Source organism: Cervus canadensis, chromosome 33, assembly GCF_019320065.1.
Source record: "Cervus canadensis isolate Bull #8, Minnesota chromosome 33, ASM1932006v1, whole genome shotgun sequence".
Taxonomy (NCBI): Eukaryota; Metazoa; Chordata; class Mammalia; order Artiodactyla; family Cervidae; genus Cervus; species Cervus canadensis.
The window spans coordinates 7,822,977-7,967,155 of NC_057418.1; the positions used below are offsets into that span (position 1 = coordinate 7,822,977).

Below are 144,179 nucleotides of genomic sequence, written 5' to 3' on the forward strand. Positions count from 1 at the left end.
GTTATGGCAGGCCTAGAAAATGAATGCAACCTTGACAGCTTCAATATAAAATAAAAGTGGGGAGGAGAGAAAGGAAAATGATTAGTAAATACAAATAACCACATGGATATAACAAGCTAATACATAACATATAAAGATACTGCAGTCCCTGTTTCCATAATTGTTCAAGTTCCATAATTCATATCTATGGCTTTCATTCTCCTCTACCCATTCTGTATTTCCCCTGCCTTCAGTCAGACAGCTTCAATATAAAATAAAAGTGGGGAGGAGAGAAAGGAAAATGATTAGTAAATACAAATAACCACATGGATATAACAAGCTAATACATAACATATAAAGATACTGCAGTCCCTGTTTCCATAATTGTTCAAGTTCCATAATTCATATCTATGGCTTTCATTCTCCTCTACCCATTCTGTATTTCCCCTGCCTTCAGTCAGAACCTCAACCAGTTGGGATTCTTTGCTTGGTGAAATGACCCAAATCTTCATTTCCAAAGATTCTGAGTCCTCAAGAAAATTACTTTTTATTTTTTGTTGATTTAATTTTTCATTAGTCTTAATATGAGACATGAAAGTACTAAGAGGTTACCCAGAAAATCTTCTGGGTTCCAGAGTCTGCTCCTTGCCCGCACAGTGTAGAACAAGCAAGCCAACTTCCCTGTGGTAACCAGGACCAGTCACTCCAGCCTTCAGATTGCCCCATTTTTGTTTTGGAGGTATAAGGAGCCCCAAACGGCCAATTGGTAGCCTCGTCATTCAATGTAGTGGAACCATAGCGTATCCTGAAGGCGCATTCTCCCCATGGGGACTAAGATCTCTATACCAGCAGCAGCAAAGTTTTTAGGTAAGGGAAGAAAAATCCTGAGAGCAGACTGGTAGGTGAAGTTGTGAAAAAAGACACTCACTGCCACACCTTGATTCAAATGGATTCTGCCTATGAGAGGGAGAAAGCCATATAATGGTCTCTGATTCAAAACATAATCCAGTCAAACAGAATCCCATTTTTCCAGAGCACTGCTTCCCAACTGACCATAACAGTGTCATTGGTAAGCCATTTTACTGTTCAGTTAAGCCAGCTGCTTCCAAGTGATGGCATATGTGGTAAGGTCAGTTAATTCCATAGACATGGACCCACGGCTACACTTCCTTTGCTCTGAACCAAGTATCCTGATTAGATGCAGTGCTGTGTGTAACGCACCAGAGGCAAATAAACCACTTTGTGACTTCACAGTGGTGTTGGCAGAAACATTAAGAGTAGTCAAGGCCAAACCACTTCTAGAACATGTCATTATTCTAATGAGGACGAATCTTTGCTCTCTCAATGATGGAAGAGGTCCAATGTAATCAACCTGCCAGATGGCTGGTTCATCACCCTGGGGACCAGGGCCATATCAGAGACTCAGTGTTGTTTTTCTGCTCTTGACAAATTAGGCATTTGGCACCAGTGTCAGCAAGATGAGCCTTACCATGGGAAAATCCAGGTTGCCGAGCACATGCCCAGCCTGCATCCCTACCGCCACGGCCACTCTTTCCACAAGCCCACAGAGCGAGCTCTGAGGTGGCTGGGCAAATCCAGAGTGTGCCATTTTGTCCGCCTGATTATTGACAGTCTCCTCTACAGTGGGTACCCTTAGTGTACATTCAAATAAGACACAAATGTCTTCACAGTCTGCGCCCGTTCAGAGAAATCCATCCATATTCAATACTTCTTTCCCATACTTCCTCATCTCCAATCTTCCAGTCCCCATTCCATCTAGAAAAACCATTAGTAACTGCCCATTCTGGTCAGTTCTCACACCAGACATGGCAAATAAACAAATGTACTATTCAAATTATGCCCACTTAGAAGATTTTCCTTCACCCTTGACTGTCCTTCAGACCCCTGAGAGGAGCTGGGGAGGCCACTGTGCTGCCAGAGGTGGATTCTAGAAAAGTCTCCCATGCTTCAGGTGCCTGGCAGGGAAGCAAAATTTTTTCCTCCTTCGGTGTCACTCCAGCACTTCTTCTACTGACAAAGCTTAACACTGTGATAGTTAACAAAAGAAGAATATTTACTGTGTCAAGACCCACCTTCATAGAACAGGCACACAGGGTGAATTTGGAACTGAGTCATAACTCAATCACAGTACACTTATTATATAATCGTCCTACCTCAGCTCAGAAACCCACCACTCTGTCAACCACTGTGGCTACTGTACCTCCCATTTGGACTTTCATTAGATTGGAGGTAGGCAAAGACTAGAAGTTGTTGCCCCAAATAGAAAGAAAGAGTACTCTTCCCACAAGAAGAGAGCAGTTCTGGGTTGACAGAACAATAAACGTTCTCTTCACATCACCCTTTGCTGCACAACACACACACACACACACACACACACACACACAGAGTCTTCTCCATATTTATAGCTTCTCCTGACATAAAGTGATAATCTCATAAGAAATTATATATACTCAATTCCTACCCAGTGGGAGAAGAAAACTCAAAGTTATATCCAGCACAAATTCAGAGTTTTTGGATGTAGTCAGTCTTAACAGGTCCAGATGTAGCTAACCGATGAATAATAAATTTTCCCCAACACACAAGTACACAATAAAGGAGGCGGGTGTGGGATAACAAAAACTAATGAGAAAGGGTAAAAAGGAGACACAGCATGTCATGGCGGTGAGATCACATCACATCCTGTTGGACAAGAGTAACAAGCAGAGAACTGAGATCTTGGTGAGCCTATCAAAGTGCCCAGATTTCTTCTACTACCCTCAAAGACTCTGCCTTAGAGGAGTGGTAAGAAGGAATCTTCTGGGGCTGCCTCAGCAATTGAATTCATCTTCCTCTAGAGACAGAGAATAGGACATTGTCTTTGAAGCAGTACACTGGTTGGTAAATGCCTTTTGCCAGGGTGAGGACTTTCTGGCAACACCTTCAAACTTACTTGGCTGCCAGTCAATGTCATTTGGGGGAAATCCATTAGTTTGTTATCAGAAATCTCATTGAGACATAAGCTTTGAATATGGACTCTGCCCTTCCTGTTTCTAGCTCTTGGAAACTGACCTGGCAACTCCATCAATCTCCCTAGATCTCCGTTCACTGTCTTTGCCATAGACACTATCTGAGCACAGAGGGAGGGAACAGCTGGCATCATAAAATCAGGTTACAGTATCAGACTCTGTCCCTTAAGTTGCACACTACTTAACTGGCAAACTGGGAGGAATTACTCTTTCAACTGGGGTATAGAGTGTATAACGGGAGATATTCAAGAAGAATCCTGAGAAATGAGGATCCCTGACACCACTGCTCTGCTTGGTCACTATATTCATAGTTAGTGTGTTAACTTCACATGGGGCAGAAATTTTCATTGTTTCAATTGGCAGAGTAGATATCATCTGATCTCTACTAGTGTAGGATAACTAAACCTCTGGCAGAAAGGACTCCTCTTAACAATGCTGTTTAAGTACCTTTCCACTACCACTTGTCTCTTCAGAAAGGCTATGCTGAACAGTTTTTCTATATCAAAGCCCTAAAGGAGATATGTCAACATATTCCAATAGCCTGATTTTTTTTTCAGCCAAGTTCATAAAACTGGAGCCTTAATGGGCATAACTATGGTAAATGATCAGATTTGTTACCAATCCAACACGAATGTTTCTATAAACACAAAGTTGCATGTTTAGATGTAACAGTAATGTCAGATTACTGAAAGTTTCAAAATGTTCCTCTTGATTTCTATACCTACTTCATTGCTGATCAGTACATTTTATCAAGGGGCTTTTGCCTTTATATCACATTTTAAGCAGCATTTATACAACTTATAAAGCTTACTGTTTTACCAACCTAAATGTCAATTTCTGTATTAATCAAGAGTCTTGGTTTGGCACAATGAGGTACCATCTCACGCCGGTCAGAATGGCTGCTATCAAAAAGTCTACAAACAATAAATGCTGGAGAGGGTGTGGATAAAAAGGAACCCTCTTACACTGTTGGTGGGTAGAATGGTGTTTCAGCTAAAGCATTCAACAAGTCTATGGAGAATGGTCATTGTTGTTTAGTCACTAACTAAACAACTGTCCAGGTCTAGCTGTTGGCAATCCCATGGACTGTAGCCCACCAGGCTCCTCTGTCCATGAGATTTTCCAGGCAATACTGTAATGGGCTGCCATTTCCTTCTCTGTAGAGAATGGTGCCTGCAGTAAAATCAAACCCAATTCCAGAATGAGGAAATACTATAATGAGGCAAACTGCTGACCTGTCTGTGACAAAAAGGGGAGTCCAAAGCAGTTGACATGCTTGATACCAGCTATATTGCTGGTCTCCTGTAAGGAAGGTGACACGTAAAGACCTTAGTCACCGTTACCGTAAAGCTGACTTATCCACAGTGGCAGTGATCATTGGAATAGAGCCTTTCTCCTGCCATTTCCTTGGCAAATCAGACCATGCCACTCTACCACTTAAAACCTTTCACTTCCGTCAGCATTTGAAAGAAAATCCAAACTCTCTTATACATGGCCTGCAAGGCAATGAAGGGTCAAGCCTTAGTTTCTTGTCAACTTCGCCTCAAGTCCGCTTCCCCTTGCACTGATCATGATGCCCCATCCAGGCTACTATTCCCACACAGATAGCTCTAGCCTGTCTTGTTCCCTCTGCCTGGTACACGGTGCAGCCCTTCCATTCCCATTCAGATAACAGCTGAAAGGTTACCTCCTGAAAGTCATCTCCACACTACTCCACAGACATGACCCTCTAACTCAGCCTCTTGCTTGCTGTCTTCATTACACCTAACACAAGCTATAATGGTTTAATACTGTTCAGAGAATAAATGAGTATAGAAACTGAAACAGATCAAAGTTCCATAATTATACAGTGCCTTTAAATGCTCACATATTTTACTGAATATTCAGAGTGGGAAGGAAAAGATCTATAGGCATCCTTGAAGACCCCGTAAGTAGTGAAATACTCGAATGGTTGCCTACTCCCCAACCCCTCAGAAGTCAGCCCATCATCTTTCAGAAAGGACTGTGGTATTAGCATGATTCATGCCGGATGCACACCAACCAGAGGCCAGGTATTCATGAGCCCCGTAGGGCCTTTTATTAAATTAGAGCTGCCCGCTGGCCTCATCCAGGGAGAGGCTTCTAACTGCAGCCCAACTCTGAGCAGAGGCCTGCGCCGGCCGGCCTGGGAGTGGGACTCGGGGGCGCGGCGGGTATGCGCGCCGCTACTTGGAGCTCCCGGACCGTTAGTCCTGTCTCGCTCTCGCAGGCGGCACGCTTCAAGTGGCCCCCGAGGGGCCCCGAGGGCCCCAGCGCGGCCGTTCAAACTGGCGAAGTGTGCGCCTCTCGGAGCCCCCCGGGTCATTCCAGGACCACTTGGGCGCGGAGCCGCGGAAGGGTCTCAGTCCTCAAGCGCCCGGCTTCGGCTTCCGTGTGAGCAGAGCCGCCGCCGCCCCTGCCCAGCACCCCGGTCCCAGCGTGCAGCCGCCCTCTTCCCTCCTCCCATCCCTCTTGGATCCGGCTACGCGGCTTAAAAGCCTCTCAAGTGCCTCCCGGCTTCCAAGGCAGAGTCCTGACCGCAAACCCAAGTTGAGTATGGAATACCAAACGGACAGGCGACAGAAATGTGACCTAACCCCCCTGCATTATCTATCATCCACCCATCCATCCATCCATCTATCCATTCTTTTACCTATCATATCCTATCACTGTATTTTAGGACTAGGATTAGCATTCCTTCACGAGAGCTTGATCACGTAAATTAACGCGTTTGTTTTAACCGAAAAAGCGAAGTCGGACTTTTTCAAGACAGAAAATGTATTCGTCAGAATTAGAGAACAATTTTTAGTTGTTGAGGACCAGCTTCGCTAATTATATTGAATGGTGGACCTTTTCTATGAACTGAATGGGCTAACAGAAGTGGCAAGGTTTTGCCCCCCTCCACCCCCACCCCTCAAAATAAAAAAAACCAAAGTCCGTTTATATTACACTGTATGCCAGAAATGACGTACTCGTGTGTAAGTACTAGCTAAAAATGTACAAGGGATACACAGTTTTTTCGAAATCTTTCCAAGCGGTTCTCAAGCAAAAGAAGTCTAGCCCAGCCCACACCTTTCCCCACGAGCCCCACCCCGTCAAGCCCTTAGGCAGGCCGGGCCGACCCGACCCGGACACCAGGAAGCAGGAAGGGAAAGTGGAGGAAGGGGCGGGGGAAAGTGACGGGAGCAGTGAGAGCCGGATATGACTGGCTAGCGAGGAACTCAGGAGGGCCCTGTCCGGCGGCGCTCTAGCCGCCGCGCGTTGTCTCTATGCTCCCCCGCGTCTGGTCTATTTATTGTCGCGGGGAAGCAGCGGCCGCCCTGTACCCGGAACAACAAAGCACGAAAGACGGAGCCCGAGCCTTGGGGGCTCCTAGCAACCGGCCGGGGCGGGAGTTCCATGGAGACTGGGGAGCGCGCTCGCCTCATCATCATCCTTATCCTCCAGCTTATCCTTCGCGTCCGCCGCAACCGGCAGCAGCGCTGCCGCCGCGTCCTCTGCCGCCGCCCGCTCTTCCCACGGTAACACGGTCGGCGACCCTGGGCGGGGGGTAGCGCGGGCTTCGGGGCTGCCCGAGTGCCGGCTGCGGGGCGTCTTGGCGCGGGGCGGGCTTGTGCGGAGCCGCGGCCGTGCTGCTGGTGGAGTGTGCGGGGGCGGATGCCGGGGCGGGGGGGAGAGGACCTCCGATGCGGGAAATTGGTCCAGCGGCCGAGGGAGGGTCCAGCTTTTAGGAGGACGGGGTGATATTTGGGGATCTCGTTTGGGATAACGGGGTGGGGGTGGGGCGTCACTGCCTGGGAACGTTATCCGGAGGAGTGTAGGATAAGAAAAGAGAGATTTTTATTTTCTGGGTTAGCCACCACTGGGAAAGACTGGAGAAGGGAGATTCCCCATCGTTCTCTGTGGAGCCCTCACCCAGGGGAAGAGAGATCGTGCAAAGATGCTGAAGGGGTCCGTTGCTTCCCAGAAAACTTCCTGCGGCTTCGGCCGCGACGGGAACGCTCCCAAATAGCACCTTGGTCGGTTCCTACTTTTGGCAATGCTTGCAGCACCCCACTCCCCCGCCTTTTTTTTTTTTTTTTGTAGTAGTAGTATTAACCAGAATTAGGCTTGATGAAGGATCTGGAACTGAGGAGGATAAAATGGGTAGGACGTAGGGCTAAGCAAGGTTGAGAACCGGGGTAGGAGCATAATAGCCAGTAAGAGATCTAAAAGTAAATTCGATTGGAAATGACGGTTTTTAAACTCCTTCTGTCGAGATGTGCTTCTGCGGGCTCTGTCAGTGTGTTCATTGCAATAGGATTCAGACCACAGCCAATCCACGTCTGTGAGCTCTCTGACTGCATCTGTCACCCGCAGTTCTAGAGAGACACTGGCAGTTGACCAGCGTGTGCTTGTGTATTTAGGGTTAAGGAGAGTGACTTAAAATTGGCTCAGGGAAAGAAAAGGAAACAAGCTTGGTGTGATTTTTTGTTTGCAGAAAGAATGACATTTTCCCTGGGAAAATTGGAAAAGAGAAATATGAGAAGGTTTAGCTATTCTAGCATAATCTGCAGTCTTTTGGAAAGTTTGAGAAAATGGCAGTTAAATCGAAAAAGGACTTTTATCATCACTCTGTAGTTGAAAGAATTGTTCGCAGCTGATATGTTGCTTACCAGTTTGTGCCATCTCTTTAGGCCTTAGGCCTCTGTTTAATGGTTTTATGCTTCCCAAACCTTTCTAGGTCAGTAAATGAGGTTTTCTTGTGGCGTACTGAAATGGCCATATATGCATGCTACAGTAATACTATTTTTGTGTCCAACGGGAACAAAGCTCTTTAGTTGAAGATTAAAGATGAAAAGAAAATTGATAAATCACAGAAGCAATGATGTCAACCACGGTTTCTGTTTGTCCTTTAATTTTTTTCCACTCTTACTTTTCCCCTAAGTCTGACTTGTCTTAAACAAAAACGTTTCATCCTGCTCCCCAAAACCCCTGCTTTTGTTCTCTGCCCTCAAAATCAGTCTTCGAGACTGTTATGGTCTGCTGCTCTGTGTTCTTGATTGGTTGATGTCAGAATCAAGTTTTTGACTCGGGTATTTTCAAGGAATTGAGGTGCAGCATCTCTTGTTAAACCAATTTCATATATGTGCAAAGAGGTGGGCAGATACCTTTAACAAAGATGCAAAATACAAATGTTGTGTGTGTGGTAAGTTGCTTCAGTCATGTCTGACTCTTTGTAACCCTTTGGACTGCACCCTGCCAGGCTCCTCTGTCCATGGGATTCTCTAGGCAAGAATACTGGAGTGGGTTGCGTGCCCTCCTCCAGAGGATCCTCCCAACCCAGGGATCGAACCTGCATCTTGCATTGGTAGGCAGATTCTTTACAACTGGCACCACTTGGGAAGCCCGGGAAGTATACACATTGGGAAACTTAAAATTGCATTTTAAACCTCTTGAGAAGAAAAACCTAATATTGTCATCTGTAGATTAGTGAGTCAAGGACTTTGGCTTACTCTCTTGTGTGAGGTTGTGCTGGGGGATGATGGCACTTGAGGTGCTGGAGGATGTTCTCTTTTCATGTGAGATTCAGTGAGTTCCCTCTGCCCCAGGGCTGCCGTCACACTCACTTCATGTAGATCTTAATTGCTGCTGCCTCTTTCCTTTACCCCTTCTGTGTTTGAGGAAAAGGATTTAAGCCCAAGCCTTTACCTTTATTAACAGTCCCTGCTCTCTTCTGCCCTCTGCTCCAATACTCGCAACATTTCCTGTTGTCTTGGTTCCTCTCTTGACCTAATCATGTCCCAATCAAAAATGATTTCTTATACTATTTGTATTATTTCTGTTTCTTAGGGAGTTTCCAACATGTATCCTTGGCCTGTGAATCCTTTTCGTTAATGTTACTTTGTCTGTTACATTTTCCTTCTGTATCCCTCTGCTTATATTGAGAATGGAGTGTTCATGTCAGATGTTCTGTACTCATTCTGAACCAACAGCTGTTGGTTGTACAATATGACAGGTAAGAGCCTTATGCTGAGAATCAAGACTGTACTGAAATAAGGCATGTAAAAATATTTGAACTTTTAGGAATAAAAGGTGTTACAGAAGTCCACATGGTAACACTGTAATTGAAGATGTAGTCACTTAAAAACAAAAAAGATAAAAGATCTAGTACAGTCTGCTCTGTGTTTTTAATTGAACCTTAGATTTTCATAATTTGTACTCTAAAAACCTTGTCTTAACATCCAGCTTTTCAGATCATTTTGCATCTGAGTACTTGACTGAAATTATGCTTTGCCAAATTAGAGGGCAAAACTAAGTGAATCCCACAGTTGTTTTTCATATGTGGGAAATTGTCATATCAAAATTTTTGTAGATGTGTATATAGAATGTATAGAATTTGCTATAGAGTAGAATGAATAAATGGAAAATTTACAGCTGAAAACTTCTTAACTTCTGGAGAGTGTTCTTTCTTAGCATGGATGTGGCACATTATTTAAAAATCAGCAAATACTGTATAATTTAGTTAAGGTGGGTATCAGTGCTGTTTTTTGGTGAAGGAGGCATATAATTACCTAGTGATTGATTTCTTTCTGTTGCATCATAGCCCATGTGATGAATAATTATTGCTATGAAAAATAAAGTTTAAGTGGATTTTAGAATTGATAATAGTAGAATGTTTCCACAATGTTCTCAAAACCGGTAGTGCTTTGGCAATTTAGCTGTATTGTGGTATTTGAATTAATAAATAAAGATTTCCTGCAATTTATACCCGTATTTTTTGTATCTTTAATACATCTGATGCCACGGTCAGGTGTATAAAGCTGGATTAAAGGTGTCTCTCATCAGGCACATTTTATGCACTTGTAGATAGCAGGGAAATGACACCAGAACGTGACAAACACAAATCTGAATTTTAAATCCTTTATTATATGCTTCCTGGTGCTCTACTACCGGTGTATGGATTTCATCATGCCTGGTGAATTAGACGTTTCTTGGGGATCAGGACTGTAAATTGCCACCCTGTTGTATGTTTGTGTGTGTGTGTTTTGAAGATTAACATTAATTAAAGGATATACGTATTTTATTTCTTTCCTTTCAGTGATGTATCTAGTAGATGAAGGGAACCTTTAGACATCTAATCTAGTTAGGAATCTAATCCTGATGCCTAAAATTAAACTTTTATATTGGCTGTATATTCTAAGCAGCAAAATTTCTCAAACTTGATTATGGCTTTTTTTTTTCTGACCAATTCAAATAATAAAACTAATGGTTCACTGCTTTGAGTTGATACAGTATTTGCTCTTGTCCCATGACTGTCACTTTGAGTAATTTCAAAAGGGTAAAAGAGTATATTTATCTGAGGTCTTCCCAGGCCATGTAGACAAATTTGATTCTTGTATTGTGACACAAGCTTTGATTTAGAAGAAAAATGGAGTGAGTATGTTTGTATAGTTGTGAAAAAACAAGATTCTAGAACTGTGTCATTAGTAGAAAGAAATCAGGTCATATCAAAAATTGTACCCATCTGGTCTTTTCATGTAGTTAACAGGCGATAAAATTCACAATTTGGTTTAAAGGGCTTGTTTTGTAATGCGAAGTATGCTGCTGGGGATCCCACTAAATACTAAAAAACAAAAACCCCAATATACTAAGGTGAATTCTGGGACAGTTCAAATCAGCCTTCATGTGTGAGTCCATAATGAAGCTGTTTAAAATTTCACCCCCAAAAAATGCACCATAAAACTTTGACTGGCGACTTTGACCATGCAGTATTCATCTGTCCAGAAAGAATACTGAAAATCAGATTGCATCTTTATGGACGGTTTTCTCAGGACCTCTGTGGATGACTCTTGGTACTTTAATTGTCATCGTTACCATCGTAGACTGCTGTCCATAGACACTGATACATGATACACTTTTTTGTAATTCAGTAGGTGAGAACTCAGGACATTTTAAAAGAAGTCAGAATTTGTTTTTATTAATGACATGGTTTCAGAGAATCAGGCATTCACTTTCTTCCTTCTGATAACTTAACAGTTTTCATTGTAAAATCAATTTTGATCAAAATCTGTTGTACTTTCTTGAGACTAGGGTTTGTTTGGCGCTTACAGGGACTCTGGATACAGGTTGCCTATGTTCAGTTGGTGGCGATGCTGCTTGTTAGCGGGATGGCCTTGAGCAAGTTTTCCCACTGCCTCCATTCCCCAGTTTCTTATCTGTCAAATGGGGTTAATACTAGTACCACCTCACAGGGTTGCTGTGATCAGGAAGTGTGAGGCACTTAGTACAGTGTTCTGGGAAGTTAGCTGAAGAGATGCTGGCTGGTGCTTTCTGGGGTGGTACCTTAAAGGGGAGCCGCTTTGTCTCTTTCATTCGGAGGCTGTTAAAACATTGAAACGCTTTATAGTGCTGCCTGTTGGACTCATCTCTGCTCTTAGGTCTTGGGAGGGGGAAGGACTTTTGTTTTAATTTTGAATCGTCACACAGACATCTGGTTATCACTTATGGCAGATGGACTCAGTAAAAAGAGACATCTCTGTTTCTTGGAAAAGGAAGGCCAACAAAGGCTGGTCTGGCACCGTGTTGCAGCTATTGAAATGCTATTTCCCTGTGGACTCGACTGCTTGTTTAGTTGTATGGTACTTCTGAATAAAAGGAATAGACCCCAATGGTTTCATTTAGCAGAATTAGTCTTTCTTTAGAATACACTGTTTTTTACTTGTATAACCATAGGTGATGGTAAACTTGAAACTTGCTGATGTCATTGTCAGCCCATTTGGCTTGAGGTTTTTGTGTCAGTATAAATGTGCTCTTCATAGTAGCTTTCTTGTCATTTTAGAGGCAGCTGAAACTGCTGCTCTGCTCTGATAGTCCAAGTCGCTCAGGGATGACTGCAAATGATTGCAAGATTATTTGTTTATGATCAGGTTGACACCAAATACTGAGGCTGCCTAATCAGGGAATAACCTGGTAAATATATCTTTGTTTATTAGACTGCTGTTGAAGTGGCTAATTTTTTTAATGCTAAGTCCAAATGTTTTAGCTCTATGGACCTTTGAAATTATTGACTAGAAAATGAATATTTCTGCTTAAGTATAATAAATCGCAAATTGTTCTCTCCTATTTTTGGCTAATGTATAGGTCTTAGGTTTTAGTTGAAATAATATTTTTTATAAGACATGGAAGTTTATATAAAACACATTATTAAAAGTATGTTTTGCTTTCAATATTCAGGGGTAAAATTTTATAATTCTTCCATATTGTGCAATTTTTGTTTTAGTTGGTTTTTATAACCCTCCCTCCCCCAGATTGGCAAATATGTTTGTGTTTAGAGGTGTGACTTTTGTTTTCCTTTTTGAAGAGAGTGACATCTAGTTGATACTGTTGATTTCATTGAGTACTAATAACTACATTGGCCACAATAGAGGAAGTATTGATGTAATATTGTACATAATTCCTATAGCCATCATGGATTCTAGATCTAAAAAAATATTGAAATAAGCATGGAAATGATCCTGGCTGTTTCATATATATATACATATACACACATGCACATGTATGTATCCTTTAATTTTAGATATTCTGAGGACTGTGTTGGGAACTTTTATGACAACAGGTCTTCAAGGTGTCAGTACTATTGCCCAGAATAAAAGCTAGGTGTTTTATTCTATCACATGGTTAATATTTCCCTGGTGTTCTCAACATCACCCTTTTTCAGGGTCAGATGTTGCCATCTTTCACACATGAAGATAATAAAACCAGTGTGTAACCCCAAAGTGCAGATCTGAAGATGGGCATTTGGTTTGTGAATGTGGCCAACACTTAATAGATTCTGTCATTGTTTGAACCTCTGTTTAGGTTCATGAGGAACCTGCAGCTTTTATGAAACAAGAACCTTTTCTTTTTAATTTGCCAAATACTTTTGTTGAGCCCCAAAACCTTTTTTCTTTCACCTGCTTATGGCTTTGGTGAACATCTTGTATATCTCCAGTTTCTTGTATGCATGTGCAGCCTAGTGAGGTTGTAATGAGCCTCCCTTAACTGCTTGTGGGTTGACCACATCCCAGGATGTGGCAGGTTAGGGTGGTGGTAGGAGCCACAGCTATGTAGAAGACACAGTCACCAGTTCATTGGACCTTCCTGAAACAAACCTGGTGTGCTCATCTCAAAAGTCTACCAGATTTCTTAATTCAGTTCTCTCCTCTTTTTTGTTTGTGGGGGAGAAGCTGAGATAAGGGATATGACATGGTTCAACAGTCACAGCTGATTAAAAAAAATCATATTAATCTGTGAATAACGCTTTTTTTTTCATCATCACAGCAGCATATTGCCAGTGTAAATCTTTAGAGAAAATCTTTGGCTGGCCAGTAATCTAGAAAATTCCACTTCAATGCATAGTGTAAACCTACTTGGATGATTGTTAATTTGTGTATATATTAATAATGTGTGCCTTTAAAGTTACTCTTACTAGGCTTTTTGTTTGGGGCCTGTTAAATGGGAAGAGTTTCAAATGTCTGAAACTATAATTTATCTCTATTGTATCCTCACTCTCACTTTGTAAAGAGAGGAGTAATGGCTTTATTATCAAACCGATGATTGCTGTGCTACAGGTAACTGACAGAGTCGCTAGTCTGTAACCAGCTACCCTGAAAGGAACTTAGGATATGGATGAATTAGGACCCTTGGGGCTGAAATCGACAGTGTAGCTTAGGGAAAGGGACAGGGAATATATACCAGAAGAGCTAAGGGTTGGTCTGTGTGTTTTAATCAAAATAGTTCCTTCCTTACATCAGATATGTATTATACGTCTGTATTTGTGAAAACTCCTGGAACACGGTTACCCTTTAGAACATGGGACTTTTAACTGAAAGTGGTAATGCCTTGTTAGACGCTGGAAGCACTAAGTGGAACAGACCAGAATGTGAGATAAGAAAGTAATAGAATTCTGCTGGAGAACTTGAATAGCTGAGGCGTCTAAGATTCTTTTTGTTTCACTGGAGAATGTTCCTTCTCCCCATTTATTCCCCAACCCCACAATTCTTTTTTTTTTAATTGAACTATAGTTGATTTACAATATTGTGTTATTAGTAGCTTACGCTATACAGCAAAGTGATTCAGTTACACAAATACATATATCCTTTCTTATACTCTTTTTCATTATAGTTTATCCCAGGACATTGAATATAGTTCCCTGCTATGCAATAGGACCTTGTAGTCTATCCATTCTACATAGAATAGTGGCATCTACTAGCCCCAACCTCTCAGTCCGTTCCTCCCCCACCCCCTTCCCACTTAGCAGCCTCCCAGCTCCACAGTTCTTTCTTTCAGGTGTCCTTCTGCATTTAATTCACCAACTACTTATTGAGTTTATGACCCAAGTGCCAGCTACTAAGCCACATTGCAAAGATACACGTGTATGTGAACTCGTTCTCTTCAGACTCACAGCGCCTGCGGTCTGTAGACAGTTGAGTACCATCAGTACCTTTGCGTTTGCAGTGTCCTCTGCTTGGAGTCTCTTCTCTCAGGGTTTCATATAACTGGCTCCTCCTCAGCCTTCAAGAGCTCCTTTTAAAAATAATTGTCATTTCCGAGGCAGTTAAGAGGCCTTCCTGGATCACTGTGCACTTTCTCTCGTCATTCCCTTTGTAACACAGATCACATTCTGTAATTATTCTCATTGCTCGTCTGTCTGTTGTCTGTTTCTTCCACTAGAGGACAACTGTCAGGAGGGCTCCTTACCTGACCATTTTATTCTGAGCAAGTATTTCTGAGGGGATTAATTATTTGTTTTGGATACATTGGTTTAGCTCAATGAATATGCCTAACAGATAGGAATCTAGATTCAATCTCTTATAGGTTAGGATTGAAGTAAGACCCCAAAATTTATGGATAGTGATTGAAGCCTGGAAGGCTTAAATTTAAAAGTATTTAAGGCAATGATTTATAATCTTCAAGGATCTTAAATCCTTTTGAAAATATGAAGAAAACAGTGGCTTCCTCAGATACCTATCCAGGTTAGTGTGGATATGATTCCAAGGGAGTTTGCCCTCTAGAACCCGTTGTTGAGCTTTTAAGGCACTGTCACGGACTTCCCTGAAGAATTTATGATTTAAGAGGCAGACAGAGCAATATTTGAGATAGGAGGAGAACCTAGGAAAGGTGCTTCAGAAGCCAAGGACAGGGGATAGTGAGGAAGAATGTGGGGAATCAGGGATTCCCAGTGCTTTATGCTCTGGAGCAGTTCTTTTGTAACATTTCATCCCAGGCAGAGGCAGAAGGCAGATTGTGACAATTTAATGCATGAATCCGAGTTAAGGAAACAACGCATGGGAAACAGAGTGCGGAAATCTTGATGTTCTCTATGATAAACAGCCCTGATATGAGACTATAACCCATTTTAAGGACCTCCTGAGAGGGAAATTCCATCATTTTGTTGACCTGTTGTGGCGTTTCAGCCCAGTGATTCTCAACCGACTGCCCCATTAGAAACAACTTGGAAATGTTTTTAAAATCAGGGCCATGCAAAGGTTAGTTAATCAATATCTTTGGGGCTTGTGCCTCTTTACAGCTTTTATTTTGTTTTGTTTGGGCTTTTTCTTAGAAGTTAAGAACCAGTGTACCCATCAGAAAAGCCCCTCATCGCTCTTGTGTGTTCTCTGTTAGAACACTTCTTGTACGTTATCATCAGTTACTCACTTAGCGTTGTGCTAGCTTTAAATCTGTGCCCTGCCGTCCTCTGCACATTGAATTTGAAGAAGTTTCTAAGTCAGAACATTTTTGTGGCTTTCTTCTGCTCTTTGGCCGAGTTGCACACATTTGTCTTTTTTGAGAGATACAGCCCTCAGTCAGTGCAAGATCTGCTCATTTCTGAGCAAAACAAGACGTTCTTACTGGTGCTAACATGTGGAAGGCAGTCACCCTGTAGTCCTGTTTGCTTTTATTTAAATGTTATGGGTTGTTTTTTTTTCCCACTAAATAGCAAAAACTGTTTTTTAACTAGAAAAGTTTGACCTCTGTATACTATTTTCCAAATAGCTAATTTCATAATCTTACCTTCCTGTTTTTAAAATGGCACTCATTCATGACTCAGACCTTAAACAGGTTGTCTCCATTAGAACAGACATTTCATATGAAAGGTAAGCCTATAAAAGTGGTTGAAAGGAAACTGTCAAAATAGGAAATTCCACCTGTTGTGTTTTCACCTTGCAGTGCTTTCTCTGGATTAAATTCTTCATGAGCCGTCAGAAGTTCAAGCTTGAATCCTGCATTCACACCCTTGAAATAAAAATTAGGATACGGAGAAAAATTATCTTTATACATGCCAACCTTGACACCAGCCACAAGCTGAAAGAGGGTTTATTCAGTTTGTTAGCAACCTCATGAATTAACATTTTTTTTTTTTTTTTTATGAATTAACATTTTTACTTGCAAAGAAAATGACAATCTTGAAAAAAGACTGCTGTGTTAATAGCATCAGCGTAATGACTAGATTAGTCACAAATTGTAGTTACTTATCATGGGTAGCTTAAGGCAGATATCAAGATTCTCTGTAAAAAAGATAAACTTCCTGATTTTTTAAATGATAGTTTTCCTATTTTTGCAGGTACGTAGCTAAGTACACGTTAGCAGATGTCTGTTTTGTAACTTGTTGTAGACTCGGTCAGACTCTTTCTTCTTGTCAATTCCTATCTCCATCTCCTCCATATTCCCACTGCCCCCCCCCCCCCAAAAAAAACCCCAACATAGTCAACAACTACTTTTTGTTTTGGTTTGAAATGATTTTGTTATTGTTAGGTCTTTTTTTTTTTTAATTCACTGTTAAATTTAGTTGTTTTCTAAATACTGATATCATTTACCAGATACATCAAAATTGTTTTATTTTTACCCTTGCTTTTAGACCTGAAGCAACATGATCTGTTTTTGTGTTCCAAAGCTGGAGGACCACAATGAATAACTGGAAATCCTTTCCATTTTTGCACATTTCTCTATCCATGGAAGATGAAGGAAGAAGATAATAATAGTAACAATAAGAATAGCTAAATTTGAATGCTTACCATGTACAAGTACTATGCTAAATGCTCTGCATGAAATTTTAGTTTTCCTGACACTTGGCACTAGGTGCTGTTATCCGCCTTATTTTACTGATGTGGAAGTTGAGGCACAAAGGTGTTAAATAACTTGCCCAAGTCATGTGACTGATGAGTGGTAGAGTCTGGATTTAACCCAAGTAATCTGCTGCAGAGCCTGGGCTCCTAAAACTTGTTTCTCTGTGTGTGTGTGGAGATACTGCTTTTTAATAATCTCAAGCTAACAGTTAACCTCTCACAGACACTTCATTGAATGTGTTTCATGCCTTGGGACCTATGCCAAGACTTGGGTTCAGAAACAAGTAAGAATTGATCATTCTTCTGAGGAGCTTATTGTCTACCATGGAGACACCGAAATACGAGATTTCACTGTAGTGTGAGTGTAGTGGGTCCCCAGCAGCATGGTCATGGGTCTCAGGGTGTTCATCATGGTAATGGATGCCCTGGCTCAGTCTTGGAGACCAGAGGTCTTAGTACCTTTGATTTCTTATTTTATTCAGCGTGCTTTTAATTACCTTCTACATGTGGGTTTCTAAGTTTTCACCTCCAGTCTATACCTAGGCCTGTCCTGAGCAGTGGACTCTTATCTGATTCTCTGTTTCTCCCCGTGGATGTCTCACAAGTTCCTTCAAATCAACAGGTCAAAAACAGAATCCTTAGCCCCTGCTCCTTTCCCCATCTCCCCTTGCAAGCCTGCTCTGCCTCCAGCGTCCCTGTCCCAATAGATGGTATCTTAGGCCGCAAACCTGAAGTCATACTCCATCTCCATTTTCCTCTTCGCCATATCCATCACAAAGCTCTGTCCCCTCTGTCTCCTAAAAAATCTCTGATCTGCTGCTTGGCGTCCTCATCCACCCTGCTCCCACTGCTGGCCTTTCTCACCGGGACTGCAGCAGCGGACCTGACTGAGTTTTCCCCCCTTTCTTGCCTTGGATTCCATTCTCTTGTTAAAGAAATGGCAATAAATAGAGTCTCATGAAAAGCAAATACATTATGTCATTTCTTGCTTCTCTTTAGCCCACCATTATCTTGGGATAAATGTGAAACTCCTTAACATGGTCTGGAAGGCAGGACTTAACCCCTCCCTGCGTCTCCAGCCGGTCTCGTGCCCCTTCCTCTTCCCACTGCAGCCGGACTGGCCCTTCCTCACGTCTGAACAGTTCACACTGCTGGCCTCGCTGAGAACGCCTGCTGTCCCCTCTGCCGTCTCCTCACTACTGGATCGGATGGGGCCTGATGCTCAGATTACCGTTTATTGTTGTAGAACTGATTATGAATGAAGGTAACGCTAAGCTGTAGAACAAGTAGGAATGAGCCAGGTGTAGAAATAGGCATTGATCATTTTTAGCAGAAGAAATAGCACAAGCAGGCAAAAGACTGATACTTCTTTACATATAAGAGCTTTTATAAAATCAGTAGGATATCTCAGAAGGAAAATGAGCAAAAGATATGAGGCAATTAGCCTAGAGTAAATATAACTATTAATATTTGAAAAGTTCTCCTTCATTAGTGTTCAAGGAAAATCAATGAATTCAATGTTGCTATTTTTCTTAGCAAAAGTTGCAGATGTTTTTACAAAATCTTGTGTTGACTAGATGCAACAGCATATGCATTTGAGCTCAACCTTGTTTAGTATATACAAATAAATATGTGGACTTAGCAGCCTCAAAACATGTGCCCATATGAAGATAGAAAAACAGTAGTAATTATCACAGTGGTGGGACTATAGATGACTTTTTTTCTTTAAGTATTTCTTATGTAATCAGAAAATGACATATAATCTGTAAAAATCACATGTTAAGACCGCTTATTTGAAATACTAAGAAATCTAGCCAAAATTCTTTTACATAGTAAGGAATCTTTATGCCAGATTTCTTATCTTTGAGTTTGAATCCCCAGATTTCAAGTTGTATTCAGCAAAATATACTTTTTCCTCTTATAATAGTACATTAGTTAAATTAATGTTAGCACTGCCTAGTGTAATGTTACTTTAATAGAGCACATTATAATTTGTGCTGGAGAAGTAAATGGCAACCCGCTCCAGTATTCTTGCCTGAAAAATCCCATGGACAGAGGAGCCTGGTGGGCTGCAGTCCATGAGGTATCAAGGGCTCGGACACAACTTAGCGACTGAACCCCACACTGTTAGAATTTGTGAGGTGCTCATTAATCCCTCAACTCAGTCGTCTGGTGAGTAAATAGTGTTGTTCGTATTTTGCACAGTTTAGAGTCAGTCCTTGTCACATAGCATCCATTTTAGAGTCCACACCTTAACACCCAAGTTTTCTTACGTCACAGGTACATTTTAGTACATATTAAAATAGTGAAACCCTTAAACAGGCTACTGTTTAAACATTGTTAATATAGGATAAGTATCAGATTATGTATTCTTAAATTGCAAAATGCTTAGTTGCTCAGTCGTGTCCAACTCTTTGCAACCCCGTGGACTGTAGCCCACCAGGCTCCTTTTTCCATGTGGATTCTCCAGGCAAGAATACTGGAGTGGGTTGCCATGCCCTCCTCCAGGGGATCTTCCCAACCCAGGGATCAAACTCAGGTCTCCAGCGTTGCAGACAGATTTGTTTTTGTACTGGAACTTTTTATGATGGTGTAAACCAGTGACTTAAGCACTCATTTAGAAAATCAGCATTGTTTAAATTTTCCTCCACTGCCTTTTAGGCATCATCACAGATATTTTTATTGACTGAAACATAAAATATACTTCTCCTTACTGATTTTTTAAATAGATGGTTGCTGGCAACCATCAGCGTTGTTTAAAAAATAGTAGCTTTCTCTGTAATAACCTGTAAGGGAAAAGACTCTGGAAAAGAATAGACATATGTACATGTGTAACTAAATCATTTGCTATGCACTGGAAAGTAACACAGCATTGTAAATCAGCTGTGCTCCAACGTAAAATAAAAACTAGAGAAAAACAGCATTTGTAACTCTCTTGATGTAGATTTTTAAAAATTGTAATAACTATTCTGACACCAGTCTTCAGAATTAGTATTTAGAAAAAGTCGGAGGTAGTGAAGATAGAGGATGGCATCATCAACTCAATGGATGTGAGTTTGGGCAAACTCTGGGAGATAGTGAAGGACAGGCAAGCCTGGCGTGCTGCAGTCCATGGGGTCACAAAGAGTCGGTCAAGACTTAGCAATTGAATAACAACAAATTATGGTTTTGTACATACTTTTTCTTTTACTTAAGCATTTGTTAACTGTTTTTTTGTAATATGAGTAGTATACTATATAATCCTTTTCAGAATCCTTTCCTTTAGAATATACAAGGATTTTTGTGGCCAGGCATATTGTTAATACAATTTTCTGCCTGTGACTAGAACACAAAAATGCCAACACCGAGAACTGTTGGTGTAAAGTGTAAGCTTTTGGGCCACACCAGAAATGTCTTCGTAGTGTGATGTCAGCAGGTTAGACGGAGCTTCTGCAGTTTGGTCATCTGCCTGAGCTGCTGCTCCTCACTGCATCCAACTTTCTCCCTTTATTGCCCATTTGAATGCAAGTGCTTGTTGAAGGAAAAGTGGGAAGTTCAGAATGGGTTGTCAATTTAACTAAACTACATAATAGTTCTAGACTGAAAATTGAAATGTAGTATGTAATTCCTAAATGTGTCTAGAGTATGTCTTCATCTAAGATGTTGGAATCCTGGGATTTGAAAGTTAGATGGGCATCTTAGAAACCATCTAGTCACATCTTTTACCTAATAAAAGACTCATTGTATAACACTCCAGTTTATCTTGCCCTGACTCTGTTTTTTTGGCCACTTATCTTCCATGGAGCCTCCTGCTTTGCAGGTATTTGGTTTTTGGTGTGGTTTCATAAGGTCTCCTTCTCTGGGCCTTCATTTGGATTTTTCAGTTTCCTTTTTATTCAGACGTTGGAAAGCAACTGCTGTCTTTGCTGTCTTGTGCTAAATGTTCTGAGACTTTCCTCACACAACTATTTTTGTATCTCACGCCATCCTACTTTCCTCTGGGTATCTGGATATCAGTGCCCTCTTTAAATGATAAGATCAGGATATTCTAGATGTTTTAGTAGCAGAGAGGCTAGTAATTCCTTTGCTCTGAATACTTTATCTGATCTGGTTTTTCTTTTAAAATATATATATATATATATATATATAATTAACGCCCACATTATCTTAGTGTGGCCTATCGTGAGGAAATTTGTTTTTCTTTTTAAACAGCTTTTAAAAATTATTATGGACATTGTTTAGATCGAAATGTACGGAGAGCAGTGTGATGAATACCCTTATATCCTTTTGCCTAGATTTAATCATTATTAAGAGTTGAGGCAGTAATATGGCATTTCATTGTCTTAAAATTATACCTATGATCCAGATCTATTCTGTACTGAAATTGTCCTAATTTGTTTGGTTCCTGTGGCAAGATTCCAGATATTGAGGGGATCATCTGAAACTTTACCAAATCTGTTTATTACTGAGTTCAGATGATGATTCCAGACATGGCATTTTTCCTTTGACTATTTCAATATGCATGTTAAAAAAGAAGCATAATCGTCTGTATGACCACTCTTATTATTTGACCTAGCAAAATTAATAGCAGTTCCCTAATACTATCTAACATATTCAAATTATCTACCGTATTCAGATCTTAGCACCTGTTTTGTTCAAACCAGGAGCCAATCAAGGACCATGGTATACAGATGTTTTATTCATCTTAATAAAAATGTAAACTTTTTTACATTAGATGTTATTTTATTGATACTGCCCCATTGCACTAGCCTGGGGATCTGCAAACTTTTTCTTAGAGGACCAGATAGTAACTGCTTTAGGCTTGTGGGTCTCTTGGTCTTTGTCACAACTGCTTGGGCTTCCCTTGTGGCTCAGCTGGTAAAGAATCTGCCTGCAATGCGGGAGACCTGGGTTCAATCCCTCGGTTGGGAAGATCCCTTGGAGAAGGGAAAGGCTACTCACTTCAGTATTCTGCTGGAGAATTCCATGTACTGTATAGTCCATGGGGTCGCAAAGATTCAGACACCATTGAGTGCCTTTCACTTTCACTTTAACAACTGCTCATGTCTGCCACATAGTCATTAAGTAAACACATGAGCATGACTATGTTTCAGTAAGACTTTTCAAAAAAAAATCAGGGCCTGGCCCATTGGTTGTTATTTTGCTGACCCCTGCCTAACCTATTATGGTCTGGTTTTTTTTTTTTTTCCTATCTGTTAATATGATTGTTCTCAAGTTTTGTGTCAGTTCATTAATACCATCTGGTTACAATATTATACCTGTGAATCTATTAAATGGTAATAGTTACCATTTAGTGAATACACGCTGTATGCTGTGTACTTAACACAGATAATTAGTCCCTACTTCTTAAAAACACCCTGGGGGATACGATGATATTATCACCAATTTTTCGGAAGAGAAAATTGGGACTTAAGAGAGAGGTTAGGTAACTTACCCAGTGACACACACCTAAATGTGAACGCTAGGGCGGCACCCTCTTTGTAAGGATTATGCTGTACTATGATATTAAACCTGTGTGAAAGGAGACCCTGTTTGTAAAAGGCAGAATTTTAGCCTTTCTCCATCTTGGTCACAGGTGTGTAGTGAGAGATGGTTGAGTAATCTGTTGGAATCAGGAACACAAAGTGTCTCTCTCCTAAACTGCTATTTTGGAGCTTTATAAGGAATATGCAGTTAGTTTGGGTGGCATGTCTTGTTCGTAGGAGAGAGCGATCCCTAGGACACCACCTGGGCTCACAGTGTGTTTGCAACTGGACTGTATCCAGTCTCTGTCTCTGCCTGCCATTTCTCAAGCCATGGAGAGTGGTTCTGTGGTTAAACCTTTGAGGACCCACCCACCGTATCCTCAGATTCAGCTTAAGTACACTTACAAGTAGCCGGAATCTACTTTGCTGTATTCCCAGTTTTATTTTATTCTTTTGGCTTTTTGTTAGCTTTTAGGGTTATTTTTGCTTTGTTTTGGTAACAGCGTTTGTTGTGCCCTTTTAGTTTAAACCATCTTTCCCGGTGTGCTCAGTTGCCAAGTCATGTCCAACTCTTTTGTGACCCCAGGGACTGTAGCAGCCCACCAGGCCCCCTTGTGTCTATGGCATTTCCCAGACAAGAACACTGGCTAGCGTGGGTTGCGGTTTCCTTCTTTCCTGGTTGGAAAATTCTAAATGTGGTAGTGTTGGATGTAATTTGTCTTAAAAACCAGGAGGTGGCGATGTTTTCCAGTTGATGCTTTTAAGGTTGCGCTTGGAATACCACCAGGAGGACCTAAGTTGTCCATAAAAACATGCTTCAACTCAATGGTGCATCTTAATACAATGCTAGAAATATGTTATTTCCTGAAGTTGGACAGCTTCAACTTTCAGCTTTGCTTTTTATTAGAAGGAAATACTTGACAAACTCATATTTGGCATTTACTTGAGAAACAGGACAAAACACCTTGTTAGATCACGTCTCAACGTTAGGCCTCGGGCAGTGGGGAGAGGACCAGTCACCCTGCTGCCAGTTCTCTGAGTAGGGTAATTGTTAACGTTTTGGCATTTTTAGTACATACGTAGGTGTGGAAACCAAAGTGAACTCTGTCAAATGTATGTTTGTTTTCACATTGTGAACCTCTGTCTATATCCATGTAGTTATAATTATAGAGTCACTTCAGTAGTCTGTTGTATTAGACTGCGCTATGGTTTATTTAACCAACCCCTTCTGCACTGGCACGTAGGTTTCTCTTAACAGAATTGCAGTATATCATCTTTATTTATGTTTTTCCCAGTTGAATAATTTCTCAAGATGCATTCATCAACAATGTTTGATGTTTACCAGTATGAGTAGTGGTATCTCATTCTTTTAAGTTAGCACTTCCTCATTGCTAGTGATTTTAAAAGCTACATATGTCTAAAGATAAAGAATTTATAAATAGCCTTAAGAAAAATAATAATGGAAATGCAGCTATTGTTAGAATCAAGGGATAGTGAAAGCATTATATATCCAACTTCAGATATACTGAATGCACTTGGTTGTCATTGCTCTAAATGCTCATACAAGAAGAGAGAAAAAGTTCAAAACTGACATATTACGCATCCAATTTGCTTTCCAATATAAGAAATCAAGAAAAGAGTAGATCTGTAGAAGGAAGAACATAAGGCAAAAAAAAAAAAAATTTAATAAAGAGGATTGAACTACCAATAGTTTTTCCTTTGAACAAACAAAAAGCAAAAGAACTTTTTGGCAAGATTGATGATAGAAAAAAAAAGCAGGGATAAATGATACTATGATGAAGAGATAAGTATACTGAAGTTGAGTTTTTAAAATTTGTAGGAAAACCATAAAAAATTATATGCCATAAAATGTTAAATTTTAGAAGAACTGGAAAATTTGCCAAGAAAATTTAATTTGGGAAAACTGATCAAGGAAGAAATAGAAGACATCAAATGTCTTAAAACTCTTAAATTGAATCAATCTTTTAAAATCCACAAAGGAAACAAGAAACAAGTCAAGACAGTTTTCAGATGAGGTCTTCTGACCTTCAGAATAGAGTTTTCTCCAGAGGAAAGGAATGAGGACCTTATCTAGGAGAAGAGTAAGAGGGGAGACATCCATTGTATTGTAAATTATACTTTTTTAAGCTGGGTGGTAGGAACATAGATGTTTGTTTTTGTCATTTATGTTGTCTTAAGTATTTTGTGCTATAGTGTTAGCAGGCTTAACAGCTTTGTAAATTTAAATGCCACTTTAAAATGCTATTCTTTTTTTGTGGATTTGCTGAAACATATTTCCCTTGGATGCATGCAAACAAGTTTAAAAGTTTTAAATGTGTAAGCCATCGTGAAATACAGTAAAGAACACCACATAAGCATTTTCATGGATATTAAGGGGCATGTAGGGAAGAAAAAGACTCTTAGCTCTTCTTCATTTAAATGAAAATGAGTGGCTTTGGAACTGAAGTTTCAGACTTGCTTTAGTTCTTGTTTTTTTTCTTTCTGTTACGTGTTGTTTTTCTTTAATAATAATGTATTATCATCAACTAAACACTTATGGTTAGTTTACGTCAATTTTGAGATTTAGTCGACTAGTGGCACTCACTCTGCTTTAGATTCATTTTGCTTCTAACTTAATGGTTCCATGTAAATCCATGGCTGATTCATGTCAATGTATGGCAAAAACCACTACAGTATTGTAAAGTAATTAGCCTCCAACTAACAAAAATAAATGAAAAAATAAATAAATAAATAAATAAAGCAGGCTGGACTTGACCTGAACAGTTTCTTCAGGAGTTTTTAGTTTTGTTTTTTGTTTTTTCTTTTTTTTAAATTTTTCCATACCCAGTACTAAAAAAAATAATAGTTTGGGCTTCTAGCTAATGAGAATTTTAATTTAAACTGAAGATTGAACTGTTGGATTTTCTAGCGTTTATTCACCAAATAGTAATAGAACATTTACTATGTATGAGATATGGTGCCAAGTCATGGATGTGACTTTAAGATGTAGTCTTTAACCTTCATAATATAATAAGTGAAATAAATAATCCAGATGTTTAACTATAGGTACCATGAAAAGTGAAGTTGCTCAGTCGTGTCCAACTCTTTGAAGCCCCATGGACTGTAGCCTACCATGCTCCTCTGTCCATGGGATTTTCCAGGCAAGAGTACTGGAGTGGGTTGCCATCTCCTTCTCCAGAGGATCTTCCTGACCCAGGGATCGAACCCAGGTCTCCCACATTGTAGGCGATGCTTTACTGTCTGAGCTATCAAGGAACTTCGAGGTACCATAGGGAACTGTAGGTACCATAGTTACAAGCAATTTGGAATATTTCTGCACCACTGGGAATTAATTCTCCCCATCTTTTTTTAATAGCTGTAGCTGTGTATGTGTGTGCGTTTAAACTGTGTTTTAAGTTATGGGTATGTTTTAAAGTAAACAAGTGGGACCTGATTAAATTTAAAAGCTTTTGCACAGCAAAGGAAACAATAAGCAAGGTGAAAAGACAACCTTAAGAATGGGAGAAAATAATAGCAAATGAAACAACTGACAAAGGATTAATTTCAAAAATATACAAGCAGCTCATACAACTCAAGACCAGAAAAACAACCCAATCAAAAAGTTGGAAAAAGACCTAACAGACATTTCTCCAATGAAGACATACAGATGGCTAACAGACACATGAAAAGATGCTCAACATCGCTCATTATTAGAGAAATGCAGATCAAAACTACAATGTGGGATATTACCTCACACCGGTCAGAATGGCCATCATCAAAAAGCCTACAAACAATAAATGCTGAAGAGGGTGTGGAGGAAAGGGAACCCTCTTGTACTTGTTGGTGGGAATGTAAATTGATACAGCCACTATGGAAGGCAGTATAGAGATTCCTTAGAAAACCTAGGAATAAAACCACCATCAGTTTAGTTCAGTTGCTCAGATGTGTCTGACTCTTTGTGACCTCAGGGACTGCAGCACGCCAGGCTTCCCTGTCCATCACCAGCTCCGAGAGCTTACTCAAACTCCTGTCCATCAAGTCGGTGATGCCATCCAATCATCTCATCCTCTGTCATCCCCTTTTCATCCTGCCTTCAATTTTTCCCAGCATCAGGGTCTTTTTGAATGAGTTAGTTCTTTGCATCAGGTGGCCAAAGAATTGGAGTTTGAGCTTCAGCATCAGTCCTTCCAATGAATATTTAGGACTGATTTCCTTTAGGATTGACTGGTTGGATCTCCTTGCAGTCCAAGGAACTCTCAAGAGTCTTCTCCAACACCACAGTTCAAAAGCATCAGTTCTTCGACACTCAGCTTTCTTTATAGTCCAACTCTCACATCTATACATGATTACTGGAAAAACCATGGCTTTGACTAGATGGACCTTTGTTGGGAAAGTAATGTCTCTGCTTTTTAATATGCTGTCTAGGTTTGTCATAGCTTTTCTTCCAAGGATCAAGCATCCAAATTTCATGTCTGCAGTCATTATCTGCAGTGATTTTGGAGCCCAAAAAATAAAGTCTGTCACTGTTTCTATTGTTTGCCCATCTATTTGCCATGAAGTGATGAGACTGGATGCCATGGTCTTTGTTTTCTGAATGTTGAGTTTTAAGCCAGCTTTTTCACTCTCCTCTTTCACTTGCATGAAGAGGCTCTTTAATTCTTCTTCGCTTTCTGCCATAAGGCGGAAACCACCATCAGTTCAGTTCAGTTCAGTCACTCAGTCATGTCTGACTCTTTGTGACCCCACGGACTGCAGCACCCAGGATTCCCTGTCCATCACCAACTCCTGGAGCTTATTCAAACTCATGTCCATCAAGTCGGTGATGCCATCCAACCGTCTCGTCCTCTGTCATCCCCTTCTCCTCCTACCTTCAGTCTTTCCCAGCATCAGGGTCTTTTCCAGTGAGTCAGCTCTTCACATCAGGTGGCCAAAGTATTGGAGTTTCAGCTTCAGCATCAGTCCTTCCAATGAACACCCAGGACTGATCTCCTTTAGGATGGACTGGTTGGATCTCCTTGCAGTCCAGGGGACTCTCCAGAGTCTTCTGCAACACCACAGTTCATTTCTTTATAGTGCAACTCTCACATCCATACGTGACCACTGGAAAAACCAGAGCTTTGACTAGACAGACCTTTGTTGGCAAAGTAATGTCTCTGTTTTGTAACATGCTGTCTAGGTTTGTTGGAGCTTTTCTTCCAAGGACCAAGCATCTTTGAATTTCATGGCTATAGTCACCATCTGCAGTGATATTGGAGCCCCAAAAAATAAAGTCACTCACTGTTTCCATTGTTTCCACATCTAATTGTCATGAAGTAATGGGACCAGATGCCATGATCTTAGTTTTCTGAATGTTGAGTTTTAAGCCAACTTTTTCACTCTTCTCTTTCACTTTCATCAGAAGGCTCTTTAGTTCTTGGCTTTCTGCCATGGGTGGTGTCATCTGCATATCTGAGGTTATTGATATTTCTCCTGGCAATCTTGATTCCAGCTTCTGCTTCATCCAGCCTGGCATTTCACATGATGTATTCTGCATATAAGTTAAATAAGCAGGGTGACAATATACAGCCTTGATGTACTCCTTTCCCAATTTGGAACCAATCTGTCGTTCCATGTCCAGTTCTAACTTGCTTCTTGACCTGCATACAGATTTTTTAGGAGGCAGGTAAGGTGATCTGGTATTCCAATCTCTTTAAGAATTTTCCACAGTTTGTTGTGATCCGCACAGTCAAAGGCTTTGGTGTAGTCAATAAAGCAGAAGTAGATATTTTTCTGGAACTCTCTTACTTTATATGTGGTCCAGCGAATGTTGGCAATTAGATCTCTGGTTCCTCTGCCTCTTCTAAATCTGGCCTGAACATCTGGAAGTTCACGGTTCACATAGTGTTGAAGGCTGGCCTGGAGGATCTTGAGCATTACTTTGCTAGCATGTAAGATGAGTGCAATTGTGTGGTAGTTTGAGCGTTCTTCGGCATTGCCTTTCTTTGGGATTGCAATAAAAACTGACCTTTTCCAGTCCTGTGGCCACTGCTGAGTTTTCCAAATTTGCTGACACATTGAGTATAGCACTTTAATAGCATCATCTTTTAGGATTTGAAATAGCTCAGCTGAAATTCTATCACCTCCACTAGCTTTGTTCATAGTGATGCTTCCTAAGGCCCACTTGACTTCGCATTCCAGGATGTCTGGCTCTAGATGAGTGGTCACACCATCATGGTTATCTGGGTCATGAAAATCTTTTTTGTACAGTTCTTCTGTGTATTCTTGTCACCTCTTCTTAATATCTTCTGCTTCTGTTAGGTCCATGCCATTTCTTTTCTTTATTGGGCCCATCTTTGCATGAAATGTTCCCTTGGTATCTCTAATTTTCTTGAAGAGATCTCTAGTCGTTCCCATTCTGTTGTTTTCCTCTATTTATTTACACTGATCACTGAGGAAGACTTTCTTATCTCTCCTTACTTTGGAGACTCTGCATTCAAATGGATATATCTTTCATTTTCTCCTTTGCTTGTAGCTTCTCTTCTTTTCTCAGCTATTTGTAAGGCCTCCTCAGACAGCCATTTTGCCTTCTTGCATTTTGTTTTCTTGGGGATGGTCTTGATCACTGCCTCCTGAGTAGTATCACCGACTTCCATCCTTAGTTCTTCAGGCTCTCTGTCTAGCAGATCTGATCCCTTGAATCTGTTTGTCACTTCTACTGTATAATTGTAAGGGATTTTGTTTAAGTCATACCTGAATGGTCCAGCGGTTTCCCTACTTTCTTTAACTTAAATCTGAATTTGGCAATAAGGAGTTCATGATCTGAGCCACAGTCAGCTCCCGGTCTTATTTTTGCTGACTGTATAGAGCTTCTCCATCTTTGGCTGCAAAGAATATAGTCAGTCTGATTTTGGTATTGATCATCTGGTGAAGTCCATGTGTAGAGGCTTTTCTTGTGTTGTTGGAAGCGGGTGTTTGCTATGACCAGTGGGTTCTCTTGGGAAAACTCTATTAGCCTTTGCCCTGCTTCATTCTGTACTGGACAAGGCCCAATTTGCCTGTTACTCCAGGTGTTTCTTGACTTCCTACTTTTGCATTCCAGTCCCCTGTGATGAAGAGGACATGTTTTCTTGGTGTTAGTTCTAGAAGGTCTTGTAGGTCTTCATAGAACCGTTCAGCTTCAGCTTCAGCTTTACTGGTTGGGGCCTAGACTTGGATTACTGTGATATTGACTGGTTTGCCTTGGAAACGAACAGAGGTCATTCTGTCATTTTTGAGATTGCACCCAAGTACTGCATTTTGGACTCTGTTTTGTTAACTATGCTGGCTACTCCATTTCTTCTAAAGGATTCTTGCCCACAGTAGTAGATATGATGGGCGTCTGAGTTAAATTCACCCATTCCAGTCCATTTTAGTTCACTGATTTCTAAAATCTTCATCTTGCCATCTCCTATTTGACCACTTCCAATTTGTCTTGATTCATGGACCTAACATTCCAGGTTCCTATGCAATATTCTTTGCAGCATTGAACTTTACTTCCATCACCAGTGACATCCACAACTGGGTGTTGTTTTTGCTTTAACTCCATCTCTTCATTCTTCTGGAGTTGTTTCTCCACTGTTCTCTAGTAGCATATTGGGCACCTACCAACCTTGGGGAGTTCATCTTTCAGTGTCCTATCTTTTTGCCTTTTCGTACTGTTCATGGGGTTCTCAAAGCAAGAATACTGAAGTGGTTTGCCATTCCCTTCTCCAGTGGATCACATTTTGTCAAAACTCTCCAGCGTGACCCATCCATTTTGGGTGGCCCTACGTGGCATGGCTCATGGTTTCATTGAATTAAACAAGCCTGTGGTCCGTGTGATCATTAGTTCTCTGTGATTGTGATTTTCATTCTGTCTGCCCTCTGATGGATAAAGAGACTTATGGAAGCTTCCTGATGGGAGACTGACAGGGGGAAGCTGGGTCTTGTTCTGATGGGCAGGGCCATGCTCAGTAAATCTTTAATCCAGTTTTCTGTTGATGAGGGAGGCAGTGTTCCCTCCCTGTTGTTTGACCTGAGGGCAAACTATGGTGGAGGTAATGGAGATAATGCCAAACTCCTTCAGAAGTGCATGCTCTGCTGCACTCAGGGCCCCCCACCCTGCCACTGCATGACCCAGCAGTCCCACTCCTAAGGAAACCAAAATTGAAAGACACGTGACTTCAGTATTCCTGGGGAGAGGGGAGGAGAGGGTGAGATGTATGGAGGGAGTAACATAGAAACTTGCATTATAATATGTAAAATAGATAGCCAATGGGGATTTGCCATATGTCTCAGGGAACTCAGACAGGGGCTCTATATCTAGATGGGTGGGATGAGGAGGGAGATGGGAGGGAGATTCAAGAGGATGAGGACATATGTATACCTATGGCTCATTCATGTTGAGGTTTAACAGAAAACAACAAAATTCTGTAAAGCAATTATCCTTCAATTAAAAAGTAAATTCAGTTCAGTTCAGTTGCTCAGTCATGTCCAACTCTTTGCAACCGCATGGACTACAGCACACCAGGCTTCCCTGTCCATCACCAATTCTTCGAGCTTGCTCACACTCATGTCCAAGTCAGTGATGCCATCCAACCATCTCATCTTCTGTCATCCCCTTCTCCTGCCTTCAGTCTTTCCCAGCATCAGGGTCTTTTCCAGTGAGTCAGTTCTTCACTTCAGGTGGCCAAAGTATTGGAGTTTCAGCTTCAACATCAGTCCTTCCCAATGAACATTCAGGACTGATTTCTTTTAGGATGGACTGGTTGGATCTTCTTGCAGTCCAAGGGACTCTCAAGAGTCTTCTCCAACACCACAGTTCAAAAGCATCAATTCTTCAGTGCTCAGCTTTCTTTACAGTTCAACTCTCACATCCATACATGACTACTGGAAAAACTATAGCTTTGACTATATAGATCTTTGTAGGCAAAGTGATGTCTCTGCTTTTTAATATGCTGTCTAGGTTGGTCATAGCTTTTCTTCCAAGGAGCAAGCATCTTAATTTCATGGCTGCAGTCACCATCTGCAGTGATTTAAATTAATTAATAAAAAAGAGTTATGTATATGTTTTAGGAATAATGTGAGCCTTTTGAACTAATTTTAGAGGTAATGCATTCCTCCTTAATGCTGAGAGTTAAGTTTACTCAGGTAGAATTTTTCACGCACTGATAAATGATTTAGCTTCACTCAGAATTGTAAGGACTATGATAGGCTGTCAGGTACTCTGTAGAAGCTGAGATTCGTCTCTCTCACTGGATTGCCGTTTGAATTATCCTACTTAAAAGTGATACGAAGTGCTTAGCTGTAAGAAGTGAATCGTTTTCAGTACTACTCTTGTTTTACAAGATAGATAAACTGTTTGCAAATGGGTCTCTTTTTTAGTACTGCTTTAAAAATCTGGGGTTTTCATATAGTATGCCTGCCTCTTTGTTTTCCTTAGTAATGGCTTTCTCATATTTTACTCTTGATTTAAAACCTCTTAAATCAATGATACATCTTCCGAGACTGTTTGCTAGGTTGCTCATCTGAAATATGAAGACTTCCTAACTTATCTATGCCCATGACTTCATTTTTAGATTTTAAGTTGCTGATGTATGGAAACAATCATCAAATTTTAATTAATTTCAAGGCTTCTTTGCATTCTCAAAGTTTGCTTTCCCCCTTCTTTCTTGACTTATTTTCTCCTTGTATGTTATCCTTGTAGTCTTTCCAGACAGTTCAGCAGGTAATACTCAGAGTAGGAGATCTGAATCATTTGTTTTAGCCTGTTTGATGTAAAAAGTCTGTGTGAGGCAGTAAATTCAACATAGTTCCTTCATATGTAATTTCTCTTCTCAGTCATGCTTTTTGTGGCCTCTTATCATGGGATGTGTATCAGTCAGGATTAGATCTGGCTGCATATAGCTGAAGTCCACAGGAGGGCTTAAAATAGAAATCGATTTTTCCCTCACGTTCATAAAGTCTAGAATTAGAAGATGATGGGGGTGATCGGAAGTTTCGCAGAATCAGGGTCACAGGCTTCTTCTGTCTCACTCTTCTTCCACACCCATCTCACGATCCCGAATGTCTTCTTGAGCTCCACCTCTCATATCCAGACTCCATCCAGCAAGAATGAAGAAGAGCAGAAAGGCGAAAGGGTCTTCTGGTTAATTCGGTCCCTCTGAGCAGACTTCTCAAAAGTCATGAAGCCATATTGTTTTACATTTCTTTGACAGTGCAGAGCCTGTGTCCTCTTGGGGAATGTCTGTTGCCAGGGAGGCTAAAATGTATAGATTTCTTTTTTTTCTGCCACAGTGTATCCAGCTAGACATCTGGGTTCTGTTCATTGTGAAGGAGGGGTGAATGGGTGTTGGGGTGAGCAGTCAGGAGCCTCTGCCTCACAGTTACTTCCAGTTCTAGTAGCAAGTAGAACAATGTCTGGGTTATGATATAATCATGGAAAGTGATGCTAAGAAATCTCTGCTCTACCTGTGGACTTGGGCTTAAACTTTTACCCCTAATCAGTGTTATTTTTTGTGTTACTATTTTCCAAGTGTATGTGTTAAGTACTTCTCATACATTTTATGTCATTCCCATGGCACTATTAGGCACTGTCCATTTCATGTCATAGGTGAGGAAATCAAGACACAGATAGATTGTATAATTGGCCTGAGTCCTCAGAATAGTCGGTGGTGAGTCGAATGTTGAGTGTGCACTTAAAGATCACCACTGATAACTGCTTCTGTCCTCTGTTTATTAATCTGTCCACCTATATATCTATCCCTCAGACATCACTGCCACCCCTGTCCCCGCCTCTTGTACCCAAGAATCATTTGAGGTTGCTCAAGCACAAAGAACAGAAAAACAAAAAAATAGGTAGATTGAACTAAATATAAGGAAGAAAATAGAATGAAGTTGAGGTTCAGATGATACACAGAGTTCAATGCGGTATGATCCTACAGAGATGCTAAAAGTCTCCACCTGACTTCTCATTGTGTCCTACCAGAAACTAAAAGGCAGAAAAACAAGGTAGAATTTTTTTTTTTATTTGGACTCTTGGCTTCATTTTTTAGTCATATAATAATTTGAATCCTTATAAAGAGTACTAGTTCTTTTTCATATTGTGCTTCAAGGAATTATAAAGATAATTATAGTAGCATTGTTACCATTTTCTGATTTTTCTCTTCGTGGGGTAGGTCAACTGAATTACCATTACTTATTTTTTAAGATGTGAATACTCAAAGAGAAAATACTTTAGCTGGACGTAGATCGTGTACTTGGTAAAAACTAGGGCTCATTTTTGTTTGTTTTTAGAAATATTCCTGTCATTATTTTGAGAAGATATGCATTCTATAAGATTGGGGTCTTGGTAAAAATGGCATTGTGCTAAGCAGCTGTTGGTTAGAGCTTCCGTGTACATACACAGGCTGGGGAGCTCCCTCAGGACAGAAGACCTAGCCTTATTTCTGTTTTTCTCCAGTCTCCTCCGTGTGTAGAGGTTTTCAGTAAGTGATTAATGAATGAATGACTAGTAAATGAGGAAAGTCTGTTAATAAATGTTATTATTAATATTGCTGTGTCTTAAAACTTAAGAAAGTCAGTGGCCCTACCGGAACAGAGAAAAAGCAGGCCCTTCTTTACATAGCCCTTTCACGTCGTATGAGGTGGGTTTTAGTACCATTAATGCTTGGACATTGGGACCACAGAGAGTCCAGCCCTTGGACATGGTGTGTTTGGAGAATCACCATGGCCGGGGCACTCCTGGAAAGTGGTGGCTGCAAAGGCAAGTCGCAGGAGTTAAGTCTGGCAAGTTCCTGGCATGTAAAAGGTACTGACTGATTGGTTTTAAGGAGTGAAAGTTAGATTCAGATTTTCAAAGACTTTCTATGACACGTTATGTTTAAAAGTGATGGTTTTCATGGAGAAAAGAAAGGACATGATTTGAATAACACTTGAAAAATAAAAAATAGAGATCTACTTCTTGCATTTTAGTTTTCAAGATTCCTTGTGACCAAAATATTAACAGAACATTTGAGTTTAATTATTTAATTATTTGTTTTTATTTCTCAGGATGTGATCTTCGTGGTGGGAAGCCAAGTTTTTAAACTACCCCAATGGATGCAGACAGTGATGTTGCATTGGACATTCTAATTACAAATGTAGTCTGTGTTTTTAGAACAAGATGCCATTTGAACTTAAGGAAGATTGCTTTAGAGGGAGCAAATGTAATTTATAAGCGTGATGTTGGAGTAAGTATCTGATTTTTGTTATGTGTGCTACATAGCCTAATTTTATAGTGCTGTGAATGACATACTAAGTAAAGAATGAGGACAGTACCTTATACATTTATTATAAAAATTGAGAATGGGTATGAAGGCTCTGCTGAAGCTCTAAAAATTAGATGCCAGTATATCTTGGTAAGTTTGCATTAGTTCTTCAGGCTAGAAATGAAGTACAGATGAATTAAATTCAATTAAAAATTTCAGTGAGTCACAATTAAAGATTTTCATGTTCATCAATAATGCCATCTTCCCTTTTAAAAAGAAGTAAATAATCTGCTAAAAAGAGAGGGACAGGCTTAATGCTGCATTGAAACTTGAGCATGCCATATGGCAGACAAGTTATTATTCCTGGGAAGGTTAACATCTTGAGTTGATGGACAAGCTGGTAGAGAAAGACAACTAAATGAAGAAAAAGCTCTGTTTCTCAGCCACTTAGGTAAGAAATTTTGTAATGTGTTTTAGCTCAGATTTTATTTTGAGCCTGTGATAATTTGGGCCTCCCCAGGTTTACTAGCTTTCTAATTTAATATTACAACATATGACAGAGAAAGAGAGGAACTCAGAATGCAAGAAGAGTTTTAAGAAGAAATGTCCAGTTCCTTTTTTGGTTACATATTCAGTAAAATATTTAGCTGTTTTATATATTATGGCCATTTATTAAATATTGCCACAAATGAAGAGTTGCAATGAAAATTTAAATTCACGTGTTATCTTGGACCTTAGTCCTTGACCTCTTTACACTCACACTGTAGATAATTTAATCCAAATCCATAGCTTTAAGTGCCTTTCGTTTCTAAGGAATCTAAAATTACATCTCCAGCTCCAAACTTCCTCCTGCATTCAAGATTTGCACATCAGTCATGAGTATGTAATAGGCATATCAGCTATAAGACACGGAAGAAAGTAATGAGCACCATGAAGCAGAGAAGAGCAGGGTTGGAAGTCACAGAGGGGTGCAGGGATGGGGGTTTTGGTGAAATGGTCAGGGAAGGTCTCTCTGTAGAGATGACATCTGGTGAGAGGCCTGAAGGAGGAGAATACCGGATGAAAGGAACAGCTATGCCAAGTTCCTAAGGCATACACGGTTTGGCATGTTCGAGGATCCATGCAAATTACAAATTCCAGTTATGTGAGCAGAGTGAGAAGTCGGAATGTGTACTTGTAGTACATTGATTTCAAGTATAAAGTGAGAGATATATACAGGCCTTGAATTTTTTATTAATTAAATGTCCTTTTGAATTAATACGTTCTTTATGTTCAGTGAAGTTCTTCATTTCAGAATGGGTGGTTTGGAGAACAGTTATTTCAGTCTTGGGTAAGCTTGAAGTAGTATTTAAACATGAAATGGCCACATAGAGTAGAACCATGTGTGGAAATTAACCAAGCTGTTGGGTTTTTGGTTTTCTTTTCTTTTTGCAGAAAGTATTAATGAAGCTTAGAAAGCCTAGAATTACAGCTACAATTTGGTCCTCAGGAAAAATTATTTGCACTGGAGCAACAAGGTAAATGTTACTTGGGTTTTTATTTTTTAATTTTCCCCTCATGGGAAAGACATTTTTCCAGACTTGAAAACAAAATCACATGTACAGTTTGTTGTGTTCCTCAGTATAAAATTTATTTCCTGTGTAACTGATAATCTTTTTCTTTCTTTGAAACCATAGTGAAGAAGAAGCTAAATTTGGTGCCAGACGTTTAGCCCGTAGTCTCCAGAAACTAGGATTTCAGGTAACGTTTTCAAAAGCTATCCAAGCTACAGATACCCAAAAGTTTATTTCTGTAAATTTAATATATATATATAATTTAATGGTTTGAAGAAGTCCTCTCAAAACTCCTCTTATGATTGACCTTTTTCTAAGTTGTATAATTCTGTCCTTCAGCTCAAAAATGTAGTGGCAGACTTTGCCCACATGGGTGTTTCTGTGGGATCCTGGCTTTTTCACAAATTTCTTTCCCATGGAGACTTGTTTCCTTATAGATTAACTACTTTTCAACTCCTTACATTTTTCACTTTTCTCTCTCTCTCACACTCTCACACACACATGCACACACACACAGTCTGTGTTTGATCATCACAGGAAGGCCGTGTGAGGATGATGAGCGAGAGCCGTCGGGCCCTGTTGACATGTACACGCAGGTTAGCAGGCTCTCAGCCTCGTAAGGTGACCGTCTCTAGCAGGTCAGCCTTACAGTTTCTAGAGGCGTAACTTTGAATAAAATGAATATGTATCCTGGACTCTCTGGGTCACTTAGAAATGATGAGTAAATAACAGAAAAAGGAGGGCTGTTGTTCCTGAAGAGATGGGCCTGGGCAGTTTGGGATTTGGGTGGGAGGGGATGGGGGTCAGGTCTCTCTGATGACGGCGGTCTCCCCTGAGCCGGAAGGCGCTAGGCAGGCACCGAGGTTCGGGGGGCGTGGGGTGCTGGTGCCGGCCAGCAGCGCGGTGGACAGCCGTGACTGAAGGCAGGCCGCTGGGCACGCCTCGTGACTCTCTGCCTCGTGCCTCTGCTGAGGTGGAGGTAGTTAGTGCATCCGGATTCGCGGTTTTACTAGGAACAGTTGAAAAGATAACAAGGTAAAACCATTAAAATATTGGTAGAAGTGGCTAAAGTTATTAATATTGAGAGGACATTATTTTCAGCCTTGGAGCCTCTTTTCTTAGCATTACATTCAAGATGTTGAGAGAAATCCCAGTGAGTTAAAGACACAATTTTGTCTCTCTGTTCCTCATTCTGTCCCCCCAAATGAGCAAACATCTAACTGAATTCGCAGAAACATCATTTTACCCTACTGCATGTAAGAAAAAGTCTGGCCTTTGGAGCTCAGTGTCCACTGCTTTTTGAGTTTGAAATAACAGCTTTTCCATTTTGACTCTTTTTGGAGGAATCTGCTTTAATGTTTCCTCACTGTTTTCCATCTTATGCTGCTAGATTAAATATCCCGTTTAAAGTACAATCTTAAAATAAAATTCAGAAGACTCAGATGTACTATTTTATTCATGCAGTCATCTCAGGCTTTGTTTATTTTTTAATAAAGTTTTTGAGCTCCCCCCTCCCTGCTTAATTACAGCATTAAGGAGTCTCTGGTAACTTAAAATACTATATCATGCTTTAAATGTTTCTGTTTATCTTGTTTGCTCTTATTTTTAAGGATTAAAATTTAAGATTTAAAATTAAGATTGCCATGATGAGTAAAGTTTTTTTGTTTGTTTCAAAATAATTCATTGGTTTTACTTCTCTCCTAAAGGTAATATTTACAGATTTTAAGGTTGTTAACGTTTTGGCAGTGTGTAACATGCCATTTGAAATCCGTTTGCCAGAATTCACAAAGAACAATAGACCTCATGCCAGGTAGGTCTTCGAAGAATCAACATAACTCACCAAATTGAAATTACTTGTGAGTCTATAATATTTATATTAATTGTGGCTTTTTTGGTATAGTTATGAACCTGAACTTCATCCTGCTGTGTGCTATCGGATAAAATCGCTAAGAGCTACATTACAGATTTTTTCAACAGGAAGTATCACAGTAACAGGTATTTTATGATATTGAAACCAAGCTTGTCAATTATGAATTGAATGAGGTGTTCATACCAAAATGGAGATAAAGTCTGCTTTTTCTCTTCTGCCCTCCTCAGAGAGCCAGTCTCTTCATTTTTTAACACAGTTGTTGTTCAGCTACTAAGTCATGTCTGACTCTTTGCAACCCCATGGACTATAGCATACCAGGCTTCCCTGTTCTTCACTATTTCCCAGAGTTTGCTCAAACTCATGTCCATTGAGTCAGTGATGCTGTCCAACCATCTCATCCTCTGTTGCCCCCTTCTTTTCCTGCCTTCAGTCTTTCCCAGCATCAGAGTCTTTTCCAATGAGTCTGTTCTTCACATCAGATGACCAAAGTATTGGAGCTTCAGTTTCAGCATCAGTCCTTCCAATTGGATTGATTCCAGATCAGGATTGATTTCATTTAGGATTGCCTGGTTTGATCTCCTTGCTGTCCAGGGGACTCTCAAGAGTCTTCTCCAGCACCACAGTTCAAAAGCATCAATTCTTCAGCACTCAGCCTTCCATATGATCCAACTCTCACATCTGTACAGGACTACTGGAAAAACCATAGCTTTGACTCTATGGACCTTTGTTGGCAAACATAGTAGATGAGTTTAACCTGCTTTTATATACTATTTTGAAATCTTATGTATACAGTTTTGTGTCTGTCTTCTTTATCTTCATCATTACCGTAGTAGATTCATCTGTATTGTTCCACATAGTTGTGCATCAGTCGTTCTTATTGCTGTTTAGTACCCAGTGTGTGAATATATTGTCCCATGGGCATTTGGGTTTTCAGTTTGGAATTAAGAATACTCTAGTATATGTTTTCATTCGTTGTTTTTAAGTTTATGATGTCTTGCATCTAAAATACTCAAGAGGAGCCTATTTTGTGAACTTCATAGAGGTTTTACATGAGCAAAACATTCAAATATAATTGGTATCTGTTTGTAATGTGTATTTTGTTATATCTTTCGAGTCTTTTTAATTATTTGGAAGAGGTGATTTCAGAAGACTAGGCATAGATGTCAAAGGGTAGCATTTAGCATTGCGGAGTGATTTTTTTAAATGGTATTGTGGTTATAAAGTGTTCATAGACATTACTTGGAAGTCAGGTCCAACCTTTGGCAAAATTAAGGAAAACTTCTTTAGGTCTTTGAATTTTCTTTTTATTCCAATAATCCTTAAAGGAAAAGACACCTATAAACCTTCAATAGAAAAGCTTTAGTTTTGATTCATCCGTGGGTTTTCACATCTTCCTTGGAGACTTTTAAAGGCTCTTGCCAGGATCATGCCTGAATCTTAAAAAATGGAGTGCTGAGGAACAAGTCTGTTTCTTTCCTTCTTTGGGTTTCTACACTTTGCAGCTCAGACTTCACAGAGGCTCTAAAATATATTAAGTCCTTACTAATTATGGGATTTGGCTTCTCTGGTGGCTTAGTGGTAAAGAATCTGCCTGCCAAGCAGGAGACTCGGTTTGATCCCTGGGTTGGGAAGATCCCCTGGAGAAGGACCTGGCAACCCACTCCAGTATTCTTACCTGGGAAATCCCATGGACTGAAGAGCCTGGTGGGCTATAGTCCATGGGGTTGCAAAAAAGTCAGATACGACTTAATGACTAAACAAGAAGTATGGAATAAAATAATGCTTATGTAAAATATATACATAAAGTTAATAGAAAATTAACACAATGGCAAACTGCAGACCATTGACCTGGTTACCTAGTATGCATTATATATTAACATCTGGAATACCCTCTGAATTATTAGTTCAGTGGACACATTCAGCGTGGTCCCAATGGGCAGAGCTCTATTCTCTGGAGGGACTGAGGTGAGTCAGAAAAGGGTTCCCAGTGGATGCATATGTATGTTTTTAAGGATCTTTCAAAAGTAAGTGTAAATGTTAGTGGGGGAGAAAACACGTATTTATGTATTTATTCAAAATAGGTTTTATGAAAATATTTTTCATTGTTCTTTTCTATATATTTTTTAGCTATTTAGATGAAAGCTTGCATATTTTATTCTTAGCATTGTATGGATTAATAAATATATTGCATCACCTCATCCCCTGGTGCTTTTTTGTTTTTAATTGGCAGTTATTGTTCAGTCGCTAAGTCATGTCTGACTCTTTGCGACCCCATGAACTGCCAGGCTCTTCTGTCCATGGGATTTCCCAGACAAGAATACTGAAGTGGGTTGCCATTTCCTTCTCCAGGGGATCTTCCCAGTTCAGGAATCAAACTGGCGTCTCCTGCATTGGCAGGCAGATTCTTTTCCACTGAGCCACCAGGGAAGTAAGCTGTGGGTGAATGACCAGATGAGTAATAAAGATGTGAATCCCAGATAGTGGTGAATCCGTGGCGATGTTGAGACTGTGCCGTTTATAACAGCCCCGGGTTTCCCAACTCTGGTGGCAGGTTTGTTTACTTCTGCTGGGTTCCTCGATACTCCTGTGATGAGCTTCAGTCATAGCCTAACCAGAAGCCAGGCTGCAGTGACCAAAAGGATCATAGGTTAATAGCTGTCTAGTTGCGATTGTCAGTCCTTCCTTTAATGAGCGTGTTTCAGCACTTTGTATCTTCCTCTGTGATTGTGTGTGTGTGTGTTTTAATATACTTTCTTTTCACAATGGTGCCCAAACCAAGATGAATAACATCATTTTGTGTTTGATTGCCTTTCATTGTTCATAAAAAATTGTGTTTCTTGGTTCTTACTATGACTGTGTGTACAGTTATATAAGTGTAGATTTTTAGAAGAACAGCCTGATATTCTGAAGTACTGAGTTCTTTATAATTCTGGGAAGTGAGCTTTTCCTCCTTTTCTCCTGCCTCTCCTCACCTCTTCCTCCACTGTTGTTGCAGGACCCAACGTAAAGGCTGTCGCTACCGCTGTGGAACAGATTTACCCGTTCGTGTTTGAAAGCAGGAAAGAGATTTTATAATTCACCACTTACTTGGTTAGAATCCTTAACTGAGCACCTTTTAAAACCTGCTGCACATTGGACTCACAAGGAAAACCGGACCAACAGTAACTGAGGAAATAGACTCTTTTATTCTTTCACGGCTACAGTGTAAGCTCAAGGCCCTTTGGATTTTATTTCAAACCTTGCTGTAATATAAAAAGGAAGTTTACAAGACATGACGTTGCTGCTTTTACAAAAGGACATTTCTATTTATTTTCGCAGTAATTTTCATGTCCCCACGAGCAGAGCTGTCTCCGTGTGCACTAGCGCAGATTGTTTTGTTGTTGTCATTATTTTTTTTCCAGTTTGAGCTAATGTGTTTTATTTGTGAATAGTCTTTTACATTTTTGTATGCTGAATATGGGCACCAAAGAACCTGTAAAAGTTATCTTTTTCAATTGAATGTGCACAAATAAAAGTTTGGAAAAGATCTCTCTTCATATCCATTCTATAACTTTTATTCCCCATTTTTCTATTTTAACAAAAATTGTATTCATAATTCTTTTTTTTAATCTATGCAAGCTTAGACTTTTGCTAAAGTGTGTCAGCTTCGTTTTGAAGTGTATTTTGTAAATATACATATGCCACATGTGTATAGTATCTTTTAATGCTCTGTTACCAAATATCAAGTAGGAATTTTTTTTTTCTTGAAGATTAGAAATGAAAACATGTATATAAATTGTAGGGAAGCAGAGTAGAACTTTATAGATTAAGCATAATGTTTTATGTTGCTAATTTAACATGGTAGAAAATGTTAACCATCTTTTAAAAGTTGCAGAGTTGTAGTTTTAAAAAAAGAAACCTCTTATTACCTACAAGATAAATAGGAGAAAAGCTGTGATGGGTTGTACCTCATATGTACCTTTGTTATTCTGGAAGGACTCAACTTTGGTTATAGGAAAAGAATAATCTGAGGTTGATACTCAAGGCTGTATATTAAGAGTCTTGTCAGAAGTTGAAACATTGTGCTGTTTTAACAAGAAGTGCCCCAGTGTGACTTTATTAATACTACAGTTCAACTTGAACTTGAAAGCCATTTTGCAAGATAAATCTTTCCCCTTGCTGTGTCTTATTGAATGAAGCTAAAGAGTGACTATTCCATACATGGGATTGCGCCTTTAAAGTTAACAGTAAATACGCATTTGTGAACCAGTGACTCTGGCTCACCCATGAGCCCAGGAATGGTAATACAGTATCAAGCTGCAGTGGTGCTCGACCAATTGAGTATTAGCTAACAGTGATTTTACATAGAAGTAAAACTAAGCGGAGAGTCGTATCAGCTTCTCAATTAACATTAATAGAGATAATAATACAACACAGTCTTCCACTGAAACCTTGATTTTCCAAAATGTTTTGGAAACTTTGTGAAAAATTGGAACACCTTAACCTCTATATTCTAGTACATTTTCCCTATTATGTTCTAAAATCTTGAAAACTGTACTGAACAATACATATTTTATGTTTATCTTTGTCTTCTTCTTGATACCTTCCCCTGCCCTTCCTCTCACTCTTCCTAAGTTGGAGGCAAGGGCTAACTTTTATATTTTCTCTCTTGGGAGAGACTTAATTGTGATTTTCAGACTTCTTTCTCACTTTTTACATTTGTGTTTACTTGCTTCGTTTTAAGATCCAGTGGGGTAGGTAGCCTCATAAAATATATACAGAATAAAATTCAATGAAAATCATAGGTTCTGGGCAGACTGTTTGAAAAATTTGAGTTTTCACTTAAACTTAATTAACAGTAATTAAGTGACCTCCTGTTCTGCAGTGTTCACAGAAAAAGAAATAGAGAAGGAGGGAGGGGGGAACATGATGATGTAGCCAAGATGCAGATCCAAATGTTGTAAGATGTTTCAGTATTGGAGTGACTTGAAAACTAGGAGCTCAGTAGCTCATCAAAACGCTTTCTCAGAAAAGAGGAAGGAGGACAATCTGACTGGGTCTGGTTTCAGGGCTGCTGCTCATGTGTCGCCTGGCAAAGTGTCATGGGTGTGACCCACTATACGTAAAGCTGGTAAGAAATGAGTGCGTCTGATGTCTTCTGGCTTCTCACAAGTGCTGTACATTTTTTTATAAATAAAAACTGTAAATATATACATAAAAATTATAAGTATTCCCCCTTTTTATTTTTGAAAGTGAAAATGCTGTAGTTGGGGTTGTATTGGATAAAAATTAGTTTGAAAATAGAATTGTTTCATTATAGATTCTGAATAATAAAAGAGAAATAGAATGTTTAAGATACTGAAGTTGAAATCACTTAATGATAAACCTGCTAAGTTTATAAACAGTTCCCTGCCCATTTACAATGCATGGCTAAGCCATGAAATTGCTAAAGGATACACAGTGTTTGGACTTGCACAGTTTAACAATTTTGTTAGTATCTTACAGTCTGAGATGCTTGGCAAAGAAAAAAAAATCATACCAATTAATTACCTGTCTTGACCTTTTTTTAATGTCGGCATATAATTCCATTGAAGGTTCTTAATAAATTTCTTCAATCAATTACCTCTACAGAACATACTTTCCCTTCTTCCAGAACAAATGAACAGTGCATGCTCTAACTTGCGTGAGAAATGTACTGTGCAGAATGGAGATTGCAGATCTTTCTTCATATGTTCCCCTGCCAATTTTAATGTAGATAGTGTTTTTCAGCACCAGGACTTTTAGTCATTCTCCTGAGTTTCTGATAATACAGTTTTACTGTTGCTTACAGAGACTGAAGTCTGACCACTTCATTATAAAGGACTGCAGTAGATCTTACTTCCTTATATCAAACTGGGACAATTTGTTATGGGCTGATACAAAAATTTCAGGCTAAATGAAAAGAGCTTTTGACTCTGAGGATTCTCTTTTCTTCAGAGTAATCATATTTTTGTATTCTTTTTCAACTTGGGTTGTTCAATACATTTTGTGTGTGTTTCCCATAGCTTAAGTCATTTAGTGAATTACTACATAAATGGTTTGAGATTTTTTATTGTAGATTTTCTACCAGTGTACCAAATTGTATTGGTAAAATGCCTCCCCACATCTTCAAATTCAACTGGTGCAGTACAGAAAAGAGCAGTTCATTACTGTGTGAGTGAAAACCCACGTTTCTAGTACAGTCAGTGATCTCTGTTTCATCATAGAAAAGAACATAGTGAGGGAATTGTCCCCATGTCTAGATGTCATTTATTATGTCTGCAAGTATCTGAAAGTCAGCATCAATTATGGCCCGTAGGCTGTAACCTGAGGTAGTGATATTCCTGAGGCATGTGAATAACTGCAGGAAACTATGGATCTAAGTTATCATGAAAGCCTTACAAAGAGAGACGTGAGTAAGCTTAACTTAGTAACTCAAAACCTAACTACTTAACAGATTTGGATAAATAACCTAATGACCTGACTCCTTTTCTCATGTTTTACTAACAACTACTACTAAATAAATATGATCCCACGATTTTGAAAGTATCCTTTCTACTCATACATTTTTTAATGGATAGAAAAATGCTTATCTTTCTCAACTATTGCAGAGTTGCTTCTTTTTAATACTTTGTAATACATCAAATTCATAAAAGAATATTTTGAATTACATTGCAGTCCATGATTCATAAAATAAGATGGATAATCTTTATACTTGTTGAACTATAATTAGAAATGATCACTGAAGTCCTAACCAGGACCCTATCCTAACCTAGAACATGTGTGCAATTGTCCATATTGTGTCTTGGTTCTTTTTTACACAAGACCTAGTGTGGGGAGTGTGTTGGTAGGCAAAGAACCATCAGCTTATGTTCAGACAGCTTATGTGTCTGAATAATAAAGCCGTAACAGGCCTCTGTGCATAACAAACCTTAAGATAAAAGTTGCTCTCGGAGCATCACTAGTTCATCATCTTTCAAAGGCTGCTCTGTGAAGAAGGTGGAAAATACTGAACCAGGTGGTATTATTTTTATCCTGGTATCCTGCTCAGAGTAAGAAAGAGACCACCTGGGACCTTGTTCCTGAAACACCTTTCATGGTTCCTTTGGGGGGCGGGGTAATGAGTGAAGACGGTATAATTTCAGGATATCCATTTTAAAATAGTTCCATGACCCTGGACAGAAAACGTGGGAGTGGCTAATACATATTGGTAGGAAGACACCCTAAGTGTTCTCTTTCTTTATCAACCCTTGAAGGGTTTGGAGGCCATTAGATCTCTGAAGAAAGCTGCCTTGGCTGTCCCTTACCCCGTAGCTTTTTAGACTCCAAGAACTGCTCTTGGGGGTTGCTTTTTTGAAGCTGTTTTGGCACTAATTCCTCCTGGTGATGACTCATAAAGCAAATGTTGTTTTTCACATAGTTCCTGAAAGAGAAAGAGACACTAATGAAAATGTCATTCTTAATTTACAGTATTTGGGGGAGGGGGGGAAATGTGCAGGCTATCATTTTTTAAAATCACCCTGGGGCTTTAATGTTTTAGCTGTGCAAAAAAGACCAATGTTTATTGCAAAGTTTCCATGTGTCACGAAATTCCAGGCACCACAAACCTTTGATCAATCTCATGCAAAGGGTAAGGTGGGGTGTCTTCTCAGAACAACCATGGCATTCCTGTCTGCAAGGAAGGATCCCAAGGGTAGTCTTACATAGAATGAGTGGAGATTACAACCCAGATCCTCTGATTTTTTTTTCCCCCGTTTCTCAGACTGGTTACCAATATGCCTATATTTGTGTCTACACATTCTGCTTTCTGCATTATTTTTTTGCTCCTGCTTTAACAAATTCATTTCTACAAGATTATTTCCATCAGCATAGAAACATGCTCTAGTAGTTTATGTTTACTTTTAAAAAGACCACCTTTGAACCTTTCTCCTTAAATATACCATCCTATGGTTTATCCAGTTCGTTGAGTGGCTACAACATTCCTGGTGGTGTGTGGTTGGAGTAGATAAAGACCTTGCTTTCAAGGATCTTACATCTTAACAAAGGAGACAAGCCACATAAGCATTTGACTTCAACTAGTAAGAGTGCTAGTGAGAAAAGTCAACCAGGAAAGCGGAAAAGAATGACGTAGTGGGGACGTGGAGGACTTTATCATACTGCTGGCGTCTCCAAAGATGGGGTGACATTTGGTCAGAAACTGGAGTGAAGTTAGGGAGGAAACCATGGGAAGGACTGCAACTAAGGACCATTTACGGAAAGTCCAGTGTGGCCAGAACCTAGCGAGTACGGGAATGACAGAGGTGAGGCTGGAGGGGTAGGCAGCAGCCATAGGTAAGAAGCATGAATTTCATTTGAAATGTAGTAGGATTTTGAGCTGAAGAATGACATTTTTAAAAGATCCATCTAGCTGCTCTATGGAGGATGGACTGCAGAAGGTGGAAGTTGAAAGAAGACTAGTTTGGAGGTTAGTCCAGATAAAAGACGGTGGCTTGGATTTAGACTAGTACTGGTAGAAAGTGTATGTTCACAGCTGACAAGACTGACTGACAGTGTAAGGAATAGCATGGATGAATCCTAAGCCTCTGGCCTCAGAAGCACACTTGGCCTCAGAGGTTCCCCCAAGCAAAAGACTTGTGGAGGAAATATGAGAAGGGCGGTCAGTGGTACTGGGAATCCAGAGTTCTGTGTAGGTCATGTTAAATTAGAGATGCCTATGGACGTTGTAAGCGAAGATGTCAAGTAGACAGATTTGGGAATTGAAAATCAGGTAAAAGGTCAGAGACCAGAGAAAATCATTTGTGAATCATCAGTTTATGGATGGCTTATAAAGCCAGGGGAATACACCCAAGAAGTGAGTGTAGAAGAAGATCAAGGATTGAGCCCTAGGCATTACGGTATTTGGAGGGAGGAAGCAAGGACGGACGGAAGGGGAAATAGAGGAGACCAAGGAGTTACTGATGAGGGAGGAAAGCCAAGAAAATACAATATTCTAGAAGAAAAGGAAAAGCGTTTAAAGATAGGGAGCGTGAAGAACTGGACACATACTGCTAGAGTCTAGAAGAAAAGGAAAAGCGTTTAAAGATAGGGAGCATGAAGAACTGGACACATACTGCTAGAGTCACATAACACAAGAACATAACGGGTTTGGTAACAGAAGTCATGGGGAGTGAGAAAGAAAAGAAAGAAAAGCCTGAGCGGAGTAAGTTCAATACAGAATGAGAGGGAAGGATGTGGAGACAACAAACATAAAATACCCTGTAACTGAACAGTGGGGGCAAGGAGTGGGTGGTACCTGAGGGGAATTGGAGATTTGAGGTCTAGGGAGGTATTTTGTTTAGGATGGGAAGTACTGTAGCTCTGTGTGTGTGTGTGTGAGTGTGTGTGTGTAGTGATAATCCCATAGACGGGGGAGATTGATGACATACTCAAGACAAATGGAAGAATTGACCTTTATACCAAGGCACAGAAAATGGGCATAGATGTAGGTAGTTTAGTAGATGGCATAGGGCATGAGGTGAGCTATTTCTCTCTCTCTCTCTTTTTTTTTTTTTTTTTGTGAACTAAAAGGCCAAGACCATCAGCAGGGGGTGAGGAAGTGGGATGGAATGCTGGAGGTTTGACGGGTGACAGAGTGTGAGGTCGCCATCTAGGACAGTAGGAAAACCAACTGCGGTAGGACATTCCTGAAAACCTATTTGAGATTTACGTTCAGCTATTTAAAACTGAACTTACCTAGCACAGTTGGCTATTTTCTCCAGACATGTGTAGTTCCTCGGATGCAGGGGAAAAACAGGCTAAGAATAGACTTAATCAGAGCTGAGATTTGCCGGAACAATGACGGGAGAGGGGACAGGGTAAACGGAGGGCTGGTGCATGGAATCTAACGTGAGAAAGGAGTGGGTGATGAAGTGGATTCCCAGGCCTGGTGGGTGTTTGAGAGAGCGAGCTGAAATGCAGAGTGGCCCGAGGGTGAGTGGGAGGCTTGTGAAAGGAGCAGTGATGGGTTAAGACAGTCGAGACCATGATCGTCCTGTTTGTTCCCATTCCCAGCAAAAGCGGACTGTAGCTGACGTCTTCACACACTTCCACGCTCAAGCCTCCTTGGTCACCTCTGTCCTCCCAACCCCATGGAGACTGTACCCAACAACCCGCAGTCAGCAACCCCCCTGCACTTGGCCACTCAGCAGCATTTAACATCATTTGCTGCCGCCTTCCCACAGCACTCCTCCTGGCTTCAGTAATTCCATATTTTCCGGGCTCCTCTCCAGCCCCACTGTTGGCTCCTTTTCGGCACTTTCCACGCTCACTCTCCCCTGCTTGTTCTCTAAATGTTGGCATTAACTAGGGCTTGGTCCCGGACCTCATTCTCTTTTCTCTGCTCTCCGACTAGATGACCTCATCTGGTTCCATAACCTGCATACCATTTACTCCCAAATCTGACCCAGACTCTGAATGTCTCCAAAATCTCATACTTACATATCCAGCTGCCAATGAATACCATCCATCTGATGTCAAATGGACATCTCTATAATCTTCCCAGCTCTGAAACCAAGTTCTCTTTCAGGCTCCCCCATTTTACCATCCATGCGGCTTCTCAAACTAAAAATTTAGTTATTGTGCTGACTATTTCATTGCTGTGGTTTAGTTGCTCAGTCATGTCCAACTCTTTTGCAGCTTCATGGACTGTAGCTGCCAGGGTCCTCTGTCCATGGGATTTCCCAGGTAAGAATACTGGAGTGGGTTGCCATTTCCTTCTCCAGGGGATCTGGCCAACCCAGGGACTGAACCCACATCTCCTGCATTGCAGATGGATTCTTTTAACGCTGAGCCACTGGAGAAGCCCCACTACTTCATTACCTTACTCCTATATCCAATTCATTCATTCATTCATTCATTTCCAATAATGTGCTTCAACTATATGCAAAGAAATTATTCCAGGTGCTGGGAAACTACAGTGAACTAAGTATACAAAAACTAGGGCAGAGACCCTGAGTCTTGAGCATTTCTTGGTGTGTTTGGGATACAGCAGAATGACCTATACAGTTGATGAGAGTGAAAGCGGGGAAGAGTGGTAGGCTCTGTAGAACCGTATGGGCCTGAATACACATTGGAAGGACTGATGTTGAAGCTGAAGCTCCAGTACTTTGGCCACCTGATGCGAAGAGCTGACTCATTTGAAAAGACCCTGATGCTGGGAAAGATTGAAGGCAGGAGGAGACGGGGATGACAGAGAACAAGATGGTTGGATGGCATCACTGATTCACTGGATGTGAACTTGAGCAGACTCCGGGAGATGGTAAGGCACAGGGAGGCTGGGTGTGCTGCAGTCCGTGGGGTCGCAAAGAGTCAGACGTGACTTAGCAACTGAACAACACGGGCCATCAAAGCTGCTGGAAGAGTTGAGCAAAGGAATGGCTTGATCACATTTAAAGGGGTCACTGGTTGCTGTGCTGAAAACACTGGAGGGGATGGAGTCTGAAAACAGGACCAGTCAGGTGGGTCTCAGGTGGCTCAGTGGGTAAAGAATCCACCTGCAATGCAAGAGATGAAGGTAGATGTGGATTCGATCCCTGAGTTGGGAAGATCCCCTGGAGGAGGGCATGGCAATCCATTCCAGTATTCTTGCCTGGAGAATCCCAATGGACAAGGAGCCTGGTGGGCTATAGTCCATAGGGTCTCAGAGAGTTGGACACCACTGAAGTGAATGAGCATGCACAGGTGGTTACTGCAGTAACACAGGAGAGGGCATGGTGACTCAGATCAGGGGAAGAACAGTGACGATGGCCAGGTTCTAGATGTATTTTGAAATAAGAACCAACACTATATTCTGAAAGATTGAATACGGAATGGAGGGAAGGAGAGGGAAGACTCGAAGATCTGTGGCCAGAGCAAGTAGAAGGATAAGATGGACATCAAGTGAGGTGGATGTCTGTGAGTGGAGTAGGTTTGGGGGACATCAGGGTTGAATTTAGATCATGCTCAGTTTGAAAGATTTGTTAGACATTTGAAAAAAGGTGTAGAGTAAAGAGTTGAATAGACAAAACTTGAATTCAGGAGAGAGATTGAAGCTAGAGGTATAAGTGTTGACATCAGTGGCATATGGATAGTATAAAGGCCATGGCTTTGAGATCAATGAGCCAGGGAAGGATAGACAGGTGATCAGAAGATGAAGCCCCAGGGCACGCCAACTTTAAGACAGTGAAACATGAGGCAGATCCAGCAGAGGATGCTGAGAAGAAGCGAGTGGTAGAAGACAACCGGGAGGTTGGTCCCTGAAGGCAGTGAAGCAAGGAGGGCATGCTCACCCCAGTCCATGCTTGCAGTGGTCACTATGCCAGCCATTAAGATGCTGACCGAGAACTGACCACTGGATTGAGCAATGTGGAGTAACCTGGATGTTAAGAGGAACAATGTCAGTGGAGCAGTGGCCATAAAAGTCTGCTCACTGGAGCAGGTTCATGAGAGACTAGGAAGAGAGGAATTGCTCACAGGGAATAGAGACAACTCTGGAAGAACTTTACTATAAATGATGGCAAAGAAAACATGAAAATAAATGAAAGCAGAGCAGAACCTAAGGAGGAAAATGGGACCAAAAGACTTTTTTTTTTTTAAGGGAGGGCAGGGGGGAATCACATAAGATTTTTCTGAAGTAAAGATCCAGGAGAGAAGGAAGATATGGATGGGGTGGACCGAGAGTCCTGTTGGGGAATGTTCTGGAAAGGGGAAGGAAGGGAAGAGGGTTTGAAGTGGTCACCTTTATATAGCAATGAGTTAAAGGTAGAACCTGGGAAAGGAAATGGCACCCCACTCCAGTATTCTTGCCTGGAAAATCCCATGGATGGCGGAGCCTGGGAGGCTGCAGTCCATGGGGTTGCAAAGAGTCAGACACGACTGAGCGACTTCACTTTCACTGTTCAGAACCTGGAGGGATGGTACTATATTTGGAGACAGAGGATGGGATGTGGGTGAAGTGAAAGGTTAGGGAAGTTTCCTTTCTGATTGTGTTCATTTCTTCCGTGAAGTCAGAAGCAGAGGCTTCGCAGGTGGCTCAGTGGTAGAGAATCCGCCTGCCAATGCAGGAGACACAAGAGACCCGGGTTCAATCCCTGGGTCAGGAAGATCCCCTGGAGAAGGAAATGGCAACCCACTCCAGTTTTCTTGCCTGGAGAATTCCATGGAGAGAGGAGCCTTGTGGGCTACAGCCCACGGGGTCACAGAAGTCACACACAACTGAGTGAATGGGCATGCATAGCCCAGTTGGTAAAGAATCTTCCTGCAGTGCAGGAGACCCAGGTTCAATCCCTGGGACGGGAAGATCCCCTGGAGAAGGAAATGGCAACCCACTCCAGTATTCTTGTCCAGAATCCCATAGATGGAGGAGCCTGACAGGCTATAGTCCACGGGGTCACAAGAGTTGGACATGACTTAGGGACTAAACCACCACCACCAAGGAGGTGGGAAGTTCCCAGAGAGGGGAGTTGGTGTTGAGCAGTTGTCTAGGAGAGGCAGTTCATAGACAATGGACGTGAGCAATTGCCAGGCAGCGTGGGAGGGGCCCTGGAGGTCATGAGTGCGATTGAACCTGGGGCCCGCCCTGTGCTCACATGCTTTCTCTGCCGTGTGCGGCTATGTGCCGGCAGACACTAGTGTGGTACACCTTAAAGTAAATCAGGTCACGTCACTTCCCTGCTTAAAATACTTTGTAGCTTCCCATTGCACTTAGAATGAAATCCACACTCAGTCTGTGAAGCTCTACACATCTACTTCCACTGACTTTCTCACTGAATCTCAAAGGTTGCAGCCTCCTCCTGGGCATCCTTCAGTTCTTAGAAGAGGTCAAGTGTGTTACTGTAGCCTTTGCCCCAGCTGTTCTCTCTGCATGAATTCTCTTTCCCTCTCTCTTTGCAGGACTGACTATTAGCACTCAGTTTATATCTGAAACATTATCTTTCAGGATACCTTCTCAGATCACCAATCCAAAGTACCCACCCAACACACACACACACACACACACACACATTTACTATCTTAATTCTTAGGGCATTTTGCTCACTGGTTAATGTTATAGCACCTAAAGCAGTGTGTGGCATGGAACAGATGTTCGGTAAATATTCAGCGAATAAATGAATTTGTGTGAATGAGTGAAGGAATAGCCACATAAAATTAGCTGCTAAAAGTGAAAAATAATCTAAGCCTCAGAGCTAAAATATTTACAAAACATTAACTTGTGTTTCTCTAATTGCCTCCACTTAAGCTGAGGGAAAGAATGAAAGTCACAGCTGAAATAGCACATATGGCAAATGTCCCATTTTGTGTTTGTAGCTGGCAGGGCACGGGTTCAAAATAAAATCCTTTCAAATTACATTATTAGTGAGATCTTTTCTGACCTCTGCGCTGAGTCATTGTTTATCTTACAAAAAATTTAACAACTTTGGAAGAAGATGTGTTTTCTCAGCCTTGTAGAAACAGAAGGAAAAGAAACCAGCTCTAAATATGAGGAACGAAAATATTAAGTGGAATGGAGTATCAAATTTGAAGTTAATTCGATATAATAAGTAGTATTATTGCTTAGAAAATCATTGGACATAACATCTGAACTCTGTGTTTCCCTGGTGACAAAAGTTGATTCTTTGTTTCACTAACTCCTAAGTTCAGAAAGACTTTCTCAGCTCGGCTGTAACCTTCCTTCATCTTCAAGTTCTCTTCAACTTTCATGTCCTCTTAAGTTCCCTGGGGCTTTCTGCTGCCCCATGTTCACTTAGCTAGTTCGATAAATTTTCAATAAAATTATGTATTTTATTTCTATTTTTGTCTCCACCATTTCCCTCCAGGGAACCTTGTTTAACACACATACTTCATACATAACTTTGGCCAATTTACACCATTCAGGTTGCTTACTTCTTAATATTTAAAGCACTGGCCAATCTGCTGCTTCAAGCTAAGACTTGTCCCAGGCACTTTGGTGTTGTAGAAATCAGTTAACCAAGATTTCTGAAAGCAACTCTTTCCTTTCTGCCCTCAGGTACTGGGCTTCCCTGCAAGAATGCAACCCGGGTGGATACTGCTGCTTGCTGCTGCTAGAAATGAATTCAAAACGCAGAACTGTTTTGCCAACTCATCTTGCATACACACCTGTGCCATTATTTATATCTGTTCTCCATCAACCTCCTGGCACAAGAAGAGTCTGCCTTTGGCTTTTGGATCTCTCCTAATTTGCGATTTAAAACTTTCTTGGAGAGGGCCTGTATTTAAGTTTGAGTAATTGTGTGACTCAAAAGGAACAGAAATGTGATTCTTTCAAAGACATTTCATAATGCAGAGTTTTGCTAATTTAGATGGATTTCTTCCCTACCCTGAATTCTAATGCATACATCTTATTGAATTTTAGCCACCCAAATCACTGTGTTCTTATGAATGCCTTATTGTGGAGGTCTACTGGATAGAAAGACTGGCATTTCTTAAGTTTTGTCTTCAAACTTTCATTTGGTTTGAAATTTGATACATTCTGACAGTCCCATATGAAAAAGAAAGATCTAAAAGTTTCTTAACTTTAATTCATTGAGAACATTCTGCTTTAAGACTTTAAAAGAGTGCGATAAGGAGTGATGCATAGCCTTGTTCAGTTCATTCATTACTGCTTTCTCCCTACTTCAATTTTTTAAATTAGTACTGCTCACCAGAATTGTAACGAACCCTTACCTTTAAAGGAATTCTCTTCCCCAGTACATGTGACCTTCTTTTGCACTTGCCAACACAGTATATTGCAATGGTCTGTTTTCTGGTCTGCCTCTTCAAATAAGGAAGTTATGGACTCTGGATATCTTCAGTTATGGACTCTGGATATCTTTCCTAATACAGTGTCTAGTCCATAGTAGATCATCAACAAAGAGCTGAATGAGTAATCTCTGCAGTTGTGGGAAGGGAGCAGTATGGTGAAGCCCATTCATCTCCCTTTTCTGAGCACATACCTCTTCCTTCTCTCGTCGCACAGACTGTTAGGTCATAGATTAAATCTCATCCTATGATCCACAGATCAAAACCTGTTATGCTTTATACTGCTGTCTGCAATTTAATACCCACATACAATGAAGTCAGCATTGGATCGACAGGCCACATGGTGGATATTTTTCAGTCATCCACTAGGAATCAATTTTAATTAAGGCACTGTAGAAGTTACATAAGGAAGATAATGGGTCGAGACCATCCCTGGAAACCAAAATTTTATAACCTACTTTAGGAAGTGAAACCATAAGAATTTTAGCTAGGGCATCATAAAAAGAAAATAGGACTAGAAAATCTTGAAGATCCAGGAGAAACGAATACTATCCAGGACTAGGGTTACTCAAGGCTTTGAAGATGAAGATTTGGCCTTAAGGCAAAAGGATGTAGGGCTAAGATATCAAAAAAAACTATCATGTAGGAGTAGAAGGAGAAAGAAGGAATTAAGAGTTGATGAGGTAGGAGAAGAAGACCCAGGGGGAAAAATTGTTTCTTAGGAGGTAAAAGGGTTTCCCAGGCGACACTAGTGGTAAAGAATCCACTTGGAATGCAGGAGAAGTAAGAGATGCGGGTTCAATCTCTGGGTTGGGAAGATCCCTTGGAGAAGGAAATGGCACCCCACTCCAGTATTCTTGCTTAGAGAATCCCTTGGACAGAGGAGCCTTGCGGGCTACAGTCCATAGTGTTGCGAAGTGTCGGACACGACTGAAGTGACTTAGCATGCAGGCAGGAGGTAAGACTTTGAAGAAACAGTAGGTGTGGGACTTCCCTCACAGTCCAGTGGCAAAGACTCTGTGCTCCCAATGCAGGGGGCCTGGGTTCAATCCCTGCTCAGGGAACTAGTGGAGAAGGCAATGGCAGCCCACTCCAGTGCTCTTGCCTGGAAAATCCCATGGACGGAGGAGCCTGGTGGGCTGCAGTCCATAGGGTCGCATAGAGTCGGACATGACTGAGCGACTTCACTTTCACTTTTTACTTTCATGCATTGGAGAAGGAAATGGCAATGCACTCCAGTATTTCTTGCCTGGAGAATCCCAGGGACGTGGGAGCCTGGTGGGCTGCCATCTATGGGGTCACACACAGTCAGACACGACTGAAGCGACTTAGCAGCAGCAGGGAACTAGATCCCACATGCTGCAATTAAGACCTGGTGCAGTCAAATTGATAGGTTAAATGTGGCAAGCAAACAAACAAAAGACCTTTGCCCGTCATTTCATCAAGACATAAGTCAATCTCTATGTGAATCTGAGCTGGCCTTAGGACTTGTACTGACAATAGAAAGTGATGTAGTGTGACTTCCAGAATGGAAACCTCACGGAACCTTGCAGCTTCTGCCTCCACTACCTGGAATGCTGCCCAGAGTCTGACAGGTGAGGAAGCCACAGTAGCCTCCTGGAGGATGAGGCCACCCAAAGAGAACTGAAACGCCCCTCTGTGTCAGCATCTTCCACCAACTGCCCTTCCCGCTGATGCTGGAGTCGCATGACTGAGCCCAGGTGAAATGAGCAGGGGCCCCACCCAGCAGCCAAACCAAAGAATCATGGGAAAAAGCAACTAGTGTATTTCAAGCCACTACATCTGGGGAGAAGGTTTTTATATCTAAACAGACCACTGATATGAAACAAGCTCTTAGGGAAGGATGAGAAGTAAAGGGTGGCCATCAAAGGTGGATGTCAAGAGGGTCCTGGCAGCTCAGTTCTGGAAAAAGCCTGCATCTGGCAGACGTGTTTCCAGTCTACAGATGAATGCACTGCGTTACTAAGGTCTGAAGATATTCCTTATGTAAATCATGTGTGTGTAATTAATTGTCTTGTTCAGATTCTGCGCTCACCAAGAAATCCAGTTGTTTGACTTTAACTTGTATAAAGCCAGACAATGCTCTGGCCAGGCCAAGGGGATATCTGGCTTTCATGACAATTATATTTTTTGTAAGTGAATAATTTTCATTTTCATTGAATACTTAAAAAAATAAGGCCTTATCTGCATCAAAAATTAGCCTTACAGTTGATATTTATGTTAAATTAAGAGAAAAGTTTTTCTGCTTACTAAAATGAAATGTCTTTAAAATGTAAGCCTTTTTTTGTTTCTTTGTTTTTGGCTGTCGCCACTCAGCTTGTGGGATTTTAGTTCCCCAACCAGGGATTGAACCCGGGCCCTAGCAGTCCTAATTACTGAATGACCAGAGAATTACCTGTAAAACATTTTAAAGTATATAAAGTACAAAGTAAAAATCGTCCATGCTCCTACTCACTTTATACCCTAATAATAATGATAATAAATAATTATTATATAATACTATTAAACCAGGATTAAAAACTCAGTCTATATACTTGTTCACTCAGTCTATATACTTGTTCACTCAGTCTATATACTTGTTCACATATATCAGTTCACCAATCAAGTTTACTCTTCCTTCGGACAAAAGCTGAAGAATCACTGTGCTTGCAAATTTCTTTAGCCATCATAACATTTCTCTCTAGTGTACTGGAAGTATTTTTAAAAGAAAATCAAACTGTAAATATGTATTTTCCTCCTGTTATATTAAAGCCTAAGAACACGTATTCCTGCATTTCAAGTAGAATGATTAAATGCTAGGAAGAGTAGCAAGTTCCCTCTCAAGCCTGGCCCCTGCGCATTGATTGCCTCCTCCCCCAGGCCAGTTTCATCACTCAGAGCTGTGAGTTCCGCTCCTAAAGAAACAGGGGTTTCTACAGCCCACTGCTGTCTTAAATTGTTTAAGCAATCTCTCCATGTGAGTTTTATTTAACCAGCGTTCTAATTGCCTATTCATGTAGGAAACTCTTCGTCTTGCATAACATATTTTGTGCCATATTTGGAATAACTCTAGACATTTAAGCCCAAGAGTTTTCCCGGTAATTTTAGCCTTAATGGGTGTTTAAGGCTTCAAGGGACCTACCAGTGTGATACAGGCAGAAGGCTGAAGCCCACTGTTTAACACAGGGTGAGCATGTCATTCTGGGACCAATCGAAACCCCAAACAAAAAAACCACTCCTGTGATGGGGAGGCACAGAGATGGGAGAGGTTCTTCAATCATTACTGAAAAGAGCTTTGGAAGACTAGAAAACTGTGCTTATTCCAAATTCTTAGGTGAATTATGCAAATTAAACATATAGCAGAGAAACTAGAATTATTTTTTGAGATATGGTTCCCCACCAAAACAAACGTCCTAAAATAATTTCAGATATTATCATTTCATTGTATATAAAAGCTGAATTTTTGAGCTAAGAGTGCTGTTCAGAGAGCAACACACACAATACTCACTCTTTTGCCAGCTCCTTTGATATTTGTTCCAAAGAGCATCCTTTTGTTTCAGGTATAAACACAATAACAAAAACTAGGGATGCTAGACTCATAATTGTATATATAAAGCACACCCACGGCAGGCCAATGAGATCTGGGGGAGACAAAAGAAACCAGTTAGAGATGCATTTTGTGTTGCTTCCATCCCATTTGTGGATAGATGCTTCTTAGAGCACATATAAAAACATATGTATTTTCAAACACGCCAGTAGAGCCAGGGAAATAGCAATCACAAATTAAAAATATAGCCGGCATCTGAAAGGTTCCTTTACACAAACAACCCCAGCTTTCTCTGGTGAAGTGAATAACAACAGTCTTGTAAGGATCACAGTTTAAACCCAATGCCATTTTCTTGGTGAACATACTTTTTGTTTTCAAAATGGTAATAGACATGTTCATTGCAAAACAAACAACAGAATCTCAAATAACACAGAAACACATAGGCTGAAAGTAAGCTATCCTCAAACAACACACAAATACGCCAAGCAGAAAGTAAGCTCTCTCCTCTCTCCTAACCCTCTACAGTTCCTCTCTGGGGAATCACTGCTGTAGCAGTTTGGTTTCTATTTGGTCGACATTTGTAAAGACATTTATACAAATAGACTCTTCTTGGAATGAGCTCCCCCTTCTTTACTCTGACTTGAATAAATCACTTCATGTTGGCAGTATTTCATCATTTTAGTAGCTGGCACTGTATTTGCAATGCGGCTTCCTGGATTCAGAGGGAAAAAAAGTGATAATGGTTTGAATGAAGGACAGTAACTTGCTAAGAAGCATCAGCAAGAAGCAGGATCCTCCAGGCTTTGATGGATCTCATCTGCTAACCGAGTTTTTCCTCTGGCGGCTTCTTGCCAGAGGGACTGTCCCTCTGCAGTACTGACCGAGGTCCAGGCAAGGTGGCTAGTGAGAGGTGGCCTCCGATGCACTTGAGTCTGTCCTTGCGTTGTGGCGCCCTGTGCGTGGCAGAAAGTCCAGTGTCGCCAGGAGCAGAGAGGAGGAGCCTGGCTCAGACCAGCCACAGGCTGAACCAGGGCAGACAGCCCTGAGTGGCCACAAATCACAGCCAGTCAGTCAGGAACACTGACCGAGCAGCTTTGTGAGAAGGCAGTTTGGTAACAGCAGAGTGGAAGGATCCACACATATTAAGCATTTGTAGGCCAGCTGTGCTGAGGTGGGTTCAGAAGGAAAACAAGCCCGGTACCGCAGTCCTCCTGGCGATTTTGATTAAAGTCTGCTCTCTCTTGCCTTTCTTGCTGCTGGGGCATATTTTCCCCCAAGCAAGTACTACTAAAGAGCTTAAAGATTTGGTCCTCCTTCCCTTTCTGGGGCATAAAATCAGAAAAGTAGAAGGTGGGGGAGAAAAAAAGGCTCATCTCATCAAACTTGTCCCCTTTTCTGTCTGAGTACTTACAGTGGCAGGGAGCTCACCACTTCTAAAGATGTGGACTTCATTGTGAATCAGCCTTGTCTGTTTCAAACATACTCCTCACTCTTTTCTAAAGCCAGGTCTCCCTTCTGGGAATTTGGGTTCAGAGGCTCTGTTCTGTTCTCTGCATCAGTCTTCCTCATCCCTTCTTCATGACATGCCTCAAATATTTGAACGCATCCCTTCCTGAGCAGCCTCTTGGCCAAGTCAAACACCCCGAGATCCCGCAACTGTTCTTCACAGACCGTAGGTCATATGCCCATGTCATCCAGGGTGCCCTCCTAGGGGGACCCACTGGAACTCTCTAAAAATATTTCACTCAAAGCTGAAAGCAATACCCAGCTGTACTAGGACCGCAGGAGGCTATGTCTGTGTCTCCAGAACATTCTTCTTTTATGGGTACAGCTGACATTGCACTAAAAGTCAGTGTGGGGAGGGAGGAAACATGGAGATGAAACCTGTAAATTATGAGACATACTAATCAACTGTAAATCAGTTATTTGAACTGTGATTCAAATAAAGTATAAAAAATAATTATAAGGAAGGATGTGAACCCAGATTGGATACTTGGGATTACTATTAGTACTTTTTTTAGGGGTGAAAATGCTATTGTAGTCACAGTGTTTAAATGTCTTATCTTTTAGAGGTCCCTGCTGAAACTTTAGAGACGTTTTTGGAACATGACTTAAGCTAATTTGGGGGCAGAACAAGTGGGGTCATGAATGAATTAAAGATTCATAACTGTTTAAATTGGGTGGTTGTTACATCAGGTTCACTGCTATCCTCTTTACTTTTGAGTGTTTGAAAATGTTGACAAGAAAGTGTTTTTCAGGTGATGTACTTCCCTAACACCTGTCCTAAGAGCATAAAAGGCCTTAGGGAAAAGCAAGTTCTTACCCGTCACCGTCAAAAATGTCAGAGAGATGAGGAGATTGATGCCCCAGTTCATGCTGGAAGTTAGAGCCATGGCACGTCCTCGAATTCCACCAGGAAAAATCTCGCTCAGCACCAACCAGGGCACTGGAAGAAAGGGAAGAGTGGATGGGGAACAGCAAAACGAAGGAAAATCCACTGAAGCTGACAGCCAGCTCACTGACCTCTGCCCCACTGACCTCCGCGAGATTTGTGCTTGCAGGGCAGTGTCCTTCCACATGAGGAAGGAGGAGGGATGTGCTGTCTTCTCTCTCCAGGCAGGTGAGAAACTGAGGGAGCTTGACAAGGGTCCCTGGAAGGAGGAGGAGCCACATAAAGGGCTGGGGCAGGTGCCACTGCCCTGGGAACTGCAAACGGGAAGTGCAGTGGCTGGGGCCACCTGCCCACGACAGGAGGCAGCTTGGAGCCCTCTGCCAAGCACACAGCCAGATGCTGGCTCTACCCACTCTCCTCTGGTTCCTATCCTGTAATCTCCTCTGCCCCTAACCTTGGAGAAGTTCACCATCACCGCTAACAGAGCCGGGAGAGTGCAGGAGGAGACGGGCTCCACTCCCTCCCTCCGCTCGGGCTCCGCGGCAAGCTGGGTGGAGAGAAGCTCTCAATTAAACAGAGCTCCAGGATTTGATCTGATATCAAATATTTGACTTTCTGAAAGGAGACTCTTCCTGACACAAGAACTGATCTGAGAACTTCTTGTGATCTCAGAGTGACACAGACCCCTAGAGGACCTGCCTGATGGGATTACGTGACTTCTGCTCACAGCCCATCAAATCCAGTTTGCCTAAGAGCTACAAGTTCTTTCAATGGACGCAGCCCTTTACAAACCTTGTATCACTGGATCCTCGCTGAATCCCTCCCCATTAGAGACTAACATTACTTTTCCCCTCTTTTATTTTTTTATTTTTTTACTTTTCCCCTCTTTTAAAGAAGAGGAAACTGAGGTTGAAAGGAGTTCATAATTTGCCAAGGTCCCAACACTGGCTTCCCAGGTGGCGGCGCTAGAGGTAAAGAAATCACCTGTCAATGCAGGAGACATAAGAGATGCAGGTTCGATCCCTAGATGGGGAAGATCCCCTGGAGGAGGGCATGCAACCCACTCCAGTGTTATTGCCTGGAAAATTGCATGCGCAGAGGGGCCTGGCAGGCTACAGTCCACGGGGTCACAAAGAGTTGGGCATGATTGAGCAACTAGACACTAACAGATCGTAGAGGTGGCGTGGAGCCCAGACCGTCTCTGGATCTCACGCTTTTTCATCTCGGTGCTCTCTTGGGAGTGGCTCAATAAATATTTGTTAATGAACATGTAGATAAGGAGTATAAGCACTTCTGATTCTGAAGAAAGAAGGGCTTAAGAGTTGCCCCCGCCCTGGCTCAGCGCTGGCTCAGTCACCTTATGTTGCAAACCCAGTGTTTATACACAGACCAGCTGCATCGTCCGCCCCCAGAGGAGGAAGAAGCAAGAGGCTGAGGAGGGCCCCCCTTGACCCGCAACCACTGGGGCTGCCTGTGCCAGAATCATGGAGCTGTCACCTGGGTCTCTAACTGAAGATTTACCTCTCGTGGCAGGATCACGCTCTGTAGAGAGAACATCTGCTCAAAGTAAATTTGCTGTTTCAAAGAAAAATATTTAAATTACAGAAGAGGGCTGCAAACACATATTTTTTTTTCCCTTGATTATTTGCTCCAAGTGAATCTATGTATGGTTACCTTGAGGGTATGGAAGAGAATCGCAAGCATAGGAAGATGATTATTGTTGTTCTAATTAATAAGGAATTCCAAGATAACACTCCAGAGCCCTGCTCTCCATTCTGTGCCCCAAAGTCCTCCACCAGGTTTCTGCAGGTTGTATCCTTGGAGACCAGGGCAAAGATCAGGTAACTTTGCCCTGAGCATTGCAAGACTGGGGATCTGGCTCTGAGAAGAATGAGAGGTGCGTAATTTTGGTGAAGCCTTTGTAACAAGGCTGTCCTTGAGCAAATAAAAGATAAAAGTAGGTAAGTTCACTTTGTTGAAGACAAATCATCTATGCCACCGGCCAGTCCCCTGGGCTCCTTCCTGCCATGGGTATTTGACGCAGGTAGGGGTCCTGCTTTTGAACTGTGATGTTGGAGAAGACTCTTGAGGATCCCTTGGACTGCAAGGAGATCAAACCAGTTAATCCTAAAGGAAATCAACCCTGAATATTCATTGGAAGGACTGATGCTGAAGCTGAAGCTCTAAAACTTTCGCTAACTGTTGCAAAGAGCCCACTTATTAGAAAAGACCCTGATGCTGGGAAACATTGAAGGCAGGAAGAAAAGGGGACGACAGAGGATGAGATGGCTGAATGACATCACCGACTTGATGGACCTAAGTTTGAGCAAGCTCTGGGAATTGGTGATGGACAGGAAAGCCTGGCGTGCTGCAGTCCATGGGGTCTCAAAGGCTCGGACACAACTTAGCAACTGAACAACAACGACAATGTTAAAATAGCTTTAACAGATCTCAGAATCATAAACAGTACAGGTTTTCAGATCCATAGAGAGTGAAATAAAAATCTGAAAGTGCTATTTGCAGCAAGATAGAACTTACTGAAGGGGTAAAGTCCCTCCATGGCAGTCTTGGGTGCAAGACGGTGCCAGAATTTTATGTCTCCATGTTCTCTGGAAAAGGGCTGTGAGTACCCAGGGCAGAGGGAATGGGGAAGCTGTTTCAGTTCGTAAGTAAAGAGCAAAGAGGTATAAACTATCACAGGAAGTTAATATATTGATATTTAATAATAGGTGGATGTTCGTTTTTTTTAATCCCAAATGTTTTTCCAATGAGAGAGACTAATTTCTCACCACCAAAAATCAAGTTATTGCCATCTGCTACAATAAAGCGGTGGCTGTCTCTGGAGTAGTCAGAGATATAATAATTCTTCCACAGTGAGTGCAGTCATTTGCTGTAGGTGAGCAGGCCCTGGAACAATTCTCCTTGACGTCTATTATTTCACCTTTTACCCTCCTCTTCCAGGACCACCTCTGCAATATGTGCCTCTATAAATGTCTGCGTGATTCTTTAAACTCTTCTCCAGGTTACAAGGATTGTGGAAATTTTGGACTTGCTGGGAGACGCTTGTCCACAAATACTGAGAGTCGTATTTCACATGGTATTCAATCACCAAGGTTGCCTGTCAGAACAGGCCTGACCCAGATGGAATCTGTGGTGTTTATGGCTGCACGGAGTGCCATAAAACGACCATGAGGGACAAACTCACTGAAGGCTCTGTGTGCAGCAGAGGACACACACTTGGATAAATAGGGCCAATCAGTGGAGACGGCTGAGCTCCCCCATGTCAGCAGCCACGCTTACCTCCCGCTCTTCCTGTATTTCTGCGACTGCTGAACGTTTTTTCCACTGAGACTGTCCTTCTCTCCCTGTGCTTTCAGATGTAAACCCTGCAGCATTTCAGCCATGCTTTCCATTTGGCTTGAGCGTTTCCTGAACCACATGCCATGGCAGCCTCGGGTCTGAAAGACTCATGGAAGGCTTGAAACGCTTACCTTACCTTGAAACTCTTAGGGAACTCCTAGCAACTCGGAGGAAGTTCTACATTAGGCTGTAGAGTTCCCAACAACCTGATGGAGCCAGTGTCCTACACTTTATAGGAGTGAAGCCAAATCCTATGGCTTTTACTGACTTTGCAGGCAATGTGCAGCAGACCCAGCTCTCCTCTTACTGCAAAGAGGTACTTAAAAATGTGAATTTGAAAGGAAGTATGCCTATTTCCTTCCAACTAGATGTTTAAAAAAAAATTATGATCTTATAAGCTCCCTGAGTGGGAAAATCCTGTCCTTTAAAAATATACTCCTCCATAAGCCACCATTGGGCTTCCCAGGTAACTCAGCTGGTAAAGAATCCGCCTGCAATGCAGGAGACCCTGGTTCGATTCCTGGGTCGGGAAGGTCCCCTGGAGAAGGGATAGGCTACCCACTCTAATATTCTTGGGCTTCCCTGGTGGTTCAGAAGGTAAATAATCCATTTGTAATGCAGCAGACCTGGGTTCGATCCCTGGGTTGGGAAGACCCCCTGGAGAAGGACATGACAACTCACTCCAGTACTCTTGCCTGGAGAATCCCCATGGACAGAGGAGCCTGGGGCTGCAAAGGGTCGGACACGACTGAGCGACCAAGCCCAGCACAGCAAACCCCCATCCACAGCATCAGCAGTGGTATTGTAGCTTGACTTTATTTTTTCTATTCTCCCTTCTCTCAGTCTCTCTGAAGTTTGCTCGCTCCTCACCGCTTTTAAAATAGATACTTTATTCAAGAATATTAACAAACCAAGAAAAGCAATGAAATAAAGCCTCAGTGTTCCCCAATCTTTCTATTTTAATGATTTCTAGTCAGAATCAATCAGAAATGATTTTCTAAGATATTTTATGAGAAATTGGATTACCAGGATTAATTGGATTAAATTTTAAATCCTTAAAAAATTCCAGAGTTAAAAATGGAACCCTACTGTGAGCAGCTACCAATTGGAAATAAGAACGGTGGCAGTGGTCTCCAAGCGTTCATGCTTGTGTAGCCTTTAAAATAATTAGAAAAGCTAAGTACTTTCTTTCATTTATAGATCAACATCTCACTTTTTTTAGCCGTAAATTTAAATGACAGCAAATTATGCAATTTCAATGATATTTTATTTATTTATTTTTGATGGCATTTAAACTCTGTGTTTATAATAGTGAATATTTATATCACTCAAATAGTTCCAGTGGAATTTAAATACCATCTCTATTTGATATTCATCTTCATTCCATTTAAAAATATAGCAATATGGCATTTAACATGAAGTTTACATTTTTAAATAGACGAAATGTTCTCAAGAATAATAAAAATTGATGGGGAGTTGAAAAATTTTTATAATAGCAGTGTCGCTACATTCTTTAAGTTAACAAAAAAATTTTGTTGTAATGATGTATCAGTTGATAACTTGATTAGCTCAGCCTATGTTTGTTGAAAACAAATTATTGGAAATATCCAGGCTTAAGAGGTATTATTATATAGTCATTAAGTCATTTTTCCATACCACACCTATACCAATATCTCCAACTGCCTTTTTGATTAGTGTTCCTCAGGTTTTTATAATTGGGGAAATAGTGTCATAATAAGATTTCTGGCAGGTAATAGACGTGCTTTCTTTTAAGTGGAAGAATAGTTATTAGTGGGAAGATAGAGAAGAAGAAACTTTAGGAAACAGATTTTTCCTAAAAATCAAGAAACTGATTTCCTTTAATGTATTATTGAAGGAAGATTCCAGAAAGTAGCCTCCAGGAGTATGCTTATCCCAATTTGCAGATCACTGAACTAGAATTCAAAAAGAAAAACAAAAAAAGAAAGGAGTTACAAAAAAAGTAGTCCACTCTGGTTTACAGTATGATGTGAATGGCGTGCTTCACATGTAACATTTTATGTTGTACTTTTCTCATGAATGATGCTTCAGACTTCAATGAGAAAAGTATTATAGTTTTTAATGTTACAAGTGTTCTTTGGAAAAATGCTTAACACGTTCTGAAGAACAATAAACTAACAAGTGAATACTGTGCTTATTAAGATAGTGTTAAAACCTTTACTCTATTTCTTTAATGTCTTCACTGTCTGATATTCATAATTTTTAAGGGCATGAGACAATGATCATATTGCAGGTCAGAGAGAAAAGTTAAACACCAATGTATTATATTATGTGAACAGTTGTTGATGGCAATGTAATAAATGGTGCTATTTATCTGTGTTTAGCTGTGTTTGTGCTACAAAAATGCAGTTTCAGACTCTTTGGTTCTTTTGGGAACCACTGTGCATCATCTAACTCCAAAGAGGAAAGTGAAATTTAATTAGCAAAGGGCACATATTTCTTTTCGTTAAGTTTTTCCTCTTTTGCTTGGATGCAAATTTAGTATAAAACCATTCCGATACTATTGTTGGTTTACTTTGCATTACTGTAATGACTAACACCAGAAGACCAAATAAATCACCGCTTTAATCAAGCTAAATATCTTTTAACTTAATTAACTGGGGGGGAGGAGGAACAGTATTGGTATGAATTTTGGTGATAACTGAAACATAAAACTTTAAAGAAAAAAAATATTTGGAAGATCTTAAAGGCAGACACACTTAACACAAACCCATTGCCTGAATATGATTGTATAATGGCTACATTTGATAATAAAATTCTTCTGTTTAAAGAATAATAATTTAATCAATATGCCTTTTCTCTAAAAGTATGTATTATTCCATAAGAATGGTAGGAAAAAGAAAAGATTGAGCACTAAAAAAGTCTTTGACTGTGTTGGTTTTGAGTATTAGAGGCCTGAAGCCTAGAAGGAAATATGAAGAATATCAAAATCTCTTTGGAAACATTTAATGTAATTCTGGTCTGCAAGCCTTTGTTCTAAACCCTGTATATCTTGGAGTCGAGCAGCTAAGTAAACTTCCAAATTAGAACCTGCTATTCCACACCCCTGGAATTGTCATCATCTTTACCTACGCAAACATCACATGAACAATTTCTTTTAGAAGAGCTCGTTATTTAGTTATAAAATTTAGATTAAATGTTATGGCAGATGAGTCATATGCTTACTACTGATACCTATCCTCCAAAAGGCTGCTTAAACACCATAAAACCAAACCAACAAACAAAGCTAGGATCTATAATCTTTGTGCCTTAAAAAGTTTCAATGTTTTGTTTTAAACAGAAAGTGGTCTTTTTAGAATATTTGAGTTGAAAAAAATTTTTCATGGGTCTTGCATTTCAGTATGTTTCCTGAGAAAAGGCACTGACTTTGTTCCAGACTGTCTTTCTAAGGATGTTCATATAACAAGCAGCCTTGGAAGATGGAGTGTGTCCTCTGGGCAAAAGTTTGCTTACTATTGCTTAAATTAATATCTCCCTCCAAGGGAAAAATCAGGTTGGTTTACTGTCTATTATAAAAGACTTGGGTTCACCAAGGTTGGGGTTCCTCTCCTCTAAAATAACCCATTCTATATGTAGGTGTCATCTGGCCTGGTTCATGATGTCAAGGCATTAGGGCTTGGGGAACCATGCAAATGCTGTTAACTCTGGCTATTGCTATTGCTAATAGTAATAAACTGTCTTTTGTCTCTGACCAGAGTCTCGTGTCTTTTGCCAAAATCTGTGAAACTAAGACAGGCTAATTTGTAAGCTTGCTAGTGGGTTCAAATATCAGCCAGTTTATAGTTCTTGAGAGCTGATTATTTGTAGCTATGGTATGAATTTTTTTTTACAAAGATCTTTTATTACCATTATTAACTTTAGACTTCCCGCTTACATCTGAGAAATTTTACATGATTCTTAAGCCTCAGATAATCCATTGAAATATTTCTATAAGTTCTAACACTAATTAAGTAGGTAAAAACAACCCCCAAATACCAGACTTAGACTTTTCTATATTTCTGCTAGGAAAACCAGGAAGAAATTATCTCAACACTTTTTTGGAGAGTCAAGTTTTGAAACATTCAATTACTAAACCGAGGTAGGAATTATTATCCCATGATATGGCTAATCTCAGTCTTTTTTTCCACTTCAGGAGAAGGGTTAAATCTTATATTTGGAGAACATAATAGAAATCAATATTTTCTAATACCATACATTTTTTATGGCCTTAATTTTTGTAAATTTAAGACATGAAACTTCTTAAGTCACCAAATGAATTAGAGAGGGCTCCACATCCTCAATTGAGTAGCTTTACTCAGACATAACTTTTGGTCAAATGTGTATGAGGCTCCACACAAACCACTTTTATTTCTGATGCACTCTATATTGATACAGATTCATGCTAGAGGAGATCAGGATATGTCAATGGCTGACTAGAGAGACAGCACCCCTACATCACAGAAGCTGAAAGAGTTCCAAAAACTTTTTTGGACTCACCTAACAAATATTTCTTGAGCCTTTACTGTGGGCCAGGCAGTAGGTTAGGCTCAAGGAAACAACAACGAACAAGACAGACACCCAAGACACAGAGTCTAAATTAGTTGTGCCAACCCAGAATAATAGGGAATTGGTTATTTCTCAGCCTAAATCACACCTTTCACCAAAGCCTCAGAATTTCCTGTAACATCTGTCTGATATACTAGAAGGCTCCCTTGACTGTAGGTAATGCAGAACTGAATCATACTTCAAGCAATACATGTATTTTCTTTAGTCTTGACCTAACTGGAATGATGCTTGGAAGGGAGGTGAGGAGGACTATGGCATCATAATTCAATATGGGGCCATGGAACATTTGCTATGTCTCCTGAAATGGCTTAAGCACAATGCCAGCTGAGGTCAGCCCTTGGCATTACTGGAACCATCCATCTCAAGTCTAGACTGTACCCAGATGTTTAATAGCACTAATGACTAAGTGTACTGAGTCCCTGCCATGCACCAGGCAAGGCACGAGGCATCCAACATGCAAACAGCTGTGTTCAAGCCCACCGTTAACCTGTGAGGAGGGTCGGGGAGCTGGAGCCTGGGGAGATGGATTGACTTGTCTGGAGTCCCACAGCATGGAACTGCAATTCAGTGTCAGGAAGCCTGATGCCAAAGTCTGGTCTGAATTCATGCACTTTGTTTACAACCTCTGCAGGCTTTGTTACTCTCCTCCCAAACCTCCTCCTAAACCTTGCGTGTCCCCCTTAAGGCCATTTGATCTTATCCCCGATCCTTTATTTTTCTCCATCACTCTTACTTCCACTTAAATGTTGACATGTCTCTCTTCTCAAAGTTGTATTCTACATCTACTTATTTTCTGTCTCATTGCCTGTCCCCACCGCTAGCTCCACGCAGGGGAGGCGTGGCTTTCGCTCACCCATCCCCGAGTCACCATCAGTGGGTCCCATGCCCGGTGGGTCATGACTGAGCCATTGACATGTGCTGGACAAGTGAGTGACCAGATGAATCCCCACCACCTTCTGCCCCTCTCTTCTCTTCCGGGTCACTCCGAGATGCTTTCTTGCTGGGGATCCTGCCTATTTGGAAGAAGAGATAGGGGGCGGTGATTTGGTCACCTGTCATTTAGTCTTCAGGGTAAAGTTCTGCTTGAACTTGAGAATACAAAGGCAGTTAAAGGGTAACAGTCATAATCTCATTATGGAGCTTAATATGTGACCTTGGACAAATTCCTTCAATCTGCTCTAATGAAAAGATATTAGTCATGAGCTAGAAGAAGAGGTTAATTAATTAATTTATGGACATAGGAGTTTTTGGATTTTAAAAAAAGGCCCTAATAATTGTTTTGAAAAGAACAGTCACACACATTTTTCTGAGTTACAGAGGCTATTTTAAGAAGGGTGGCTACACAAGTATTACCTCAAATGAACTCATGAGATAATGACTTTATGCTTTGGGTTTGGACTAATTTCTGCTTTACTTTTGAAGCCTAAGAAGAAGACAAATCTCTGTGTGGCTCTATGTCCTCACAAAGTCAGGGATCTTTGGTTCTACCCTGAAGCTTGAACTACAATAGAAAAGTGTTCGTTATTAGAAGGAGCTAAAATCATCAGAATCACCCCAGAAAGAGTGGAGAGTCAAGTTAAGATTTTGAACATATTTTAAAGGGAGAGATGAGTCGTGAAAAATAGAATGTTTCATAAAAGTCTCTAATAAAAGCAGTGGGGTATATATTGTGATTTTATTTGATGGAAGAGTTTTAGTATGAGTTACAGGAGGGCAGAAGTTCTTAACCTCTATGAATCCCTGCAGCAAGCTCGTGAAACCTTGGATTCCTCCATAGAATAATATTTTAAATGTATAAAATAAAATATGTAAGATTACCTGGTGGCAAATTTAAACCCCCTTCTGAATTCTAGATTCCAGAGTACCCCAATTATTCTAGACCCAGGCAAACGGAGGACCAGAAAGTGAAATAATGTCGGGCATACACTTTAGCCTAAAAATAGAAATACTTTTTGACAAGAGAAACTATGTTGTGATCTAATACAATGAAGGAATGTTGTTCTAAGCCAACCCATATTTTAAAAGATTTAATAAAGGTGATTTAATCTTGCTTTTGAGTTTTCTTTGGAACAGCAAGTACTTTTCCCTTTATGCCCCTGTTGACACAAAGGATTTGCTTCTATTACAAGTAATAAGCTCTCTAAATGAAATACCTGAGCAATAATCACATCAGGTTAATAAGTTTTACAATGCATTCATGATCTGACATGAAAATTTGCTCTTAATAAAAATATTCTTTAAATTCCAAGTCATTTGTGCCAATACTCTAGAATACAATTTTGTTTATTGAATTGGAATTCTTACAGCATGGTTTCTTTGGAAAAGAAAAAATTAACTACGATATGAACACGGACATAAATGACTAACTCCTAGCAAGGAAAAAAGAATTATTCGGATCTCTTCTAAAACCTCTAGCAGAATTGATAGTCTTAAGCCATCAGTGTGAATTAACTGCTTAAAGGGAATGTATTCAAGCTTCTCTGGTGGCTCAGCAGTAAAGTATCCTCTTGCAATTCAGGAGACACGGGTTCGATCCCTGGGTTGGGAAGATCCCCTGGAGAAAGAAATGGCAACCCACTCCAGTATTCTTGCCTGGGGAATCCCAAGGACAGAGGAGCCTGGTGGGCTACAGTCGATGGGGTCACAAGAGTTCGACAAGACTGAATAAACCACCACTACATTCTGTTACCTACTGCTTGCCTTCTAGCTTCAGGTGTGAATATCTGAATCAGTGCTTGAAACAGCAATTACAAGTGGAAGAAATCAGGAGATGATGGGTTATTTCCCTTTCCCAAATGCAAACCTCCTTCAAACCTGAGATTCTCATCTCAATAGCTTTGCTTTTGTTCTAAGAAATGCTCTGAAAGACTCTTCTCCATGTGAGTGCAAAAAGCAGAGGTGTCAAAAAAAAAAAAAAAAAAAATCTGGTACTACTTTTAGATACTCTGTGTCTGAAATTCCCAAATAACTCTTTATGATTTGACAAATGCCCTAAGTGCTTCCAACTACTTGTTTCTGAGCACTGCTAACGCTCCTGCATCTTTTCTTAGAGGCCATAACAGAAAAAGATTTTTAGAACTCATGCCCAAATTGAGACAGGAGGGAAGGGGGCAGGGCACAACCTTTAGAAGAATGACAAGGCCATTGAGGGTATGATAAAGGCTAGTTAGAACAGATCAGGCCCAAAATGGCAGAAGATTGACTGTCAGTGAACCTTCGCCTCATTATATGCTCATTATAATATATTAGCATGTGCAAAATGACACTTCCGCAGGCACTAGGACAGTTCTGGGGCTGACCATAAAAGGTCAGAGTGGGCAGTGGCTCAGTTCCTGGAAGTCTCAGTCCCCTTCTCCAAAATCGTTGGAGTAATTCTCCCACTTGTTAGCCTATGAAATTATTCAGCTCATACAAACTAACCACCCCATATTTTGGGGCCTCTCACCTTCTGAGATGGCCTGAGCTCTGTCTGTGGAGTATGTTTCTCCCTAAATAAACCTGCTTTCCTATTTACTTTTCGGAGCAGATTCCTCTTGCCCACCCTCTTGTATCCTTCACAAGTGTCCTATATTAATAAACCTACTTCTTGCCTGTCACTTTGCCTCTTGCTGAATTTTTTTCTGCAGCAAGACATAAATAACCTGAGGTCCATTAAGTCCTGTGACCAGGTGTGTGGTTTCAGCTGGGAGACTGTGGGTTCAAGGCCCCTCTTAAGCCAGAAATTGTGGGTTCAAGTACCAGCTGAAGTGCAGCTGGATTGGAGTCCCACCCAAAGGACTGAGGTTAGAAAACTGTGGGTTCGAGTTTCAAATTGAGGTGTGTGATTGCAAGGTGATGGATTGTTCAGCAAAAACTTGATGGTTTCAGGACATACAGGCTTTTTGTGGCAACCTAGTAGCCCTAGCTTTGTTAGTACTTAGCCTACCAACTAGCTATAGCTTGACACAGATAAAGAAACACAGTCCGAGACTTTTCCTGTATATTCATCTTTGTTTTCAAGTTCTGTCGCTCTCCTCCTTAGAAACATGAATGGACCCCTGCATCATTTTCAAACAAGTGGTGCTAATGGTAAAGAACCTGCCTGCCAATCAGGAGAAAAAAGAGATTCAGGTTTGAGTCTGGCTTCGGAAAATCCCCTGGAGGAGGGCATGGCAACAAAGTTCAGTATTCTGTCTGGAGAATCCCGTGGACAGGAAGGCTGGTGGACTACTCTTGACACAAAGAGTCCGACAAGACTGAGCAACTTAGCACTCAGCACGACTTCAAGGGAGAGAAGGAAAAAATATGAGATGTCATGTCTTCCCTCTAAGAGCTTACAATCCAGTAACCACATTCTGGTCAATAAACCAGTAAACACTCGAAACAATACACTGTATCATTAAGGACTAAGCTGTTATCACGTGGTAACTTTCATTTACGTCATATACTACAGGATCCAAAACACATGCCTATGCTTTGGCTCCCTTGATGACCACCTAGACTCTGTGATGTAGGACAGGTATTATTATGCCTCGTTCATGGATTTAGAAACAGCTTCAGAGAAAATAAATGACTCAAAATTACATAGCCAGTAGGCAGAAGAACTGAGATTAGACCTCAAGTTTTCTGATTTCAAATTCAGGCTCTTTGTAGCTCAGAACTGAACTACTCTATGCTAGAAATAACTGGTGGTTCATATGAATAAAGACCTTGAAGAAATGGAGTGAATTCATAGAGGAGATAAGACTTTCACTGAGCTTTCAAGATAGGAGGGATTTCGGTAGACTAGATGCGGAAGGAAAAGAGGTCACAGCAAGTGCTTTCTGTCTCCCGACCTGGGTATGCAGCAGTGGAAAATCAAAATGCACAGAGAGCAAAGTATTGCCTCATGTCACAACTCTTTGTATCCCCGGGTATCTAAATGTATTTCTATATGAATGGTACCCTGGAAGAAAAGTCTATAGACTATGATGTAAATGGTTCCCTTGGAGTCATGCAGACACCCTGATGGAGTTGGGTGGATGATGGAGGGCCTTGAAAATCACACTTCCTTTCCTTCCAGGATGCGTGATATCATAGTAGAAAGACAATGGAATTAGGCTTCAGATAGATACCCAGAGATCTAGTCCTAAATCTACGTCATCTCAATCTCTCAGAATTTCTTGTTTCTTTTTTATAAAAGGAAAATGTAGAGTAGAGCATTTCTAGTCTTCTTTTCATCTTGAAAATGATTTGACTTTTCTGATATGGAAGAAAGTGGGAAGTCATGGAAGATTTGTGAGCTGTGGTTACATGAGGAACATGGTTGTTTAGGGAATACTGGTATGGTGGATGGGTGTACGTGGAAAAGGCTGGGAGGGGAAAGAACCACACGAAGGGCTTCCCAGTAATCTCAGGATGAGACCATAAGGAATAGGTGAGGATGGCAGAAAAGGGAAGGACAATATGAACAGAGGAGTCCATTTTGAGGGAAAATCCAAGAACTTTTGATCATTGACTCCATCGGGAAATGGTCCCAGAGCATTAGAACTGAGTGACTGGCAGAGTGACTACCCCATGGAAAACAAAGACAAGTCTTCTTGGCATAAGGGGAATAAGAATTCAGCAACAGCTTCTTTGTGTTCAGCTGACAGTGAAGCATCAAAATGGAAAAGTCCAGCACTCACTGGGAAAAAAGGAACAAGAAGTCACATGAGGTGATGGAACTGGAGATACGTGACGATCATCAGCTCAAGGGAGACAATTAACATTCCTGAGAAAATAAATATGAAAGCTTTTATCATGCATTAGCAAAAGAGTGTCTTTGGTTTTATAGCTAAAGAAACAAAAGCCAAGAGACAGTAATGAAATAACCTCTTTTTTAGAACTAGATGGAATGGAAGCTAGTCATTTATTTTAACAAGTAATGTTTAATTAAAAGAAATAAATGTCTACACAGAAGACAGAATACAGAGCCTTTGACCCTCTGAAACATTGCTTTCCAGATTCTTATTTGTTCTCTTAGTCGAGTTTATCACCTGACCATTTTGTCCTGTGTCAATTTAGCTAAGCTGGAACTACATTTCCCAGAATTCCCTTCCCCATGTAGTTCTGGGTGAGGGTTGGCCAAAAGAGAAATTTGCCTGAGACTTGGAAGGCCAAAGTGACACAGCCCTGTGCTTGGGTGGTTGGTGCCCTAGACATGCGTGCAGGATGTATGAGTTGTTGTGATATGCTGGTTGTCCTTGCTGGCATGGAGGAGCAGCCAGTACACCCAGATCTCCTCCTCCAGCTTCTCCAAGTACCAGGCCAGGCACATGGGAGGGCTCTGGGGAAAAGGACACCGATTTTCTGCAGGTGGCCTGCATTATCAGAATTGACGTGGTGAGCGACAGATGTGGGTTCCCATTTCTCCTTGGGGATTCCTGCTTGTCCTAGCAGGGTCCCGGGTCTTTGCTGCCCTTGCTCCAAGCCCAGCTTTTCCTCCCACCTGCCCTGCTGACCTGCAGAAACTTCAGGCTGCATCCAGATACAGAGGGCACAGGCTTACCAGACTCCACCAGCTTTCCTCTGAGGCCCTGACGAGTGACCTTCTCTCTTTCCTCTAACTGTCCCTTCCAGATCTGTGCTTTCTCAGCAGCTCCCACAATTATGTGATGTCTAATCCCTGCAGAAAATTCCTTATCTCATATCACTCACAGTGGTTCTACTTTTCTTACAGAATTTGTCACACTGTCTTCTCATCAGGCCTTTGTCTAGCAAGCCTCCCTTTAATTGACTGTACTTGTCATTTCGCTTATTCTCAAGGGATCATCAGCTATCAGAAAAGGGTGATGAAATTTTTAAATGCATCTTAATATTTCTAAGTAGGCATCATGAGAGACCGGGAACCAATATCAAAGTTCAGGCTACCATGAGGTTTAGGGACACTATCTATTGCCTACTGGTGACTGAGCTGGAAACCTCCATAGTGCCCAGAACTACCCAGGTCCAGCTGTTAACTGAGAGAGAAAGAAACATCTTGTTTGAGCTACTTTTATTTTGGTGTTTGTTGGAGCTGAGCTTGAATTTCAACCAATACTAAACATATCTTAATTGTTTAGTTATTCAAGTAAATGCATGTCAAAACTTTCTGCATTTCATCATTATTTTTCTTCTCTTTTATCCCATAATTCAATCTTATAAAAACTGTACATGCTCACTTACCTAGCAGAGCTTCAGAAAAAGAGACTACCTCTATCTTGCATAAAATGCAGTGGCTCATTTAATGACTTCATGCAATGGACAATAATACACCATTTTCACTTATTCCTATTTTTAATACATCTTCAAGGAGAAGACTGAACTAGCAACTAATGGTTACCATCAGGACCAATACAGTTCTATCTGTTTGTCTTGTCCATTTCATAAACAAGACATGTTTTCATGTGAGCAAGTCACTTAACTTTTCTGAGATTCAGTGTCTTCATTTATAAAATCTGGTGAATTTTTTTCCTCCTAGGCTGGTTGTGAAACTGCCAAAACATGTAAAAAATTCCTAGAGCAGAGTTTGACATAATATTAGTTGACTCTAAAGTCTAAATTATACACACATATATATATATTTAAAATTAGTTTAGAATCATATTTGAGGAATTCTAGAAGGTAAATAATAAACAGCCTCCAATAATTTTCCCCCCAAATCAGACTGAACTTCCTAAAAGGGGAACTCTCGCTCTAATACAGAAATATATCAAAGACATGTGTAACTGAAGAATTACTGCACTTTACAAAGTTATCCAAAAACTAAAGAGAAGAAGAGGAGCATGAGCTCAGGAGGATTCTTATCATGAACAGGTTGGCTCTGGAAGTTTAAAATCAATGTTTCTCATATTAAAATGTGTAGCATGTATTAATCTCTGCCAATGTGAGAGGTTCTCTGAATGAAAACAAACAAACAAAAAGGCATTCTTTCTTAGATTCTTAGTTGACCTGTGATATTTCAAAAGACTGGATCAAGAAAGCTGATGCAAAAAGGAAATATTTTTAGTTTTATGATCAATATATAGGTGAAAAAGGGCTTCCCCGGTGGCTCAGACAGTAAAGAATCTGCTTGCAATGTGGGAGACCTGAGTTATATCTCTGGGTTGGGAAGATCCCCTGGAAGAGGGCATGGCAACTCACTCCAGCATTCTTGCCTGGAGAATCACCATGGACGGAGGAAGCTGGCGGGTTACAGTCCGCGGGGTCGCAAAGAGTCGGACGCGACTGAGTGACTAAGCACAGAGGGGAAAAAAGATGCCGGCAAAGCAAATCAATGGAGCGATAAATACCACCTCAAGTTTATCAAGTGAGCAAAGATTATTGTACTGATTGATATAGAAAGGTTCACAGACAAGGCTAAGTTGTTCCTTGGTAAAAGCTAGCACTCATATCTTGCTCTTCTGGTAGACTTTAAAGAGTTTCTGAAAATAATTTTTAAGAGGTGCTTACTCATTTATTTCATTAGCTGTTGTATCAGAGTTGATACGTAAGCATTGTTATTGCTGCATTTTATGGCTCTCCAAAATTCATATATTGAAACCCTAAACCCCACTGTGATGATATTTGGAATGGGGCCTTTGGGAAGTAATCAGGTCATAAGGGTGAAGTTTCCATGATGGAATTAGTACCCTTATAATAAGAGACACAAAAGATATAGCTACTTCTCTCCTATCTCAGTCTCTCTCCAACACAGCAAGAAGCCTGCCTCTACAACACAGGAAGAGGGAGCCGCCAAGAACTGAATCTCCTAAGTCCTGATCTTGAACTTCCCAGCCTCAAGACTGTGAGAAATTAATGTTTGTTCTCTAAGCCATGGCGACCCAAGCTGATTAAAATAAGCGTCTCACAGGTACACACCCAAGTAATTGAATCCTGAAATAATGGTAGAAACTTGTTTCCAGGAAACTGTTCGTTAATGGCATTCGTCATTTTCAGCCTCAAGGAGCAGTATCAGGGTCCAGGAATCTGCCAGAGAGATCAGGGGCTGATGGTAGTGCAGCGTTTCCCCTAGCTTCCCGAGCACAGTCCTTTATGCGGAAATCTGCCTCCCCACATTGCAAAAGAAAGGGCCAGCTTCAGGACACCAAGGCTTTAGATCGTGTGATCTGATCTAGCCATTGCTGCTTACCTAAGAACAACCACCTATGACTCGGCACAGCAAAGAGCAGTGTAGACCAGATTCCTTCTCTGGAATCTGAATGAATCAATATCTACAGGCTGATCTCACAAAGAAGTAGAAGCAGAAGCTAAAAGATGAGGAAGCAGAGAGTTGGAGGAAAGGCCACATTGGCCATGTGCAAGTCCAGTCGTTAATGAACTCAGATTAAGCAGGCCAAACCTGCTGACTGCTGAACAGAATGAAGCAGACACAGGGAGCATAGCTCAATCCATTCAACCAAAACATCCTTGAAGACAGCACAATGTCTGTCTTGCTCATTACTATCATTGAGCACAGTTAGTTAGTTAGTTCAGTCACTCAGTCATGTCTGACTCTTTGCAACCCCATGAATCGCAGCACGCCAGGCCTCCCTGTCCATCACCAACTCCCGGAGTTTACTCAGACTCATGCCCATCGAGTCGGTGATGCCATCCAACCATCTCATCCTCTGTCATCCCCTTCTCCTCCCGCCCCCAATCCCTCCCAGCATCAGGGTCTTTTCCAATGAGTCAACTCTTCTCAGGAGGTGGCCCAAGTATTGGAGTTTCAGCTTCAGCAAGTTCCTGGCTATTAAAACAATTAGTCACTCAATCTACATTATTTCAATGAAGAGCTAACTGGATCACTAAGTCAAGCCCTTTTCCAGAAACACTATCCAGTGTCTGGCAGCTGCACATGTTCATGAAATTCCTTCAACACAGCCCACATCTTCTTCTTATTCCTGAGCTTCTAGCACTTCCCTTTTTTGGAGCAAATCTATTTGCTCCTTGATCATTGTAAATAAACATTTCAATATCGACTCTGTACATAAGGAAAGAAAGGAGGGAGAAAGGAAGAGGGATGGAGAAGAATGAGAAGGGAGAGAGAGAGATGCAGATGGAAGCTGAGGGTGGTAGTGAAAGACTGCCCTTGATTTTTAAGCCCATCATTTTCCAGTGAGGTGCAAAAAAAAAAAAAAGAGTTTTCACAACTTCTCTACACAGAGGTTTAGAGTTTGGATGAGAAGCTAAAAGATTAAAGAACTGCAACAACCAACCTATTCTAGCAAACTCTAGATAAAGTTTGCTCAAGAGAAGTAGTTAAACTTTGTCATCGCAATAGACAGACTATATCAAATAAAACAGTTTTGTAGCTACCTCCCTGCAGGCTGTTTGCACTGTTTTCAGTGGGAATACATGGACTCCCATTCCCCCATTTAACAGAGTAAAGTGTCCTGGGAGGTTATTCTAGTGATCAAATATCATCCTTCCCCAAATAATTCCTTCTTAATTCCCTTCTTCATTATTACTGGAATGCATCCATTATTGTGTCTTTGAAAAAATCTAAACACAGTTTTTTTCTTCCACCTTCAAAGAAACTAGAGAATTATATAGAAGAAAATGTCCCAGTAAACTTAGACTTCATAAAACCATATATTCTCTTGAGCAACCTATCTTTTGAGGTCTGATTCCTTCCCAATTAATTGATAGTAAAGCATCTTCATGTGACAGATAACGGGAAGCTCCTCATTGGTTGAATACTAGCCCTGCACATTTCACAAAGCAGATATAAGACACGTGTATTTTCCTCATTACCAGAAACATGAGGTGGCCAATACTAGTCCTGGCTTGCTTCTAGTATTTCCATGTATGAAGTATTATAACAGTAGGATGTTCTGACTGGTCAAAAGTAATTGGTAACATTCATAAGGCGAGAGAGGGAAGGAATAAAAACTAAAATACTTACTTGGTCCCAGACCAATTGAAAAGGCAGCAACGTAAACAAGCAAGCTGGCTAAAGAAAGCCATTTCAAAAAAGTGGGGACATCTGGAGAGTCTGTGACGATCTGGTATTCAGTTTGGCTTAGTCCAGCATTTGGTAACGATGCCAGGGTCGTTTCTCCTCTCCCGACTACGTCATTTCTCCTGGGCCTCGGTGAGCTTCTGCTGTGGAAAGTCATCCCTTTAAAGGATTCTCTAAGAGTGTCATTGCTGGCTGACAAGTTACCTGGTCCATAAAACACAGACTCATCCAAGGACTGGTTGATAGGACTATGGTTTCTGCAGATACTGGTGAAGTTCATGTGGATGTTGAGATTCACGATGCCCATGGTCACCAACGAAGCTGCCATCACAGAGGAACCGATACACAGGAAGGTTTTGCTCCCAACCTGGTCTACGAGAAGGGTGGCTGGGATGGTGCTGACAACCTTGACGACCCCAACCCCCGTGGAGGCGAGGCTAGCTGCCTCATTGCTTTGGAAGCCAACGGACTTCAAAACAGTAGATGCATAGAATAATATGTTTGGCTGGCCAGTGATCTGTACAAAAAATACTAGCGTTAAGCCTATCATGATTCGGGTCCTCATGTTGTCTTTTGAACGAAAGAGATCCCAAAAACTGTACTGATATTCATCTTTCAGGGAAGACTTTATCACAGTGAGTTCATCCGTTGTATCCGAGATAGCTCTCAGCTTTCCAAGAACCTTATTAGCAGCTTCCTCATGTCCCTTCATCACCAGAAATCGAGGACTTGGAGGAAGAAAGTACATTGCAATGGCTTGCAAGACTCCCAAGGGAATAACAAGGCCAAACATGTATTTCCAGCCATGGGAAATGTTGGCAAATGCATAATTTGAAATGTAGGCAAAAAGAATGCCGATGACAATCATCAGCTCGTTCAGTGACACGAGAAGGCCTCTTCTGTGTTGGGGAGCAATTTCTGCGATGTAGACGCAAGTGGCGGTGGAGGAGAGTGAAATGAAAACTCCGATAGCAATGCGCCCCCCTATAAGAGTGGTGTAAGATAAACTGGTAATCAAGACCAGGCTCCCAAGTCCGAGAAGGCAGGAGGAAAAAATGATGGCGGCCCTTCTCCCGTACCTGTCAATCAGGACCCCTCCGATTAGAGAGGCCAGGAGGGCCCCGATAAGCAGGGAGCTCACCACCATTTCCTGCTCATGGCAGGTCAGGGCTAACAAGGTTCTTATTTGCAGAAGAGCCCCAGAGATGATGCCAAGTTCATACCCCACCAGGAAGCCACTGACAGCAGCTGTGACAGACGACAGGAGCGTATACATGCCACAACCTGTGAGCAGAGAGAAGAAACAGGTCAGTTCTGAATCGCGTCTGATGGAGACTCAACCTTGTCTAAGTACATTTTCCATAGCACTGATTATAAACACATATATGTGAAAGTCACTCAGTCGTGTCCGACTCTTTGTAACCCCATGTACTATCCAGTCCGTGGAATTCTCCGGGCCAGAACACTGGAGTGGGTATCTGTTCCCTTCTCCAGGGGATCTTCCCAACCCAGGGATTAAACCCAGGTCTCCTGCATTGCAGGCTGATTCTTTACCAGCTGGGCAACTAGGGAGAACCATAAACACATATAATTATAGTCAAATAATACACTAACCAAAACATGATTAGATAAAGAAGGAAAAACCTTTTTTCTTTCATTTTCGGGGAGGAGGGCGTGGAGACATTTACACGGTTTTGTGTGTGTGTGTGTGTGATGTGATGTTGGTTTTCGTTTTGAGCAGACCCGTATGTGAGATAAGCAGATGACAGATGATGGGGACTGAACAAGCAAGAACACGGTTTTGTTCCTGCCTTGGTGTTAGATTGGAAATTCAGAGAGCCTGGAAATTCAGGTCCTACGCTGTCTAAGGCAAACCCTGGGGCAGGATACTGAGGGAAGCAGTCTCTGGAAGGGCCTCAGTCTGCAGAGTGTGGAATCTGGGGAAAAATGAAGCACAGCATCTGGGAAAACCTGCCCTCCTGTTCCCCTGGCCAAAATCCAGCCACCCCTGGCTTTTGCTGAAACACAAGAGGGTGATGGGAAAGACCAGGGTGTGGGTGCCTTCACAAAATCGGGGCTGGGTCAGAAAGAAGGGGTGGGGAAGAAGAACAAAAGGAGCTTTATATTGTTCCATTCTTTTGAGGTTAACAACTGAGGGAAAATGGCAAAATGTTGTTGTGTCACTAAGTCACGTCCAACTCTTTGTGACCCGATGGACTGTAGCACGCCAGGTTTGTCTATCCTCCACTATCTCCCAGAGTTTGATCAAATTCATGTTAACAGGCAAAATGTTAAATCATTAATTTTCAGCGGTAGATACACAGGGGTTTGTTACATGTCTGTAATTTACTTTGGGCACCTGATGCAAAGAGCCAATTCATTGGAAAAGACCCTGATGCTGGGAACGATTAAAGGCAAAAGGAGAAGGGGGCGGCAGAAGAGATGGTTAGAATAGCATCACTGACTCAATGCACATGAATTTGAGCAAACTTTGAGATATAGCAGAGGACAGGGAAACCTGGCGTGCTGCAGTCCATGGGGTTGCAAAGAGTTGAACATGGCTTAGGGACTGAACACAACAACTTGTCACAACAGTAAGGAAACAAACAAACAAAAAAACACAAAAAGCCAGGAAAGAGTACTGCAGGCAGAGGAAGCAGCAGCTTCCAAGGTCTGAGCACAGGGAAGCTTAGGTCATGCTTTAGGCACCATCAGATGCCAGGATGTACGGAGCACAGCCTGGGCTTGGAGAGGGAGGCCGAGGGGATGTGTGTCAGTGAACATGGGTAGGTGCAGAGGGCAGGTATCCTCCATGCTGGGCCTGGCAGACCACAGTGACCATTTGTATTGTATTCCCAGTACAGATGGGGCATGCCTACTGACCACTAAAAGGGAAGGCATTCTGAGCTTCTTGCTTTTGTGTGGAGACTTCAAGGGGCAAGACTTGTAGCAGGGGAGGGTGGTTTGTAACCTTAGTGTTGACAGGAAACAGTGCTAGCTTGCATTTGAGTGTGGGGAATGGAATTGATGACAAGCAGACAAATTCAAGAGTTAGTTAGTAGGTAAAAATGATGACATTTGCTCATGAATTGGTGTTGGAGGGTAAGGAAGTGGATCAGAACCCAAGATGGCTCCCTGGTTTGAGCAGTCGGTTGGGTGATTTTATAATAGTGCCCTATACACGGACTTATGTATTATACTATACAGGCAATAGACTGACCTAGGGCAGAAGGCCAGGGGACCTGGCTGTGGGTGGGGGTGAAAGGAGAAGCGGAAATCAGAAGTTCCACGTTAGACTTGCTAAAATGTTTGTTTTCCCTGTAAGATGTTCAGATTAAAATATCAGGTAGCGGATTGAGTATACAGATTTGGAACTTAAGAGACAAGTCAAGCCTGGAGAGAAGTAATGGGGATTCAGCAATGTGTATGTGATATTTAAAGCCACGGGAATGGGTGAGATCACTGAGGGAGACAGAACAGAGGAACAGGAGAGGCAGGACAAAAGACGAGGATGTAGGGAACACCAGCATTCAGAAGAGGAGACGACAGCAAAGGCAACGGAGAAGCAGCAGAACTGAGATATGCGTGAAATGGATTAGAAACGTGTACTTGGACACACAATTAACACAGGCTGAGCTAGGGCTGAGATTGTGCCATTCTGGAGTAGGAGTTGTGGTTTAAAAATGCTGTTCAGCTTTGGTGAAAGGAGCAGGTCAAATAAAGGTAATCTGAAACCACTTCCCCCCAACAAGTATCCAAGGTATTTCACATCTCTGGGATCCTGATGGCATAAGGAAAATGAGAGACTCCAAAAATAAAATGTAAAAAGCATCAATTATTTAGATGGAGGAGCAAATAAAAATGCAATAATCCACAATAAAATAAAGTTGATGTATGAGCATTGTGAACACAAACCTTTAAAATGAAACTACATCAGCAACTTGTCCAGCTAATCGGAAAACAAATATGTAAAATCCCTACGCAGCAGGTGTTATCTCTTTATATGTAACACAATGAAACAAATGTGGTTCTTGCCCCCCAAGAAACTTAACATTCTAGTGATATCTCTATTATTTATCATGTCTCTTAATTTTCATGTGCAAAATCACTTTACAGCACTCTTATGCCCTCAATTTCCACATAAATTATTTTCCCACATAATCTTAAAATTCTCAGCTACAAATTCTTCTACCAAATGGAGATTTGGGTCAGATTTTCCTATTCGGATAAGAATATTATATTGCTTTGTATCTCTTCTTGTCATTGTTCATTTTATCTAAGTCTGACGTGTGGATTAGGGTGTGTGCTTTGCCGATTCATCTCCAACATTCAGATTGGAGAAATAGGTGATTCTGGAGGGTGATGCACCTGGGGAGCAGGTTGCAGGAGGCCCCTCAGAGGGGATTTAGAGGGACAGAGAGCTGCGTGAAAGTACTGAGCCAAGGACTTGGGGGAAGAGATGCCAGAGCTGGGTGAGTAGCAGAAAATGTCTTTCCCACATGGTCCTCCTTCTTCCCGTTCCTTAGTTTCTCCCTCTTGTTGGATGGGAAACAGTGCTTCCCTATAGAAAGAAAGACCCTTTGAGATACATCAAGATACTCCTTGATGCTCTGCTATTCTACTTTAGAGAGAGATGGAGTGGTGGAGTAAGGGGGAAAGCAGCTGGAGGAAGGTATGAGTCCCAAGCCCAGCTTCTCGTGGTCTGGGGGGAAAAGCTCCTGACAGAACAGAGGCATAGCTGTTTCTTCAGCTTTCTGGACTTAACTTCATATGCCTCGTTCTTTTATTCAGGGTTCATAGGACACTGACAGACCAGGGTGTGTGCAAAGGGTCTAGAAACCATCCCAGTTTTTCAACGGCCCTCTTGATATCCAGCAGCTATTGCTGAGTACGATTCTTCAGAGATATAATAAAACTGTCTCCATATGAACTGATAAAAAATTATCTGTACAAAATCACAAGTTTTTAAAAATTATATATCACAATATTATCTATCGATCGATCTATCTTTTCATACTGTGCATGGGGTTCTTGGCGCAAGAATACTGAGGTGCTCTTCCATTTCCGTCTCAGTGGACCGCATTTCATCAGGCCCTCGCTGGCAGGGACATGCCCTTCAACCACTCAGCGTAGCTGGATGACATGCCCCAGGCCCTGGCTGTCCCACCAAAGAAGTGATGCTTTTTGAACTCTGGTGTTGGAGAAGATACTTGAGAGTCCCTTGGACTGCAAAGAGATCAAACCAATCAATCCTAAAAGAAATCAATCCTGAATATTCATTGGAAGGGCTGATGCTGAAGCTGAAACTCCCATACTTTGGCCACCTGAAGCGAAGAACTTACTCACTGGAAAAAGACCCTGATGCTGGGAAAGATTGAAGGCGGGAGGAGAAGGGGATAACAGAGGATGAGATGGTTGGATGGCATCACCAACTCTATGGACATGAGTTTGAGCAAGCTCTGGGAGTCGGTGATGGACAGAGAAGCTTGGCATGCTGCAGTCCATGGGGTCAAAAAAAGTTGGAGACAGCTTAGTGACTGAACAATCACCTATTTATTTGGCAATTTGCCTTCAACAGCTGCATCCCGGGCTTCCCTGTTGGCTCATTGGTAAAGAATCTGCCTGCCCATGCGGGAGACACAGGTTCAATCCTTGATCTGGGAAGATCCCACATGCCGTGGAGCAACTAAGCTTGCACGCTACACCTATTGATCCTGTGTTCTAGAGCCTGGGAGCTGCAACTGTTGAAGCCCGCACACCCTGGAGCCCAAGCTCTGCAACCAGAAGCCACTGCAATGAGAAGCCTGAGCACTGCAACGAGAGAGTAGCCCCTGCTCACCACAACTAGAGAAAAGCCCCTGAGCCATGAAGACCCAGCACAGCCATAGATAAATAAATTAAATAAATTATTTAAAAAACTTTTTTTGCACTCCATGACCCTATTCTCACATGGGTGAGGGGATACCAACACAGGTTATATGCTACAGAATTAATGTAAGGTCTTCATTGTCAGAATGTTATTTGAAGAGTATATCTTCCTTGTTATATGCTTTAAGGGTTACCGCCCCGAACTAGTTTCCCCATTCATCTCATTGCTGCTTATTACTGCTGAGGTCCATTATGGTCCTGAAGTTGCCCATTCAACATTTGGAGTTTTAATTTAGGGTGGAAGGCTAGTCCCCACGTCTTCCAGGATCTCAACCCTCTGACACCTTAGGACTTCCCCCACGGGGAATTTTCCTGGTGCTACTTTACCATATATATAAAATGAAGAAAGACATAGAGTGGGTTTTTTTGTTTTTGTTTTGTTTTTTTCTGTATCTACCTTTTGGTTGCTGGTGATAGAAGCAGGATGCTACCCTATGGATGCCAGAAAGCAGAGATGACTTTCCCCCAAAATCTGACAGAGACCAGGAGAAAAGAGAGAGAATGGCTGCTTAATCATGAATGGCAGAGTCTGGGACAGGACAGAGTCTGGGACAGGACAGAGTCGGGTGGACAGAGGAGAAGCAGCCAGCGCTGAAGGAGAGAGGAGGGTGAGGAATCATAATTAGAGCCTTTTCAACAAACATCCAGCCCTGAAGTCAGTCTGCACTTCCAGTTCATGGTGAAGTTTAGCATTCCTGGCCATTCTGCCCGTGGATTTGCTTCACAAGAGCCCTTCTCTATATCCCTGTGTCCCCCTAAAGGTGCTGTAGGGGATTCTCAGCCTTTCGTGGACATCACAGAAGTAGAAATTATTTAGAAACTTCTAACTGGTACCCACAGGCTGCTGGGTCATGCCTACCCTCTGAGTCTGGCCGCTTTGTTATTAATAGACCAGTTGTGTTCCTTTGGAGCAAGGATAATTCCTTAATAAGATAATCAAGTAAAACTGTTCCTATTAAAGATGTGATCACAACCCAGAGGCTTTATGCAAATGAGCACTGAGACCCACATCCCTGGCACAAAGGACGGCCAACTCCCACAGGCGAGGCGGCTGTAGCCACTTCCACAACAATAGCCGCATTGTCTGCCACTCACGGTGACTCAGACGAAACCACAACTTTAACTGGCTTGCACCCGCAACACTCCATCTTTCACAATATCTGACTTTGTGCCCATTTTCTTCTCTCCTTTTCTTCCCCATGTGCCTATTATATCATAAATACGCAATGGAACACACAACAAGACGCTTGCCGGAAGACTGACTTCGACAACAGACTGGAAAGCGTGCACACACAGGTTCTGTTTTTGGCAGGCGGCCAAGTCATTATGCAGCTTGACCAACTGTGAAGGCTTCACACATTGAAAAGACCTCCTACTTCATGTTTGGCTTGAGAAACACTTGCAGGGGCCCCCAAATGGCCTTGCATCTGCGTTCTCCCTGCTCCCAGCTCCTCCTTCCCGAACACCTGTAATCCCGACCCATCACTCAAGAGTCATTTCAAGTGCCACCACCCCCAGGGTGCCTGGCCTGTTCTGTCACCTTCTGCTACCCCACCCTCGACCCTTCTGGGCCCCCACTGTGCACAGAATATGGGGTTCCAGACATATGAAGGCATATTAGTAAGTCACTTAGTTATTGACCTGTTTGTCTTCCCCTCTCACAGGAAGACTCTGAGGCAAGAACTCTCCTTTCCCTAACATCCGTATTCTCACCTCTCTTTGGCACAGGAGCAGTCTTCAATAAATATCTGTTAAGTGCATAAATAAATTCACACTGGACCTCTTTCCTCCACAAGCTGTACTGTGACTGGGGTAGACAGAAAGCCTCACGGCCATGCCTTTACAGGGCCTCTCACTTGCAAGTGTGAGCAGTGGTTGATTTCACGTGTCCTTTTAGCTATATCTAAGGGTCCCACCCTCTGCGGGGGAGAGACCTGAGCTCCCTCAGGCAATACTCCAGTTAGGAGGCCCTGAGCAGCTTCTCATCTTGCCTGTGACGCAGACCAGTCACAGGAGCAAGGTCTCCATCCCAGTCATATTCTACAAGCAGCGGCTCCTTCAACATGGGACAAAGGAAACCCTGGAAGCTCCATAAATGCTCCATCTGTAAGAATTAGTCTTGGACCAGAACCTGCCTATTCTAACAACACTTCATAAAGTTGGAAGTGAAGAAGGGTTTACAACCCGTCATGGATAAAGTCTTAAGATACCTTGCTGCCCTGACAGTCTCCATGCAATATTCCTCCTCTGCCAATTGTTAAGTCAAATGGGGGATATATGATGGGACAAGACCTCAGAGCAGTAAATGCGTCACCACTGTGTAATGATCCCCACACTCCCTTCACGGCCAGCCTTACAACATATTAGCCCAGATCCCTGAGGATGCTAAATGGTTTACTGTGCTGGATCTCGAGAATGTCTTTTTTGCATCCCAGTTCATCCATCATCACAATATCTGTTTGCCTTTGAGCGGATTAACCTTGACTCAGGCCAAAGGCAACAATATACCTGGACAATATTGCCTCAGGAGTTTCAGGACAGCAGAGGTCCATCTGGTCAAAGCTATGGTTTTTCCAGTAGTCATGTAAGGATGTGAGAGTTGGACTATAAAGAAAGCTGAGCGCTGAAGAATTGATGCTTTTGAACTGTGGTGTTGGAGAAGACTCTTGAGAGTCCCTTGGGCTGCAAGGAGATCCAACGGTCCATTCTAAAGGAGATCAGTCCTGAGTGTTCACTGGAAGGACTGATGTTGAAGCTGAAACTCCAATACTTTGGCCACCTGATGTGAAGAGTGACTCATTTGAAAAGACCCTGATGCTGGGAAAGATTGAGGGCAGGAGGAGAAGGGGACGACAGAGGATGAGATGGTTGGATGGCATCACTGACTCAATGGACGTGAGTTTGGGTGGACTCCAGGAGTTGGTGATGGACAGGGAGGCCTGGCGTGCTGCAGTCCATGGAGTCACAGAGTTGGACATAATTGAGCAACTGAACTGAACCGAACCGAACACTTTTTTGCCCAGACTTTTGGAAAGGAAATAAGGGAAATACACCTTAAAAAGGGTGCTCTGCTACAGTACATGGATGACCTATTAGTATGTAGTCCCTCCATGGAGGCTCAGATCAAAATATCATTGAAGTCCTTCATTTCCTTGGGATCCAGAGTTAGAGAGTCTCTCAGACAAAGGCATCAATCTCAAAACAACAAGTTAACTATCTGGGATATATAATAAACCCTGGAAGTATGCAGTTATATCCAGATAGAAAACAGGCTATGTTAGGCCTAAGTATTTCAAAGGCAAAGGAAAATCTCTGTCTTTTGCGGCATGTTAGGATTTTGTAGAATTCGGATTCTAGGATTCAGGCTTATGGCTAAGCCCCTGTATGAAGCCGTTTAAGGACCAGATACAGAACTGTTACTTTGGAACAGAGAACAGGAAAAGACTTTTAATGACATCAAGTAGGGCCTCACTAGAGGCCCCACTCTCAGGCTTCCCAATTTGAAGAAGCCATTCATCTTCTACATGGCACAGAAGCTAGGAGAAGTTCTTCAGCCTATAGGAGATTTTTCCAAACAACTAGACTCTGTGGTTGAGGCTGGCCTGGGGGCCTCTGGGCAGTAGCTGCCACAGCTTTATTAGTGGAAGAGGAAGCTTACCTTTGGACAGCAACGGAAGGCCAGACCCCTCAAGTGCAAGGGATCCTAGAGATAAAAGGCCACCATTGGTTAACTGAAGCCTGCCTTATCAAGTACCAGGCTTTGCTCTTTGACTTCCCAGAGCTAACCTTCAAAACTTGCCATCCTCTTAACCTCGTTCCTTAATGCCTGCCGAAAGCCCAGAGCTAACACGTTCTTGTTTCAAAACCCTTGATCGAATCTGTGCCTGCAGGTCTGACCTAGCAGATGAAGCCATAGGAAAAAAATGAAGACTGGTTTTACTGATGGCAGCAATTTCATTAAAGAGGGAGTCAAGAGGGCAGGGTATGCCATCGCGAGCACCCACAGCGTCACTGACAGAGCTAACCTGAGCCTTAGCCCTGGGGGAAGGAAAGATTGTAAATCTATGTACAGATTCAAGATATGCCTTCCTTGTCTTACATGCCCATGCAGCTACCTAGAAAGAGAGAAAACTTCTAAATGCAAGAAATTCCCCTATAAAATATGGGGCTAAGATTTTCCATCTCATAGAGATGGCTCAAAAACCAAAACAGGCAGCAGTCATTCACAGCGGCAGGTATCAAAAGGGAACTTCTCAAATTTCCCAAGGAAACGACGGGGCAGATCAGAAAGCAAAGGAAGCAGCCCAGATTCCCATAACCGAAAAGGCATTAATCCCATCCCTTACCCCTTTTAACGTTATACCCAGGCACTGGACTTTAGGCCCAAGACAGAGGGGGGACCTTAAGGAACAGATGGCTGGTGGCATATAGGTCAGAAGTTGCTCATACATCTCTCTGACCAATGAAAAAATTATTAAAGGGTTACATGATTCTCTCCATCTGGGGAGAGATGCAATGTCTATGATTGTCTTCTGACTTTTTCTTTTTTTTTTAACAGGGAAAAGGCTCCCAGAGATGATTAAAGAGTTACTTGAGCCTGTGCCCTCTGCACCACCCATAATCCAGGAGATAACCTCAAGCCTCCCCCTCTTAAGCCCAGTCCAGTGTGGTGGGACTTACCCAGGAGACAGGACTAGTTAATAGATTTCACTCAGATGCCCTCTTTCCAGGACTTCAAATACTTATTAGTCTTTATAGATACTTTTACTGGATGGACAGAGGCTTTCCCCTACTAGACCAGAGAAGGCAACTGAAGTGGCTAAGGCTCTCCTAGAGGAAATTATTCTTAGATTTGGATTGCCCCATCACCTCCAGAGTGACAATGGGCCTTCAGTTGCACAGGTCACTTAACAGCTTTCACAGGCTTTAGGAAATAAATACCACCTCCATTCATCCTGGAGACCTCAGTCCTCAGGAGAAGTGGAACACGCTAAAGAAAATCCTGGGCAAACTCCATCAGGAAATGTCAAGAGTCATGGCATCACCTGCGGCCAATAGCCCTCTTAAGGGTCAGGGCAGCTCCTAAAGCAACCACCAAGTTAAGCCATTTTGAAATGATATTCGGAAGGCCATTCCTTACTCTGGACATGTTAACTGACCCCGAAACCCAGGCTCAACTTAAATACATTATAAACCTAGGCCAGGTCCAGAAGGCAATACAAGAATATAGCAACAGAGTGTAACCCACTCCAGATGAGAGTCCCAGGCCCCCTGTTGTAAACCCTGAAAAAGCTCGAAAACAGAGTCCCCAGCGACCAGCTTCTCTCAAAACGGAAGGTTCTTACCAGTCTTTCTGAGCACCTCCACAGCAGTTAAACTCCAGGATGTCCTCAGCCGGGTTCATCTGTCTAGGATTTAACCTGTCTCCACTGATAACGTTACAGGAACCTGAAGACCCACATTCCAGCCATCCCTGTGAATCCGCCCCTTTCTCCAAATCTCCACAGGATCAGGGGGACCCAGGTGAAAATTCCTGAAAATTCCAGGTGGATGAGTGAGCCACTCCAAGACTTGAAGCTCTTATTCAGAAGGGACAAAAAGACTTCTTAGCCTCTGGCTAAGTACCTGTAGCCACTGTCTTCCTTTTGCCTTCTGGTACTCCAATCTACTTGCAGATTAATCGAGATGCTCTGGTAGATTTAGATAATTATTGTCTTCTTTGTTCTCACCTTCACTCTTGGAATTTATTAAACTTCTCTGCCCATGCTGGATGATTTAATTATGATCCTGACTGGTGCAACTTCTTGTTGTTTAGTCGCTAAGTCGTGCAACTATGAAGCTACTATAGGCAACTATAAAGCCTTAGCTTTTTCACGCCTCTGCAACTAAGACCTTTTTAGTCCAGGAAGGACTTTGGCCATAATGGGAAGAACCGATTCATTGGAAAAGACCCTGATGCTTGGAAAGATTGAGAGCAGGAGGGGACGGGGGCGACAGAGGATGAGGTGGTCAGATTACTCACCGACTCAACAGACATGAGTTTGAGCAAACTCTGGGAGATAGTGAGGGACATGGAAGCCTGGTGTGCTGCAGCCCACGGGGTCACAAAGAGTTGGACATGACTTAGCGATTAAACAGTCCAAGGAGGCCTGGGACCAACAGGTTCAGTCCTTCCATTTTAGAAATAGAGAAATATGTGGTCTCTTATTTCTTATCTGGACAGGGCCCAAGTTCCTCTCTCAGTTGTCCTCCTATTGATATTTTGGAGTTCGTGTCCACAAGGACCCAACTTGAATTGCTTACCGTGGGTGGGGGGTAGAGTGGATCTATCTCCTGTTTCATATTCTTTTCTCTTTCATCTCTATCTTCTTGTCCTTTCTTTAAATGTGCATTTCTAATAGCTTCTCTTATTTATCTTCCACATCACAGATTTCAGATAATAATTCTGCTTTTGCAGTTTTAGACTCTGACACTTCACACCTTTCCTATTAGGTCTATCTGCATCTCTGATCTCAACTAGCTCCATCTTCACCTCAATTTACTCTTATCACCAGCTGTTGTCCTGCGTCTCATTTTTTTCCCCCACAGAGTCCATTTTTTAAAAAAAATTATAGAAAACAGAAATCAGATACTGTCCAAAATATATGTATGTCCTATAAAGAGAAATCTCAGAATGCGTGTTTTGCCTCTGTATTTAAAAATGTACTTGAGAGTAACCAGCTTGCCACATTCTCTTTACCCAGCACCCAAATCAGTTATGATATTTTTGACTGTAGGAAACCAAAAACCTGAAAAACAAGGGCATTTATTGCTTAGTTTGTGAGAAGACCAAGTTGAATTTGGTGTCTCCAAGGATTCACACCCTACCCATCCATCTGTTCCTGCCTGCACAGGGGGCTGGCTTTTGTCCCCAGTCTGTCACCACATGTACGGGTGGCTGTCACAGCTCCAGGCATGAGACGCTCTCACAACCAGATGCACAATGGAGAAGGCTTAGGGCAAGGGGTTATCCCCACGTGCCTCTTTCCTTTTATCATGGAGGGAACTTTCCAGAAGAACCCTGAAAGATGATGGCATTCACAACATGCTAACCCAAAATACACCATCTTGGCATGTTGAATATTTCACGTGAGAGGTACTTTCTGTTATACCCGGAGGAAAAGAACATCCTTATCTCAGAAAGCAAAGGGGCACCAAGAAGGATTTGAATGAAGAGACTTGCTAAGTTTCCGTGGTTTACTACACTTACCTCATACTCCTGTCATATTCTCATGACAAATCAAGTATAAAAATACTCAGGCTTAATCATTTCTTTGAGCTTTTATTTCCTTATGAAGATTTCCATGTCACATAAAACTTACATTAATTAAATATGGATGCTTTTGTGTTCATCTGTCTTCGTTGGCTTAATTTTTGGACTCAGTCACAGGCCCTAAAAAGGTTGAGGATAACTTTTTACCTCCCCACAAAGACTTATCCTCATCTCACTGACCAGAACCAGTGGGTTCCATAGTCAAACTTGGCTGCAAGACAGAATAAGTATCTGAATCTTCTAGTTCCCCATTGGAAAAGAAAAGAAATAAAAAGGAAGTTGGGATAGCAATTACGTTTTCGGTGTCTGACACACCTTACTCTAACCACCCAGCTGCAGTTGGAAATGTTCTTAGTTAGACTTGAAGGAGCAGTTAATGTGCACAGATGCTAGCCACATTTCTGATGCCTGTAAGTTATTTTTCTGGTGTGACCCCACTGAACTGAGAAAGGAATTTTTTTCCTTCTATTTTTTGGTCCCCTGATTGTGAACGGGGGATAACATCTCTGCATTGTATAAAGCAAACTCTCTTTTTTCGCTTGTCAAAAACAGTACATGCAAAACTACAACTTCTAGAATGTACCACTCCAGTGGCTCAACTGAGCTTTGTCTCTTCTTAACACTGATTTTCACATTCTATAATACCACTGTCCTTCATTTGTCTAGCCAGAGTTGCTGAAGTCTTGGAAACTGTAGCTGCTAAGAGATATAGAATGGGAAGTGATGGTGATAGGATAGGGTGGGAAGAATTATACTATGGAGCAAAGCCTTCTGACCATCTCAAAAAAGCAGCTCCAAGAGGTCTGTGGAAATGTCATCCTTTGATCAATGAAAATTCTCTCAGTACGGATGCTCAGTGACAGTTTGTGGAAAGCTAAAATATTACTCCCTGTTTTATACATTGGGCTTCTCCAGTGGCTCAGCAGTAAAGAATTTGCCTGCAATGCAGGAGCCACAGCAGATGTGGGTTCAATCCCGGGTGGGGAAGACCCCCTGGAAGAAGACAAGGCAACCCACTCCAGTATCCTTGCCTGGAAAATCCCATGGAAAGATGAGGCTGGCGGGCTACAGCCCATGGGGAGGCAGAGTCGGACAAAATTGAGCAACTGAGTGCAGCACAAGTTCTAACCCACTGACAAGTATATCTGGCCTTAAAGTTATTGCAATTTCGCATCTCTTTCCATCTTTTCAAGAGGATTTTCAATATACAGTTAAGAGGGGGTGAATCTGGAGAACAAACCAGCAGCCATTTACCCAGAGACCTCTGACATCTCCAGAAAGGAGATTCTCAGTCTGTGTGAATTGTGGTGAGTGAAGGACATCTGAAAACTGATAAAGTCTTCAAAAAGGATCTTCATCCCATCAATGCTCACTAAACATTAGGAAAAATAGTAACATACACATTTGTCCTTCAAGATTCCATACATATACATAGATGTGATGAAGTAAAAGGTTTTAATTCAAAGTGTGAGTGAATGCAGAGTAGCTGCCTGCCATTCTATATTTTCTAATCATTAAACGTAAAACTGTTAAAACTATTATGTGAGAATTTGAAATTGTTTTTCTATTTAAAAAGGATTCCAGGGGCTCAAAAATGGTTGAACGTTATCCTCAGTGCTTTAAAAATTCTTTAATTAAGGAAATGAATGGGGAGACAATAATATTGTAAAGCTTGTGGATGTAAAGTTCTTAGGAAGAGCACTTTATTTACTAAAAATGAATACCTGGATGGCCACCTCAAGAATAAGGGAAAAGGCCATGGGTCCATGTTGATAACAGAGGTAAGTCATGGGAGGGAGAGGGAGAAAGGGAGAAAATGCTAAGAAGCATGAATTTGTGTGTGTGTGAGAGAGAGAGACAGAGAGAGACAGAGCTCAAGAAAGAATGGCCAACAGAACCCAGAAGTAAGACAGATGAAAAAAAAGGTCAGGAGATTTTGTCAACTTGTGGAGGATGGGTAAGGATGAGGAATGAAGATAAGAGAAAAATAGTACAAGAGGTTTGTAGCTTCTAGCAAAAATTGGTTGACAAGAAAGTCCCTAAGGTGGATTTGACAGGAGAACTGTATGAATGGGTCCACCTAATATTTAATTGCACTATAGCCCTCTTTAAATTGTCAGTAAGAATCTACGAAGAACTTGAGAGAATAGGATTTGAGTATGTGAAGGAAAGGATTGTGATCCACGCATGGACTAGAAGAGGGATAAGAGAAAAGACCAGCTCTGGGAAGCGAAGGGCAAGAAACCAGGGTAAATAGGAAGTTGGTGTAAAAAGTGATCAGAAACCACTTTCTGATCCTAAGACTCCTAATGTACACCAGTATACTGTGTGTGTTTGAGGACGGGCAGAGAGCTGGGGAATAAAGAGGCATGTGACTTTAACTTTATGGGAGCTGGAGCTATTTTTGTTTAACTGTTAAAAGAATAGTGGGACTTTCCTGGTGGCCTAGTGGTTAGGACTATTTATTTTCACTGCCAAAGGCCCCATGTTTAATCCTGGTTGTGCCACAAACTGCAGTGCAACCAAAAAATAAAAAATAAAAGGATGGTGAGGGTTTAGAGGCATGGAGGAAGGGCTTTCCAAGACCCCCTAATTCTGTCACCACTATCATCACTTTCAGAAGCTTTTCTTGATTTCCGTAAACCAATAAGATCTTTTCCTAATAATTCTTTCTGTCATGTTACTTATCACACAAAGGTTTCATGACATGTCCCTACTTAACATCTTCAGATTCTTTCATAACCCTCTTTCTCCTTCTTTGAACTCTGTGCTTCCATCAGACAAAAATATTTGCAGTTCCCTGAATGTGCCATTCTTTCTTCTCCAAATTCATATACAAGCTATTTTCTCTGCTTAGAATGTTCTCTGTAAACGTATTGGCCTCAGTGATACTCTCTTGACTCAGCTTAGCCATACTGTCTTCTAGGATCCCCTGTGCACTACCAAGGCATGTGTGTCTGGTCACCTCCTCCTGTCTACGTTTCTTGATCCGGTCTCTCTCATCACCCATTGGTAATATGCATCTGAATTGCACAGATGTCTCTGGTTGACCATTGGACCCAGGTTCTAGCATCATGTCTGATTCTAGGACATGCTTAATATTTGCTAAATGATTGTCATTATTTAGATTCTTATCTCTCTGATGAGTTGGTAAAACTTATGGACCCAGATAATATTTTAGATATTTTTATTTTTTACACTGAAGTATCTTGTACTGTACCTCTTACACAGAGATAGTCAATAACTATTGCAGAATTAGAATGGGCTTTAGTTTAGCTCAACAAACACTTCACTCATTCACTGATTTAACAATTAAGCATGTACTCCGTGGCAGTACCATCTTGGACACAGAGGGCAGACAGGTTCATCTGGATGGTCAGTGCAGTCAGCAAGGCGGGCGTATGGAGCACCGCGTTGACACATTTCCGAGGCTACAAGATAGCGGCACTTTTGCCATATGCACACAATCCCTGACAGCAACACAGAGGAAAAGGCACAGTTCCTACCTCATAGGAGCTATACGGTATTTTCTAAACAGTTAGCTCAGAGATCTGACAGGTTCAAGAATATATATTTTAATCCAGAAATGCATAATCTTATAGAAAAAGACATATCATATGGAAAATTAGGGAACTAGCTAAAATGAAACGCAATGAAGTTCTGAATCAAGTGTGATGGGTACCCAAATTCACAGATCAGATCACAGAACAGAGCAGAAAGTAGAGACATCAGTGTTGGATGGTATTATTGTTCAAGTGCAAAACCCTGGTGTGGATTTAGAATGTGAAAAGTGAAAGTGTTAGTTGCTCAGCCGTGTCTGACTCTATGTGACCCCATGGACTGTAGCCCGCCAGGTTCCTCTGTGGAATTCTCCAGGCAAGAATCCTGGAGTGGGTAGCCATTCCCTTCTCCAAGGATCTTTCTGACCCAGGGATCAAACCCAGGTCTCCTGCATTGCAGGCTGATTCTTTACCGTCTGAGCCATCAGAGATTTATAACACTGAGGTTTAGATCTCTAAGCTGTTATCCATGCTACATGGAGCAATCACTTTGCTTTTCTCCCGGAGGTACCTCGGCTTAACACTGAAGGTACAGTTTGGAATCAGAGTACTTGGTTAGTTAGCAGCTAGGCTCCAACATATCTAGTTTAATCTTTCTGTTCCTCTGTGTCCTAAAGTAAAGATAATAATATCACATACCTCATAAAGTTATGAGAATCAATGAAATGGAAAAGTAGCTGGTGCACACTAGTAAGTGCTTGGTAACTGTTAGCTTTTGATCTCTTAGCTTCAGTTTCCTTATCTGTCAACTAGGGGTAATGTTACCTCATTGAATTACCCACAATAATCATTCAATAAAGATTTGTCTAGTCTGAATATATGGAGTGAAATCTCCCTAACAAGTAAGTAAAACTTTGAAACAGTCTCTTATTGATAGCAAAGGAAGTAACATGATACCTTGCTTCCAGCATAACAATTCTGCCTTTTCATACATTCCTGAATCCCTTTATTTTTGGCAAAACCTACACAATGGGACTTAAATCCTGAAAAATTCTTCTTGTGATTTTGCCTTGAGTTTTCTACAATTTTGTTTCCCAATAGAAATGAAACATTCATTAGCTAGGGATGTTCTTTCACAATACTAACTGATTAAAATTACAACTTTCCCCCCAGTTCTTTATCATCTCTATTTTATTTCATTGGCCATGCCACAAGGCATGTGAGATCTTTAGTGCCCCAACCAGAGACTGAACTTGTGGCCCCTGCAGCGGAAGGGCGGTGTCTTAATCACTGGACCACCAGGAAAGTCCCTCTTTTATTCTCAAAAAGCCTTGCACATCTGAGGCTGAGATGCCATATATAAATTAGCATTGCGCATGGCTCATAAACTTGCACAAAATGTGTGGAAACAAGTGCATACAGGGGCAACACATTATAAAATAGCAATAATATAAATAAAATAATATGGATGCAGCTAATAGCCACAGAGCCTAATAATGGCAGTCAGACCTTCGTCATGATTGTTTTTGAGAAACAATTACTTCCAGTTCAGTTTGGTTCAGTTGCTCAGTCACGTCCTGCTCTTTGTGACCCCATGGACTACAGCACACCAGGCCTCCCTGTCATCACCAACTCCCGGAGTTTACTCAAACTCATGTCCATTGAGCCAGTGATGCCATCCAACCATCTCATCCTCTGTCATCCCCTTCTCCTCCCACCTTCAATCTTTCCCAGCATCCGGGTCTTTTCAAATGTGTCAGTTCTTCGCATCAGGTGGCCAAAGTATTGGAGCTTCAGCTTCAGCATCAGTCCTTCTAATGAATATTCAGGACTGATTTCCTTTAGGATGGACTGGTTGGAGATTACTTCCAAGGGATGCACAATTCTACAGTTTAAATAATACTTGATTTTCCTAAGGGGAAAGAAAGTATTCCTAAAAGTCAAAAGATTGCATTTTTCTCCCCGATACTTCAGCACAACAGTATAAAGTGAGTCACAGTCAAAAAAAATGAAAGTTCCTAAAGTAAGAATAATGTGATAAATTATTTTAGTCTCATCACTTCCACCTAAATCGTATAGAAAAATTAGTATATCACTGGAGCATAACCATTTAGCAAATGCATAAATGAGCATGCTGTGATACAGGAAAAACAGCTTTACCAAGGAGCCAAGATAGAAAAAATAAAATAGAAAAAAAAAACTCATATGACTTTATGTTTACTATAAAGGTAGTATATTTGGCTCAATGTTTCAGCTTGGAAATGCTTGGAGGGATTTTAGGTTCTGTGTCTTTTTTTCTTTTTTTTTTTTTCGCCATACTGCCTGTGGGTCCTATTTCCCTGGTCAGTGATTGAACCCAGGCCCTCAGCAGTGAAAACACAGAGGCCTAACCACTGGACTGCTTTGGAATTTCCCGAGGTTGGGTACTTTCTGAGGGAAGACGGGGTAGGGAATTGTTCTCATTTGGTGTTTGGCCAAATAGCTGCTTGGAAAGCAGCCTGTTTCAACTTTTCTCCTTTCTCACACCATGACCTGGCGTACTTCTGGGTGACTTTTGTTCATTGCCTTATTTTATTCGCTAACTCGTCCACCTGGGGAAGGCTGTTCCTGAGAAAAAGCTGAATTTGGGAGCCCCAATTCCATTCGATTTAAATGCCTGTGCTCCGCAACAAGAGGAGCCACCGCAGTGAGAAACTGGGGCACCGCATGGCAGAGTAACCCCGACTTAACACAACTAGAGAAAGCCTGCACAAAGCAAGGAAGACCCAGCACAGCCAAAAGTTAACCAACTTTCAAAACAGAACTAACTATTCTTCAGTGACAAAATATCATCCCACACATCTCTAGCAATTAAAAACTGCATTTTAAGATGGGCTGATTCACCTTTAATACATATATGTAAATTATTTTCCATAGTTGCCTCCAGAGCGGACTCATTGTATTTGGAGTCTGTTTTTCTCAGCTACTTCGGGGTCTAGACCACTAAAAAGTACACCCTAGAGAATACATAAAAAATATACCTGAGGGCTCCCAGTAGGGTCCTTCCAGCTATTCACCAGGCTTTTTCCTAAGAACTCAATCACTCGGGTCCTGTCGGCAATATTACTAGCTGAAGGGTGATGTTGAAAATATCTAACAATTGCACCAAGGTACTGGTGCAAGGTACCGATGTCAAAATAGACATCGCCTTTAAACCTGCTTGGGCACGCTGGTATCCACAGGCTAATTTCAGGCCCTCCAGGTCAGGGGCACTGTTGGAGGCTCCTTGGCCTGGCCTTGTCTGCCAAGCTCTGCCACCACAGGCTGTCATTAATGAATGTCTGCTGCTGTGGCGGCAGCCTAGAGGTGGTTTGTGACAAGCGGCAATCTTCCCCAACCTCTCGGGGTGACATGACATTAAAGGGGAGAAGGTCCCTGCTATGTGAGTTAAACACCACCCACCCAGAGTTGGCAGTGGAAGAGCTTCCGCCATATTTGTCTAGAGGTTTCTCCCTTACCTGGGAAATCCTACAGACAGAGGAGCTACATACAGTCCATGGGGTCACAAGAGTCGGACACGACTTAAAACACCACCACAAGTCCCGGAGGAGCCATTTACCCAGGTCTCACTGTCACAAAACCCCTCAAATTTAGATTTTTGATATGATTTCCAAGTGAGGTTAAATGTACAGACCCAAAGATAAGCTGATTGAAGAGAAAGAGAAGACGGTTATCTTTAAATTTGGTCTTGTTTTCAGAAAAAAGCATCTATAGTCCCTCATAAATTCAGATGTCTATAAATTCTGCCATTTCCTTGGGAATATCAAGCCATACACAACTTTTTTGTTTTTTGCTGTTGTAACTGTCATTTATTTGTTAGATACATATGCTTTTAAAAGCACAAGCTTTGTCTCAGGTTTTGTCACTTTTTCTTTTGATACACACATACTGTATATGGTTTACTAAAAAAAATTCCCTGCTTTTTAAAAGGTATAGTTGATTTATACTATTGTATTAGTTTCAGATGTCACTTTTTAATATGTGGAAAGCCTGGGAAAATGGGAATGGTCAAGGTCTGGGTCTTCCCAAAGTAACTTCCCAACGTTGGTCTCACAGTCAAAGCTCTGTTATCAGGTCAAGGTGGTCAGTCTGATCTTCTCTTCCCTGAAAACAAGTCTATTCCCCAAAGTCTGCTCAGTCTATCTTACAAGTAAACTTCCCTTTGGGCTGTCTGAGGAAGCCTGAGAAGGCCAAGCCCGACTCAATTCAAGAGGGACCCGTTTAGGCTAATTCTGAGAGCCCAAGGCTCATAGTAGGAGCACAGTAAATATGCCCCAACCTCAAAAACGTGACCTGCATAACCAGAGCAGCTATGGACCTGAGGTTTGCTAATGTGATCCTGACCCAGGAGCCGGCTCAGGGCCCCAGGGGATGCGAGGGGAGCAGAGAAGCAGCCAGGCCACAGGTCCTTCTTTCCACACATCTCCCCTTTCCTCTAAAGAAGTGCCACGTTTACCCGTCTCACACACTGACCAGCTCCTCAGACTCCATTTGCAGAAACGAGTCCACAGCTTTAAACATGTTTGAGGACAACTACATAGCGCAGTCACCTCGGTAGCAGAGGTGTGCATTTCTTACATCTCAGACTGCGGGACTGCGGCAGCTCAGGTTTAGAAGGGTCTGGGAGGGGATGAAGTGCAGTCAGGGTCGCTGACCCGATGAGCCTAGCTCCAGCGATCTGGGCTCCAGTACATCGGGCAGTTGGATCTGTGGTGTGGAAAACGTGCACTCACACAATGAGTATTGTTCTGTTTCTGGCCTTTTGGGCAGATCTGAGTGGGAAAGGCAGAGAGAGTGGGGTAATGGGGGACTTAAGGAAACCCTCTTCCTAGCCAGTTGTTGAATCATGACTTAGAGGAGCCTGGGAGACACAGCAGCTGAGAGGAAGGAGCAGGCCCCGCTGGGCCCCAGGCTGCCAGGGTCCGCTTTGCTCAGCCACCCCCTGAACTTGGGCCAGCCACACATCTTCTGGACTCCTGCTCTCCTTGTGTGAGGTGCTCTAGCCATCCATGTTTCTCGCCTCATCTATATCTGTTGCTGGCTTTAAGCACCAAGATTGCAAATTGAGCTCAACCTTGCCCTACAAGGTCAATTATAACATGTCTATGAAAGCTGAAATGTTTACTAAAAATGTACCCATTTAAGCCATAGCTTCTTGAAAATGAATTTAAAGTCATTAGCTTCTGGTCACTGGAACAAAGCATTCCTTCCAGTTTAGAGGGTTTGGCCAAGGAGAATCTGCCAACCCTTCTCACTATGCACAATAGCATTAAGGGGTGCAATCACTGGGTTTTTATTTTGTTTCAATTTTCAGTATCTCAAATGCTTTAATTACCTTATCCTGGGTTTATAACTCATTCCTCTTTGCACATTGTTTTCATCTAGGAATATGGAACAACTTGCTACCTTCAAATGCAGGAAAAGAAGGATAATTATTAAGCATATTTTAAACACTTGAAGTTTCCTGCATGAAGCTATGGAAGTTTAAAATATAAAGAAGTTGAAAGAAGTTTTTGTCAAATATTTCATTTGACATCTTTGTAAATCAGACAAAAATACAACCCCAATAGAAGAGGTGAACTAACTTGTCAAAACAGCTGAACAAGTCCATACTTTGTGTTCATTATAATTGCCTTTGGGTACCAAGAGTGTCGAAGACAATTTAGGAAAATTTATGAAAATAATAATAAGGTTTGTATTTGTCTAAATACAAGCTGCATATAGCACCCATCAAAGCTGTATTCATTAAGGAGTTAAGAAAAGCATTTAAGTTTCTTCTTCTACATGATAAAGATTCATTTAAAGTTAAATGTAAAAGACAATTGATGGTGTTTATTCATTTAGTGTTTCTATTCAACAGTTTAAAGTTGTACTTTAAACTGAAAATTGTGTGTGTTCAATCTTTAGAAACACACATACTTGCTTTCCATTGTGAACTTGGACAATCTGACCTATTAAAAGGACACTATGCTTTCAAAGACATATCAAAATGAAATAGTCCATTTTTGATTGTTACCATGGAGGCCCCTCTAGCATAAAGTTTATTTTCAACTTCTTTGTGACATTTATCACTGACTCTATATAGTTAATGCTTTTGTCGCTATTACCACCTCAACTCACCCTCCAGCTCAATCTTGCGAGAATTCAGAGAGAACTTCGCCACTCTTTCTCTACTCCCCAATACAAGTTTCTTTTGTTTGTTCTTGGACTTAGATCACACTTAGAGAAAGGGGCAGCTCTGCTGAAGAGAGGACTGGGCCATAGTGTAAGGGACCTCAGATATTAATTCTTGACTAGAAGGAGGGAAGCTAGAGAGGGCTGAGCTGGAGGGCAGGGGAGAAGGAGAGCTTCTCCATTTATAAGGAGGGGTCGCTTGGTGCTTCAGTTCCAATGAGGATTGAATTCCAAGATCAGACAATCCCACCAGGCAAACCTAAGCATACAGGGGACTTCCCCTGGAGGTCCAGTGGTTAAGACTTTGCCAGGGAACTGGGCAACTAATACTCTGCATGCAATAAATAAATCAAATTAAAACAAAATTATTTTAAAATAACAATTGTTAAAAAAAAAAAGTATACAGCTCCATCCCAAGGTGAAAGATAAATGCTTTTTGTATTTATTTGGTGGTTTGGATTATTCATGAAATTCTAATATATGGCCTGGGAATGTATTATAAGATTAGAGGGAGCAGAGCTGAGAGAAGCAGGGGAAGGGGGTATTATTTGTGTTTGATTTCATTTCACATTACAATGAGTTGCTATTCCTTTGAAGACTAACTGATCAGGAGAGGCAACTAAATGTGGGCAGTGTGTTTGTGAAAATTGTTAATATGGAAGTGAATATGGTTTAGCAAAGTTAACTGAAATGAATGAAAACTTTTCCAAATTTCACCTCCAGAAGGAAAAGTATTAAACAAACCTCAGTCTAACATGCCGGTTTTAAAGAAAGCAGGAGCAAGTAAGCAGACGTTTTAGACTGCAAACAAGGCTCAAATTCATTACAAAAAGACGCTGGGCACTTAAAAGGAAAGTTGAATTTATTGATTATGTAACTAATAATTTTAGGAAGCCTCCTTAAAATGCTGGTTTTTAAAATGGTGGTTAGAATGTCCAACTGTTACAGATTATTCACGTGTGACAAGAAATGAGAAAAAAATGTGTGTATGTGGGGGTGTGTGGGGGTGTCTTCATCGGCGCGATTATCTTGCCAGTCAATTTCTCCAAAGGAAGGAGATTTATGCCCGATGCAGCCCCCACAGAGGAGGGGACCCGGCTTAGGAGGAGTGAGACTTCAGTCTTCACATTAGAGCTCCTTGTCGCTTCTCCCACCAGATCCTGCCCCCTTGTCTCCAGGCACCTTGCACGCTCATGTGGACACACACACGCACACGCACGCACACGAGTGAGACACGCGTCCAGCGCGCTCCTCTCGCGGTCCCCCGGCCAGGCTGCCTCGCTTTACCTCGCGCCCAGGGAGGATGCGGGCCGCCGCTGGCTCTGTCGCTGCCATCAGCCTCCGCCGCTCGCCCCTTCGGTTTCAGCAGACTGGGGCCCTCTGCGTTTTCAACAGGTACCATGGTCACGTAGAAGTTACAGCCGTTCCCTGGGCACCAAACCGCCCCGACTTCCCCAGCTGACACGAGCGGTCACTTTCCCCATGGTTGCATGCTAAAGAAAGGTGGGGAAGAAAAAAAAAAAAAAAAACTTCGAGCAAAGCCAATGTGATTTGTGACCAACTTTGTTTCTATTTCCGAAAGCTTTGCCCTTTTCGGTGACACACGCCGTTGCTATTCCAAGCAGCCTATCACAGGCGGTGGGAGGGCCGAATCTCCCGAGGATTGTTTTTGCCTGCAGATGCAGAGTTGGAAGCAAAGGATTTCAAGGCTTGGGAACCTGAGCTCTGACAGTGTTTGGCCCTTGGGTAGTGGGGAGCTCTCCTCTGTCTGCACCTTTGAAAAGAGGCAGGGAAAAGAAACAGGCAGATCCAAGCGCAAGCTGAGGGAGGGCCTGGAATACTCACAGATGGTATTAGTTAATCTTAGAGAGGGAGGAACAATTTATGCAGAGACACACCAGAAAGAAAATGTGTCAATTTTTCTGCAAGACTGTTATTCCAAGAGTCATGACACTTAGGGAAGTCAACAAAGCATGAAGCATAGCCATTGTTTCAATCTGATGCTACCCTAGGTAAACACCATACATATTCACTCTCTCCAAGGCTTGTCAGACAAATGGAGGCCTGAGACCCAGCGTAGGCAAAGTCAGAATGCACAGATTCTTTGGACTTTTTGCACCCTGGGGTTACAGCAAGATAATCCAGTTTATTTATGCATAGCTGTTTAAGGGAGGAACTGACCCTAAATTTCTTGTTGGGTTGCCGGATAGCCTGATGGCCGAAGGAGGGGCATTTCCAATTCTGAGAGGCTAGACTTTATGGTCCATGGGGTGGCTGTGGTATCATCCAATCTGGAGCAAATTCAGGGCCTGAGAAAAAGGACTTCCCCCCCCCCCTGATTTATGACTATATTTCTATAAAAGGCCTTATAGAGTTTTGACATTTTACTTTCAGTTGTATACTTAGCAAACCGTATTTCTTGAAAAAGCTTAGAGAAGAAATTGGGATCACTTTTGAAAATCATTAAGAGTAAAAACTAAAACTTGTGGAGCACTAATGTGCCTGAAATTATGCTGAGAGCATTAACTCAAATGATTCTTTTGGGGGAGGGGAGAAACTGCAAGGCAGGTTCCCATACTACAGAGCAGAAAATGGAGGCAAAGTGGCTTACCTCAAAAATAGCAGCTAGCCTGTGGTATAGCTGAGACCAGGAAGCCAGGTGATCTAATGCCATAACGCTTACATGCTAACTTTCAAGCCTTGTGCTTCTCTGATTTTCTTGGTTTCTGTCACTTTCAGCACTTCTTGACCTGAAGAAGATGAACTGCAGCTTTTGGTCCTTGTCATTCCTGTGGACAGAGAAACAAGTTCGTGCTTGCAGAGGCAGAAGCTGAACTGTGCCATCACTTTCATCATTTTGGCTGGATCCTAACACACCTCTAAATTAACTTATGATTTATACATTTCCTTTGCTCATCGTTAGATGTTTCCATGTATTTCTTTTTCTTCAGAGAATCAGGCAGCAAATGGAAACAAACCTGTGTTGATCCAACTAGTGTTTATTATGCACCTGTTATATGTCAGCTGCTAGTGCTGGAAAATGGCAGTTATTCGAGTATAGCCCAGCCCCCTTCCGATTCAGAGGTGAGTGGTTCAGACTCCAACAGATCAGCCTGTCCCCACTATAGAATGTGTGGTGCGGTGATGCTGTGGCTTGTATTTGTTCCCAGGATGTGTTATCATTGTAGGAGCAACAGTTTTTTTTTTGTTTTTTTTGTTTTTATCTTCAAGACACACGTATTCTAATCATCTCTTGGTAGTCTCTTGGCTTCTGTCTTCTCTCTGCTGGGAATTGATGACCTCGGCTGGGGACATATTCTTGCAATGGATCAGCTGTATAATTGCTTTTGTTTAATGATCTCAGGCCCTGTGTCTCCAGCAGCTTCCTGGCACCATGGATGTGTTGGGGGTGTTTTCTGTAGTCTTTGACCAAGTAGAAGATAAACCTAATTCCAGAATCCCTTACTATGGTGAAGAGCAATTCAGCAATTCTCAGTTTGCTTTCTGTAGCCGAACCACATGGGATCTCCTAGGGCAGAAACCAAGGAGACGTGCAAAGGAGTAGGACACAACGTGACTGCCACGTTGCTGCCGGTGCCTCTGACCCTGTTCTTTATTTCGCTGTTGACCCAGCAGGGGCCACGGGTTCTCCCCAGCTCTGTCCTCTGCTCACTTCTCTCTTTTAAACAGAGCAAAGTCTAGGAGAAAAAATCCTTTCTCCCAGACTAGTGGGAAATATTCTTCTGACAAAATTTCCTGAAGAACACTGTACTTCTCCTTCATAGTATTTTGTACACTTACCATGTGACAGTTTCATTATAGTTACATACAGCAGTTTGATTCAGCCTTCCTTTTTTTCTGCTAGATCACAAGCTCTGTGACAGCGGACTGTGTCTGTTTGGTTCACTATGGACATTCCAAGTTCCTAGCACAGAGTGAATACACAGTAAATATTTGCTGGATGACAGACTGATTCCTGTAAATCCAACTAACTTTAGCATGACTAGAATGTAAGCTCCATGAGGGCAAGCCCCTATGTCTATCCTGAGCATTCGTTCATCTCTGTGTCCCTAGCTCTAAGCATAGTGCCAGACATGCAGCAAACCCTCAATAAATACATGTTAAATAAGCGACTGCCCACATATGGGCTGTTAGTGACCTGATTAACTATGTAGTGTTTAAAAACCCCTTTGATTACTTTCTGTAACACTTTGTCCTTTTTTTCTTTTTTGGGACTCTCTTTAAAGCAAGTATCGCCACAGGCTGTCCCTCTTTAATGGAATTTGAGCCACTACTATCATTAAAAACTGTTCCTCCACTTAAGGAAGATATAATCAACAGATGGACAGTTCATCTCCCATAATTCCAATAATTTTGCTACATACCATTTCAGACTGGGCTTCCTTGATGACTCAGTGGTAAAGAATTCACCTGTCAATGCAGGAGATGGGGGTTTTGTCCCTGGGTGGGGAAGATGCCCTGGAGAAGGAAATGGCACCCTATTCCAATATTCTTGTTAGGAAATCCCATGGACAAAGGAATCTGGAAGGCTATATTCCATGGGGTTGCAAAAGAGTCAGACATAACTTAGCGATTAAACAACAGCAACCAGCGTTTCAGACCACCTGCTCATAGGTAATGCTACCAAATCCCAAACTATACATTACGGCTTATAAACTGACAGGGCAAATAAGAGGAGATGAAGAAGAAGGTAAGCAGCATCACAAGGCTGTGGACCTCTGCTGTTTATCCTCCAGGTCTATTTTTATGATGATTTTTCTTAAACCTTGCAACAACTTTGTGAAGTAAAGACTACTGCCTTCATTTGGCAGAAATTGAAACTGAGAGGTTTATGAAACATGTCACAGATCAAAACAAACAAATAAACAAAACCACTCTCCAATACTTCATCCTGAAAATTTTCAATCTAGGAAAACCTAGATTCTATAATCAACATTTTACTATGCTTGCTCTTTCTCCTGTGTGTCTGGATTTTAATCCCTCTATCCATCCATGGATTCATTTTAGATTTTATACATTTTAAAGTAGGTTGAAATACTTTGGTATGTGTGTCATTAACTAGAGTCCAATAATTGTTTAGGTTCTTTATTTTTCTTTGAGACATTTTACATACAACAATATGCACAAATCCCACATGTAACGTTATATAAATTCAGAGACGCACATACGTATGTCCACTCCAAACCTCTACTAAGTTACAGAACATGACTATCATCCAATAAGTCCCTTTATGTCTTTTCTGAGTAACTTCCCATCAAAACCCCTAGAAGCAACCAATGTTCTGATTTTCTCCACATGGGTTAACCTTCCCTGGTCTAGCTCCTCATAGAATGGAATCAAAGAGTATATACTCCTGTGTAAGGCTTCTTTCACTGACCATAATTTTGACATTCATCCATATGTTTGTGTGTATTAGTAGATTATTCTGATTATTGCTGACTAGTATTCCATGGGTAAATATATCACAGTTTATTTACCCATTTTCCTACTGATGGGCACCTGGGTTGTTTTGTTTGGGCTATTATAAATAAAGCTGTTATGAGCATTCTTGCACAAGTCTTTTTGCAGAACATAGCATTTCAACACACAGCAGTCCAAATCCATTTGATTCCAAAACTCACATGCTTTCCACCACACCCTGTTGCTTCTCTGTGGTGCCTCCCATTGCCCTATATTTTTGTAAAATGTACCTCCTGGGTTTTTATCCTGAAATAGTTCATTACAATGTAAACACAAATGGCAAATATGATCTCTGGACAAAAACTATTCAGATACCAATGCAGGTCTTTTTAGCCGTACTCCAATAAAACATTCATTTGGTAGGAGTTTTTTGGAAGAATATTTATTATTTTACATGTTCATACTATCCAAATAAGTTTTTCTAAGGGTATTCAATATTTTTAATGAGTAGAACATTAATAGTTACAAGATATTGATTAAATTTCCTCAGATTACAAAAGAAGTCTGATTAAATTCATTCTATGTCCATTTGATATAAAATTATAAAATAAATTGTTAAAAGAAGGATAATACAGGAATATAATAAAATGTTATTTCTATCATTTGAAATGAAAAAAATCAGAGAAGAAAATTGCATGCTGATTACCACCATAACAATTTATTTTTAAAGTATGCATATTGGCAGAAACGAGAAGGGAATTTGGAAAAATTGAAAATAACAAATACACTGAGAGAGTAATCTTAGGTCACAGAAGGAATTTAGACTAGTCCTAATCATGAATAAATTATGTGTAAAAAGTATTTTCTGAAAAAATATTTTCTTAATGTTGTTATAATACTGTCTATCTAATAAGTATAAATCTGAAGAAAAGTGCTTCAAATTAGGATTGCCATAAACAGTTGTGCAAGACATACATCACACAATTATAGGTGGGCCATTCCCATTCTCTTAGACAGAAATTTGTTTATTTATAAAACAAATTTTCCAGAAAATCGAAGTTAAAATGTAATTTGCGCAGAGATCCATTTGAGCAATTAATGGGGCTGTTCAAATTATGATCTTCCTCTGCTTTGCAATGTCTTATCTATTAGTTCAACCTATATCTGCTTTTGTATTGCTTAGCTCTATGAGTACCCTTCTCCATTCTATTACCTATTTTTCCAATTAAATTATTCCCAATTTTTAAATTTTCCTCAGTACTATTACCATGCTCTTTGGGTGGAGGCATCCACAAAGAGTTATTCAATCACCAAGTCTTTCCTTTAGGTTATCTTTCTTTTTATGCCATAATGGCAGGAAAAATAAATTACTCTTTATTCCCCATACTTGATAAGTATTTGGTTTGAGTGTCTTGTGTGTGTGTGCTAAGTAACTTCAGTTGTGTCCAACTCTTTGCAACCCTACAGACTCTAACCCATCAGGCTCCTCTGTCCATGGAATTCTCCAGGTGAGAATAGTGGGGTGGGTTGCCATTTCCTCCTCCAGGGGATCTTTCCAACCCAAGGATTGAACCTGGGTCTCCTGCATCACAGGCAGATTCTTTATCATCTGAGCCACCAGGGAACCCGACCCCTATTCCTACCGTCACTCTTTAATCCAGAGCACTCTCCACCTCCCATGTGGACAGCGGTAGTGACCTCCAACTGGTCTACCTGGCTGCAATTTTTTTTACACCCAAAGCCCATTTTCCATGTTACAGCCAAGACTTCTACCTAAAATCTAGACCCTTAAATGGTTCCAGTTGTTTTAAACCTTTGACCAGCTGCCAACTGTTCTTGGGACTGGTCTACATTTCTCAATGAGTCCTAAAAGGCCCAACATGATCTGGCTTCAGCGGATTTCTCTGGATGCATCTCCTGCTGCTTCCTCACTGGAAACTCTGCAATCTAGTCCCATCTTGGACTTTATGATGGGCCAGTGCCTCCTTGACCTCATATACTTTTAGACAGTCTCACTCCTCACTGTAGTTGCCTCAGTCTCTCCCCCAGCACAACTGACCAAACTAGGAATAGAGTTCCCATGTTCAGGGAGCCAAAGGGATGAGCCAGGATCCTCTCTTTGGGGGTCTTCTCTCTCTAAATTAACTTAGAGATTGGTTATGTATCTGTCAGATTCCTCTTGAAATTTTAAACAGGAAGGAATTTAACACAGGGAACTGGGGGCTTATAAAATCATTGGAAGGCCTGAAAGATTCGATTCCAATTATTGAGAAATGACTCACAGAATAATACAAGGCAGACTCATCAGCTGAGCTCTATATCTAAGGCTACCTAATGGAGCAATGAGTTCAAGATGCATTGTTTAAATCTAGGCGTCAGTTTTAAACACTACTACCCCACAACTGTGGGCTTCGCAAGTGGTACAGTAGTAAAGAATCCACCAGCCAATGAAGGAGATATAGGAGATGCAGGTTCGATCCCTGGGTCAGGAAGATTCCCTGGAGGAGGAAACAGCAATCCACTCCAGTATTCCTGACTGTGAAATCCCCTGGACAGAGAAACCTGGCAGACCACGGTATATGGGGTCACAAAGAGTTGGACACGACTGAGCATGCACACATGCACCCCACATCTGCATTCTCCAGGAAGTTATAGATGTCAAATACTGCCTCAGGAAAATCTCATATCCGCTTAATCTCATAGGCCAGTGGAAACTCCCAAGGAGGGAAAGGAAATAGCCTCCCATCATATCTACCTTCTTCTTCTTTTTTTCTTTTTAATGTCTACCGTTTTGCAGTTGCTTCCAGCTGACGTCTAGAGCCTGATTGCAAAGAACTCTGGGAAATGTAGTTTTCTAATCTATCCAAGAAGAAGGAGGATGGAATGGAAGTTGAAAGGGCCACTCTACTGTATCCACCAATGGTGGGTGAATGTTTGGATTAATATGAAGTGAAGCCTGGGGTCAGAGCCGTTGCAGGTCAAACTCTGTGCAAGCCAGAGTTATGGTAGAGGCAGCAGAGATGTGCAAAATAAGAGAAAGCTGGGTGGAGAGGGAGCAAGAGAATGAAAAAATCATAAAGTGAAACAGAGAAGTGGAATTCTCAGGTCAGGCCCCAGGAGAATGGTCTTGTCTTTTGACTTTCTATGAGGTCTGGCTGGGCTCTATACTTGCCCTTCAATACTGGAGGAATTGGGAGGTATGAGCTTTTCCTTCCTTTCCCACTTCCTCCCCAGCCCCCTTCGCCAGATGCCTCAGTATTCTCTGTCCTCCCTTTCCCCCAGTTGGTCCAAGGACCCCACTCTCTGCTTCCAAGGCAAAGAGGGCAGTGCTGACATAAGGTGATGATTTCCTAAAGTCTTCTTCCTACTAGACTGTAACCACTGTGACTGCCTGGCAAGTTGTGATCACCTGTTCACTGCCACGCCTCCAGAGTCCAGCGTGCTGACTTGAGTCACTCACTAAGTATTTGCAGAAAGAAACACAGGAGAAAAAGATAGAGATGAACAATAAAAAAAGATGAACAATAAAACTTCAAGTTGATTTTGTATTGCTTCATTATAAAATCACTTTGAAAGTAGGTTCTAGGACTAGCTTTGGTTTTAATTCTGGCTGCATCACTTACTAACTCGGGAACCTCTTTATGTCTCAGTTTCCTCATCTCTAAAGTGGGCTAATAATAGCACCCATCTCTTAGAGTTCTTATGTAGATTAAATGTATTAATATAAAGAAAGTATTTAGAACAGTATCCTACCATTGTTGTTCAGTTGCTCAGTCATGTCCGTTTCTGCCAGGCTTCCCCGTCCTTCTCCATCACCCAAAGCTTCCTCAAACTCATGTCTATTGAGTCAGTGATGCCATCCAACCATCTCCTCCTCTGTCATCCTCTTCTCCTCCTGCCTTCTACCTTTCCCAGCATCAGAGTCTTTTCTAGTGAGTCAGCTCTTCGTATCAGGTGGCCAAAGTATTGGAGCTTCAGCTTCAATAGCAGTCCTTCCAATGCTCAGCATCAGTCCTTCCAATCCAACCATAGTGACCCTCAGTAAATAACAGCTGTTGAATCCAAGGGGCTCCATGGAAGTATAGGTAATTCTAGAAAAAAAAAATTGATTCAAGAGTAAGATCATATAAATGCTATTGTATTTTTCGTTTATTATCCACTTGACTTTAAGCCATTCAAATGATTCTTCTAGGCTATTTCCTTATCTCTAAGATAGGAAAACATACACTTGCTTTGCCTAAAGCTAATAAATTTTTTTTGCCATGCAGCTAAGCTCCCGTCTTTAGGCAAAACCTTGTAATTTTCTGTTGGGAAATGATATGCCATTTTGACCTGCCAACTAATGTGCACCATCTCTTAGCCAAGGGGTAGGCTTGTAAATGCCTGCCACAACAAGTAGATGTTCTGTCCCTGGAATGTGAATCTTGAGAGGTGACACAAAGTCAGTACCTGAGTGGAATAGTCACTCATTCCTGATAGCAGAACAGAAAACACCACCCACTATTACCTGTTTCTCCAGAACTTTCCTCATTTCTCCCAAGACTTTGTTCTTCCTGTCTTTTCTTTCCTGCAGTCCTATAAACCAGTCAAAGCCCAGCAACACCTTTGTTTTTGGCTACTGTTGACCAGAGTCCAATGATTCCTTAGCAAAAATTATCTCAAAGGATTGTGGTTAAGATAAAATCAGATAAAGTATTTGAAAGCACTTTGAAAATTGTTCAGGTGCTATATAAATATAATTATCTGCTAATTCAATAGCAGTAGCAACCATAGAAGAGAATCAAGTTAATGCTCAGTTTATTTGTTTATCCATACAACATCAGGCGTTCTTTCTAAATAAGGGCAGATACAGCGTATGACAGTAGACTGGCAACTGATACAGTGGTGATAAACTAGAAAAGTCCACGCATCTCCAGCCTCTACAATAACATGACCTGACTCAGCATTTCACACAGCCACACATCCAACTGGAGGCCCCAGTGAGATCTTTAACTCTCAGACCAATCTGGGGCCTGGTCTCACTACCAGAGGATTTCCCAGGTGACTGGGTGGTAAAGAACCTGCCTCCCAATGCGAGTGCTGCAGAAGATGCACTTTTGATCCCTTGGTTGGGAAGATTGATTCCTTGGAGGAGGAATTCCACTCTAGTATTCCTGCCAAATAATCCCACAGACAGGGGAGCTTCAGCTGAGTGCCGAAGAATTGATGCTTTTGAACTGTGGTGTTGGAGAAGACTCTTGAGAGTCCCTTGGGCTGCAAGGAGATCCAACCAGTCCATCCTAAAGGAAATCAGTCCTGAATATTCATGGGAAGGACTGATGCTGAAGCTGAAACGACAATACCTTGGCCACCTCATACAAAGAAATGACTCATTTGAAAAAACCCTGATGCTGGGAAAGATTGAAGGTGGGAGAAGGGGACGACAGAGGATGAGATGGTTGGATGGCATCACCAACTCAATGGACGTGAGTTTGAGTAAACTCTGGGAGTTGGTGATGGACAGGGAGGTCTGGCATGCTGCAGTCCATGGGGTTGCAAAGAGCTGGCCATGACTGAGTGACTGAACTGAACTGAACTGGGTGGAGCCTGGTGGGCTACAGTCCGTGGGGTTGAAAAGAGTTGGACAAGACTTAGTGAATGAGCACACATGAATGCTTACCACCAGGAGAGAAGGGGAGAAGACACAGTGCCAAGAAGGGATCAGGCCCCATCTTTCAAGCCCCATTTTTAGAGAGCTTACTCTATGAAATGGCAGGGGTCAACGTCCCAGTCCTTCTTTCCCTGTTGGTAAAGAGAGTCAATACCTTAAAGTGGAGAGAATCAACTTTGGTGTTAAGATAAGAATGGATTGGCTAGGATTGAACCCGCCTCTCCTACGGCTCTGCATTGCTGGCAGATTCTTTTCCTCTCCTAGCCACCTGGGAAACTCTCTTGGCTAGGGTGGTGCTCCTTATTTCCTCTTCTACAGAGGTTTGAGATATTAACAGACATTCTGAGGAATTGAAAAATGAAGGGGCTCTTTTACTGTCCAAAACGTTTGAGAAATTCCCTATACGATATACTGTACTTAGAAAGTGAAAGTCACTCAGGGAAGCCCATACTGTACTTAGGACACCAAGAAACATTTTATATTTAAGAAAATTTTCAGTATAGACACAAAATAGTTTAAACGTAGATTCTCAGTCTCCGAGAGTTGTGTTAGGAGACATCTAATTTTAAGGTAGATTTCCCCTAACTTCTTTAATTTTAATCCTTCTTTTCTCCACAAAAAATAAATAAATTGAAAAAAAGAACATTAATTTTTAGGATGACACAGTATGGGCAATCTGTATTCAGATGCTGGTGGGATTGGGGTGGTTTTGCTCCCAACTGCCTGGTCCCTGAATTTACTCTTCTCTGCCGCCCCCTTTTGATAGACAGAGGGAAAAGCAGGTTTTCAGCTACAAGGGGCTAAAGGACCCTGGAGACTGCAACAGTAGGTGCCAGTGTCTGCTGGGGAAAGAGAGCACCGCATTGATGGGGGAGTTGCCTCTGTCAGCTGCTGTGTGCAGTTTTGTGGGTCTGGTAGCTGATTGCTCGGGCTGCCTGCCTGCCTGCCTGGAGTAAAGGGAATGTATGTGTTCTTTCAAACACTCGTTCACCCGTTCTCACAAATGTCATGTACTACGCACCCAGCCCAATGCATGGTGATGAGGTGGAACAGTGAATGCAACCGGAAGAACCCAAGACCTTTCCAGTTGATCTGACTGCATTCTTTGTACCTGCGCCCTGACGTTCATTTTGACTCTAACACTCTTCCTCTCTAGACGTAGTTCTCTGAGACGGCGACCTTTGATGGAGACTTCCTATCATGATAGGCATTAGTGTTAAATTAAATGGTTAAATCAGTTCAGTTCACTTCAATCGCTCAATCGTGTCCGACTCTTTGCAACCCCATGGACTGCAGCACGCCAGGCTTCCCTGTCCATCACCAATTCCCAGAGCTTGCTCAAACTTAGGTCCATTGAGTCGGTGATATCATCCAACCATCTCATCCTCTGTTGTCCCCTTCTTCTCCTGCCCTCAATCTTTCTCAGCATCAGGGTCTTTTTCAATGAGTCAGTTCTTTGCATCAGGTGGCCAAAGTATTGGAGCTTCAGTTGGTTGAATAACAACTTATTTTTTCACCATGAAATATTTAAACTCATTTTTAAGTTCAAATAACCACATTAATGTGTATCTTTTATGGCACTCATCTCCTTTTTGAATTCTTGTTCTAAAATAGATTGATAAGAGATGGAGAGAAGAAGGGAGGTTTGCATAAGCTAGAACTTGAGACCTGAAGTTGGCATGAGGAGCAGGCAGGCCCAACACCCATCTCATATTGAAGAAGCTGCAAAAAAGCAACTGGAACTCTCAAATCATGAAAAGATATGAAGGAGCCCTGAATTTCTTTTTAAAAGTAATCTTTTCTAAGAGTCCAAGAGCAACCCCTGTGTCTTTCAGCCTGACCAGAGAGCCCGAGTTACAGGCTAAGCTTTCGGGAATCATTTGGGGGTGAGAGGAGTCTATGATGGAAATTAATCAAGGAATAAGTGACTATAGGTCCCAGGCTGAGAAAAGTGGGAGGCTTAAGTAGATGGTGCCACAGTGACAGATTTCCAAGGCCAGAAGTGATGTCAACTGATGAGATATCCCAGGTGTATTAGTTAGCAAACTAACAAAGCTACTGTAACAAAGTACCACAGACTGGGTGGCTTAGACACAAACTTAATTGTCTCATAGCTCTGGAGGCTAGAAGTCTGAGATCAAGGTGTTAGCAGAGCCGTGCATAACCTCCGTCTTCAGATGGCATTCTCCCTATGTGTGCATATGTCTATATGCTCTCTTTTTATAAGGACACCAACCATATTGGATTAATAATGACACAAGTCTCTTTATAAGGACACCATCCTACTCCCGTATGACCTCCTTAACTAACTGCATCTGTAAAGTCTCTATTTCCAATAAGGTTACATGCTGAGGTCCCGGGGGTTAAGCTTCCAATATATGACTTAGGGGAGTGGGGTACAATTGGGATCCCACTTGGAGAAACCTTTCTTCAGACGTTGTGCCTGAGCGTCTGAGAACTTCAGAAAAGCATTTATAGTTGACTGAAAACCGGAGGCTGGGGCAAGTCCGTTCCCTAAGCCCACTCCTGAGGGCTGTTGGGAAGGTTGGGATCTGTATTTAAACTGGAGTTAGAGTCTTTGGTCCAGAAGCGTCTGGTCTGGGAGATAGACACCTGTGGCTCAGAACTTGCTCGTTTAAACTGGGCACACACACGGACAGCTGAGTGCCTCACAGTGCTGCCCGTCCACCCTCGCTGACCCTGTGATCCCCCCTCCCCAGGTGCTCTCCTATCCACTGAACCAGGCAAAGGAAAGGGGGAGAAGAGAGATGAGGGGCCAATTGCTCACTTCCATGCAAACTGGAGTGAGACAGGGATGAGTTGACTTCAGCAGCCCGTATCTTTCCTGCTGTGGCAGATGGGAATTGAGCAAAGCAATAAAAAGCCCTGACTGCTCTTGTGCAGGCTTTGGGGATCTTATTGTGGACATCCTTCGCCTGGGTCCCCTGGGATGGGGTGGTGCCGAGACACAGAGAGCACCCTCTGGCCTGGTCCATCCCTCCCCGTCTAAGAACCTGGTCCTTGGAGGAGTGGCCTGGAACCCAAGTGAAGTGGCCACAGCAGGGAGGAAGCCCCTAGTGGCCCCAGTGGAGACCAAGGGCCCCGCTTAGCCCAATGTGGGGAGATATAGAGAAAGCCACTGAGGGATTAGGGAAGCCCAATGGCCTCGTGTTCCCTTCTCTTGTGGTAGACGGTGCACAAGAATGACTTTGCAGCTTGACAGAGGCAACTCGGGCTCATTTGCGGTGATCTCAGCAAATTAGGGAGAAAAGCAAGGAGTGGGGGAGCTCCACACACCAAGAAATTAGGCTCAGCCGGCTCTTTCCGTGTTCTCTTTTACTCCACACTACAGGGACCCCTCAAAATGAAGGGAAGAACAGTGAGGAAGAAGAGGGCCCAGTCCCCAGTTAGGGGACACGATCTGGGTTTGTCAACATGGACTCTTCCCCTCTGGCTGCCTTTAAGCCAAACATCGCTCCCTCGAACTTCAGGTTTGTTTGGGCTTCACCGGGGCGAAGAAAATTCTAAACCTGAGATTCATGATGAGCTGGGAAGCTGCCTCCCTGCCCACCGGCTGCAGACCTAGGCTCCCAGTCTAGGAGTCCTGAGCCCTCACCGACGATGGATAAGCTGCTTCCATTGGCGAAACTAACATGCTGGGAAGCTTGGACCTGGGCCCCTGGGAGGTATGGCAAAGCCAGGAATACTGTTTTCTTTTCAGAGACCCCAGATTGTGCAGGAAGGTAGGAGAGAGAGGAGAATGATAAGATGGTGTGAAAACAGCCCTTTGCGTCTTGCGGCTCCTGTGTGTTTACCTCCCCCATTCCAGAAGACAGCCAGGCCCCCCGTGTTCGAGGCAGCCGCTTTGTGTGAGGCTGGAAGGAGCGGTTGCCAGGCACCCAGAAGACACCCCTCCTCCTGGCTTTTGTGTTGCCTGGGCCTGGGCTGATCCCGGGGAATTGTGCTGCCTGAGCGGAGAGCCAATGGAGCGAGCGCTCGGGGTGGGAAAGGCGTAAGTGACTGAAGGGACGCGCTCCCCCCAGACCTGGGGAGTGGAGGGGGCGTTTGTGATTCCACACCCAGAGAAGCAGCACGCCTCACCCTGACGGATTCACAGTCTTGAGCATTTAGGGGCAGAACCCGAGAGGGACTGATCCCAGGTTCACCCAGAGGGGCCCGTCCTTCCCTCCTCACCTGGTTCTTCCTGGAAATGAGAGCTGCCCCAAGCTGTCCCTCTCACACTGGGGGTTGGTGAGCAGAGTCAGTCAGTCGCTCAGTCATGTCCGACTCTTTGCGACCGCATGGACTGCCGCACGCCAGGCTTCCCAGTCCATCACCAACTCCCTAAGCTTGCTCAAAGAGAGTCGAGAACAGAAGGCATTCATTTCAGTCCCCACTGGCTCTTTCACAAGCACAAAGCTCCTCAGGCCTTCACTTACCACCCAGTTCATTAGAGTTATTTTTAATTCTCCTATTGGATTTTTTTCCTCAGGCCTCCAATTCTCACTAGAGCACCTCTGAACTGTTACAACCAAATGAATTTTTACATTCTCAGTATTTATAGGGTTTATGTTTTTAGTGTCTTCAGCTCTAATTAATGTATTCATAATTTGTCTGTGTGTTACCAGATTGGTCGACTGGACCCATGCTGGGGTCCGAACCCCTGCTGAGACCCTTTGTCTTGGCCAGGAAAGTTATTTCTCTTAAGTGGATTTGTGCAGGCGATACTGAAACCAGTACCGAGACTGGAATAGCACAAGCTTTATTCAATGGCCAAAGAATGGAGAAGCAGGAACCTAGTTCACAAATCAGCTTCTTAACCCAATCGGGTGGAGACATCAAATGTACAGGATGATTGAAGTAATAAAGGAGCAAGCTGGCAGGAGTGGGAGGGATATTCATGGCATATCCAAGAGCAGAGGTGTGGTCTGAGCCCAGACCTGATGCAACCCTCCTTCTCATCCCTCCTGTGGGCTCTTCCCGTGGTCAGGGCAGTTTTCATGGCGCTGGTCGGTGTGTTATTTAGCATGCTGAAGTATTACAGTGAGGGTATAATGAGGTTCAATGTTTACCGGAAGTCAAATCTTCCACCATCGTGGGCCTAGCTGGTACTAACCACTTCTTGTTTTCCTCTTTGCAGCTTTCTCCTAAAACTTCAATAAGAGTAATTTTTTTCCATTTAGGGGAGAGGCAGGGGTGTGATTCTGGGGCAACAGCCTTGGTAATATACAGGGTGACTTTTAAAACTGGTATTCACCATACAGCAGTTATAAGATGATGACTATGAATATACTATTCATTAAAGAACTAAGTGAAGTAATACGACAGGATACATAAAGAAATGTTTTCATATGTCACTAAAAGCTGTGACACGAGGAGAAGAAAATATGTCCAAATGTTAAAATCAAATAATTTATTGTGTTATTCTTTATCAAGTGCTCAAAATCATACCATGTTTTAGATTGCTTTTTATTTGAACCTGTAATTTCTTATAGATTTTTTTTTTTTAGTTTGTAATTTTGCCTACTTTGTAGTCTCACTAAAAGAAGCACATACCTTTACCTTCTCACTAAAGTCATCTAGCTTCTTAATAGTATTGTCAAGGTGAATCCACTCACCTTCTTTGACTTGTTTTAATTTGAACAGGTTGTTTTCCAGATCCACTGCATATTCTTCATCAGAGTTTACTTTCTTCTTTCTTGACCTCATACCTTCTTCATTTGATTCATTTTAAGTTTTCCTGAAGTATAGTCACAGTATTTTTTTTCAAAAAGGTAAATAGTAGAAAACTATTTGAACTCTGCAGTCTGAGAATACCTTTGTTTGCATGCTGAATTAATGGTGTGGGTAAATATATAACTAGGTTAAAATAAGAACTTTAAAGGCATCCAGCAAGAGGATGCCAATTTTCTTTTTTTTTTTTAGAGAAACTTGCATTTTTCTTCCCCTTTCTTAAAATCTTTTAAGCTGTTTTACTTATCCTTGGTATCCTGAATTTTTACATTTTGGTATGAATTTTTTCCAGCAGTCATGTATGGATGTGAGAGTAGGACTGTAAAGAAAGCTGAAGGCTGAAGAACTGATGCTTTTGAACTTTGGTGTTGGAGAAGACTCTTGAGAGTCCCTTGGACTGCAAGGAGATCCAACCAGTCCATCCTAAAGGAAATCAGTCTTGAATATTCATTGGAATGACTGATGCTGAAGCTGAAACTCCAATACTTTGGCCACCTGATGCAAAGAACTGACTCATTTGAAAAGAGCCTGATGCTGGGAAAGATTGAAAGTGGGAGGAGTAGGGGATGACAGGGGACGAGATGGTTGGATGGCATCACCAACTCAATGGACATGAGTTTGAGTAAGCTCTGGGAGTTGGTGATGGACAGGGAGGCCTGGTATGCTACAGTCCATGGGGTCCCAAAGAGTCGGACACGACTGAGCAACTGAACTGAATTGAACTGGTGAATCTTTTCTCTCCCCACCTATTATTCCACATGAGTTCTGGTGGCTCAGACAGTAAAGAATCTGACTGCAATGTAGGAGACCTGGGTTCGATCCCTGGGTTGGGAAGTTCGCCTGGAGGAGGGCATGGCAATCCATTCTAGAATTCTTGCCTGGAGGATACCACGGACAGAGGAGCATGACAGGCTACAGTTCATGGGGTCACAAAGAGTCGGACACGACGGAGTGACAGCGTACACACACATTAATCCACACAACAGTTTTCAATCTAAGTAGTTAGATTTTTCTTTATATTTCAGAATTTTTTCTTTATATTGGGTTGACCAAAAAGTTCATTTGGATTTTTTCATAAGATATAATGGAAAAACCCAAATGAACTTTTGGGCCAAGCCAATATTTCTATTTCTGGAACTCTTATTGACCAGATTTTGGTTTGATCTATCATGTATTAGCTAGCTATTGCTGCATGACAAATTATCACAGCTTAAACAGCAGCTTAAAACATGTACCATCCCATTGTCTAGCACAGCTTATCTGGGTTCTCTGCTCAAGGTCTCAAAAGGCTGTGGTGATGTCAACTGGTTTACCGTCTCATCTGGAAGCTTGCCTGGGGAAGGATCTGCTTCCGAGTTTGGCAGAATTCATTTCCCTTCAGCTGTTAGTCTGAGAGCCTCTCAGTTTTGGGGGAGTTTAAATCCTGGAAGCCCCTCTCAGATGCTTGCCACATGGACCTCCCAATATGGCTCTTTTCAAAGCCAGCTGGGGAGAGAGAACCCTGAGCACCAGTCTTCTAGCAAGAAAAGGTCTTGAATAAGATAATGTAGTTCCTTATTACAGGTGACATGTCATCACGTTTATTGTAGTCAGTTCACTAGGAGAAAGTAAAAAGTCCAGCCCACACTCAACGGGAGCGGATTACACCAGAGTGTGAACACTCGGTAGTGGGGGTCATGAAGGAGGCCGCCCTAGAGTCTGTCTGCTGAATCCCAAGTATCTCAGTCAAACCCCCTGAAGCCATCACACACAATTTTTATTTTTAAATGTTTTTTCCCTGTAATCTATGCTCTGGAAGATTTCCTCTTCTTTGTCTGTCCTTCCTGAAAATAAGAGACTTGTGATGGAGGAGCCGTGACATAGGTATGTCGATGTTAAAATCGTGTCTTGTCCTACATGCACACTGACCTTGACTGGACCTTCCTGTAAGCATATTAATGAGAGTTACTGTCAAACAGAGAGAGAGAGAGGGAGCCAATTAAGGTGGTCAGTGAAGACAAACTTATTGTTGTTCATTGATTAAATTGTGTCCAACTCTTTGTGGCCCCGTGAACTGCAGCACACTAGTCTCCCCTGCCCTCCTCTATCTCCCAGAGCTTTCTCAGATTCATGTCCATTGAGTCAGTGATGCTCTCTAATCATCTCATCTTCTGCTGCCCCCTTTTCCTTTTGCCTTCGATACTTCAGCCTCAGAGTCTTTTCCAATGAGTCGGCTCTTTGCATGAGGTGGCCAAAGTACTTACTTTCACCACCAGACACATTTATAGCTGAGCATCATTTCCACATCTGCACAGCTGCTTCATTCTTTCTGGAGCTATTAGTAATTGCCCTCTGCTCTTCCCCAATAGCATATTGGACACCTTCTGACCTGGGGACGGGGGTGGTACTCATCTTCTGGTGTCATATTTTTTGCCTTTTCATATTGTTCATGGGGTTCTTGCAGCAAGAATACTGGAGTGATTTGCCATTCCCTCCTCCAGTGGACTTGTTTTGTTAGAACTCTTCAGTATGATCTGTCCATCTTGGATGGCCCTGAATGGCATGGTTCACAGCTTCACTGAATTACACAAGCCCCTTCTCCATGCCAAGGCTGTGATCCATAAAGGGGAAGACAACCTAGAGCTGTATAATGATCTATATCATTACTCCAACATGAAGGCAAAATAAAGGCACTCTCAGACAATGTTCTACCATTTACCCTTTGAAAAAAGTATTGATGAGTTATCTCAGTGAAACTTAAAATCAATCCCAGGGAGGAAAAGTATCAAGTCAAGATTGTAAAAAAGCATGAGATTTATGGAGGTATGCGGCATGACTGGCTGGGGAATGGAACACAACTGTGCCACGTACCTTGTTTAGAAATCTGAAAAAAATGCATTCTATGGAGGGAGAAAGAGACATTTTAAAAAACTGTGTCTGACAGATGGGGGCTCCTCCTGAAAGAAGTGCCACATCTGTCCCTGCTTCTTGCCGTAATCTTTGAGTTATTAGTGAAGGTTGGTGCTAGATGAGATCTGTGATTCAAGCGTGTCAGCTTTGACAATTCAACTCTTCTGCTCTGAAGGCAAGTAGGTGGGTAATGGTACTCTGGGAGGGTGGGCACAATAAAGCTTTTTTTTTTTTTTTTCCAATTCCTTTTGGTCCCCTGGGTAAACTTCAATTTCTCTAGAATTAGTCATTCTGTTTATTTTTCTTGGTCCTTCTCCCCTGATAACTAATTTGGGGAAGCTGTTCTTGGTTACCTGGCAACAAGCTAGCTGAGCCTGATGCTTCACTCTTCTTAGGGGCAGAGCCTGAAATTTCCTCTGTAGTCAAGTGGTCTGCCTGCCTCCACTGGGGTGGGGGACTGGTGCCCAAACTCAACTTCTCACTTGTGAGTGCGTGCTCAGTCGGTCAGTCATGGCCAACTCTTTGCACCACCATGGACTGTAGCCTGGGCCAGGACCCTCTATCCATGGGATTTTCCAGGCAAGAATATTGGAGTGGGTTGCCATTTCCTACTCTGGGGGATTCTCCTGACCCAGAGATCAAACCCGCATCTCCGTCATTTGCAGGGAGATGCTTTACCAACAGCACCACCTGGGAAGCCCAACTTCCCACTTAGCAGGCCCTAAAATTCTCCAGATGTGGACAGCTAGCATTGCTCAGAAGGCTCCTAAATAACCAGCTTCTAAGTTCAGACTTCTCAGTACTCCAGGCCAATCTTTTTTTTCCTTCACATTCAAGACCATTGTCATGCTCAGTTTCTACAAAGGATGAGAAAAAGGAGTCAGGGTATCCATGCTGGGATGCCCCACCGTGCGTTCAGCTGCTCCCCAGATCGAGCAGGCCCCTCTACAAGATGCGAGAGACTGGGGTCGTTCCTGCGTCCAGCTCAGACAGCCCGTGGGGGGCTGCCCAGATCCCCTTGGCTGTGTTCTGCTTGTCCTGGGGTGTTTTTCCCTGTTTCTTTATGAAAGGTAAGACTGATGGATAGAGGTGACTGACACAGTCTCCAAAGACACTGGGTACCTCTGTTCTGCCACCAAAGGCTCTTCCTGAAACCAGCATGCTGCAGAGGAGGGGTGTGTGTGTGCACGCACATACACACACGCACCGAATGATGGGGTTTACCTTTGGGTGGAAACTCTGCAGGAGATGTTTAAGCTAATTCTGTTGGAAAAAAGGCCAGGACTTCACTCCTATGCGCTAGTGCCCACTCTTGCTAACCCTAAGCCCAGTGTGAGAAGTCATCCCTTTCTTTAGATACCACATCTGTGTGGGTTTTTTTTTTTTTTCTCCTAGCACTAACGAGAGTATTGGCCAGTGGCTTGTTAAGTGTGAGGTTAGGGAAGACAGATGGAAAGGCAGCCACTAGCCCACATTCTGCTGAAAGCCTTCCGGGGAATGCCGCCTCCTGCCTCCCACTCCTGCCTTGGACCTGCTGAGGCTGAGCTTAGCCTCCCTGAAGCTTCAAAGAACAACTGCCACCTCGCCCGTCACCTTCTCCTGAGGTTGCTCAGAATGGCATGTCATTCAATCCCCAGTCTTCTTTCTGTATTGCAGAAACCAGCTAAAATCTCATTGCCTCTTGTTTTCCTTCCTCTATCTCTTTATTTGTAACTCATATACTCACTTAACATTTTCAACCAGAAACCTAATCCTTTTATTTTCAAAAGAGTCTGGGTTTGAAAAAACAAGTGACTGTAAACCTTGTCATTTGTGTTTGGATAGGATTTAAAATGAACTTCCCTGATAGCTCAGCTGGTAAAGAGTCCACCTGCAGTGCAGGAGATCCTGGTTTGATTCCTGGGTTGGGAAGATCCCCTGGGTAAGGGATAGGCTCCCCACTCCAGTATTCTGGTACTTCCCTGGTGGCTCAGATGGTAAAGAATCCACCTGCAATGTGGGAGACCTGGGTTCGATCCCTGGGTTGGGAAGATCCCCTGGAAGAGGGCATGGCAACCCACTGCAGTATTCTTGCCTGGAGAATCCCATGGACAGAGGAGCCTGGTGAGCTACAGTCCATGAGGTAGCAAAGAGGTGGACACAACTGAGTGACTAATTAAAATAGGCACTTTTGCTCTCAATTTTGACTACAGCTTCAAAAGGTTGATTCAAGTATCATAGGTAGCAAATATTCCCACATTCTTTAGTGAGGTGCTGCACCTCCTACATGGGGCTAGCAAGGAAGGTGATCAGCAGAAGGAGAGGGTGGGATAATTTGAGAGAATACCATTGAAACATAAACGTTACCATATGTAAAACAGATAGCCAGTGAGAGTTTGATGTATGATGCAGGGAACCCAAAGCTGGTGGTCTGTGACAACCTGGAGGGATGGGGTGGGGAGAGAGGTGGGAAGGGTCACATCTATGCCTGCAGCCAACTTAGGTTGATCTGTGGCAGAGACCATCACACTTTGTTATTGTTCTGTTGTTAGCATCATTTCAGACTCTTTGCAACCCCATGGACTGTTTGCAACCCCAGGGAGGCCAGGCCTCCCTGACCATCACAATATTGTAAAGTAATTATCCTCCAATTAAAATAAATAAATGTATTTTTAAAAAAAGCTATTTCTGGGACCCTTCCATCTTAACATCCACTAGAGGGTGTGAAAAGGTAAGGCGGAAGAGAGAGTTCTTTTGAAAAAAATGCTGTCAAGCCAAGTCTCTTTTCTCCCCCCGACACCAGACAAATGGAAAGGAGAGGACTGCTTCCTCCTTACTCAAGCCTAGTGAGAAGGACTTCAGAGACACATTTGCAAAGCTTGATGAGCGTTCTTAGTGTGTGGGAGTATTTTGGGGCTATACATAAGAAGACAAAGTTAAAAGGCTAAGCTGACGCCACCGGTGAAGACAGGGAACAGGAAGGGGCTGTGATGGGGGCATGTGGTACACTTGAGGATGCTTGAGTACACTCTGGACCAAGTGGACACTGAGGTTTGTAACTAAATCCATCTGGAAGCAGTCTACACAAGAGATCAACCTAGTGATGTAATCCCATCAGTAGCAGGTCAAGGGAAGCCCTCTGGGTCTGGTGCTGAGTGGCTGTCACAACTGTTTGTTTAGAATATACATCATCCACATCAGGGGGCTGGATGTGAGGTCTCATGAGGGGCCTCTGAGAACCCCTAGGGGTGCTCAAAGAAAAATATCTGCTTGGAACCCCCATTGGTAGTTGTTCAGTTGTTCAGCTGTGTCTGACTCTTAGTGACCCCATGAACTGTAGTCCTCAAGGCTCCTCGGTCAATGGGACTTCCCAGGCAAGAATACTGGAGTGGGCTGCCTTCTCCAGGAACCTCCATTACCCATCCCTAATTACAGCCTCAGATCAGCTGGTAGAGAGGAGATAGAAGCTCCAGACAATAGAAAGGAAACTCTATGACCACGCCCCTCCTCCCCATTGCAAGTTTCCAGCCTGATGGCTGCTTGAGCTGGATAAAGAAGAAGACTTCACTTAATAGTTTTGGAGTTCTTACTATACATGGAACCCAAAATACTAGTATTAAAATAAAGCTGTTCCTATACTTAGAAGTAACTAGAGGTCTTCTTTTTTAAAATTTTTCTGAGAGTTATTATAAGATTCTTAGGATCTGCCTTAAATTTTATTCAACAGAGAAGGAATACCTTCTCAGGGCAGGTTTGAAAGGCAATGAAGAGGAAGAATGAAGTTGCTTTCTGCTTATACTCTGTGGAAGTCACACTTCCATTTTGCTTACTCAGATCCAACTTTCAAATGTACTTTTTGAGGAAAGATGAAAATAGAATTAAAGATAGCAGTTGAGAAGGATAAAGACAGAACATATATTGTCAATGTGTCCAAATATGAAAACATTCATTCATTTTTAATTCATCAAAAATAAATTGATTACCTACTGTGTGCCATGGCTCTAGCTAGAGACAGGGTTACAAATGTGCTGCACAATTCTTAGTCCAATGGGAGAGTCAGAGGCACAAAAAAATAGAGCACAGTGTGACCTCATAATACAGACATAGATACAGAATTATATAGAAGAAATCTTCTCCTAACTCAGGCTGCTCGTTTGCATTTCTTATTTGCATATCTTCAAAATAAAAATTTACTTGGGTGATCCACTAATCCTAAATTATGAATTTCCTAGTAGGGAAATACAGAGACCACAGTGGAAGAAGGATGAAGAGGGGCCCAGGCCATAAAACGGTTGGGCCAGAAGACTATTTGCTCACTTCACGACTTTGCTGAGTCAGAGTTACTTGCTAAGGGACAAGCTTTGGAACAGCTATTATGCAAATTAAACCCAACATTCTGTGATTAGAGCATGGTAGGACCTGGCACAGTCGTATGTCTTTTTTTCCCCCCACATGTTAAAAAAAAAAAAAACAACTTAACTAAAATTATTTCTCACACTCCCTTTTTAGGTTTGGCAAACATTATGGTAAGTGAGAAGAATGGAAAAGTTTTAAATGCTTTTGGCATTTGGCCCTAGTCAAACATAAGAATTAGAACTGACAATAACAATAATCTTTATGATTTTAGGATCTTCAAGTCTTTTTTCTTGGAGTTCTGAATTAAGTAAGGAATAGGGACTGCAATGTATTTTTCAAAAGTCTTGAGGAAGATAATTGGTTTTTTTTCTGTCATATTAAGTAATATTCACTCCTCAGAAATATGGTGTTTTGCTCATCCAGCTATTTAGATGTTACACTTAATCTGACCACCCTTAAATAAACGTTTTTGGGTTTCCTTCTCTGTACAATGGGCTTCCCCAGGTGGCACTAGTGGTAAAGAACCTGGCTGTCAAAGCAGGAGATCTAAGAGATGCAGGTTCAATCCCTGGGTCAGGAAGATTCCCTGGAGGAGGGCCTGGCAACCCACTCCGGTTTTCTTGCCTGGAGAATCCTATAGACAGAGAAGCCTGGCGGATTAGGGTTCAGGGGGTCGCAAAGAGTTGGACACAACTGAAGTGATAGCACACACACATTCTGTACAGTAATTTTAACAATTTTTGTATGGAGAGAAGAGAAGGCTACATTTAGCTTTTTATTTTGTTTTTAACATTTTATGTAGCTTTTTTGGTTTGTTTTCTAAAAAATTATTTAGGAGTCTGGGCTTTTGTCAGAAAAGTCTGATTTTTGTTTGCTTCATTTCTATTTTTTCCCATTATTTAGTATTTTTAACTTCCTCTCTTTGAGCCTCATTTACTCCAGTTTAGGATTTTTTTTCCCCCTAAATAATAGCGTAGTTTCGTGGGAAAAAAAAGATCAACTTTTACACTGTCCATGTAACTAGATTGAAGGAAGGCCTTAGTTTTCTGTATCCTACCCTACCCTCCAAATCTCTCAATAACAGCTACCTTTTCAAAACAAACAAACTAGTAGCAGTTATGAATATGAGCTACAGTATTTACATGTGGGAAAGACTGAATTATTCTAAATTAAATACGTCAGCTATGTTTGGCGGTTTGCAGGGTGGGGGTGTCTGAAGGACCTGAAGACTCACGTGGTGCATCAACAAGAAAAGTTTCTAGTCTTCACCACCTCACTGCTGTGGCTGAGACACCCACCTTTTACATTCCTACTACTGAGAGCTATGCCTAGCATGTGGTGGGAAGTCAATGTTTGTTGGATAAGTAAATGAATGATTATTCACAGTGGACAGGAAGATCTGTTCCTTAGGTGTCCAGGGCCATGACTCTTGGTTGTTGCTATCTGAAGAGGTTAATACACAGCCTTCTCTTTTGCCTCCTGCTTAAAGCTCAGGACCAACTAAGCAATAGACGCAGAAATAGTGCAGATGGAGATCAAAGTACCACTTACGACAGTGATAAAGCTGTTGGGAAAAAATGGCCAAATGGTTTGCTAACACTAAACTCCAGAGGTAGGCTTGACTCACCCATCCAGTTAGACTGGTTCACCCACCCAGCCAAGGCTGATCTGGGCAATTGCAATTTACCTCTATTACGGCAAATCCTGGAAAACTGACCGTAGAACAGAGCAAAGAAAAATGGAGAAGACCTGGGATGTGCAAGCCTAATTCCTTCTAACTCATTCACCAGAGAGGTCGTTTTTCTTCCCACTGAGCATGGAGAGTTATGGATGGAGAGAGGTCAGTTGTTTGACTCTTGTGGTGGCCTCTCCATATGAGAAGAATCATCAAGAAAAGGAATAAGTGGAATCCCCATACACCAGTATTTATCTCCTCTACCAGTTTTGAGCCACTACATAACGGATGTCTTATCCTCTTGGGGTTCAGGCACCTACCCATCCTGAACCTCAAACCACCTGTTCTTTCTCAGACTCTGGACCTAATACTCCCAGCATCCCTGTCTGGCCTGTCCTGGCTCCTCCACTCTCAGTGGGCTATCCTTCCAGAACTGAAGGGCAGGTGGGGGCAGGAAAGGGCTTATTCGGAGTGGCTTCCACCTTCTGTTCTGAAATAAAAATATCCCGGAAGCCAAGGAGCACTGGGAATTTAGTTTCTTAGGATGTGAGAGGAGGAAAAACAACTCTCGTTCCTCAGTTTTCCTACAGAATTAAGAATAAAATGCAGATAAATACTCCAAAATTTATCCCTCTCATCTTGTTAAAATAGCATTTGCAGTTTAAGGGAATGGCATTTTGGTGGATTGATTTAAAATCCATCATTGATTAAAGAGAAGAAAACGACACAGGGACTTCTCTGGTGGCCCAGTGGTTAAGACTGTGATTTCACTGCAGGGGGTGTGGGTTCCATCCCTGGTCTGGGAGCTAAGATCTCACATGCCACTTGGCTGGCCAAACAAACAAGTTAAAAGAAAGAAAGAAAGAAAGAAAAGGTAAAGTTTAACTCTTCCTGAGTGTGTCGCTGAAAGTTGAGCACGGGAACTCAGGCTTCATACCTTGTTAGGAAGAAGTTGTTTTTGGAAAGATGGGACTCTGGCCAGTTACAAAATAGTCAACTCTTAGCATTATTCTTTAAAATGGGCCTTCTGGTGGTACAGGCAGTTGCTTGATGAAAAGATATGTCTGACCCAATATGACTTTCAAAACAGTTTTGCTGCCAGGAAGGCCAGTATCAAAATGCAATGGTAAGTACAACAGTGGGACTTTCCTGGAGGCCCAGTGGTCAAGACTCTGTGCTTCCACCGCAGGGGCGTAGGTTTGATCCCTGGTTGGGGAACTAAGATCCCACATGCTGTGCCACATGGCTGAATAAATAAATACAAGTGTGAACGGGCTTTCTCCCTGGGTGCGGTTGAAGAATCAAATCACACAGACAGCATCTGCCACCATCTTGCAAACATGAAGGGGAGCCAGATTTATGCAGCTAGAATAATAAAAGGAGGGATGCCAATGCTTAAAGACATCTTGGAACTTACAAGTCAAACCAATCCTACAGCATCTTTCTTATTTGTCTTATTTAATAAGACATCTTTCTTATTTAAACCATTAGTAGGTAGAAAAAAATTAAAAGGAGTAGTAGCATCTTTAACTATTTTTTATCATAAATTTGACTTTTTAAATTAATTCCTGTCACTAGGCAGGCTTTCAGGAAACATAGCACAAGATAGTTACATTTTGATAAGAAAGGAGAGAAAGAAAAAAGATGAAAGAGAAAATAGAAAGAAAAACAGAAGGGAATTTTAAAAGCCAGCCTTTGCACCCACATTTTTACCAGACTGAAACAAAATGAGAAAAATAAAAACCATCCAGGGAGCTTTTTATGAAGGAAAATCACTCAATTTAAAAGGTTTTCCTTTATTTGGAGATTATGCCTTTCTAACTATTTTTGGTGTTAAAATATCCTTTAAAAAACAGAAATGGTGTTGACAACAGTAGTTGCTTTCAACAAATTCTCCATTTGAAATACAAACAGGGCAACTTAATTATTGTCCCTATTTGAAAAAAAAAAAGCTGTGTTGGTCCATCACATCCAAGGTTTAAGAACCACTCCATCAGAGGATGGGGCCTTCCCAGGTGGCGCTAGCGGTAAAGAACCTGCCTGCCAATGCAGGAGACATACGAGACGTGGGTGTGATTCTTGGATCTGGAAGATCCCCTGGAGAAAGAAATTGCCACCCACTCCAGAATTCTTGCCTGAAAAAATACCACGGACCGAGGAACCTGGCAGGCTACAGTCCATAGGGTCACAAAGAGTTGAACGTGACTGAAGCGACTTACCATGCCACCAGAGGATGGGCTGATGGCCAAGAGCGCATGGATTCCACAGGAATCTGGTTGAGACAGAATAGGAGAAGGCTCAGCCTGAAAAAGGAGGGAATGAGAACATAGGGAAGTTAAGGCAAAAACATGATGGGAGAGCAGAATTCAGGGGCCTTTCCATCCTCTTCCTTTAGGCTCAGCCTAGTCTGAACCAGGCACGGGGGAGCCTGGTGGGCTGCCGTCTACGGGGTCGCATAGAGTCAGACAGGACTGAAGCGACTTAGCAGCAGCAGCAGTCTGAACCAAGGACATGTTCTTCCAGCTACATCACATAGCTCAGCGGTACACTTATGTTAGATGCTCGGTTGTGTCTGACTCTGTGCGACCCCATAGACTGTAGCCCGCCAGGCTCGCCTGTCCATGTGCTTCTCCAGGCAAGAACACTGTAGTGGGTAGTCATCACCCTTAACAGAGTTCAAAATTGCTTGTTTTTGTGTTTTAAGTTCTTATAGTTTCTCTTTTTAAAAAATAATTAATTTATTTTAATTGGAGGCTAATTACTTTACAATATTGTGGTGGTTTTTGCCATACATGGACATGAATCAGCCATGGGTGTACATGTGTCCCCCATCCTGAACCCCCTTCCCACCTCCCTCCCCATCCCATCCCTCAGGTCATCCCAGTGCACCGGATTTGAGGGCCCTGTTTCATGCATCAAACTTGGACTGGTCATCTATTTCACATATGGTAATATACACATTTCAATGCTGTTCTCTCAAATCATCCCACCCTCTCCTTCTCCCACAGAGTCCAAAGGTCTATTCTTTATATCTGTGTCTCTTTTGTAGTCTCACATATAGGGTCATCATTAACATCTTTTTAAATTCCATATATATGTGTTAGTATACTCCACTGGTGTTTTTCATTCTGACTTACTTCACTCTGTATAATAGGCTCCAGTTGCATCCACCTCATTAGAACCGATTCAAATATGTTCTTTTTAATGGCTGAGTAATATTCCATTGTGTATATGTACCACAGCTTTCTCATCCATTCGTCTGCTGACGGACATCTAGATTGCTTCCACGCCTTAGCTATTGTAAACAAAACTGCTTGTTTTAAGGTGTAAAGTATATTATGATTAAAAAACTTTTACTGAAGAATATTAACCATTGATATTGTATTTAATTTAGATTAATTGTAAAACGAAGCTATCAATTTGGGGATTATAAACCAACTGCTGATAAAAAGTCTTTCAACCCAGAAGAGAAGGGGGTGATTAAGGGCAGAATTTACAGAATTTTGCTTTGCTTCTTTGGAATTTAAATCCACTAGCCACAGAAGTACATAATAACAGTAGTTTGGATTTTGAAACTCCTTTACAGCACTTCCTTAGCAGGTTGAAATTAAACATACAAGCCATCATTTTACATCTTTACTAAAGTGGTACCAGGTCCTTGACTAGCAATAATGTGAAAGGAATACAACAGAAGGGAAGAAGTTTGGGAACCAATTTTCAGAGTTTAATGAAGTTCACGTTAGCTACATATTTTAAGGGAATACTAAGTACAACAGAACAAAACAATGAAATTTACTCTAGAAACAATGTCTTGATTGTGAATGTCCTTTAATCCTAAACTTTGCCATTGTTCATAAAATGTTCCATATTGATAAATCTCATGATAGAATCAGAGAATGTCTGTCTGAAATTCAGACATATGATCCAATATGATTCAGCTATATGATCCAATCTATAGCTGAAAAATGATGATTCAGCAGATTCAGCACAGTAATAAAACCCATTCTCCCAATCCTGATTTCTAATAGATTATATATCCTTTTTGGCTACTTATAAACCTGGAGCTTTGCATGGTTTTGACTTCAAAGTTTCTCAGCAATGACCATACCTGGCATCAACCTCATTCACCCTTGCTGAAACACAGGAAACAATTCTCACTCTCACAGTAATTCAGAACTTTCTTAATGCAACAAAAATATATGGACCTTTTGAAAGCTCCATATATCCAAGGGACTTATAAGTATAGCTCTCTGCCCTTGACTTTCCATGGAATGGAATTAGCTTTTCTTTCTATATATAAAACACAGGGATTGACTACTTCATTTATTTTGAAAGTACATTTTTTAGTTTGCCTTTCTACTGCCAGTTTTTAAACTAGGGTAAAATGGGCATTTTTGGGAAGGACTGAAAAAGAACTCCACACAAAGGAGAGTTATATAAGAGCTAAGTTTGAAGGCTTAAATAGTTCAAAGACAGAAATAGGGACTCTGTTCTCTGGAAAACCCCCCTGATCAGCAAGATTTCAGCTATGGTGAAGACCTGGAAATCATGGGTTAAGATCCTGTGCCCTGATTCATCTGCCCTTCATAAAAACTGTAGACAGAGAGTAAGAAAAGCAGACCATGGTAGCAGGGAGATGCTCAATATGATCACTTAGGTCTTGGTTTTGCTAGCACTCAGAGCTAAGTTTTGTCTTTTTCCATTAAACGAAGACATCAGAATGATGTTAAACACAGAACACCAGCACCAATCAAGACCATCTGTGACCACGATGGACCAGGACAAAAGCAAATTCACGAAGTAATCATGCCTGAGCACAGACAAAAAGGTAAATGTCCTCTGAGCCAAAAAAACAAAATGACCAAACATCCCCCTAGCCTGGCATGTAGAAACGATTTCTGCTTCTTTACTAATTATAGCATTCTCTCTTTCTAGATAAGATTCACTAAGATACCTGCTTTTGCAGTCCTAGCCCTCAGGGCCCCAGAATGTGACCTTGTTTAGAAAAGTGGTCGTTGCACAAGGAGACAGTTGTGATGTGATCACGATGAAGTGGCATGAGCCCCTGATCCAGGGCGACTGGATTCCTTTTAGGCACAGGAAATCTGGGCACAGACATGCACCCAGGCTGAACTTCAAGTAAAGATAGGTATTGTGCTACCACAAACCAAGGGACTACCTAGAAGCCAGGAGAGAGGTCTGAACAGAGACTTCCCCAGTGCCCTTGGAGGCAACATGGCCTTGCCAGCACCTTGATCTTGAACTTCCAACCTCAAGAACGCTCAGATCACAAATTTCTCTCATTTAAAGCAACTAGCTTGTGGTTCTTTGCTATGGCAGCCCTAGGAAGTGAATGCACAGGATGATTCTTTTTTTCCTGGCAGCATCATATCCAAAGGAGTACCTGACTTCCTTGAACTCTGCTGAAAATCACCTAAAGTGAAAAGTGAAAGTTGCTCAGTCATGTCCAACTCTTTGTGACCACATGGACTATGCAATCCATGGGATTCTCCAGGCCAGAATACTGGAGTGGGTAGCCTTTCCCTTCTCCAGGGGATCTTCCCAACCCGGGGAAGGAACTCAGGTCGCCCACACTGCCATCAGATTTTTTACCAGCTGAGCTACCGGGGAAGCCCAAGAATACTGAAGTGAGTAGCCTATCCCTTCTCCAGAGGATCTTCCTGACCCAGGAATCGAGTCGGGGTCTCCTGCATTAAAGGTGGATTCTTTACCAACCAAGCTTTTAGGGAAGCCAAAAATCACCTAACACAAGCCCAAATCCTAGAGTCTTTACTCACACCCTCTTAACACAGTTTTCCATGCTGTCTGTGTTTTCCCTCATTACAATAAGTTGATAAAACCAACCTGTTTAACCACAACTGTGTTCCTGGTGACCTTTGGCTGAAAGGCATTGCCACAACTCAGGAAATGTTCTTTTCCCCCAGTAATGTGTATAATTATTGCTTGTTTCAATTGCTTTAGTCACTTCCCCGGCTCCCACCCCACTCTGGGAAACCTTAATTTCACAGCAAGGATGTCCATTTTCTACTATCTTTTCAACATGGTAGAAAGGTTTCTACACATCACTGGTTGGATTTTATCCCATAACAAATCAACTTCAAAAGTGGATTTTTTTATTGTTTCTACATCTTTAAGTTCATTTGAACTGTTTCACTATCTTTCTACTTTCATTGTCTCAGTGCCCATTTTTCATTTCAATTTTAGCTTTTTCTCTCCTTATAACTTTCTGGTCTTATTTCATATAGGCCATATCATTTTGAATTTTATTGAAAATTTCACACAGTTTTCTCTGTTATTTCTTCTGGCTTCTATGATCAACATTTTTTATAGGTTTCCTCTTTAAAGATTTTTTAACATCATGAGTCTTTTTTTTGAGTCTCTTCTTCTGTAAATCATTTTCAAAATCTCTATACTGTTTGTTGTGTATATAGTAAGTTGGATTATCACTAAAAAAATTCACCTCTGTGAAGGGATATATCCACTGAGTCCCATCTAGAGAAGCAATCCCTAGCTGATTCACAGATCCGTGGGAATAAATATTAATTGTCGCATGTCACCAAGATTTTGTGGTTGTTTGTTATGCAATATTAGCTAATGGCACCCTATACTTTCTCATTTGTTTGCTTGCAAATTTATTGTCCCATGATAGGGATGACTATACATATCTAGAATCTACCAAATTGGGTGAATGTATAGCCTTAATTTTATTTTCTGACAATTGGCTGCTAGCTGAATTTCTCTTTAAATTTGTAGCTTTTAATATTGAGGTTAGTATATCCAGCTCCTAGCTGAAATTCTAAAAGCTAACAAATTACATTCACCTTGCTTTGTTCTGTGGCACCAATGGGATTTTATCCCACCTTCTCTACCAGTTTTCTGACACTGAACACAAAGAGAAAGTGAAAAACGACTCCCTCCAGAGCTGGCATTCTCTAACTGTCCCACTTTAGTTATGGAAACGACATATCCCCATATTCATTGCCTTTCCTGCTTCTTGTCCAATTGTCTTCCTCAAGTTGCATCCCTAAATGGAAGTAAGAAAGGTAATAAAAGGAGCACAGAAATGGTGGGTAGACGGAGGAATGGCAATCTTGCATCTACAAAAGCAACCGTCACGGCACGGGGGCGTGGGGTGGGGTTAGAAATGCCCGGTTTTCTTTTCAGTCTAGTCCTTGTATTTCCGGGCCAGGAGCTGATGGTTTGCACAGTATAAGGCTTGTGCAGTTTCCCATATCACAGTACTGGCTAGATGTTTCCATCCAGGTTGTACATTAGAGTTAAGAAAATTTCTCTTAGACTCTCAATTTTCAGTGTTGTGAGCTTTCCTAAATTTCTTTCTTTCCTCATATATTTCTTTTTTCCTAGGAATTTTATTAAGAAGCAGCGACAGTTAAGAGACTCCTCAGCAGATGTTGTTTTAAATTATGGATAATACGTGTAAATCTATGGCTGATTCATATCAATGTATGACAAAACCCACTGAAATGTTGTGAAGTAATTAGCCTCCAACTAATAAAAAAATTAAAAAAAAAAATGAATAGAGTGATATAATCAAAGTATATATTCCGTATGAGCAGAGACTAAATTCAAATTTCTTAACTAAGTTATAGCATAGTATCAGCATACAGTAGTTGTTCAATGAATTTTCTTTAATGGACAAAATCAGTTTGCTCTAAACCATAGATAACCCCTGATTATCCAGTTGGCATTTCTTGGCAACTGAGGAAGGAATTTCACACCCACAGCCAAGGTCAATAATATTCTGCTCTTCAGACATCAAGCCAATTCACTATTCACTAGATGTAAATTAGTACTAAGTTCATAAGTTAATTGTGAAGATCTGAGTATCATTTTGGAGAAGGAAACGGCAACCCACTCCAGCGTTCTTGCCTGGAGAACCCCAGGGACGGAGGAGCCTGGCGGGCTGCCGTCTATGGGGTCGCACAGAATTGGACACGACTGGAGTGACTTAGCAGCAGCAGCAGAGTATCACTTAAAGCAGACATTAAGTGGTGCATTAAGCACCAAAGTATCACTTAAAGCACCATTTAAAACAGTGGTTGCCATGTCCTTCTCCAGGGGATCTTCCTGACCTAGGGATCGAACCCATGTCTCCTGCCTTGGCAGGTGGATTCTTTACCTGCTGAGCCACCGTAAATTCCTTCCTAGTAGAGCTCTGGTTCCTGTTATTTGTAATAGAAACTGACAAGTTGACCTACAGTCACTGAAGCACCAACTCAATTAAAATTCCAGAATGATTAACCTCAAAATAGGTACAATCAACAAAAAAATAATTACTTCTGTGTCAAAGGGGGCCTCCCAGGCGGCTCAGTGCCAAAGAATCCACCTGCCAACGCAGGAGGAACAGGTTCAATCCTGGGATCGGGAGGATCCCCTAGAGCAGGAAATGGGAATCCACTCCAGTATTCTTGCCTGGGAAATTCCGTGGACAGAGGAACCTGGTGGCCTGCAGTCCGTGGGGTCACAAAAGAATCGGACATGACTTAGAGACTAAACAACAACAAACAAAATGTCAAAGGAGATATTTCTTGTCTAAACTTGTTCATGATTTAAAAGATCATTGACAGGCATTAACAGCAAGTAATTCCATATAAATTGGTTTTGAGCCCTAAGAGCAGCTTAGAGAAGTTTCCTTTAATCTTGGTGTAGCAGCTCCCTGAAATATTCAGCATTTTTAACAATATTGACATTTATTCAACACAAAGTGATTTTAGCCACTATTAGAAAACATAGGTTGAATAAAATCAAGTACCATTGGAAAATCAGGCAAGTAAATATTTAAAAACCATATTTACATAAGACAAAAGATTTAAGGGATTGTCTATTAAATGCTTTTATTTATACTGTGATGCTTCACCTCAGTAAATCTGCAATAATGGAGGGATTTAAAATTTAATTACCCTCTAGCTTAAAAAACCTTTGACTTTGCAGTTCTTCAGTTCTGGGGAAGATGTGTTTTGCTTCTCTTTTCAAGTAAATAAGATAAAAATAAATATTTAAGTTTTTGAAGTGACATATGGACCACATGGACAGAGCTACAGTCTAGAGAGCTACAGTCCATGGGACATGGACGTGATAGAGCAGCTAACACAAGGTTCATGTATGTGCATGTTTGTTAGTCCCTCAGTCTGGTCTGACTGTGACCAGACAGCCCGCCAGGCTCCTCTGTCCATGGGATTCTCCAGGCAAGAATCCTGGAGTGGGTTGCTGTTTCCTCCCCCAATGCTAATTTTAGTAATAGTAGTTTAGTCGATAACTTGTATCCGACCCCACAGACTGCAGCTCGCCTGGTTCCTCTGTCCATGGGATTCTCCACGCAAGAATACTGGAGTAGGTTGCCATTTCCTTCTCCAACAAGGTATATAAGCATGCTTAAATTCTATTTTCATGCTTGCACTGTTTTTCTCTGATAAAGTGAGTCCAACAAAAGTCCTCCTTCAGGGCTGTTGTGAATTTAAGGTTTCTAGAATTTTCTTTTGCTCCAAGCGTAAATTTAATGCTTTAAAGTTGGAGAAAAATCATAAAATAATAAAGCAACAGTGTCACTATGTAAGCAACAGCTAAACTCCTCTTCTAAAAAGCCATAAAGAGTTGCTTGTTGTACAGTGCCAGAATTTTCCGTAAGGATCACAGGTCGTCTCCTGGGCAGACTTTCTCCAGCCAACACTGCCATCTATTGGTAAAATTATGACTGTATCTAGCAAAATGAAATTTTGGTTGGTGATTGGTGAAGGCTTTGTTTTGGTGAAGGATTTGACTTTGGTTTGTGTTTTGAATTTTATTAGAATGGGCCCAGAAAGAGAGGGTTTCTTTTTCTTCCTGAAAGTTCACAATTTGGTGTTGTGGTTAAGAACGCTGGCTGAGCTCTTTCCTACCTGTGTGACCTTGGCAAGTGACTTAAGCTCTCTGGGTTGTTGCTTTCTCATCTATAAGATGGATGTGCCTACTACAGTGCCAGGAATACAATATGTGCTCAATGAACATTAGCTTTTATTATTTCCTTCTTAAGGCAACTCTGAATGAAAGCTTCCCAGTTATTTTCTAGGAACGTCCCTGAGTTTTAAGATATTTCCCATTCATTTGTTTTTATGTTTCAGTAACTCCCAATGGCAGAACATAGTAGAAAGTCTTCCCTGAAGTTTTAGTTTCCATCGCTTGAGATTGTTCAGTCTTGAAATATATTTGATTGAGAATCATCCAGAAAATAGCCTCTTTTTTTTAATGAGGAGTAGTCTTGTCTTAATTTTTTTACACTTTTCTGTAAACCCAATTTATTATGGTGACAAAACTTTAAAAAGATAGCTATAAACAAATAAAAAACATGTAATGCGTTGGGAAATGCAGCCTCTACTTAACTAAGAGCAGCTTCTAGAATATAGACTTTTAAAAATTTTTATTTAGTTTGGCTATCCTCTGTTTTCATTGCTGCGGAGAGCTTTCTGTAGTTGCAGTGAGCAGGGGCTACTCGCCTGCCGTGGACTAGCTGCCCCAAAGCATGGGGAATCTTCCCAGACCAGGGATGGAACCCATGTCCCCTGCACTGGCAGGCAGATTCTTAACCACTGGGCCCCCAGGGAAGTCCTAGAATATGGATATTATTACAGAAGGCAAACAGGGAGCACTCCATGCAGTCTCAGATTGGACATTCCCTGAGCTCCACTGTGACATTTTCACATGGTTTCTTTCCTCCCATGAGCCATCTTGTCTGCTTTCTTCCCTTTAGGATTTATTGTGTAGGCTCTTGCCCTTTCCATGGGGCTTCCCAGGTGGTGCTAGTGGTAAAGAATCCACCTGCCAAGGCAGGAGACATAAAATTGCCTCTCTTTTTTCAGCTCTTGCCAAATCTTCTCTTCTTTGATTACCCTCATCAATATCAAAAAGGCCCTCTAAGAGAGCAGTAGGGCCCTTCAGAATCCTCCTCAGGAGGCCATGGGGAGGCTAGTGGAGGACGCTTCCATGTTATGATATCTGCAACCCAGTTATGGACATATTTCATAAATTCCAATGAACACAATGCAGTCTACATAAGAACCGTCAGAGAGCTGGAGGTTAACTTGGGCTTTTGCTGCATCTCTTGATCTCCACTTGGGAGCTCTCTGAAGCAGGCACCCACTTCTCTTAGAGAGCTATTTTTGGGTTCTGGAAATAAATGAAGACCAACCAATGAGGAAAGCAAAGGCTATTGATTCAGAGCTGCAAGACAGTCAGTTATCATCATGTGTGTCTTGGCTGAGACTTAAGGCCAGCAGAGTGGGAGAGCTTTGTAAGGGACCAAAGAGAAGGCTGCAGATCTGCCCTGACTGGGGGCTGTAGGCAGGCTAACAAGAAGTGGGACATCCTATGTGATTGGTTGAGGGTGCACATGTGGCTTTTTTTAGTTAGTCCTAAGTTGGAAGTAAAGACAAAAATTAGGGAAGTGGTCAATTATTAAGTCATGGCCAATTGGGGCCAGTTTGTTCAGAAGTTATTGTTTAGCTTCTTGGATTGTTACTAGAGATAGTAGTCAGACTTCCTCCAAATTTGCCATCGAGCAGACTGACTTTCTGGGCTGGTCACTGCAGATAAGGGGGTTGGTTTTCCAGGCAGGTTGTTGTGGGTTGTGAGCCGGAGTTTTATTTTTAAATATGATCTGCTCATTGTCCTTTAAATATTATCTCTTGGGGTTAGTGGAGGAGTAGGTGGAGGTGATTGTCCAGTGCTGACTTCTTATATGCCCTTTGCTATACCTAACTCTGTCCATAGGAGCTGGGAGCTGTAGCTTCCCCCAGGGCACTTTTTGGAAAAACAGCTCCAATCTCCATGGATGCTCTTTCTCATAGCTTCATCTATTTTGCTTCGTGGCTTCTCTTCACTAAGCGCTTCATCAATGTAAGCTCAACTGATTTCTATCTTTTGGAAATTCCTTGAAACTTCTATTCCATTGATGATACCCTTTTTCTATTGTGTTCTTGTTTTTTTTTTTTTTTTTCTGTTGTTTTGATGGCATTTTTGTAGGGAGTAAAGCTAAGTATCTTGCTTCCATGATAACCAGCAGTGCTCTTTGTATCAGAACAAAAAGAAGGTAGTTTTCCACCCTTATTGCTACCTCTTGGAAAAAAGTCAAGGCTCTGGCTATTAAGAGATATGTTCTTCTGCACTGCCCTCAGTACAGTGGGGGCAAAACTAATTTTGAACTTCTTAACAAACACAAAACTACTCTTGAACTTCCTTATTTTCTCGGAATTTTGCTGAAGAAAAACCTATCCTGTTTAGTTTGAAAGATTAGGTGCATCAAAGAATTAAGTTGGAGCTGCCATGGTTGTGAGCATAGGAGATGAGGACCAGAGGCTGGAGGAAGGGATAACATTAATCACAAAAACCCACGAAGTCATTCTGTATATCTTATGCAAATAAGGTCAATTAATAGAAAATCTAAATTTTATTTGCAATAAGGAGGGACTCAAAGTTCCACTAGAATCTGGTGATTTGTTACAAAATTATTACATATATCCTTTTCATAGAAAGGACATTCTTTTTGATAGGGTCAATGTTTATTTGCTCCAAGATTCTTCTTACACAGAAATGGTTACTAGATTGGACATTTATGTGACATTGTAGATATTATGTCACTTTTTAATTAATTTTAATTTTGAGGAGCCATATTCTTCACTGCTGACCAATTTTGGCAAAGTTACATTCTATAAAAATAAAAGAAGGTTTTCAGAAATGCATCCAGAAAATTATTTCTCAAAATTTTGCCATATTAGGCAATATAAATGCATCAAACCAATAGATTGTACATCTTAAGCTTGTATAATGTTGTATGTCAAATATAACTCAATTAAATTATTTTGGCTTTATTACTAGACTTAAAATAGATCTTCGGGGAAAAAGTTATACATGGCTGCCTATCAATAGTGCTTTCCTTACCGTGATCAGCATTCCGTTTAAATTGGAAGCATTCACATAGGTATAGTAGTTCTGAAAATTACTCTGGTCATTGTACATCGCTAAAGTCATGACATTCTTTTGACTCAGTGACCTTTTCTTTCAAATATAGTGTTGTTATATTCAATATAAGAAAAGAATTAATTTTAAAATTTAATTTTGGCTCAGATATAGAACAGACAGCTCTTGTAAGTTACAGTTGAGATAAATTTTCCTAGTATTTCTAGCATTTTCTTTGTAAAGTTGGCATTAATATCAATGCTCCTTGTCATTTATTTAGTATTAATCATCCATTGTTTCAGAAACATGATTTATTTTTCTTCAAAGACTTTCCTGTACCCTGGATGATTTCAGTCTATTACACGAATCTTGTTGCCTGTTTTCTTTTACTTATGACACTAATTTCACTTAAGATATCATGTAAAATTAAAACAGATAAAATAAATTGAATAACATTTTTTCAAATGTTATTTTCTGCTTGTATTCTAGAACCTATTAATACAGCAATAATTTCTAAAAGATCATTGCATAATGCCACTATTTGAGTTTCAGTGTTGATTTGCCAATTGTGTTTTACATAAAGTATTCAAATGTATGTCTGTTAAGTGTTTTTACATACAATCTATCATTTCGTTGTATCCTAAAATCAATAATTTTAAAGAGATGTCCTGCTGGAATTTGTTTTTTAAAATTTACATTTCCAGCTTATCACACACACACACACACACACACACACACACACACACACGACTACAATATGAGGAACAAGTTATCGCAGATCTTATTGCTTATTCTTGCATGCTACCAAGCGAACCTGGAAGGGTGACTGACCCTTGGTCAACCCCAGGGAATGCGGCCCTTGGGGTGGGGGGGTTTCTTTAGCCTGGTGATTGATGATATTGTTGTTTTCATCTGGATTAATGGATCATTCTGTACCAGCTTGTCAGGTGGCCTTGCACAAACATCAAGGTTGATAAAGCATGCCTATTTTCGCTGTTGGGGCTCTGAGGTTCAGTTTCCATGGCTGGTTGAGTAGCAGGATATTCCCGTGTGATCAGCATCCCATGAAAGCCTCGGGTTCTGAGACTTTAACGAGCTTTCCTCAACATTGGCACTGCACGTGTCTCACTGCAGTTCTCCACCAGAAAAAAGAAAAACCTGCGTGGTCTCAGATGAGGACAGACTCAGGAAGCCCCTCTTAGCTTAGCCGTATTCCACCAGCGCAGCGCTTTTCCCTGCTGTTTCGGCTCTGTGTTCATTGCTGTCAGAAACGTTATTCATGAGCATAATCTGCTATTGAGTCTGGTGAGTCTTTCTAGAGCATCGCTGAACTTGAAGCAATTATGAGAATATCAAAACATCGTATTATTAATTCTATTATCTACTGGACAAAATTCCCCAGATGTTCAAGTACAGACATTTTTACACTTTAGTAATTTACAAATCCAAACATAATTGTCTGGATTATAAGACTTTCTCATATCGAGAATTGTTTATCTAAAACAATTAAACAATACTTAACATGTATATACAGGCTTCCCAGCTGGTACTAGTGGTATGAATCTGCTTGCCAATTCAGGAGACACAGGCTCGATCCCTGGGTTCGGAAGATCCTATGGAGTAGGAAATGGAACCCCACTCTGGTATTTTCACCTGGAAAATTCCACAGCAGAGGAACCAGGCAGGTTACATTCCATGGGGCCACAAAAGGTCGGACATGAGTGAAGGACTGAACACCCATCATGTATATATTATGTTATTTTTCTACGCTATTTTGAATAAAATATCAAAAGTGTTTTATTCATCACATCTACTATAACTTTAGTTGCTTGATTTTGTATTTTATCCCCTGAGTGATATATAATAATACATGGCATGGATGTTTATTTTTTATATAAATGTTTTGCCATAATGTTAGTGCATTTTGGTTTGGTTTCTGCCAAAGGAGTAAAATTCCCAATATCAAACTCAAAAAAGTTTCTTGGATGGTCATCTTGTCCCAAACATTGCTTTGCTGAAATCTGAGCTATACGTTCATACATTCGTCAATAACCAAATACTGTTCCTCACAGTTCATATAGCATTCTTGTTTCTTCAAATCAGATTTTAATTTTGAACACACACCACTATGATTGAGGTCGTATGACTAGGCTTGAGAGATAAATACAGTTCTCATCAGCTATGGAGTTAGAGGGATCCAGGTAACATATCACCTACCTTATAATTTACTGGGAAAATAAGGTTCCATTTCTTAAGCACTACCAGAGCAGAAACCTTATCAATTGTGTTCGATACTATATTCTCAGACCTGGAAAATTGTTTGATTCATATTAGATATTCAAAAATTATTTGATGAAAAAGGAAAGCATTTTTTCCAACTAGCTCTGTAATCCTATATAATCACTTTCCTTCTTAATTCATTGTCAAAGAAGCCATCAATTTTTCAAACGCCAGATGGTGATGGTGAGCCCACAGGTACCATAGATTTTCTTTCTGCCACAGGGTATATCTGTGAAACTCCAATCCTGCATGGTTTACAGGACCTTTATCCCTTGAGGCAGTGATGCCCACTGATTCTAAATTTCAGTCTCTCACAGGTCCCAGAGGTGCCCCAACTTTGCCTTTTGTATTAGTTTCCTGAGACTACCACAAAATCAAGTGGCTTAGAAATGGATGTTTCACAGTCATGAAGGTTGGAAGTCCAGAATCAAGGGATTGACAGGGCCGTGCTCCGTCTATAAGCCATAAGGAAGCCTCTGCTCTGGGCCTGGTATTTTTCTGGCTTGTGACTGCATGACTCCAGTCTTCATGTGTGTGAAGACTCCCTACGATCACATCCATTTCTAAACTTCTTTTTATAAGGATGCCAGTCACATTGAATTAGGGGATACCCTACTCCAGTATAACTTAACCTTAACAAATCACATTTGCAATGACCCTATTTACAAATAAGTTCACTTTCTGAAAAGTACAGGGTATTAAAATTTTATAGAATTTGACAGAAGATGCAATTCAATCCATTGCAGACTCTAGACACAGGGTATTATTACAGCTTTTATTGTAGTCTCTAGGGTACAACTGTTAGTTCATACCCGCTGGCTCAGCCTTTGTCTCCAAAGCATCCTGAAGTTCAGAGGACCTTCTAAAGCTTAGCCACCAAGCTCCACGTCCTACTGCTGAGCCCAAGCCCCATGGTATGTCCCCTGGTGGGACCCCTAGGAGGGTCCCTGAGGACCTTTCTGTACAAAGGCCATATGCCCACCTTGAGAGAGAACATTAGAAATTTTTAAGTTAATGTTATCTCTCAGGATGGCTTCATGGCCTTTCTATATTTTGTACATTGGCCCCCTTTTATACATACTGCAAGCCAATATGAGAGGCCAAGAGAAGTGCCTGCTTAAGCCCCTCAAAATTTCTGGCTGCAGCAATTTGCTCATTGGTATGCTGGCGATATGGACCAATTGGAGCCAGACTTTGGTTTCCATTTGGGAGAAGAAAAGTTCTTTCCTTTCTCTGCACCCAGAGCTCAAAGCAATTAACCCTGAATCTCCACCACACTCAAAGAGACAAGAGACGTTGCTTAAAATAAACCCCCCACAGCCAGAAGCAGGACTCAATGTTAGAGAGGTTTGGTCTTAAGACATTCTTTAAGCTTCTGGTTCAAGCCGTATCTAATGAGGGCTTTTTTCAGTTACATGAAATTCTCTTTTTGTACCCCCACCCCGACACACTAGTT

The 144,179-nt window shown here is 41.7% G+C and overlaps 2 protein-coding genes across 4 annotated transcripts; one reads left to right on the forward strand and one right to left on the reverse strand.

Annotated features, from left to right (window-relative positions):
• Positions 1-6,418: 6,418 nt before the first annotated feature.
• On the forward strand, positions 6,419-41,769 carry TBPL1 (TATA-box binding protein like 1). Its single transcript, XM_043457019.1, has 7 exons — positions 6,419-6,544; positions 34,624-34,802; positions 36,255-36,337; positions 36,497-36,560; positions 38,080-38,183; positions 38,274-38,368; positions 41,239-41,769. The coding sequence occupies exons 2-7, from the start codon at positions 34,668-34,670 to the stop codon at positions 41,316-41,318; spliced, it is 561 nt and encodes a 186-aa protein (XP_043312954.1). The 5' UTR covers positions 6,419-6,544; positions 34,624-34,667; the 3' UTR covers positions 41,319-41,769.
• Positions 36,968-103,390, reverse strand: SLC2A12 (solute carrier family 2 member 12). Of its 3 annotated transcripts, XM_043457017.1 has the most exons (6): positions 103,059-103,381; positions 78,762-80,102; positions 59,885-60,007; positions 57,523-57,655; positions 45,548-45,663; positions 36,968-37,382 (listed from the first exon to the last, which is right to left on the reverse strand). In XM_043457017.1, the coding sequence occupies exons 1-6, from the start codon at positions 103,171-103,173 to the stop codon at positions 37,357-37,359; spliced, it is 1,854 nt and encodes a 617-aa protein (XP_043312952.1). In that variant the 5' UTR covers positions 103,174-103,381; the 3' UTR covers positions 36,968-37,356. The 3 variants fall into 3 exon arrangements, with proteins under 3 accessions (XP_043312952.1, XP_043312951.1, XP_043312953.1); XM_043457016.1 differs by lacking the exon at positions 36,968-37,382 and having other exon boundaries at positions 43,769-45,663; positions 103,059-103,380; XM_043457018.1 differs by lacking the exons at positions 36,968-37,382; positions 45,548-45,663; positions 57,523-57,655; positions 59,885-60,007 and adding an exon at positions 67,638-68,910 and having other exon boundaries at positions 103,059-103,390.
• Between the last annotated feature and the right edge of the window lie 40,789 nt (positions 103,391-144,179).

What these genes read in the sequence shown, in the direction of transcription:
- SLC2A12 (XM_043457016.1), bottom strand. Translation starts at nt 103,173, where the DNA reads ATGGTACCTGTTGAAAACGCAGAGGGCCCCAGTCTGCTGAAACCGAAG. An exon ending in TTCAATTGGTCTGGGACCAA is followed by an intron (nt 60,008 to 78,761) that starts GTAAGTATTTTA and finishes CCTTTCTTCCAG; the next exon opens with TGCCCTGGTTGGTGCTGAGC. An exon ending in TCAAAGGAGCTGGCAAAAGA is followed by an intron (nt 45,664 to 57,522) that starts GTGAGTATTGTG and finishes TTTCTCTTTCAG; the next exon opens with GAACTATGTGAAAAACAACA.
- TBPL1 (XM_043457019.1), top strand. Translation starts at nt 34,668, where the DNA reads ATGGATGCAGACAGTGATGTTGCATTGGACATTCTAATTACAAATGTA. An exon ending in TCCAGAAACTAGGATTTCAG is followed by an intron (nt 36,561 to 38,079) that starts GTAACGTTTTCA and finishes TCTCTCCTAAAG; the next exon opens with GTAATATTTACAGATTTTAA. An exon ending in AACAATAGACCTCATGCCAG is followed by an intron (nt 38,184 to 38,273) that starts GTAGGTCTTCGA and finishes TTTTTGGTATAG; the next exon opens with TTATGAACCTGAACTTCATC.